Genomic DNA, 104,378 nt, shown 5'->3' on the forward strand with positions numbered 1-104,378 from the left:
TCTGTTTTCTGTTCTAGTTGAGCCTATTTTTTTTCTGGAACCAAGCTTAAACCAGTGGCATTTATACATGTATGGGAATAGCTTAGGATTTGTAACATTGTAAGAGGGTAGACCTTTTGTCAAAGACATTCAAACTGTTTTTTCTTCTAGGTTCTGTGATGGCTTAAAGGTGCTTGGTGTCTTAGATGCTCTCCAGAGATACCCTCTGCAAATGATGTCTTTCCGTGAAGCCTGAGAAGGCTTTAACAGCAGCTGATCTGGAGAATCTGTTCCAAATAATTCATTCTGAAAGGGGAGTAATCGATTTCAACAGGAGTGCCACACTTTTGGCAAGACTATCTTCAGGATTCTGAATGTAAGTTCCCTGTATAGTTCAATGTTTCAGAATAAAAAATATATTTCATATTTAAATGTTCTTTACAAATAGTTTTGGTTGCATTTCACAAATTTTTTTTAATGTAACCTGTTCCTTGTGACATTTTACCATTTATTTTATTCTGTATATAACATTCATACTATAAGATTTGTTAGAAGATGATTTTAACCTTGAGGTTTCACTTAAACATCACATCAAGCTGACAAACAGTGAGCATCTGTTATGCCTACTGTGAAAAAAAAAATTATCTATCTATCTATCTATCTATCTATCTATCTATCTATCTATCTATCTATCTATATATATATATATATATATATATATATATATATATATATACTGTATGAGAATAATTGCATAAAGCAATCTTTTCTGGTAATGTTGCAGACTTTCTGTACAGAGAACATTGTTCTTTGTCTCTCTCACACACACATACACACACATACATCCCCCCCCCACACACACACACACACAGACACACTCTTGACCCTAACATATTTACATTTACATTTACAGCATTAGGCACACGTCCTTATCCAGAGCGACGTACATAAGTGCTTAAATCTCTAACATTGAATCATTAATGCTGGCTCACTAGATTACATACTTAAGATACCATGAGTTTAAAACATTTGTTCAGAGTTACAATGAAAAAGTGTCAAAGTTTTTTTTGTGGTTTTTTTTTTAAATGCAAAAGATAAGGAAAGAAGTGCTAGTTGAAGTGCTTCCTGAATAAGTAGGTCTTCAACCGCTGCTTGAAAATAGCCAGTGACTCAGCTGTCCGGACCCCTAGGGGAAGTTCATTCCACCACCTTGGTGCCAGAACAGAGAAGAGTCTTGTAGTATACTTGCCTCTTACCCTGAGAGATAGTGGAACCAGTCGAGCAGTGCTGGTAGATCGGAGGGTGCAGGGTGCAGTGCGAGGAGTGATGAGGGCTTTGGGGTAAAAAGGAGCTGGTCCATTTTTGGCAGCAGCGGGCGGATTGTGTTCATAGGTAGACATGCCAGTAGTGCGTTGCAATAATCCAGTCTAGAAATGACAAGATTAATCTTGCAACTAGTCTTACAACAGATGGCCTGCCATAATCATTCTTTATGTTACCAGCCATGGGAACTAAGGGAAGTATAGGTTCACTTCCCTGATAAGATCTGACTTCATTGGGGTAACTGAGAGGTCACTTAAACACTGATGCACACACACATACCGACAGACACACCCACTACACCCTCCCTCTTCTTGTACGACTATATATTCTTGCTTTTCCTAATAAACTTCGGGAACTTTTCTTTGAAAGACTGACGCGTGTGTGTTTCATTGAGATTTCCCCAAGCGCTTGTGGAGAACGGAAATCGAGCAGAGATTCGAGAGGCTGTCCAGGCGACAGATGAGAATTCCTTACAATATATATATAATTGCCTATTAATTAATATATCTAGCAGACATCTACATATCAAGATCACTAATTCTCTTTTTGTGTCCACCATATCTTAAGAAAAAAAATATGTATATTTTTTAGCCCCTAAACATTCCAGGCTCTTTACCAGCTAGTTGGGAACCCTGTCTGACTATTGTCTGATGCTAGGTAGGTAGGGAAATACAACCAGACTTGATTGTAAATTGTAAATAATTTTATCATTATAAACTTTCAAATTACACTAGGTCATCTAGGTTTAAAGAAATTTGCAGGTTTAAAGAAATTTAACCAAGTCACCGGTCTTGCATCACTTTTCCAATACTTCAGGCATATTGTGTCTTACAACTGTCAATTCAGCAGCAATAGTAATCATTACTTTTTCTTGTTGCTCTATTTCTGTTTTTCACAGTTAAGAAAGATGTCTCACTGGAAGAAATTCTTGTTTTCTTCACTGGATGTGACCACATTCCTGCATTGGGTTTCTCTCCAAAGCCAACTCTTGAGTTCATCACCCATTCACGATTTCCACTGGCCAAATCTTTTAAAAACACAGTGAAATATGGTGGTGGCAGCATCATGTTGTGGGGATGCTTTTCTTCAGCAGGGACAGGGAAGCTGGTCAGAGTTGATGGGAAGATGGATGGAGCCAAATACAGGGCAATCTTAGATGAAAACCTGTTAGAGTCTGCAAAAGACTTGAGACTGGGGCAGAGGTTCACCTTCCAGTAAGACAATGACCCTAAACATACAGCCAGAGCTACAATGGAGTGGTTTAGATCAAGTCAAGAAGTCAAGTCAAGTCAAGAAGCTTTTATTGTCATTTCAACCATATATAGCTGTTGCAGTACATAGTGAAATGAGACAACGTTTCTCCAGGATCAAGGTGCTACATAGAAACAAAGACAGGGCTAAAGACTTGTAAGTAGTCTTAGCCACATAAAGTGCAACTGTGCAACCTGGTGCAAACAGTGCAGGACAAGACAAACAAGACAGACAAGACAGTGCAGGACAAAAGACAGTGCAGGACTAAAGACAGTGCAGGACCAGACAGTGCAGGACAAGACAGTGCAGGACAATGACAGTGCAGACACAAGTTACAAGACAATACAAAAAGTACAAAAAATGCAGTACACAAAAGACAATAAATAGTAAACAGTCACAGAAACAGCGCCGACCGACCAGTGTTAATACTGTATGTGTTAATATAGTATGTGCGAAATGGCTGAGATATTGTACAGTATGTGCAAAAACGGCTGAAATGTTGGGACAGTTTGTGCAAAAAACAGCAGACAAGGTGTGCAAAACAGCATGTAAACAGTTTGCTGGATTGTAAGCAGCATGTAAACAGTATGTTGTGTCAGTGTGTGTGTTTTGTGAGGGTCTATGCAGTCCATACAGATGATGTGTGTGTATGTTGTGCTCAGTACAGTACATTTCAGTTGTTGAGAAGTCTGATGGCTTGTGGGAAGAAACTGTTACACAGTCTGGTCGTGAGGGCCCGAATGCTTCGGTACCTTTTTCCAGATGGCAGGAGGGTGAAGAGTGTGTGTGAGGGGTGTGTGGGGTCATCCACAATGCTGTTGGCTTTGCGGATGCAGCGTGTGGTGTAAGTGTCTGTGATAGAGGGAAGAGAGACCCCAATGATCTTCTCCGCTGTCCTCACAATCCGCTGCAGGGTCTTGCGTTCTGAGATGGTGCAGTTCCCGAACCAGACAGTGATGCAGCTGCTCAGGATGCTCTCAATGGTCCCTCTGTAGAACATGGTCAGGATGGGGGGAGGGAGATGTGCCTTCCTCAGCCTTCGTAGGAAGTAGAGACGCTGCTGGGCTTTCCTGGTGATGGCGCTGGTGTGGAGTGACCAGGTGAGGTTCTCCGCTAGATGAACACCAAGAAATTTGGTGCTCTTGACGATCTCCACAGATGATCCGTCGATGTTCAGCGGAGAGTAGTCACTCCGTGCTCTCCTGAAGTCCACAACCATCTCTTTAGTTTTATCCACATTCAGAGAAAGGTTGTTGGCTCTACACCAGGCAGTTAGTTGTTGCACCTCCTCCCTGTATGCTGACTCGTCGTTCTTGTTGATGATCAAAGTATATCGTTGCTGTCGGGCGGAATCCTCGTATCTCCAAAACCATTATTTTTCAGGAAATTAAAAATAAAAAAAATAATAATAATAATTTTTTTTGAGTTATTAAACATTGTATTGTTAAAGTTCTTATTATACCTCATATTGCTATTATATACTGTTGTGTACCAACACAAACACAACATTTTCCCAAAGTCACGTTTCATCGGAGATACAAGCTTTATGACTTGTGAGCAGGGAGATACGAGATGATGCTGTCTTTGATAAGAACGGTACGGACACAGACGTCGCTGCTGCCAGCAGTGTTCAATAAAATCTGCGGTCACGTTGAGCCTTTTGACAAGAGAAAAGGCTTCAATAGTTAACCAAAGCTAATGACTGTAGTTACATACATCTTCCTAAACTCTATTTTAAAGGTTTAAGAGCTATAAGTGATGCAATACAAAACACGATAAGCTGATTAGGCTGTCAAATAGGTGGAAATTAGTCTAATCTGCTCTCAAACTTACCTTCGTGGCTCACGGGTTTCTTTCTGCACAGAAGCATTACAGCTATCGATTTTTAACAAAACAGACCTACTCAAATGTATCTAACCTAACTATTTTCACTTAGTTAGTGTCCAAAAAAACAGTGTTTTACATGCACAGTGCCAAGAGAGGCATTGTCTATAAGTAGGCTGACTTAAAGTCAGTAAAATAATAATAAAAACAATAATTTAATAGTGGTATCCAAGACATTCAATTTAATTCAAATATTATATTATAAAAAAACATTTTAAAACGTCAATGAACATGTATAATAAGCAGTAATAAATAGATATTTAAATATTTCAATAACACAGATAAACATCGATAAAATCATAGTTAAAGGGATAGTTCACCCAAAAAATAAAATTAATAAAGTTCAAATTATCGTTTCACTACATTATACGGCATGTTTACGTATAATAACGAGGCAAAAAGCCAGCCAGCTTGCTTAAAGTGATGAGCATGACGGTTGAACATAACGGTTTGCCTTGACATTATAAGATACAATCCTATCTTATCTGCAATGCACAGGGTTTAGTCCGTGTTGCAGTGGATTGTCTTGAGCTAAATTCCAGTCCTCAGAAGAGCACCAGAACTAGCGGGGGTCAATATTTTTTTTTCTTTGAGCCCCACGAAAATCACTTTAGATATCACTTTAATACGTGTTGATTCGTTGCGACTCTTAATCTTGAGGAGAAATATGCCACGCAGCTCTCCCGCAGAGTGAAAAAGAGGTGGAGTTACGAGATTTCTCAGACAGTTGAAGTGTCCAATGGAGTTAAGAGATTTGCGTTCAAGCTATTTTCAAGACTTTAGATTGGTTAATAACTTGTAAAAATAACAGACCCACGTGGGGACTGACCAATAGTATCGATATGTGAAAAAATATGAAATTGACCAAATTTAGACATACGAGGTTTCCGCCCGACAGCGACGATATTCATGTGTTAGAATGGCCCAGTCAAAGTCCAGACCTAAATCCATTTGAGAATCTGTGGCCAGACTTGAAAATTGTTGTTCACAGACGCTCGCCATCCAATCTGATTGAGCTTGAGCTAGTTTGCAAAGAAGAATGGGCAAAAATTTCACTCTCTAGATGTGCAAAGCTGGTAGAGACATAACCCAAAAGACATGTAGCGAAAGGTGGTTCTACAAAGTATTGACTCAGCGGGGAGTGAATACAAATGCACACCACACTTTTCAGATATTTATTTGTAAAAAAAAATTTGGACACCATTTATCATTTTCCTTCCACTTCACAATTATGTGCCACTTTGTGTTGGTCACATAAAATCCTAATCAAATGCATTTTTGTTTGTGGTTGTAACGTGTCAAAATGTAAAAAAGTTCAGTGGGTATGAATACTTTTGCAAGGCACTCTATGTGACATCATCAGATACACATCTGTAATGCAAATCTGTAACACACTTGTCAGCTAATAGCAGTATATTGGGTAATGAATTAAGCCAGAGATTGTGTAGGCTCAGAGCCTTATGTGGCAAACAGCATCTATTTATTCCTCAGCACCTCTCCAATATCTACAGAGACGTCCCAGTCTGGTGAGGAATCCCCAAAGAAGAAGCAGGGTGATGCAAGCACAATCTCCAGATGGCCTTTCTGTAGGGTAAGAACATATTTTATCCAAAATATTTGCAGACAAATTTACCATTTATATCACATGAAATATCAGACTTGCAAAGTACAGAGTTTTAATAATGCAACATCCTGAGCCTTGCAGGTTCCTGCTGAAGGATTTATCACTCTTGTATTATGGGTGAACAAAATAAGGATTAGTATTAGTAAGTGAATTAAAAAGTGAAACTGACCAAAAATGAGAAAAAAGCTGTCCTCAAATGTAGCATGTTAAAGAAAAGTATTTCCATCACAATTTATGTTTTTATAAGAATCCTTCTCATATCTGTGTGTTTCTTTATGTATAGAAGAAGAACAATGTCCATCCTGCAGCATATACAGAATGATAAGTTTAAACAATAACCATATGATAGGCTCAGAGCTCAAATAAAAAAAATAAAATAAAATAGAATTTGACTCTTAGTTTCCATGAAACCAAACAGCATCTATTTATTCCTCATCAGCTCAGAAACTCCAAGAGCAACTCCACAAACCCGCTCTCTGCAGATAAGTGTCTTCTATGTGGATTCAAACAAGAAGAAGGAAAATGACCAATAAATGAAGACTGCAGAAAGGAAGCAGAAATTGGAATAACTAATTATGTTTGCCTGTTTTAATCCCAGGCATACACTGAATTTTGGAGAATAAAATTATGTAGAAATGCATTTAATGTGTTCAGGGGCTTAGATACATATGTGCCTTTACATCTCCTGTTTCAGTTGCATTTTTCTTCAATAAGAACAAAGAACTTTGTCTATGCACTGATTATACACTATGATTATAGACTTAAACTATGCAATTCATTCCTGCTGGTTTCCTTAGAACAGTTAAGAGGGGAAAAAATATTCACAACACCGTAACTTAGATTAAGCACACACACACACACACACACACACACACACACACACATACACACACACAGCTTTTTTCAGGTCATTTCTTTCTGCAGCCACCAAACTGCACTCTTAAGATAAGATAAACCTTTATTCATCCCACAATGGGGAAATTTCTCAGCAAAGAAAATTTACAAAGTTAAAGCAGCAAAGAGAAAGAAATGAAAATATATAAAAGAATAGACATAATATAATATACAGTATATACACAACACAATGCATAAATTCAGAGAAAAAGAAAAAAAGAGACCACGAGTAAGTAGTTACACTAACAGACATATTGCACACAGGTAATATTGCACGTTTTTTTTTTAATTTCTGTTATTGCACGTGTTGTTTAAAATACTTTATAATAACTACAAAGTTAGTTATACAGTAATAACTGTGTGTAATTATGGTGACTGGTTCACTGGGAGCAGCTTTGATTGTAAAGTCTAATTTTTCTATTTTGATTTACATTTTTTATTGTCAATATTTTCAAGATTTTAATATTTTAACTTGATCTTATTTGTTATCTTCATTCGATTCTTCGTTTGGTTTGGATTTTGTTTTTGACTAATATTTAAATTTATTTGATGATCTAAAACATTAAAGTGTCACAAATGTGCAAAAAAAATAAAAAATTAGGAAGGGGCAAACACTTTATTATTAAATAAAATCACTAAAAATATTTATTGAAAAAAACCACTAAAAATATTACATCTCATCTATGATAAGTAGAAAGTCATATTTCCTAACAACAATCTCACTTTACACAAATGAAGTGTAATTTGTAATATCCTGTTCAATAAAGCTAAGAATCTTACCAAAGGCTGTTGCTGCTGTGGCAAGAATAAGGAGTAGCACCACTTCAGCCTGAAGAGACACAGCTCATAGCTCAGTTTTTATAAATACTAAGTGCTGAGTTTGTTCAAATCAAAACAAATTTCTATTGCTACTGGACAGCAGCCCCATATTCCATGGAGAAAGGTACCAGTACCTTATTTAACAGCGATTGCATAAGGAAACACTTTTGAGACTGATACGATGTAATATAAGAGAAATGAGTAAGTGAGATCTATGTGGGAACAAGGCACATTGTGATGGGATTTCAGCATAATATTATCTAGCTAAATGATCATTATAAACATCCCTTAAATAACAAATGTCCCTTATTGTGAAATATAAGTAATAAGTGTGCGAACTACACCACAACGCTAAAGCTGCAATTGCCATTTTCCCCATACACTATAAGCAAGCAAACAGTTGTTGGATCTTTGTGATGACTGTGTTACAAAACTTGGATAAAAAAATTGGATAAATGGCCAGTGTCTTTGTTTACAAAACATGTAAAAACATGGGTTTTTCATGTGACCATGTTTACTGTAAGTCAATACGTCATGCACTATACAGTCATATGATTCCCTGCTAACATATATGACTGAACTCTGGTGATTTTTAAAGAATGTTTAACATTCTGAGAGCCATTGTGGCCAATCCATGTTGACTCCTTCAGGTGGTCACGAGTATGAATAAAAGTTTTAACATCTGATATTCATTTTCACTGTGTATTGAGACCAAGTGTGCACCGAGCCTCTGACATTGTTTTTACGAATAGAGCTGTGACATCATAACATGTTCATTATCTGCAGTTAATATGCACAAATAATCAAAGTGCGAGGAAGCCTCCCTGGCACTGTTAACATTTACCTCTTGTTTTAGAATATATATTTTTTAAATTTTTTATTAAATGTATACTACAGTGTTTGTGAACCCTTTAGAACTTTCTAAATTTCTGCATAAATATGACCCAATAGCAGTCCAAAAGAAGTACCAAAAGCAGGCAAAGTGAACCCAATTAAACAGATCGGACAAACATAATATACTTGGCAATATATTTATTCAGGAAAATGTTCCATTGTTATATATCTTTGAGAAGCAAACGTATGTGAACCTCTAGGTTTAGTACTTAAATTCAAGGTCAAATTTGAGTCCATCTGATTTTAGTAATGAGACGACAATCAGGTCTCCATGAGTGTCCTGTTTTATTTGAAGAACAGAGATATCAAAATCTGTTCATGAAAGGTGATTGTGGAAGTGGATCATTGCAAAAACAACGGAGATTTGTGAGGACTTCAGAAAAATAGTTCTTTTTGCTCATCAGGCTGGAAAAGGATAGAAAAGCCTCTCTTAAAGGTTTGTACTCAATCATATAAATTATGTACAAATGGAGGAAATTTTAGACCATTGGTACATTCCCAGAAGTGGTCAACCAACAAAGATCAAGTCAAGTCAAGACACCTTTATTGTCACATCACCACAGCACATGTGCCATGGTGAGTGAAATTCTTGGGAGCGAGCTCCAGAAATTGCAGAACCATTTACATACAGGTGAAAAATGTGGAAAAGATGCAATGTGCTCATACATACTCAGTACACACAGTGTACTACTAGACATATTTACAATGCACTACACATTATATACAGTATGTACTATATATATATATATATATATATATATATATATATATATATATATATATATATATATATAACTTGCTAAGCAGATAAATATAGACCTAGCAGATAGTATATATAGACCACAAATCTAAATTATTCATTCATTCATCTTCTCCCGCTTATCCGAACTACCTCGGGCCACGGGGAGCCTGTGCCTCAGGCGTCATCGGGCATCAAGGCAGGATACACCCTGGACGGAGTGCCAACCCATCGCAGGGCACACACACACACACTAGGGACAATTTTCCAGAGATGCCAATCAACCTACCATGTCTTTGGCCCGGGGGAGGAAACCGGAGTACCCGGAGGAAACCCTCCGAGAACATGCAAACTCCACACACACAAGGTGGAGGTGGGAATCGAACCCCGACCGTGGAGGTGTGAGGCGAACGTGCTAACCACTAAGCCACCTTTGTGGGTGTTCACTGAACTGGACCTACACTGTAAAAAATTTGGAGTGGGATTTACTTCAAAAAAGCTTGGAAAGTTTTTTCACTCAGAAAAGGCTAGTAAATTTACAAACATTTGCCAAGTAAAAGCCTAAACATAATTATTAGTAAGTTTAATTAGACATTTTTAAGTTTTTAATTGTTAAGTTTACCTGGGAATTCCCAGTTAATTTTATTGACTTTTTGTTTGTAAATATTACTTAAGTAATGCTTATAAATATATGATGATTTATTGCATTTTTTTTTACACAAGAGGCCTAGTTATCTTTTTTAGTTATCCTGAGTAACCTTTACTTTAAATATTCTTTAAACATTATCTAACAATTTGTGATGCATTATAACTGATGTCTTCAATAAAAAAAAAAAACACTGACAGACATTTTCCTTGAGTACTTTTATTAAAGAAATTATCAAACCAATGGACAAACAGTCCATGTGAAACAGTTCAGTACAACTTTAGCTTAAGTCTTTTGCAACATTCTCACTTGAAAAACAATTAGCAAATACAAAAAGTTTGAGTGCTAAACAAAATGGCCAGCTAGCAGACTTACATCAATAGCTTTCTCTGCAAAGAACTAACTTTTGGAGAAAATTTCAAAGCATCCATTCCAAGAATAATTTTCTGAAACACTTCAAATGTGTTTCTTAGCTTTGAAGGATAGCTTAAGTTCAGGGAGTAAATGAAGCCCATGAGCAGAAGGCAGGCATTTGTAAGATTCTTGCATCCCGACAGTACAGCAGTTCCCTCAATGACGATGATGACGTCAGCTATGTTGGTATCTTCCTCTCCTGCAGTGCTGCCCATTACAACGGTCTTCATTACATGATTGGTGAAGCTATCTTCAATCATGTCTCTTCTGACATCCTGTCAAATACACAAATGAGTGAAAAGTGGTTACAATACTGTACAGTAAGTTGTATGTTCTCTTTATTTTTATGTGATAAGTGCCACACACAGAGGTTAAATCTGTTATTAAATGAAGAATGAAAAAATTACTAAAAACTGAAGAACTGTGTCTGTAAGACACTTAAACTACTTGCAAAGCTTCAGTACTGTAAAACGTTTTAGGCACTTGTGTAAATGTTCTGTAAAGTGGGGATGCCTTTAAAATGTTTTCATAAATTAATTTTCATTTACCTTCTATTAACTAAATCAATATTTGGTGTGATCACCCTTTGCACTTAAAGGGTTAGTTCACCCAAAAATAAACGCGACGAGAATACTCACCAAAAATGTCTTAATTTGTGTTCTGAAGATGAACAAAGGTCTTACGGGTTTGAAATGGCATGAGGGTGAGTAATAAATGACACAAATTTCTTTTTTGGGTAAACTAACCTTTTAAAGCAGTTTTTGGCCTAGGTACACTTGATATAGTTCTGAAGGTAACTTTGCATGTATGTTTTTCTTTTTTTTTTAACATTTTGGAGATATTGCCACAGTTTTTCTTGATTTAGGCTGTCTCAATTTTAACTCTTTGTGTTATAATAGACAGACTCAATGAAATGTGAGATCAGAACTTCTGTGGAGCACCAACTGTATGACTCCCTGTGCATACAAAAATCTTACCTGAATATTACAAATAATGGCAAAATGAATGTTTAGGAATGTAAACTAGGATGAAAATACTAATGTGCCTTAGACTTTTGCAGTACTGTACACATAAGTCAAAACAAAATTTGAATTTATCTATTAATGTACCTGTTAGGCTTCAATGAGCTCCTCAGATGATTCTCCCAGGTAGGAAGGCAGGCACCGAATCACAGCATCTCTCTTATCTTCAACTCGCTGTTAAAACAAAAGAAAATTGCAGCGAACATTAACAATGTACAACTCCAAAAAAATATCTATAAAGTCAGGAAGCAGCAGGATATCAAATGTGTAATATATACATTTACCTGGCAGAGAAAATCTAGCATACTTTTTATTTTTATGCCTGCATCCCCACCCTTCATTTTAAACAAATCCAGGAGCTTTGGAGTGTAGAGGTCCAGTGTTTGCAGAAAGGTTGGCTCTATCGGAACTGTGGTTATCCTTCTGAACTCATTCTTAATCAAGGACAAAGAAAATAAAATGTAACAAGATTTAGTAGTCAAATAAACACTATTTTTTGCCAAACGCACACACACACACACACACACACACAGAGAAATTCTAAACATAGACATAGACTAGTCTGAACATAGAATCTTAAGTCATGCGATAGACAAATCAAGTTTAAATCAGTAGTCTTTACTAAAATTCATTAGTTCACATGACTGATGTTTTTGAGCATATGTTTTATAAAATAACTTAAGTTAAACAAATTATTTTAAGTAGAAATAAATGTTATATTTAAGCAATGTCTTATAATTTAAATTATGCTACTTAAATGAGATTTTCATTTTATCTATTCATTTAATAATAAATTAAACAATAATACCATTTTTTTTTTATTGTTCACAAAAAACAGGTAACACTGCAATGTACTCAAGTTCACAATGTTAACAATACAGTGTTTAGAGGAAAATACATTCTTCAACAAGAAGAATCTTAGACAAGTGGAACTTAAGTACATCAATTTAGTTAAATGTGCACAGACAATCTTGATGTAGGCAAGGAAATGGTACAGTTCTGCTGTAGCTTCCATGTTTTTCCATCACTTTCACTGTAAAATGTAATGAACATCTGCAAATGACTACATCTTTTAAGCAGTTTAAGTTGCTACTAGAAACAAACAAAAAATAATAAGTTTCAAGAGAAACTTTAAGAAACACATTTTTGAACGGTTATTTGAATACACCTAAGACATATTTAGTGTTAGCGACAAGCACATGTACATGCATACACGTTTATATGAACCAACAAAAAAAATCACCTGAGACATGCTAGCGTTAGCGACAAGCACATGTACATGCATACATGTTTATATGAACCAACAAAAAAAATCACCTGAGACATGCTAGCGTTAGCGACAAGCACATGTACATGCATACACGTTTATATGAACCGACAGAAAAATTTATGCCAGCAAAATACTCACAGTAACATGAGCTATTTCTGTTAGGTCAGAAATAGCTCATGTTACTGTGAAAGGACAGAAAATGAGAAAAAAAACTAGCATCAATCATCACATTTACACTAAGTTAACTTATTAACATCGGTTTTAGGGTAATCATTTATTGTCAGAAAGATATTTATATATTAGACTATTTACACTCACCGTTTCAAAGTGCTTTCTAAAATCTACGGTTTAAGCGCCGAGGACCAGACAGCGCAACGTCACGTTGACCTGTTTTAGGTCACGTTAACCTGTTTCAGGCCCCGACCCGACCCGACCCGACCCTACCCTACCCTACCTTACCTTCCCCTCCCTTCTCTGCCATTTGTTTGTGCAAATCGGTTCTTTAGCAAACTTAACTCTGTCAACTATTAACACTTGACGCCTTAACTCTTTAGCCACCAGACTGCAGACAGCTTAATAGCTCTATAATTTTCTGCAAACGTAGCTAAATTGACCAATAAACAAATATTTAATTAACTTACCGTGTAATAATCACATCAGTCTTCGAGACGAATTTCCGTTGCACTCCTCTGCCTCTGCGCCACATCGCAACCAAGAACGCATGCGCATAGATTGCCTGGCTTCTTTGAGTAAGTTTTACTTGGTTTTGTTATTTTTTTCATTAATTCATCAGATGACAAAAGACTAAGTACATATTACTTAGGCAGTTCCATTTGAATTTACCTATGTATTTAAGCACAATAAATCAAAACGAAACCTCAAGTAGCTTATTGAATTAAACGTGACATTTTGAAGTAAAAAGACAAAATAGTATTTGTTTGTAAAAATTACTTAAATGATGCTATCTTTATTTACAAGTTCAAAAAATATTTTTTTACAGTGTACAGTACCACTTACATCTTATAATTCCTCATCTCTAAGATTTCATTTATCCGGTCTAGTATTTGTTTATTTGTCTACTTGAAGATTTTACTGATTATTTCACTCCTATCTCACCACTTTCTTGAATAAGAACACATGCACAACTGCTCATTTAAACATTTATTAACTTAGCCAGTTATTAACTTTAGTTACTATTGAACATGACCGTTGATGGTTGGTAAAAGACCAGGCAAAGTTCAAACAATCACTGTAAACAATCATCCAGTTTCTTTGTGCTTTTGAGCACTGTCTTCAGTAACAGGAGTAGATAGGGGTCAATTGAGAGGAGAAGAACCTGATGTGGTTTCAGCTGTTGTAGCCTTTTATGTACTGTGCACTGTGAGAAGCTTTTCTACTAAACCCATTTGTAATGAATTTGTTTTTTTGGGTTATTGTAACCTTCTGTCAGCTGAGATCAGTCTTGCCATTCTCCTCTGACCGCTTATAACAACAAGGTGTTTTTACCCACATAGCTGCCAGTCACTGAAACTTTTTCCACCATTCTGTGTTATCTAAAATGTGCTAGAATTCCAAGAGATCAGCAGTTTCTGAAATACTCAAACCATCCCATCTGGTACCACAGCATGTTCAAAGTCAATGTCATTGTGCAACAATTGGCTAACAATTGGGCATGGTCATTGTGCCTAATGTTGTGACAATGACTCTGCTTGTGCTTGTTCAACAAGTCATTATGACAGCAGGACTGAGCCATCATTAAACAGCAGAAAGCAATATCTGCTTAGTCCTCATAGATCTGAGAAGAACTACTGTCAGGCAGAATTGGTGCTGGAATTGAGAGTTTTAACTACACTGCCATGGATCTTCACGCAGGTATCATTCAATCCTGGTCCAAAAGTGTCATGAACCACGAAATATAACAATAAAAAAAATCTGCACTGCTTTTGTGGTTATCTGGTAACCAGAGTGGTTAATCATATGAGAAAAAAAGTGCTAAATGTGCAATATATTTGCTATGTGGGAGGACTTAGCAAAAACAATTTGCCTTTGCTTACTTATCTGTCAACACAAGACCTGTGAAATACAGGCAACAAATAAAGGTGTAAAACACACTACAGAGCATGAGGAGCATGTCTGAGCAAAGAAAAATCTCTCAAAAGTTAAAGGGCCTCTGTGTTTCACCACAGGACATCATAGACAGATGTGCAGGACAAATTACAGCAAAACTTAATCAGGTAAGACTCTAAAAATCTATGGACTGGAGCCAGTTTTAATTGTTGATTATGGCAGTAATTTCTGGAAATTATTTCTGAAATAAAATGTGTGATTTCAAAGAGAAAGCTTTCTAAAAGGTTTACGGTTTACATACGAGTTTCCTCTAAAAGTATTGTTACAATGCTGTTTTGTTTGTGCTATACACTTAAGTTATTTGGGGTTGGGATCAATGATAGATGAAGTTAGAGATGAAAGAAGTTCAGCTTTCCTTTCACAACCAAACGTACAGAATAGGGATGAATAATCTTATATAAGTATATTAAGTTAACTATCTTTAATTAGTTGATTGTCACATCTTTAGTGTATAGCAAAAACAAAACAACTGGCCCTGCTCAGAGGGGATTGTGTATTTGCTAAAATTTCATTCATTCTATAAAACCTTTAAAAATACAAGTGAAATATTTTAAACAAATAAACAATTGTTATTTGTACGTGTCTGGGAAACTGTTATGCGTGCAGAACAAAACGGGACCCAAATGCAGGATAGGAAAACGGAACAGGGGTTTATTAACTAAACAGACACTAAACAGGACACAGACGAAGACAACAGTGGACAACACAGTAGATTCCGTGCTGCACACGGGGAAGTCTTCCGCCCAGGGACAAAAAAAATAAATAAACAAATAAATAAAACAAAAATCCCCCTAGGGAAGGAAAAAAAAAACACACACACACACACACACACACACACACACCCAGCGGACAGAAAGTGGGGCGGCGTCCTCCACAGGAAAACCAGGAAGTGGAGCGACGTTCCCCACCGGACAGGTGCGGGGCGATGTCGCAGGACACCGAGAGAAACAGAACAACCAAAAAATCGGGGGCTGGTGACATAGACTGCAACCAGGGTGTGAGGCGACGCCCCCCGCCGAATACCGGAAGCGGAGCGGCGTCCCTCACCCACAAAACAAAAATCCCAAAAAACAAAACAGTCCAAAAGAAAAAAATTACTCCCACAAAAAGCCGGTCCAAGCTGGCGCTATCCTGCTGGGTCCTAAAGTGGCAGAATCTTCTGTCATGGAGTGCAGGATAAAACGGGACCCAAATGCAGGATAGGAAAACGGAACAGGGGTTTATTAACTAAACCGACACTAAGACAACAATGGATAACACAGTAGATTCCGTGCTACACAAGGCAACGCGGCACGGTTAAATAGACAGGTAATTACAATAGGAAACAGATGTGTGGAAACAGGAGGAGCAGACAAAGGCAGGGCAGACACGTGACAAGGAACATAACAAATGCACATGGCCAAAAGTCCGGGCTGAGTCCTGACAGATACATTTTATACTGTGAAAATTCAACCAGAGAGGACAGGGCAGGACAAGGACAACTTCTTACAAGTGAAGTCTAATCATTCCTAAGCTTTCTTGTGTTTAACTTTATATAAGTGTTTTCTTTCTCATGTCTCCACCTGTCTGTATAATCTGTAATAAAAAAAAAACAGGTCAACCATGAGGTGTGAACCCTATACCCTAGTATAGGCTGAACCCTATACTACAGTTTATCATTTATATAATTATTTCTACAAGTCTATTTGCCCTCTAGCCCTTGGTGGACTGATAGATAGATAGATAGATTAGATAGATAGATAGATAGATAGATAGATAGATAGATAGATAGATAGATAGATTAGATAGATAGATAGATAGATAGTGTCACAAGCCAGGATAAAAGCGGACCCAGACACAGGATAGCAAAATAAATGGGGTTTAATTAACAAAAGAAACATGAAACAGCAACACAAAGTCAAGACAGGACAAGACAACAGTAGATTCCACTCTGCACCAGGCAACGCGGCTTAACTAAATACTACTAATAATCAAGACACATGAGGGACAGGTGTGCAGAAGCGGGCAGGAAGAGACAAGGGGCGTGCAGACATGTGACAGAGTCCTGACATATAGATAGATAGATTTTTTTTTTTCTCTTTGGGGTGGTAAAAGAGAAATTTGATTATTTTTCTATAATAACCATATTCAGTCCACCAAGGGCTACAGAGCAAATACACTTATATAAATAATGATATAAACTGTTAAGTTGTTTGGCCAGGGGTAGGGTTGCCAGGTCTCAGCCCAAATAGATAAAAAATAAAAAAAATAAATAAATTTATTACTTATATATATATATATAAATAAATATATTACTTAAATATAAATTACTTTTAAATAATTAAAAGTATCCCCAAACTGGATAGTGATAGCACAGTCTAATATAGTCTAGGTTTATCTTTTGGCTAGATCAAATTCATTTTAGTCATCTATGTAAATAATATTTGTGTCTTGCCGATGTTACAACTTTCTTAGTAAGTTGGGCACATAACCCTCAGCTGTATAAAATGACAGGAATGTAAGTCACTCTGAATAAAGCATCTACCAAATGCCATGAATGATTTCACTATATGCAAAGCTTTACAGTTAGCCTATATGCTAGTAAGCGCTTAGCATTATTATATTGGATTGTGCCCTGTTTTGACTGCTTTTTCCCCTTTTCCTGCCCTTCTAAACTGTTATCGTGGATCCTTCTGTCTGATTTTTTTACACTACACTATGCCTTTTGACCATTCTCTAGACTGTATTGTTGAAATTTAACTGCTGTTATGTTGGTGTTGAACTTGGACTCTTTGACTTTATCTTAACTATAAACTTTAGGCTAGAATTTAATTCCTAAATTTTACAATTAATATATTGGTGTAACTTGTATCTTTCTCTCAGACCTTGCCACTGTACACTCTTTTGGTGGTCCCTAATATTACTTCTGTTTTTTAAAGAAAACACAGCTCTGTTTTGTGAAGGTGTGATGCTACTCTGCTTTACAGGGGTTGAAGAAACACTATAAAGAAGTTCTAAATGTTTCGTCTGCTGATTTTCACACAATGGGATTAAAACCCATCACCTTCTTTCGTCAGGTATAATATTCTTTGTTCAGAGGGTCAAAGTTCATGATGACATAAACAATCCTCTTTATAGACTGTGTGTATAGCATCCATCTCTTTAATCATTCTTGCCTATGAGGTTAAAAATAAACTGTATAGGACTAACCTGCTAAAACACTGACCATGGATAAGGGTATTTACAGGACATGTATATCACTGTGACTTTCTTGGTTGTTTTATAAAATTTGTCTTTGGGGATTGTGGTGCAGGTCCTGGCCACTTGTTTCTACCCCTCCCTCCTAAATGATGAGAGTTTACCCTTGGATGCAAGACAGAGAGCAGAAAGGATTCTGGGAAATTGTGATGGAGGGAGCATAGGTGACCTGTTTAAATAAATTCTCATTATTACATTATGACAGTGCCCGAGAACTAAAACCATTACGGAAATTTACATATTATTGATGTGTACCAATAACTATAACTATTGTAATTACAACTTATGTGATAAAGACATTATTATTAGTAACATTAATATTATGTGTCTTTTTTATATAAACAGGATCATACAATGCTGTAGGTGGGATTAAAGAAATCCAGTCCTCCATATGTAAATTTATCACCAAACGTGATGGTGTTATTCCTGATCCTGACAACATCTACATCACAAGCGGATCCCAGATGTCCCTCATAGTGAGAAAAACCAAAACAATAAGTACACTGGATAATAAACAAACATTTTAGTAATATATGTCTTTATACATATGTAGATGGTACTGAAGCTGCTAATTCAGAGTGAGGGTTCTCTGAAGACTGGGGTTCTTACTCCTGTACCATCTCACTCCACCTTTAACATGGCAGTGGCTGCTCAGGGGGGGCTTGTGGTGCCTTACTACCTGTGTGAGGAACAGGGATGGGCAGTGCAGATTGAAGAACTTTGCAGAGCCCTGCACATGGCCAGGGGGAGATGCAACCCAACTGTGTTATACGTCATCAATCCAGGAAGTCCAACAGGTAAAGGAAATATTGCTGCTACTGGCAGATTTGTGTAATGTATAGCCGGTAGGGCTGAAACGATTTTCCTCGAGTAATTCGAGTAACTCGATTAAAAAAATTATTCGAGGCAAATTCCTCTGCCTCGAAGCCTCGTTTTAATTCATTTTGTAGCTCACGTCACGTTATTGGGCAATTGTTTTGTGTGCGTGCGTGTGTGTGTGTGACAACGCGCTTACGTCAAAGCGAAAGGAGACGCAAGGAGTTAGCGATCTTTTGATTTGAGGGCGCGTGCGCGTGCGGGCTGCAAAATGGAAGGGCGCGATAACAATGTCAATGAGCAAAGAGAAGAGAAACAAACAGGAGAAAACGACAGAAAATGTCCAAAGGAAACATTGCTTCAAAGCGCAGGGCAAGCCTCAGTTCTGAGCATGTTGATATGTTTACCTTTCTTCATTGCAATCACATGCTCCTTTAAAGACTTTTAAAGCACACACGTTGAGAGACTTTTATATTCTGATTAATATATGTGTATATTATTATTATTATTATTATTATTATTATTATTATTTATTTATTTATTTATTTATTTTAATGTATGCTTTAGTTTTGATACTTTAAAAAAAGTAATTTGAAAGTATTTTTTTTGTTTTGTTTTTTGCATTTCAGAAAAGGATTCATTTAAAACCCTGAATGTGCGGCACTTAAATGTACTTAATTCTTCTCAGTCAACTTTTTGTCATTGTTCACAGTACACAGTATGGGTAATATCTAAATGTTTATTTATTGTTGTATGCATTGCATACTATGCATTTAAAAAATAAAAGTTAATTTCAGTCAGGACCACTTTGTCAAATGAGGATTTATTTATTAGATGATATGCATACAGTTAGTGTTGGCGGTATTTCTGTTCTGGGCAAAAATCCACGTGCCCGTCCATGCGCATGCGTGGACAGAGTGGGGAGAGCAGCGACTCGAAAATAGAATAGACCCCCGTATAACAGCAGAACCATTAATCATGCATAGTATTAGATATGCTCACTTACAGGTTTTGAGAAAAAAATAAATAAATAAAATAAATAGAGAGAGAGAGAGAGGGAGGGAGAGAGAGAGAAGAGAAAACAAATACATGATGAAGTATTATAACGTAAACTGGTACAACGAACAACGGGTTCCGGCTAGGAGTCGGGGTTGGAGGAGGGAGTTTAATTAAATCGCGGCAGCAGCGATGCGCTAGAAAGCGGCTCAATGAATGGGAATTTAAAGGATTGGTGCGTGTCATGAACAGCTGATTAACAGTTGATGCAGCTTGACGACGTGACCTGCCTGAACTAAGGCCATGCTTGATTTTTCTAAAAAAGGAAAAAACAAAAAGTTGTTCATTTTAAGAGACCCGTCTTATTTTCTCTTGTATATTTAATATTGCTCTTTAATTAAGCAAAAATACATTTTATCCGATTACTCGATTAATTGATGAAATTTTCGGTAGAATACTCGATTACTAAAATAATCGATAGCTACAGCCCTAATAGCCGGTATATTTACATTAATTAAAGCGGTTACTGAAGATTATGAAAAGTGAAAGCAAAACAAGGGCATTTCAACATGATGTTAGAGAATTAATAAGAACGGCTTATATAAGTGAGCAGGAAGGACTAAGCCCTCATTTATTTCAAACATTGAAATATCAATAGTTTCATCAAATGTCAAGAAAATATTTGAAATGTTTGTGGAACCAAGACTAACACCATCACAAATGGCCTAAAACACACTGTGTCTGTGGCTGATATATTTCTAGCCCAGACTGTACATTCATGCAGCCTATCAGTGACAGTCATGTGATATGATTACACACTCCCTAGATTAGATATTTTTTTTTGGCTGATATCTTTCAGTTAAAGAGACTTAAGGACACGTCAACTGCAGAATCGCTGCAACACTAAAAATGTTACTGTATGATTTCAGGGTTCAAGAGCACAAAATGAAAATTGTCAGGAGGTGAAAATAAATAAAAGCACCCAGAAACAAATTTCTGTTTTTAACATGTTTTACATGACTGTGTCATATTCATCAATGTGTAAAGCTCTTTTTAAGTATAGTTACATGAATGTTTCACCAGGTCACGTGCAGAGTAAGGACTCGATTGCTGAAGTGATTCGCTTTGCTGCAGAAGAAAAGCTCTTCTTAATGGTAGATGAGGTAGCAGTCTTTCATTAAAATAAATACAATTCTTAAATACACATTTCACACATTTTTTATTCGACATTTAATACTACTATCGACTAAACCGAACTGAATCCAATTATTCATTCTATATTCTGCATTTTTTCTTCTTTTTCATTTTGTCACAATAGGTACATCAGGACAATGTGTATGGGAAAGGAATTGAGTTTTATTCATATAGGAGAGTGCTTTCTGAAATAGGGCTCCCATACTCCAGCAGCGTGGAGCTTGCCTCCATTAACTCTGTCTCCAAGAGTGTCATGGGAGAGTATGTTTTCATATGTGTGGTGTTTTTTTTTTTTTTTTATAGCTACTAAATGGCTACAGGTATGAACACACCTGATAAATCACAACAATATGTCCCTGTTGAACATTTCATGTTTTCAAGCTTTCCACTAGATTTTGGGGCGTGTCTGTGGGGTTTTGTGCTCTTTCAGCTATGATAAGTCAGACATTTACAGTATGTTAAGTGAGAAGGTCTGGGATGTAATCAGCATTCTAGTTCATCCCAAAGGTGTTCAGTGAGATTGTGACAGAGTCAGGGCTCTGTGCTGGACACTTGGGTTCTTCTACTCCAACCTTAACACACCATGTCTCCATGGAGCTCACTTTGTGTACAGACGTATTGTCAAAGGTGTTTGGGTCTCTTAGTTCCAGTGAAGAGAAATTGTAACGTTGCTGCACACAAAGGTTTTTCATACAATTGTATGCTTTTATTTTAACTCTTTGTGGAAGATCCACATATGATAGTGATAAACCGGTGTCTAGATATTTTTGGCCAGGTTTTATGAATTCTATACCTATGATCTATACCTCATTCATACAGTGCACCTCATTCAACAATAACCAGTCATGAATTAAACAGCAGTATAAACTGCAGTATTAAACCTGCAATAAAATGAGAAAAAGTGTATTGATATGTTACTGAAATACATCCAATTCACATTTAAACTCATTTAATAAATGGTCATTGAGCTCAAAGCAGATGTGTAATAATGTAGGAGAAACATCAGCAACTGACATCTACTCTTCTGCAAACCCACTGTGTGGTCAGGTGTGGTCTGCGTGGAGGCTATTTGGAGTTGGTGAACCTTGACCCGTTAGTGATTCCACACATCTACACATTCTTCTGCACAATTCCTTCTGGACCATTGAGTGGACAAATTGCTTTGGATGTGATGGTTGACCCTCCACAACCCACTCAGCCTTCATATGAACTCTACACTCAAGTGGGACATGTTACAGTGCAATCATTTTATTTCATTAAGTTATTTTTTTACCTTTTACAAACATTGTTAAATGTAAATTCTTGTCATTGTAAACTTGACTTTCTCAGGAGATTCAGTTCATTAGGCACACAATAAGCAATAATGCCCAGAAGACCCTGGACGTTCTCAGTTGCCTACCTGGAATCAGCTGTCAGCCAGTGAATGGAGGAAGTTTTGCCTTCCCACGTTTGCACTTGTCCAAGTCTGCAATAAAACATGCCAAGGTCAGTCAAACAAAAAGTGCTAAACCTGCTCAAGCTTTCATATACCATTAGCTAATAAAACATACCGTATTTCTGCTAACAGCTTAGAGTTCATGCATTAAAACCAGGTTTGTTGAAACTTGCTTCCTTGCACCCACATGTTCAGGTGACATTTCTTATTTATTTATACATTATAGACATTATTCTAGACAATTCTGAACTGTATAAAAGGCTAACTAGCCCCTATGCTAATGGCACAAGAACATAAAGGACTTTCTAGTTCGTGCTTAGTTAAAATATATATATAAATATATATATATATATATATATATATATATATATATATATATATATATATATATATATATATTTAATACAAACTTCCTTTCAGTATAAAAGTTTGGTGATAACAGTTGTACTTTCACAGTAAGTGACCTCAATACTGAATATCACAATATAAAAATAATATACAGGGCTCTCAAGTTTTGAAGACAGGCAAGCGAGACATCTCTGACAAAAAAAAAAAAAGTTGTGTTTGGTAAGGATCACTGACCGCAATTTAATATTTGTTTAATTTCCATTTATTAATGTGTGTGTGTGTGTGTGTGTGTGTGTGTGTGTGTGTGAGAGAGAGAGAGAGAGAGAGAGAGAGAGAGAGAGAGAGATTATGACTGGTGTTGTTTATTGTAAGTGTTTGTTGCCTTTTTGGACTCCTTTATCATTTGTAATGTTGCTCCCATTTAAAACAGTTCGGCTCAAGCCCAGACATTTTTAGGGTCACGATAGAGGACAAGCTGTTATGTGTTGAGGTTTTGTTCAAACTGACCATCGAAAATACCCTATTTTTTTTTTTTCCATTGGTTGTTGCATTAAATCTTACCCCATATTAAATCCCCCATAGTGCTATTTTCTGATAGGCTATTGTGTAGCCTCTTTTTTTTTTGATTGGCTGATAAGTGTCAGGCTCGACTAAGAAATGAAACGCGCTTGATTCCTGCCCGGTCCCATAGATACAGCAGTGCGGACTGATACATTTTGGGAGCTGCGGCTTATTAAATATATGATAAATATTCAAAAAGTTTTTCTGCGTGAGAAATACGATGTGTGGCGGGAGAGCTTGACAAAAGGCCGAAATGTGTGACTCTTGGCAGCCCTGAATATAACAATTTAAAAAAAAAAAAAAACAGATTGAGAAAACTTCCTGTGATTATCAGAAAAATTCTGATTTTTGTTGAAAATGTAACATATTTTGTGGAATAGCATGACAGGAGTATGTTTATGGTACATCATATAGTCATTATCCTGTGTACTGTAATAACTACCTGGTGCCTTGGTTATTGTCCTGTTACATGCCCAGTATATATGAACTGCATTTATGTGTATAGGAGAAGCAGCTGGAGCCGGACTTGCTGTACTGTTTGCGCTTGTTGGAGGATGAAGGCTTGCGTGTGGGAGCTGGATGTGAAGACGGACAAAAAGAGGGAACATATCACATCAGGTGCTCTTAATGTCTTCACTTTATATATATATATATATATATATATATATATATATATATATATATATATATATAAAATGATATAATATAATTAAGCACTCATAGCTTCTATTAGTGGTTTTGGTTTGTTTATTTATTTTAAAACAGATTAGCAGGTTTTGAAGAGACTCTATATTGGTTTGATGTTAGCATGCTAAATTGTACCCAGTGTCGTTTCTGTTGACCTTAACAATGTGTGCTTATTATGCACTGTGCTAGCACTCAGCCTTGTTTCATAGCTTTACTGAACATCTGCATGCTCTGTTCTCTGCAGAATTTGTCTGGCGGTCCCGGAGGAGATCATGAAGGATGTGCTACAGAGGCTGAAAAGTTTCCACCTCCGCTTCATCGAAGAGTTTCCCTTATCATGAGAATAATATTAATATTCTTATTAATTACAGAGTAGATGACTAAAAGTCCAAAAGTTAAGTCAACATTATTGTACACATTTAGAGCCCTGAAATATGCACATGACCGGGTTGCCAGATTTTTCTTGAATTTAGGGTCAGACACTGCTCTGTCTTACTCCAACTGCATGTGCAAGCTCATACGACTTCTGAATAGCAATCAGGTCTGTAATTACGTCTGAGATTTGTATACGGATTAAATCCTCGACTCTGAATACGGCCATCTGGCCCTAGCCTTGACAGATATCACAGAAAATTCACTTCCAGGTTTTACTGTTTTTCACGTTACATTTTAGTGTAGCATTAACTATAATTAAATTAATGTAATAAATCACTTTATTTATGCTAATGATCACTCCTCAATCAGAAAGGACTGTAATTATTTTAAATTAAATGTAATTATATTAAATTGAATTACAAACCTAAGAAACAAACAAAACTGGCAAGTACATAATTCTTTGACAGCCAAGTGTGCCTGCTTACAATAAATAAAGCTCATACTCTCAAATATTCTAATGCAAATAGTTTTAGTCCTTCTTAATGTTGGTTCATTGAGTATAGTGTATATCTTATTTTACATACAGATGAAAATCTGCTCTTATGCTTTTCACAGATGACTACATGGAAGTCAAATTCATTTATGCCAGTTCATTATAATGGCATCGTCTCATCTCCCGTTTCACTCGTCACGGGATTTGGTCAGAGCAATCAGTAGGCACCACTATGACACATCAGTGTAGCCATGGACATGTTTGGATATCCAATATCCATTAAATACATTATGAGACAAAGAAAGTGCAAGATTTATATAATGAAGCTGAAAAAAGCTTCATCAGTCTGTGTCACTGTAGTCTGCATTGTAAGCATCCGGCTCTGTGCTGTTCAGAAGATCCACGAACAAAGTGATAAGCTGGCTGTCTTGAGCGCTGTTCTCCTTGACGATACAGTCGGAGGTTAAAGGTCTGAGGTTTCGGTGAAGCAAAGCCTGCAGAGAGGTGCGTAAAGACCACAGCAGCTCCCAGGTTTGAGCAGACAGCTCCCATCGTATGAGAGAACGGCCCGGCATGGTCACCTCCACATGATCGCCGTACGCTGTGTGAGAAAGGGAGGTGATGTTAGTTTTTATTATCATGTCAAAACGTTTACAGCTGGTGCAGTACATGGTAAAATTAAACAGTGTTCCTCTAGTATCATGGGGCTAAAACGTAGAGCTAGAAGAGACAACAGAGAATTAATGTTTACTGTACATTACTACATAAAGTGCACGTGTGCAAACAGGGCAAGACAGGAGAGCATGTTAGACAGTACAAAGTCTCTCTCTCTCTCTGTCTGTGTCTCATCCTTTCTCTCGGTCTTCATCTGTGTGTATGTGTCTCTCTCTTTACTCTGTCTGTGTGTGTATATCATTTTACCACGCTCAATAAGGTTACAGTCAGTCAGGAGAAGAAGGGCCAGAGGATGGACTGCAGACGAGTCTCTGATGAAGACGCTGCCGTTCGATTTAACCGCCGAAAAGAATGTGAGCCAGCGGCTGGGAAGCTTTCGCTGAGCCCTGAATAAAAACACACACACAGTGTTTATAGGATATTTCCACAAAGTTCCATATTAAACACTTACTGCAATTAACTGTTTTTATTATCACACCTTCACCCACCCCATGTCTTTTTATAACTATTTGGCTAAAAGAGAACTTAGACGTAGTGTGTTAATGTAAAGTGTTAATTGGGTTACTTAGTTACCGGTTGACAGAGGAGCGGTGGAGTAACACAGGACCACACTGAGTGCGGTAAGACAAGTCGTTGGGGCGAAACCTGCCCCCTTTGCTTACAACACCTCTCTTTACCTGAAAATGACATGATAAAAGATTTGGTTAAACGGCACATTCAGACCTCAGACTGTATAGTGAAATGTAATTATACTGTGTTGATGTCACTCAGTTAGGCTTCCTTACTGAACACACAGACACACAAACAGAGACAGGCACACAGGCAGGAGACGACACACAGGCAGGAGGAGACACACAGGCAGGAGGAGACACACAGGCAGGAGGAGACACACAGGCAGGAGGAGACACACAGGCAGGAGGAGACACACAGGCAGGAGGGGAGACACAGGCAGGAGGAGATACACAGGCAGGAGGAGACACACAAACACACACCTCAGTCTCACTGTGACTAAAAACCTCAGGAAGTGTGTTTAAAGAAAAGAGTTTTATATATAGAAGCTTAAGTACTAAAAAAGTGGATTCTATTTTATTTTAAACATCAGAATAATATTTACATGATTTCTATCTGGTGCTACTGTTTGGCTTGGTGTAAACCCCTGCTCTCTACACAGTGTAAAAATGTACACAGATGTGTGTAAGTGTGTGTGTGTGTTACCTGGATGAGGTTGGGGTAAAACCCTGCCAACAGCACAGCTTTAAGAAGCTCCTCCTGATTGCTGTGCTGATTCAGCAGTGATGAAGTGCGGAGACACTCAGCAGGGTGTGTGACTAGCTCCGCCTCCACCAGATTCTCACTGAACTGCTGAGTTAAACCTACATGTGCACACGCACACACACGCGCACACACACACACACACACGCACACACACGCACAAAAGCAGGCACATCATTTAATAGCATTTATCAAAATCTAGTTTCGACCTGCATCTTTTGTTCTTGTGTCAGTAGAAAGTATGATCATCCAGGTGTGTAGAGATCAGAGAAAAATACTAAAATATGCTGAGGGCTCTCCAGGACAATGCTGGGACCTTTGCTTTACAGTAGAGTGAGAGTGTTTGGGCTGAGAGTAATTAACTTGCCGTGTATAAACCGCAGACTTGCTGGTGAAAGACTGTGCGAGTCTAAATACTCCTGCCTTTCACGTCTGTCCTGAAGCTCTCGCCAACCCTGTACTGCCCTACTGAACACCAGATAATCGCTGTAGCTGGAGCCGCTCAGAGCCTCTTTAACCTGCCGAGAGAGAAAGACAGAATTATTAATAACATAATATTTTAGCTATAATAACCATAGCGTTGCTGAAATGTAATCCTGATGCTCCGTTCCACAGATTCAGTCCATTTTGGTATTTATACCTTATATATGTTTTTAAAAATGCTTGCAGGATTCATTACAGAAACTAAGCAAAGGACACAAGATTTTATCAAGACTTTGACCAAATTCAACACAAACGTTAAAAAAGGCACAAAAGGGAAAACACAGGAATGTGTACGTGTGTGTGACCTTGTTGACTGTGGAGCGGTTTTGTAAGCTGTTCTGAAACGGGTCTCGGGTCAGACAGGCCGCAACAGACAACATGGGGAGGACGCAGCGGAAAAGAGAGGACAGAACCAGGAGCTTCCCCAAGCGTGGGTCACATGACATACATGCCACACGCTCCCCCAGCGGAGTCAGACACTCAGAGGTGTCCAACACTCCTACAGAGACAGAAGGAATACGATCATGGGTTAATATACAGAATACGTCTTTTTTTTGTGCTGTTTTACCCCGGACAGGACAACGCAATGCACAAAATGCTGTGTATCCTCACCGATTTCCTGCAGCGTCCTTAGGGCTTCTCTTACTGCTCCTTGTTCTGGAGAGTCCATCACCTGGGACAGGAAGTCTACAGCCTATATTACAACAAAATGAATGAATGAATGCATAAATAAACAAACAAATGCTACATTTGAATGCAGATTGACACTTTAGTCTGAATAACATATAAAACTTATAAATAAATAAAATTATTCACAGCCCACAGCACACACCTTAGTCTGAGGACTGTGGATTTTAGCCTGAACCACCAGGCTCTCCAGAGGGGTGCGCAGAATCTCCGGGATGGGAAACATGGTCATGGTGTCTAGTTGTTTCCGGGGAAACAAGTGATAGGCGTGGCCAGGTTGGCATCGACCCGCCCTCCCTCGTCGCTGAATGACGTTTGAGCGAGAGATCCAGACTGTATCCAGACATGAGACCTATGCAGAGAGAATTTAAAGATTGCTTCTACAGTCTACTGTTGATAAAAATGTCTCACTGTCCAAATGCAAATATCTTATTACTTGCTGTTATAGAGTTATGAATATTTAAGCCATGAGTCTCTTAGAAGGTTACTGGTCTCACCTTGGTCCTGGAATCGTAGCTCTGCTCCTTCTGAGTCCCCAGGTCCACAACGTGCACTATGTCATCGATGGTGATGGACGTCTCTGCGATGTTCGTTGCCAGGACAATTTTGCGCTGGCCCTCAGGGGGTCGTTTAAACACAGCCTGTTGGTCTGCTACAGACATGCTGGAGTGCACTGAGAGGAAGACAAACGATAGAGAGAGAGAGAGTGAGAGAGAAAGAGAGTTAGTTAGTTGCTATAATTTACTGCCATGTCAGCTACTGAGGCTATCTTCATGGTAAGAACGGTTAATAAGAACTAAAATAGCCTAAAATCACAAAGAGATAAATATAGACAAATATAGACAACTTAAATGAAATTTTTTACATTAATATATGACAGAAACTCAAACTTTTTCAGATGAGACCTTGTAAAATAGCTCTTTAAATAAATTGGCCTCATAAAATAACCTTCTGTGGTCATTATGCGCAGGACAGTCCAACAAAATATGCTTGACAGTAAGGGGAATGCTGCAGTACAAGCACTGAATGGGGTCTTCTCCTTTCAGCAAGTATCCGTGTGTCAGTCTTGTATGCCCGATTCTACATCTGGTTAAGATCACCTGATCAAGTCTTGATTTCATAGGTATTAGAGACCTGTTAGTAATTTCAGGGTGTATTTCAAACAGTTTGTTATTTGACCATGTATTCCATTCCTCTTGTGAGAGAGAGAGAGAGAGAGAGAGAGAGAGAGAGAGAGAGAGAGAGAGAGAGAGAGAGAGAGAGAGACACAGAGAGAGAGAGACAGAGAGAGAGAGAGACACAGACACAGAGAGAGAGGGGGAGAGAGAGACACAGAGAGAGAGAGAGAGAGAGAGAGAGAGAGAGAGAGAGAGAGAGAGAGAGACACAGAGAGAGAGGGAGAGACACACAGAGAGAGAGAGAGAGAGAGAGAGAGAGAGAGAGAGAGAGAGGGACAGAGAGAGAGAGAGAGAGAGAGACAGAGAGAGAGACAGAGAGAGAGACAGAGAGAGAGGGAGAGAGACACAGAGAGAGAGAGGGAGAGAGAGACAGAGAGAGAGAGAGAGAGAGAGAGAGAGACAGAGAGAGAGGGGGGGAGAGAGAGACACAGAGAGAGAGAGAGAGACAGAGAGAGACACACAGAGAGAGAGGGAGAGAGAGAGAGACACAGAGAGAGAGGGAGAGACACACACAGAGAGAGAGAGAGAGAGAGAGAGAGAGAGAGACACAGAGAGAGAGGGAGAGACACACAGAGAGAGAGAGAGAGAGAGAGAGAGAGAGAGAGAGAGAGAGAGAGACAGACAGACAGCAAGCTTGGTTTATTTTAAAGCTATAAGGCATCAGTGACTAAAAAAATACCTTTTCTTTAATAAAATGAACACAGTTAATTTTTAAGCTTTATAGCTACAAAGCAGAGTAAATAGTGGTTTGTGTATTTTTTCAGATCATGTCCTTGCACTGTCCTTTTTTTCTTTTATTTTTCCAGGATTTACCTTTAACGACCGCTTGGACTTTTATTTTTCTACATAAATCATAAGAAAGGTACATTTGCCTCACTTAAAACAAAGATGTTTAAGTGTTTAAGATTATATACTTTATTATTTATATATGTTTAAGTGTTTAAGATTATATACTTTATATATATGATGTTAGGGAGAAATTATTTGAGTTTAAGTGAAGTAGAAAAGCAAGAAGTGAATAAACTGAAGTGATAAACAGAGTTTTACATGGTAAGATAAGCTGTGAGCCCAATTTGTAGGACTGTTTCTCCTCCAGCTTCTGCTGCAAGGCTTTAATGTCCTGCCAGCCAGGAAGAAAACACAGCACCGCACCTGTGTAGAGAGACAGTGAGGGGGAAAAGAAGACAAAGGTGAACAGGAATCAGAAACAAACAGCTGGTTGAAAGGTGAAACAGAGGCTTAATAGAGAGTAAAGAGAATGAAGTGTGAAAAGGTGTGTGTGATGTTTACCTGTCTCTCTGCGAGTGTGAATGTGATCAATCACATCTGCCACTAAATCAAGGTCAGGGGTCAAATCATCCTGTTCCTTCTGAACGCATAAACAATGAAAAAAATGTTAGTGTTTATGTACATTTAATTCTCAAATAAATGCAATTCTTAAATGGATAAAGGTCTGTTCTGGTCGGTCTCTCTTTTGTCTCACCTGTACATCAGTCTCACTCTCCCATCTCTCTCAACTGTATATCTGTCTCACACTGTTTTCTCTCTCACCTTTATATCTGTCTCACTCTCTCACCTTTATATCTGTCTCACTCGCTCACCTTTATATCTGTCTCACTCTCTCACCTTTATATCTGTCTCACTCTCTCACCTTTATATCTGTCTCACTCTCTCACCTTTATATCTGTCTCACTCTCTTCTCTCTCTCACCTGTATAGATCTGTCTCAGTGCCACCACTCCTTTTCTTACCTGTAGGACTTCCTCACCCTGTTCATTCACCTGTCCAGCTGCATCTTTTCCTCACCTGTGCACTTGCCTTCACTGCTGGTCTCCCCATCTCCCTCAGAACCTCCTCCAGGTACCGCTGTCTCACAGGGTGCATGAAGCCAGGGACGTGCACTACAGGACACTCATCAAAGTAGGAGGCAATGCGCTGCGTGTCTCCGCTGGCACTCATGAGAACCACGCGCAGCTCAGGATTGTGGGTAAGGGCGCGACGCAGCAGGGCCAGCAGCACATCCGTGTTCACGTCTCGCTCGTGCACCTCATCTACCAGCACATGGCTCACGCCGCGCAGCCACGGATTCGACTGCAGCTTCCGCAGCAGAACGCCCACTGTGAGGAAGAGGAGTGAACCACCGCTGGACTCGGGGGGACGAGACTCTAAACGAACCTGCAGAGAAAGTTAAAATAAACCTTAAATTACTCCAAAAACGTACGTACGATATAAATAAACCCAAACTATACACATCTTCAAGCACTAAATAATTTTGTTATACCTGGTAGCCAACACAGGCTTTGAGGGTGGGGCCCATCTCACTGGCAACGCGCTGAGCCACAGACACTGCGCTTATCCTGCGTGGCTGCGTGACCAGGATGTTGCAGTGTGCTCCAGCTCCAGCCCTCACACGGCCCTCCAGAAGGAAGCGTGGTATCCGTGTCGTCTTCCCACAGCCCGTCTCTCCAGCAACCACCACCACCCTTGATGCCTCCACTGCCTCCACCAGACGTTCGCGGTGAGAGTCTACTGGAAGCTCCGCCCCCCGGGACGGACCTGCTCTATCCCATTGCCTCAGAAGTCTGTCGCTCAGGATTTCCGCCTCCTCAGGGTTCAGAGGGCGGAAAGGCTTGCTAGTGATTGTATCGAGCACAGGATCCTCATCGTCATCTTCATCATCATCCTCCTCCTCATTAAAGGAAGAAGACAGCCTCTGGTCAGCTTGCTCTTCCCACAGCTTCTGCACCTCCTCCTCCACTGGGAACTAATAAATAACAGAAATCATTACTTTTTCCAACAGCTCTATTCTGGCTGGGGATAAATGAATGTAAACATTCCTGACTGCATCTTTAAATTACCAGCTTCACCTCAGCACTGAGCAAAATAATCATAATTATCATTTTAGCGGTCATAATTATCATTTTATCATTCATGTGTCTATTAAACTGCATCAATTCCAAAAGCATCTTGAATCCTAATGGTCTCTTGGCAGCTTATTTTTTGCTCAGCCATAACAGATACAAACCTGCGTTAAATAATCTCTAATCCTGTGCTCCAGGTCGTCTGGGATCACTATGTGACACGGCCTCCTCTCTCGCTCACCAGCCTCCTTCACCTCCTCTTGGTTGTACTTGGCATGTGTGAGAGGATTATTCTGCCCATCCAGCAGCTCCAGCTCCTGAAAGCATCAGAACAGCATCACATTTTCACAGAGGCTAGAGATGAGACATCAGGTATTTGAAAAGCCAAATTAAGATGTGTACGGTTTTCTTTAAAGCACCTTCAGTCTGAGGCAGGCGAGTGCTGCTGCCCGCGTTTCAGCCTCCAATCTGCGGCGTCCGTGGGCAGTAAAGCGCATCTCCTCGGGCCAGTGCAGAGTGAGTTCACACTCCTTCACCTTTCCGCCTCCTGTCCTGTAGTGCAGCAGGTCCTGAAGAGCACAACAAAGTACTGAACAAAGGAATTGAAAAATGCTGGTCACTAGGTTTTAAACATGCAATTTAAAAAAGGACATATTAATGCCCACATTCTCAGCATTATACACAACAACAGTGCTGCAACAATTGATTTAATCTCTGCATAAAATCCTGCATTTTCCACTACATAAGAAAATTCCTGACATTAATTCACTCTTCCCAAATCCGACGTAATGTCTCGTCGTGACTTGTTTAGTCTCCTTTTAACTTACGTTGACGCTACCAGATGTCGTGGCCACTTGAATAACCCTCCCCAAAAGTGCCTTCGGCTTTGGAAAGATGGAGAGGGCCTCCGAGACCTTTGGATCCTCTTTCACCACTCTGCAACCAATAGCCAGGAAATACTGAGTGTAAGGCAAGTGAAAAGCCAAGACCAAAAATTCTGAGACCACATTAAAAAAAAACAACTGGGGACCATTTTTAAAAACTGGAAATAAATAAAAAAAATTTCAATCATTCAAGAAAAAGTCAGTGTTTAAATCATATTTCTTTGCATATAGAAAATCACTCTTAATGCACATGACAATAAACTTAAAGCAATAAAAACAATATCAAGCAAATGCTAAGAAAATTCTGAAAATTCGAAATATTCCCTGGATTTTCAGAGTTATCCCAATATTTGTAAGATTCATAATTGAGCCAAAAAGGAAAAGGCCGTATTCATGGCTTGAAGTTCAACAACAGCGAATCAACAGCCTACTCGAGGTTTCCTGCAGCTCTTCTCATCTTCTTGCTCGGGGTTAGTCTTAACTCGCTGCTTTTACACACACTCAGATCTTCCTCTGGATCTTCCCAAGCAGATGAGCGCCATCCAGACTGCTGAGCTAGTCTCTGTGTGGGAAGCTGGTTCCTCGGACCCAGAACTCCCAGTTCCTGTTCACACAGAACAGCTTCATTCAGCAATCGTCCAAGACATTTGTGCTGCATCAAAAATCAGTCCCTTATTTTCACTGTATTATCTTTCTAAATTAAACACAAACGGTAAACAGTAAACATGATCTATTTTTCAGACACACTTTGAATGCAAAAAGGGGGCGTGGCCTTTTCTCACCCTCAGCCTACTGCAGGCAGCTGCTGCGGCGCGTCGCTCCGCCTCCTGTTTCCGTGACCCGAATCCCACCACCTCGATCGTCTGAGGCCAGAATAGTGTAACTGTCGCCCTCTAACACAAAAACGTGAGAACTCTTATAAAAATGTATTTTTTTTTCAATTTCTATTTGTGATGTTTATAGATGTTAATAAAAAAAGTCTAACTGAATTAGTAGACATGTAAGGATTTATTCTACCTGTACCTTAACATCTCCATCTGTGCAGCTGTATTGGATGTATCGAGAGATATTTGACTGTCCCAGCGATCTAGACAGAGTTGAATGTAGGAGTTTCTTTGGCTCGGGAAATTCCATGAGGAGGTCAGACTGGCCTGCTAAAACAAACACAGTCGAGTTTTAGCTGATACTTTACCTCAAAAATCATTTACATAAATGCACCTGATCCTGCATAAACTACAATACATATGCAGCAGAGGAATGTTTGAAGTAATACCATAGGGAAAAAAACCTCACTTATTTCAAACTCACTTATAATGTCAGTCTAGGACAGTTATTGAAGCACGTCAGTTGAGTTAAAGAAATCCTCATTTATACGCTCAAAGAAGAATTTTTTAGTTGTTGTTTATTGACTTCCAACAGCTGCCCTTAAGACTTTAGATTATAAGTAGGGGTATTACACAGAGATGGGGGACTCGAGTCAGACTTAAGTCTCAAATTTGAGACTTGCTTGACAAATATTAAAAAAAGACTCGACTTGACTTGACATTCATGACTTGAAACTTACTTGTGACTTGCACATGTGTGACTTACTCCCACCTCCGGTATTACAATGCCACAATTTTAAGATTATACATTTCCATTTCCAACATTTAGCAGATGCCCTCATCCAGAGTGACTTACATTTTCTCTCTCTTTTATTTTTATATACAACTGAGCAATTGAGGGTTAAAGGCCTTGCTCATGGGCCCAGTAGTGGCAGCCTGTTGGACGTGGGATTCGAACTCACAACCTTCCGATCGGTAGCCCAACACCTTAACCACTAGGTTACCACTAGATTAGTCTCATCTAGAGCACCACTTTTTAAACTGTAACTACAACACATCCTATTAAACACATTCTACGCTTAACATCGCTGTATAACAGCACGTTAGATAGTTCTAGATAAGAACTTCCAATGATTTATTTCCCCATTTAAACTATTAATTATACCACAAATAATTCAAACCACAACACCTCAAACCTAAAGAGTCTTGTGTCTACAATACACACGTTACTGATGTACAAAACTGAAATATTTTTCCCTTTAATATCTCTTGCCTTTAATTAAGTGTGAGAAAGACAAGTTAGACACAAGATAGATAAATAAGAGAAGTCAAGCCGGTCACTACATGATGGAGTATTGAATTCTGGATGAGTTCATCCTGTTATAGTGCAGGACAAAGAGCTGTATCAGGTCTTACATGAAGTTTCTAGATGTCTGAGCAGATCCTGTTTATAAAGTGCACCACACAGGACACATGGTAATGTTTCTCTGTCATTTTCTTGCTCTGACATCACATGACCGGCTGAATATTAGGCACAAAATAACATCATAATAACCTCTGTCTGTGTCAGGGGCAGGTTCTCCCCGGGTCTGGGCGCTTCCGGCTCGGGTCCTGTACAGACTTACTCTAGTCCGGTCCAAACAGGGTGTGATTCTTATATAAACCGTTTTCCTCCCAAGGTTGCACAGAGTCCGGAGACGCATGATGGAGCTCATGTGCGCCGCCATATTTACACAACATACTCAGTGCTTCGGGTCTCAGAGAGGAGGCGACGCCTCCTCACGATCGCCATCTGTCGGTGTGGCAGGGAAACAACGCTGTGTTTACACCGAGGCTAATGCTAACACGATCAAACTTAAAGAATCACCAGTCAAGGAATTTTAAAAAACACGAAAGTTTTCTTTCTTTAAGTAACAAAGTAACAAACAATTAATATTTAAACATTTAATATCATATTAATATATTTAATATCGTACACTTTTAACGATTCTCCAAACTATAACTGATAAACAAAATGTAGGTTACACTTTGCTTTCGAAAGCAGAAAAATATTCAAACAATATTCAAAATAAAATTCCAAGATTAAAATAACAAAAAAAAAAAACATATTTTATTCCTAAAATTTTAATTTTGACTTTTAAAATACTTATTAAGAATCTCAAACAGCACGACCATTAAAATTAACAAAATTGACAAATTAACCAGCCCCTCTAGCATTGTTTATTGCTTTGAAGATATATATATATATTTATTTAGCTAGCTAGTTAATTATTATTATTATTTTTAATTAGCTTGCAAATAAGATTAAAAATAGCTGGTCCACAAACCAAATTCTAGGTTTGTGAATTTAGCAAAATATTTTGCTTAAGTCAGGTTGCATAGCAAATGAGCTAGTCATGCAGAGTCAGGCATGAAGACCTGCAATAGTTAGAGAACACAGCCATAGTTACTTGTATTATTGTGTTTTAGGTCTTATTTTCTTTCAAAGGTGTGTTCACTTTAACTACATTATATGTTTATTTATAATTAAGGCAATAGCATGTGCTCATGTCAGCCTATTTGCCTTCTAATGTTGCTTGCTTATTACAATTCCCAGCCGACATCATTTACAATCTGAGTCGATGCACAGGGAGAGTGGGGTCAGTTTAGCCAGTGCTTGATTTTTGCGATGGGAATTTTTATAAATTGATGCATATCCTTTGTTTCAGTTCACCAATAAGTACTAAGTTTTCGGCTTTCATACTGCTCTCTGCCATATTTTTGGAAAGTGAACAGGTTTATTATGAAAAAGGTTTTATCGGCGATTGTCCATATTTGGTACGGCGAAAAGTGTATAATGAAATTCTACTCTAAAGAAAGAAATCAGGAAAGAAAGAAATGTAAAAAGTCTGAAACAAAGATTTCCAAAATAAATAAAAGAAATTGCAAGACAGAAACAAGGCAATTCTAAATTTATTTCTAAAAGAAATTCCAAAAAAGAAATCTTAAATTTCTGAATAAATTGTTTTAAATCTTAGAATTAGTTTTTGGATAATAATTTATAAAAGAAATAAAATGAAAATGAAATCAATTTCAAAAATAAATTCTGAGGAAAAAAAAAAAATTCTAAAAGAACAAAGTTATGAAGGAAAGAATTTCCAAACCTATAAATTTCAAAGAAAAAAAAAAAAAGACTTTTATAATGAAACTTATTTAATTACAGTGCCGTACAAAAATATTTTACAGTATGCTTATTACAAAAAAACAATTAAAGTAAATGTAATATGATAAGTGAGAAAAGCTGGTCATGATCACACATGACATTTAAGTGCAAACTGTATGATTATTAATCAGATAAACAGTGACTGTGTAAGGATAGCAGCAAACAGTCCCATGTACAAAAAGTGGTACGAGTTTATCAGTCAGATGGTGTCCAGTTGAAAAAGTTGATGCCACGGAGCTCCTCAGGGAGATATTCTTGGTCCACTGGCCCGTTGAATGCTGGGTTGTATTTGTAGCCTTTAGCATAGCCTAGCTCCTTCATTAGCTTGGTGGGAGCGTTGCGGAGGTGAAGTGGCACTGGGGGTAAAGGCCCCTTGTGGTTCCTCAGACAGGCCTTAACATTATTATAAGCCTTATACACTTCGACAGACTTAGGAGCCCTGGCCAGGTGGAGAACACACTGTGCTAGGATCACCTAGACAAGTAGATAAATGTTTACAGGTAAAGCGCCGACCGATTGCTCCTGATTTTAATCAGTTATAAATCTTTATAGTAACGTTTATATTATATTCTTACAAATGTGGATGAATGTTTACCTCGCATTCGGGCATGCCGATGAAGTGGCAGGCTTGGAACGCAGACACGGCCTGAGGGAGCGCAGAAGGATCAGCTAAACCTTAAAAAAAGAGCAGAATATTTTAAAATATTCTACACAGGAGATGAGGAGAAGTGCAATTTCGCAAACATTTCTAAGACTTTACAAAGGTTTGTTTAACTCAATATGATCATGTGCTGTTTAGTCATATAAATAATTGTATTGTATGTATATTATTTTAGCTCATAACTCATCCACAACCTCATGACTAACTCACCTACATCCTCGCTAGCAAAGCGTACCAGCCTGCGTGCCACGTACAGCGGGTCCTCACCTCCTTCCAGCATTCGGCCCAGCCAGTAGAGGGAAGCGTTTTCATCTGAGCCCCTCATTGACTTATGCAGGGCTGAGATGCAGTTGTAGTGTTCCTCACCTGTAAGTCAGATATTTTCTTTTTTGGTTTCTACAATCCAGATGACAAACCCAAGGAAAATTCTGGGAAAAAACTGACCTGATATAGAGTATAGACTGGAACGCTGTTGCTCTTACACATGAGCACAAACTACAAGTGGAACGATGTATTATAAAGTTTATAGAATTGCTGATTTTATACACTTTATTCAACCAGTAGATCAGCGTCCCTGGTGGTCCAGTGGCAGCATCCTGCACTCTCATTGCCAGGGCCTGGGTTCGATTCCCGGGCAGGCCTCTAACCCAGCCGGTCCCGAGCCCGGATAAAAATGGCCTCCAGCATAAAACCTGTTCCGAAACTAATATGCCATCCAAACAGTAGACCAATGTGTATCAAGATTTGAAACCGGTTCTGTGTGATTTGATTCAATTAACAATACTGGCTTATATATGGCTCATGATCCTGAATCTTTTGAACAAATCTCGAATGAAGAAAAACTATGTCTAAAAAGACTCATTGCTTTATTTCTGAACCCTAAATAACGCAAACAATTTTCATTTCTGTTTGTATAAAATGCTATGAAATTTAAATATATGCTCACCATATCTTAAAAACGTTAAAAAGTTTCTGACCCAGGGAAAATGATCGACTGAAACATAATTTGCTCTGTAGCACTGCATGAGGTGTCAATTCAACTGGAAAAGCTTTAAAGTTGGTTAAAAAGGCCACTCACTTTGCCTCATTCTCTGTCAGCAGTGTAGGTTTGATGTCATCTGAAAGCTAATGAAGTGCTAACTTTTAGAGGAGGGAACATTGCTGTCATATAACTTACTGTATGTGTCTTTCATTGTGATCCATGTGGAACCTCTGGTGTTTAAAGAACCTCTGGTGTTCAAACAGTGCAACTGCATCAGTTGTGTAATTAACAGAAAGCTAATTAGCACGATGAGATTCATATATTAACACAATACACCTCGTGATGCATTATGTCATACCCTAGAAGCTCTAATTTGTAATAGTGATACGCCACTAATTAATCCATCTCAAACCCCAACAGGCTGTTGACACATTAGAAACCTTCTGGTGCCAAATAGCAGACTCAGAGCACAGCAGGCTTGGGATATCAGTATCACATGCTAATAGTGTTTATATCTGTATTTTTGTTTTTCCCCAGAGGTCACTGTTTTATGGCCTTTAAATCTGATTTGATCATAAAAGTACAATGACTAAAAAGTAGCATGCTAAATAATTTCAAAATTGCAAGGAAGAATACAACTAAATTTGTTTTTTACTGGCAGATTACATTTGGTATTTCTGTGTTCAGCAAAATCTTAGGCTGGATCTCCAGTGTCTTCCTATTAACTCTCTATGTGTCCTACATTAGGCATGACGTATTACTGCTGTAGAACCAACACAGCGCACTTCATGAGCAATAAAGCAGCATGTGAGATCAGGCAAAGAAAAATAGCGTCTTGAAAAACAGGCACCTGTTCAAACGTACACACATTTTCTTTGGGATTTTTTTGGGAAATTTGAAACACAAACTTTGTACTCGCCTGCTTTGTCGTAGAGGATGTGGGATCTCTGTAAACCCTCTTTGACATGTTTCTCCTGGACCACGATGTTCTGAGGAGTGCGTGTCTCTGCGCTGAGGGTCTTGTTCACACAAGCCTGCACGGCCAGCTGTAGGCCGTTGAGAGCTGCTCGAGCGTCTCCATCACACAGGTGAGCAATGGTGTCAAGGGCCTTCTGCTCGATACACACCTGCCTCCTGCACACAGACACACACAGAGCGTTTAACCCTGAGAGAGAGAAAGAGAGAGAGAGAGAGAGAGAGAGAAAGCAAACAAAGAAAATACTGAGATATGAAGAAAAGAAAGAATAAAAGAAAGAAAGTAAGAATGAAAGAAAGAACAAAGAAAGAAAGGGGGGACTGAGAGCGAGGGAAACAGGAAAAATCTTCTTTCCACTAGATTTTTATTTCGTTTAGTTTTTATTTAGTTTTCCATTCTGACTGTAGGTACAGTACGTGTTCAAGATTCCTGCAACAGTAATTACTGGTACTTCATAGTGGAGCAGGACAATTGTTCACTGCTGACTGATGAAGCACAAAACGCACAAACTCCACATAATGAAAGCCTAAAGCAGGCTCAGTTTCTTACCATAACAGAAGGGTTTGTGACTATAGAAGCACAAACGCTGCTGACACAAGTGCTATTTCTGCTCGAGTACCTCCATGCATTTCTGATTGACGGTTTTGAGTAGAAAGCAGTTGTGTATACCGAAGCAGCAGGATGTGTGTGCGACCTTGTAAAACTCCCTTTTGTCTATAGAGACATTTAAATCCAGGATTAGGATAAAGCTAAAAATGGCGCTAGACTATAAATGTCACTCTTCTGAGATGTATGAGGATTGCTGGTGGAAAACTTTAACTAGTGTAAGTTTGGACTAATGAAAGCTGTGACAGTGAATGTGGATAAAGAGGTAAGAAGGAAAAAATAATGATAGGGACCTGAGTCAACAGATATAAAACTGCCTCCATCTGTGAACAGTAGGAATGTCTTAATACTGAGCTAAACTGAGCAGAACCCTACATTAATGTAAGGGATTACTCCTAAAAGACCTTTCATTCATTTACACATCATTCATAAAGCCTGTGTAGGAAGTCGTACCTAAATCCTGATTCAGTCTTGACAGTGATGGGCTGTGTTACGGCTTCCTGACCTTCTGTGGGTGTCTCTGGTAACCAGGCGATACAGACGAGTCCAAAAGTGACTCAGGTTACTCAGTGGAATTTTCTCCAGAAACTGAGACAGGGTTTGTGCTGGACTTCCTGACATGGATGGGGTTATTGTTGAGTCAGCAGGCCGTGAACGGGACACCAAGTTCAGCTGGGTCTCAACTATCAGAATTTTGACTATATAATTCAATATATTTGAAGTTGCTAAGATGTCTTTTTTTTTTTTGCAGTGCTTTAGGAGGCAGGAAAAGAGATACTAGGAAAATGTTTGAAATCTGTTATATGACTAAGTTAAGTTCTAAAAACTATATCTCGAGTGTGGCTTAGTTAGAAAGATAAACAGCTAAAAAAGCAGACAGACAGACCGACAGAGAGGTAAATAAACTTTCTGTGAAGAAATTCACAGATTACTATGGACTTATATATTCAAGTTCTCTGAGTAAAAATGAAAGTTTCAGTACAATACAAGAATACCGGTGACATTACAGTCTCACTGAGTCAGTGTGGTTTTCCTCTGGGTTCACTGGTTTCCTCCAAACGCCCCAAAACACACAATTTGTGTGAGTTAGTGTGTCCAATATGGGAAATATTCCCACGTTTACCAGTGACCCATGGAGAGACTCTGGATCCATCACAACCAGTAAAGTGATTAGTGAAGATGAATGTGTGAAGCCTGTGTGGATCTGGACATGCTTGGGAAGGAAACCTTAATAGTCAGTGAGCTAAGTTTCTCCCGTAATTATTTAATGATGATTTCATCGACAGGAAAAAAGACACAGGGTCACGCATGATGTTTCCGCTACTGAATTTTTGGGATACAAACATCTGTAGCAATATTTTCCCTGTATGCTAATTCAGTCAATAGTATTCATGCTGTTCGTCATAACTGACATTTCATTCTCAGGTGTTCACCAAGACAGCGGACAACAAACAGCACACAGTTGGAAGCACTGGGTCTTCTGGAGACGTCACCACTTGACACCTTGTAAAATTCTAAACCAAACGAGTACTAGGTGTTTAAGCATAAGGAAGATGATGACCGAAAACAAGGCCAACTATCTGGGCAGTCCTGAGGCTGTGAGGTCTGTTGAACACAGAGCTCTCTTAAAACTGACAGGACATCATAAATCTGCTGAGGATTACAAGCTCAGATGCTGGGAGGACAAACTGCTCCGTTTATTCATTATTATTTTTTAAGTTTGAACTAATTTGACTTAAACTATTAATGTCAGAAGAAGAACTTATATGATATATACTTATAAGAACTTGTAATATATAAAGTAACAGCCTAACATAGCAACACAGTTAGATTCTTGGATCCAACCTGCTGCTTGTATGTGATACAGATCACCGTGTACCCATTAATGCTAGGCTGGGAATAAAATGTATTTGTACTGGACATACTGCAAATGACATTGCATCTTTCAAAGAAATGTTCATCTTAATTTTAACAGCATGTTAAGTCATATATCTATTGAAAGAAGCCAACATTTCTCTTTAAAAGCCTCAGAATATTACCTAGATCCAACAAAAAACCCCACAGAAACTCAAAGCCATTTTTATACGTATAAGGATGTGTATCTGTAGCGCCATAATAACTTGAGACTGGATGTTAAAAGCTTCTTTAGACTGCAATCTACTGAACTTAATGAATACATCAACACAAATCACAGGTTTAGAACGCGCTTGCACTACCATTATTTTTGCCCTAGTGATAACAGTTGGTAAGCTGAAGCGGTTTTAGGAAAAATTACAGACTACAAAATTACACAACTTTAATTAGAATCTAGATAATATAATAGATAAACAGTACGTTATTCTCTTTAATAAAAAAAAATGTGTTCATTTAGACAACAGGTTGTAAACTGAAAGAAGGATAAAACACTATACAATATGCAGATATTAGAATATAGTGGTACATATAACGTAATGTGGTAAATCCCTTATACACTGTATGTTAAACTGCCAGGAAAGGGCTGTTTTTAAAGGCTTATCTTTTAAAAAAATGAAAATCTAACCACCAGATTGTTATCGGTGAATAGAGCAATGACTATTATTAGTCTACATCTAATGTCAGCAGAAACATAAATATGAACACATTTATGTTAATACTAGTGAAGATGTTTTTATATAGAAGACTTTAATAAAGCACTTGTTTAAAAGTTAAGTATAAAGTTCTCTCTAGATCCTCTATGTTGAGGATTTATACTAGACAATGAAATGTTCTCTATTATAACTGAGGAATAAAGCTAAAATATATTTAAGGAGATTAACAGAAATTCATCCTATTTTAAAAAAAAAAAAAAAAGTCACATTCAGAGTCTGTGTTGTGTTTGACTCATAAACTCGTGTGTTATTGTGTTTAACTGATTAAATGGACAGTTGCTCTGTGAAGAAGGAAAATTCATTTGCAAACAGCATCATGTTTACAGCGGGGCTTCCATGGAGCTGGCATCTCTCGAAAACCTGACACTCGCCTCTATTCACCTGCCAACTGTCTCTTCTTATCCAACACACACACACACAATCTCCAGCTACCAGACTGGAAAGACAGGGAGGGTCATTTGTCGGAAACCTTCCAGCTTCAGGCAGTAAAACAACTAAAAGAGGAACGATGAGAGAGCCTAGTGCTACTTTACAGCCACTCAGCGATCAGGGCAGATATTTTACCGAGTGCTAGGCAGGCCGACTAGAATTCCAAAAGTGCAGTGATAACGAGGATTAGTCAGACACACAGACACAAACAAACTTACTCTGTCGAGCCGTCCGGTCCTGAGCTGTCATTCGGCAACACAGACAGCCCGAGTGAATCCACAGCCCGCTGCAATATCGAGCTCATCGCAGACACGCTCAGCTTCTCAAGGACCAGAACCCTGCAGCGGCTCAGCAGAGCACTGTTCACCTGAAACGACGGGTTCTCTGTGGTCGCTCCGATCAGTGTGATCGTCCCGCACTCTACGTGAGGCAGAAAAGTGTCCTGAGGAGAACAAGATGGGAGGGAAAGACAAAAAAGTCCTGAGCATCACAAGTGTAGCCACTCATGGAAGGTGAGTGAGTCAGTAAGTCAGTGAGTGTGTGAGTGAGTCAGTGAGAGAGTAAATCAGTGAGTCAGTGAGTGAGTGTGTGAGTCAGTGAGTGAGTGTGTGAGTCAGTGAGTGAGTCAGTGAGGGAGTCAGTGAGTGAGTGTGTGAGTGAGTGTGTGAGTCAGTGTGTGAGTCAGTGAGTGAGTCAGTCAGTGAGTAAATCAGTGAGTGAGTGAGTCAGTGAGGGAGTGAGTGAGTGAGTCAGTGAGGGAGTCAGTGAGTGAGTAAATCAGTGAGTGAGTGAGTGAGTTAGGGAGTCAGTGAGTGAGGGAGTCAGTGAGTGAGTGTATGAGTCAGTGAGTGAGTGTGTGAGTCAGTGAGTGAGTCAGTGAGTGAGTGAGTCAGTGAGGGAGTCAGTGACTGAGTAAATCAGTGAGTGAGTTAGGGAGTCAGTGAGTGAGTGAGTGAGTCAGTGAGTGAGTGAGTGAGTCAGTGAGTCAGTGAGTGAGTGAGTAAATCAGTAAGTCGGTGAGTGAGTGTGTGAGTCAGTGAGTGAGTATATCAGTGAGTCAGTGAGTGAGTGAGTCAGTGAGTGAATCAAAGTTCTGATGGTTCTAAGGTTGAAAAAAGGTGGAATTAATTCTACATTTAGAGCCATGTATTATTAAGTGTTATAGTCTTGTACAGTACAACAAAACACTAAATCAATACAATAATAAGTAATTTATGCATTTCAAGGATTAAATATTTGGGTCAAATATTTGTAAATATTTGAAATCAAAGCACAAGCTTCTTTAAAATCCATCTATAAAATGTAGAATTACAGCTGGCACATTTTAAACACAGTAATCCAAGTTTAATATCCATATGCTGCAAGTCTCCCTTCTGTTTTAATTAAAACATGTGTAGTAGCAGCTACAGTGGTAGTGTTTACTACAACGTGCTAATTCTGTCCACTTTGTGCAGTCTAAAATGTGTGAAAATACAATTATGCTTTATTTCTGTGGCAAAATCTATAATTAACAAAAACGACATGATGACATGTACGATCCCATGCGTGTAAAAATTCCCTGCACAACAATGAGGCTTTGATATCGTAACGGCATTATATCGGTGTTCCTCAGATGGAAAATAAATAAAGGTGCACTCTAAAGCCCTCTGTGCTTTTTAAAACCAATCTGAACAAATCCTCTGCACTGACTGTTGTCAGTGTGTTTCCTCGGTACCGATGCCTCTGAGGACCGGCAGTCGGGATGCTTGGCATAACATCTGCCCCATATACCGTACGCTCCCGGCTCGTGTGTCTGATTCGTCTGATCTTTCCGAGTAGCTGAACTCTTTCTAAGAATGTTGAGGAATTAATACACAAATTAAAACCGTTTGCTCTGCAGGTGATCACTAGGATTAGAATCTCACAAACATAATTACTATTATACCTTAAACATACGCACTAATGTTACGTAGTAAATTAGAGTTGTTCTTCTTCGGCGGTTAAATCTCAAATGTGGATTTACTGTCGTTTAGTGCATATAGTGTAAGCTTAATAAAGCTATTACTCCTTTATATTCTGTGTTATGAACAGTTACTGTCTTGTGGGCCATGTGGAAAGAACCATGAGAATTCATTGTGACCTGCCTGCTTAAATAGAAGTTACATGTTATGTTCACTGCCAACATTTCTCAAAATATAAATAAATAGAAAACAGAACCGACCTGTTGGGATTTATTAAAGCGATGTATCTCGTCGATGAACAGGATGGTTTTCCTCTTGCAGAGTCGGAGCTCGTTCTGCGCCTGTTTGATCACCTCTCGCACCTCACTGGTGGACGTGCTGGTGGCTGAGAGAGTCACGAAGCGCGCCGTGCCTTTCTTTTTACTGGAGCTCGCAATGATGTGGGCCAGAGTCGTCTGTAAACACACCAGAAAGCCAAAACCCTGAGTCAGATTCCTTCAAAATCACTGATGAACTGCAAAGAGAAAAAACAAAAAACTTTCTAGGTTGCTCAATAAACAGTCAACTTGGCCAAATGTTTGTGCACCCCTGACCATCACACTCATATGTTGTTCTAACCCAGAATTGTTCCCACACAGTGTGTTAATGGTGTGTTAAGTTTGTAGAGGAAGAACCTGAGCGTCCTGTACAGAGCCTCGACTCTGACTCAACCCCACTGAACACGTTTGGGATGAACTGGAAAGCTGTCCAGCTCCCACATCACTGCCTGATCTCGTTAATGCTCTTGTGGTTGAATGCACATGAAATATCCCCATCAGGCTCCTATTCACCCTAAACATCTAATAAAAAGACTATTCAGAAGAGTGGAGCTCATTATTCCAGCAAAAGGGCAATACATCTGGAATGAGAAGCACGTACAAGTGTGATAATCACGTGTCCAAACACTTTCAGTCATTCAGTTTATTATAAAGTTGACTGACCTGCCACTTGACTTTAATAGGTTTACTCCAAACCCCAATAACCCAAAAACTACACCAACTTGCTCTCAGTAAAATTATCTTATTATTTAATAAATTAGGATTAATTCTAATTTAACTAATTGGTATGAGACTGACTCTCCTGCATCAGGACCAATATTTAAACGATGCATGGGGAAAATAATAAAAGGCCACACCCACTAATTCAACATCTGTCCTTAGACATCCACTTTTGGGTTGTGTGAACAGGTTTGGAATAGGGATGAGCCTGGGCAGAAAATTCCTTTAAAACCATTTCAGTGATTAATTTAGAACTCGTTCAGGGGAAGATTTATGATCTGGACTCACACTCAGCCGTCTCAGATGTTTACTGAACTATCCTAACATTCTCGTCCGCCATAACAGAGGAAAAAAAACTATTTATCTAACATCCACGTGGAGTCGTAAAATACAGCTGTATAAACATCACCACTGTGTGTGAGGCAAAGTGCAATGGAAAGGCTGGATCAATGTCAAGGGTTCACCGCCTGAACTATATAAAGTGACGAACCCCCAGAAAGCAAGAGGAGGAGAAAAGGCCAAGGCCTTAAAAAAAAAGCTCGTCTTTGATATGGCGAGGCAGGACAGGGCTGGGTTACGTTCCACAGCAGCTGAAGAGGCTTTGCTGTCAGCACCGGCTGTCTCACCCGAGAACTGAGTGTCTCACATGGAAAGGCGGCTCGGGACACCGTGACCCCGACGTCGGCTCTGGAAATACAATCTGTGTCGTAGCCCATTTACTAAATGTGTAAAACAGTGCGAAATCTGTTGCTGCTCAGAGCGTCAACAATAAATAATATATCGCTAATAATATATATATATATATATATATATATATATATATATATATAAAATATTTAGTTTGAAGCTTCCTGGTTTGTAAAGCGTTCTAGTTTCTTGGTAACATGACGAGGTTTTCTTTTTCTCTCTTGTCAACTTTGGGAGAAGGAAAAAGAGACGATATTGTTTCTGTAGTAACAGTTGCATGGAGGAAGACGTGTATAGAAGACAGAAAAGTATGTCATAAATGCGTGTAATCGTAGATCGGGTTAATGTTTAACGAAGTCTTTAAGAAAAACCTTTATAGCTGCTTTAACGCATCTGAGAACCGTCTTGACTGGTGGACAACTTTAAACTGTTTCATTTAATAAATGAAAAGAGTTGTTATAAGAACAGAATCGGCTTCTGCTCATCGTGAGGTTGATTATTGTGCTATAACAGCACACCCTGAAGTGTTTTAGTCCTAATGAATGTGGTGTGTTGGGACACCTTTCCACATCCAGGAGGTCCCCACAGGACCAGAGACGGGACGTCCTGCGACTGCAGCAGAGACCTGATCAGTGTTTGTTCTCCTAACACTTTGTTCTGACCGAAATACTCCTCCAGGGTGCTGGGCCTCATCTTCTCAGCCAGAGGTTTGTCTGAACTCAGCAGCTTTTGGTTCAGCATCTCAGCTTCAGCGCAATGTTTCCGGTTTCCTGAATCTGATTCCGGACGTGTGGCGCTTTCTGATGAGACGCTTTCGGTAGCCGAAGGTTTGGACGCTAAAAACGACTTCTTGTTGTTGAACACTGAAAACACGCCACCTGCAGGTCGATGTGCTTTCACTTCCAATCCACTAATCCCAGTCCTAATCCCAGTCTCAGTTCCAGTCCCAGTCCTAATCCCAGTCTCAGTCCCAGTCCCAGTTTCAGTCTCGCTGCTAACGCGGGACTTTTTAGCCGGAGGTTCGGCACCTTCTCGATGCTCGTCCTCGTTTTTCCAGCTTTGATCCAAACATTTATCCAAATGAAAGTTAATTTCACTGGATTTAAAATCCCCAGTACAAACCGGACATTTCACGGTATCCGCCATCATTATTATTCCCGCTAAATGAGTCTGACGTCAGGGATTAAAGCTTCAGTCCCAAATGACTCCATAGTGAACATAAAGTGCACTACATAAACACTTCGTCTGAGTCTTCTTGTTTAATGACATTAAACCACTTAAACGAGCCTTTTACTGCCACCTAGTGGACACATTTATATTGCCTGTTTGGCATTCGGGAAAAAAAGTGTTGTTTTATTATTATTATTATTATTATTATTATTGTTGTTGTTGTTGTTGTTGTGTGAACATTTGCAGCGGCTTCGTTATTATTCTTCTACTAATTCCTGTTTGTGCATATTCACTTTAACACGACTAAATGTCGCCATCTGTTGTTCAACTTGTGTAATTACATTTGCGGCTTCCTTCTTCTTCTACTCATTTCTAATAAATGCATACACTCTAAACAAAACGTATTGCACCATCTGCTGTTTAAATTGTGTAAGTGCACTTGCGGCTTTGTTGCTGTTATTCTTATATAATATAATATAATATAATATAATATAATATAATATATATAACACATTTATATTGTCAGTTTGACATTCGGAATTAAAAAATGTTTTTATTATTATTATTATTATTATTATTATTATTATTATTATTATTGTTGTTGTTGTTGTTGTTGTTGTTGTTGTTGTATTTACATTTGTAGCGGCTTCGTTATAATTCTTCTACTAATTCCTGTTAGTGCATATTCACTTTAACACGACTAAATGTCGCCATCTGTTGTTCAGATCGTGTAATTTCATTAGCGGCTTCCTTCTTCTTCTACTCATTTCTAATAAATATATTTCCCCTGTGTTTCCTTTGTAGCTCAGATAATTGTAAGACTCTGGATGGTGAAGTTTCCCCAGTGATGAAGATCAGAGCTCCAGATTCATCAACCCCCAAGCAGCAGGTCAGAACCAACAGGGGATTCTTCCTCCACCTGGACAGAGTGGAGATCATGCGCTCTTTCTGGGAGCTCAAACTTACTGAGCTTCAGGGACATTTTCAACAGGTAGATTACTCTCTGACACACACACACACACACACACACACACACACACACACACACACACACACACACACACACACACACACACACAATTTAAGATAGTGACTGAGAACACAAACAATATAGAGATTTAATCAAACATACAATTAAAGGAAATAACTACAGTCGGTTGACATCATCAGACAGTTTTAATCAATGAAAACAGAACTGAATGTGATAAAAGCTAAAATGTAATTTTAATAAAACCTCAGTCAATCTTCTTCTTCTTCTTCTTCTTCTTCTTCTTCTTCTTCTTCTTCTTCTTCTTCTTCTTGATAAAAGAGCAATTTTCACATGAAACTGAGTATCATATCCTCCATGGTGCTGTTGCAGCAGTAATTTATTCTCCAAGCCTGTTTCTGATTAAAGCCACGCCCCTGAGTCCTGCTCAGAGCTCTGATTGGACATTGATTGCTTTTCAGTGTGGTACAACTGTGATGTACTGACAGTGAAATATTCAAATTCCATAACATCTCTCCTCTTCCTTCACACCAGTGCACCAAGTTGGAGCACAAGAGTGATGCGCATGCTCAGTCCACAAGGTGGCGCTAAGACAGCTTATTAACCTTTCACATTCAGGCCAGATCAGCCCAAGAACCCTTGAGACACATGTGTCCTGCTGGTGTGCTTCTATTAGACATGCTCACTTCCTGTTATCATCAGTCTCTTCAGTATCAGTATCATCAGTATCCAGACTCAGCATCCTCTGTGTGTCAGAGATGAGAGCATAGTTTACTCCATCAGTCCTCTTCTGGTTCTCTTCTTTTCACCTGATTTATGACTTTGTTTGTGTGTCTGTGTGTGTGTTTATACTCACTGATGCAAGTTCATTATTATTCTTCAACAACGTGGACATTAATATCCTGAGCAGTGTGATATTTATCTGTCACTACCCCAGTGACAAATAGCATGATTTATTTATTTTAAATTTAACATCAACATCAATTTGTTTTAATGTCAGTTTTATGGACATGTCGATCAAAGTCAAGTGCGTGAACAAAACTGGTATATTGATATAAATATATGCTTCATAGATTGCTACTGCAGATGTATTAATTAAAACAGAAGGGATAACAGATGTATTAAATATAACATTTATTCTGGACTGAGAGAGACAGAGAGATACAGTAGATAGAGAGAGAGAGAGAGAGAGAGAGAGAGAGAGAGAGAGAGAGAGAGAGAGAGAGAGAGAGATAGAGAGAGAGAGAGAGAGAGAGAGAGAGAGAGAGAGAGAGAGAGAGAGACAGAGACAGAGAGAGAGAGAGACAGAGAGACAGAGAGACAGAGAGAGAGAGAGAGAGATAGATAGAGAGAGAGAGAGATAGAGAGACAGAGACAGAGAGAGATAGAGAGAGAGAGAGAGAGAGAGAGAGAGAGAGAGAGAGAGAGAGAGACAGAGACAGAGAGAGATAGACAGAGAGATAGAGAGAGAGAGAGAGAGAGAGAGAGAGAGAGAGAGAGAGAGACAGACAGAGAGAGAGATAGAGAGAGAGAGAGAAAGAGAGAAAGAGAGATAGAGAGAGAGAGATAGACAGAGAGAGAGAGAGAGAGAGACAGAGAGAGAGAGAGAGATAGAGAGAGAGACAGAGACAGAGAGAGATAGACAGAGAGATAGAGAGAGAGAGAGAGAGAGAGAGAGAGAGAGAGAGAGAGAGAGAGAGACGGAGACAGAGAGAGAGACACACAGAGAGATACAGTAGATAGATAGAGAGAGAGAGAGAGAGAGAGAGAGAGAGAGAGAGAGAGAGAGAGAGAGAGAGAGAGTGAGAGAGATAGACAGAGAGATACAGTAGATAGATAGAGAGAGAGAGATAGAGAGGTGTGTCCTAACACTCGTACTCCAGCACCTGTCGCACACTTATCAGCAGACAGAAGCACGCTTGTCCTTTGTGGAGAGAGTGTAAGAGACAGATCTGTTGGACAGGACGGGAGGCAGGTGTTGGAATTGCTCTGAGACTCGTATTGTATTTAGAGGAGGCGGACTCACGCTCCAGTGTCCAGCCTTTCATTACACTCCCCCTCTCTGAGACTCTGAGTTTCCCCTTTAACAGAAGATCACAGAAGATGTGGAGTACAAGCATGGAGAACTTCCTGAAAGGAAGAGAAGTGTGGCTTCTGAGCAGCATGTGTGTCATGGCTTCTTACCTGTGGCACAAACTCTGGGATTTACTTTCCTACCGCAGGAAGCGCAGATCTTTGCCGAGATCCTTGTCATCTTCAGATGCGCAGGTAGACCTTTGTTTTTAAATCCTTATATAAATAAAGAAACTTGAAGATTAATGCAGTGGTTTGGGATTTAGGGACATTCCAGCATCCTGTTGGAATATTGTGGCCATAACGTGTCACATTAAGCTGCTTATTTACTGTAAGAGATTTAGGAGTATTTTTGTTCTTGAGGGAACCGAGAGTAAATACAGCGTGTAAACACAAGCAAGGAAATATTCCGAATGGCTGATCATGAACATCCAGGGTGCCTCGTACTTAGGGTTCACAGGATAGTGAGATCGTGTCATGTCCTGTCCTGTGGTGAAGCGGTTACTGAAATCGGAATGAAGAAATCGGTGCTTCAGATATTCTGTGCTCTTGTACAGTAACACATCATGTGATCCAGGTGGAGAATCTGAGCTTCTGAGAAACTCTGAATCTCTTTATGGAAATATAAGTGGTTGGATTGGGTTGGTACTGTAGATCTAGATGTTAAACCACAAACATCTTTACTACAGGGCTAAATGGTGACTATACCAAGACACTAAGACTTTAAACATTTCAGTGCTACATTTTCTGCACTAGCAAAAGTTTAAGAAAATATCTGCTATTTATCGGGTAAGAAATGGTGTGAAATTTGGGGAATGTTTATAAGATGTTTATACTACAGTGTGTCATGAACGAGAAAAAAATGAATGCATATTCAGTCAAAATTCACAACTAAAGTAAATGAGGTAGTCTAGTGGTTAAGGTGTTGGGCTACCACTCAGAAGGTTATGAGTTTAAATCCTACATCCACCAAACTGCCACTGCTGGGCCCCTGAGCAAGGCCCTTAAATCTCAATTGCTCAGTTGTATAAAAATGAGATAAAATGTAAGTTGCTCTGGATAAGGGCGTCTGCTAAATGCTGTAAATGTAGTAGAACTGACCAACACAATCACTTCCTGATCCCCCCACATGCGGATCCAACGTCCTGTCACTAATAGTAGCACATCCTTTGTTTAATTTAGTGAACAAAAAGAAGAGAGTTTTCTGTAATACTCTGAAATCTACTTACATCTTGTTGCTCTTTTTAGGTAAAAAGTCACTTCATTCTTTTAATAGGCTTGTTAAGTCTGCGTACCTACTAAGACAATCCAAAAATACAAAAAAGTGCTTTTGCGGGTTCAGGGTTAAGCTGAGACCAACAAGACGTCCCATTTAAAGAGGTTTTTAATGATTAGATTGAATGATGGAGTGAGTGTGATGGATTCATGTAGTATTAACATAAATGAGTAACAGTGTGAAATGTTCACCAGGATGTTTGTGCTGATGTGAACGACAGTATAATGATAGTGTTACACGTAGGTGATTAACTCACATGTGGTCTGTTTCACAACTCCAGTGTTGTGGGTTTGAATCTCGGCTCAGCTGTGAGCTCGGGGTCTGATTTTAAATGGCTGATGCTCACATTTCAATTACATCAAGTTTGGTACCGGTACGATATTTATTACAACTTTAACTGTCACTGATTCATTATGATATCTCATGGTAACTATGGTTACAGACTGTGTATATGGACAAATAACCCAAATGATGCCTTATGTTAAACTCGTGGTGTAACAGAACTGATAAACTAATACAAACACATGTTTGATTATGAGTGTTACATTATTCCTTGCTGGAATGGGTCACATGATTGTAGTTAGGACTGGAGGAAAAAGACCGAACAAAGATTACGTTCATTCATTCATTCATTCATTCATTCATTCATTCATTCATTCATTCATCCTTAGTAACTGCCTGGTCATGGTTGCAAAGGTTTAAAATAAAGCTACTAGATTGTTTATAGTTTGGGAAAAAGAACCAGATCATTTTTAGGAAAATCTGTGAGCAGGTATGAACAGGCACTTTACCTGTATCAATCAATCAGTTTAAACAAACGTCTGATGTTGTGTCTGTGAGTCTGATCTAAAACGAATCAGGTTATTTTTCAGTGTGAGACGTGTGTTTGTCCCTCTGTTGATAATCTCACAAAATTTCATTTTAGCGTTGATTTCTCAGAGAGCAGAAATGGGTTTAATATCAACATTTTCTCTAAAGATACAAACATCTGTGTGGTAAAAAAATCAAATTTTTGTTTTTTGGGGACTTTTCGATGAATATATTGCCCCTAATAGGCTAGGAAAAAACAAAAATACTGATGAACCATTAGAAATTCTTAAAGTCCTGAGTGTCTACTTTCAGATGAACTTCAAAATAACACCACTGTGGACTGAGACATAATAAAGACGTTCAGTGAACAACATCGACAACGTGAAAATAGGCTTCAATTCCATTTTGTTGCGTCTGGGGGAAAAAAGTTACAATTCAGTGACATACAGATATTGATAGATAGTGACATGGATAGTGGCATTGCATTGCACAGCTATATGCTTATAGACAAACCACAGTGATCACATTACCTTTGCATCGTGAGCACATAATCATGCCCTCGCTATGCATGTGGTATCGGTTTGTAAACGCACACCAAATCCCATTTATAGATCATTACTTTAGCGTCACATGCTGATGCTGATGTAATAAGCAGCAGTAAACTGTATGTGCTGACAGGAGATTCATCTTTGGAGAAGAAAACAGGGAGTTCGAATGAGAGGCCACCTGTCAGCAAATCAAACATACAGTACAGTCTTATCATGCTGACTACACTGATGCATGGGAAGATGAATAGATTTAACTCAAGTCAAGACAAAAGACAGTGCAAACAATACAAGACATTACACAACAGCAGCGCCGACCAGTGTAAATACTGTATGTTCTACATTTCATGTGTACATATATACATATATACATTACACACACACACACACACACATATATATATATATATATATATATATATATATATATATGTATATATATATATATATATATATATATACATAAGGTCCCGGTAAACAAAAGGCAGAATTCTCTAACCAGATAATTTCCTCCTGTTTTGCTGTGTTCATGTTCAACACTGAACATAATATATCATACTATATCAGCATGCAGTAATATGAAGGTCATATGGAAGCAGACACTCAGGACGTTTTTGTAGCTTTTTCTGTTTAAATCTAAACTACTAGTGGCAATATCATCATAGTAAAGTTAAGAAAAGAAAAGAAAAGAAAAGAAAAGAACAGAAAAGAACAGAAAGAGAAGAAAAGAAATGAAACAAAACAAAACAAAACAAAACAAATGCTTATTTTTCCACACAAAGCTGTTAAAAACTGTCTTGTCCACTTTTATAAGGTTTCCAAGTTAAGTGTTAGACCTAATATTATTATTCTTCCTGAGTTTTATCTCTTTTTTTGGTTTAAATGGGTCTGTCCATCTGTCTGTCTGTCTGTCTGTTTTTATGTCTGTCTGTCTGTCTGTTTTTATGTCTGTCTGTCTGTCTGTATGTCTGTCTGTCTGTTTTTATGTCTGTCTGTATGTATGTATGTATGTATGTATGTATGTCTGTCTGTCTGTCTGTATGTATGTCTGTCTGTCTGTTTTTATGTCTGTCTGTCTGTCTGTCTGTATGTATGTCTGTCTGTCTGTCTGTCTGTCTGTCTGCCTGTATGTCTGTCTGTCTGTCTGTCTGTTTGTGCAGGCTTTGACCTGAGCCATGGTTACTTAACTCTTTTCCCCAGAGGCCAAAAAATTGAATTTCCTCCTGTTTTTCTTATGTCCATGTTCAGCATTGAACATTTGTCATGTCTCACTCCACAATGGTGTTAGTTACCTAGACACTCGGTAAACCTGGACACTCTGGAATTTGTAGCTTTTCATAAGTAATTCTTTTTTCACCTAGAATACCTGGGGCAATATTTTCATAGGGAATGTTTTGCTATTCAAAGTAAATGGTGATATTAAGCCCATTTCTGCTCTCCGACATGCTTGTCCATAAGCTTCTAAAATATGAAGGTGTTTTCTTCAACCGCTTACATTCTGTGGAAGGTTATAACAGAGGAAGAAATCTGTCATGCAGATGTTATACAGTGTTAGGGTGAAAGGGAAGACGTTTATTAAGGCAGAGGAGCTATGTTTGTTTTGTGGTAAAGATCTTTAAAATGTTACGTAAGACAACAGGTTTACGTTATCCAACTAACAGTTAAGTCAATCCTCCTGTATTGGTCTTCTACTCTGGAAACAATGTGAGGCTCGTAGGCGCTTGTGACATGATCATCATTGTGCTCCAACCATCACATGTCACTGCAATGCAGGTGTACGACACTGACGTAAAGATTTCTAAATGCAGTGCCTCTTCCGCCACTTCTGTTCACTGCACTCATAGAGAGAGCATTAATGAGAGGGAAGATAGCCTGTCAACACCTGCTAAACAGGCTTTAAGATTTTACAGCATGTTGACAAGCACAGAATGGTAAGATGGGTACATTGTCTGGTTTAGTGAGCCTTTTTCTGTTTATTACAGCTCTGTATACCAAGTGTCACGATGCAGGACAAAGGCGAGTGAGGATCCAAATGCAGATTTTAAAGTTTAATAGTCCAAAACCACAAGAAACAGCTAAACAGACAGAACAGAACAGGGCAGAACACAGAGCTTACAGGAAACAGGAAACAGGAACAGGCACACCGACATCCAACATCTAGCAACGACCAACCCCAGGGAAGTGAACAAACAGAGTATAAATAAGAGACAAGAACCAATCACACAGCAGAACTAATTAAAGACAAAGACAAGACACCTGAAGGAGAGAAGGAGTACAATGAATGTCCATGGAAACCAAAGAGTGGGCGGAGCAAACAATTAACAACCGGGAAAGACAGCAGACAGAAACAGGACAGAAACACAGACAGACTCATTACAGAGCCCCCCCCCTAGGAGTGGATTCCAGACACTCCAACGCAGAACCGGAGGGCGGCGGAGCGTAGGCGGAACAGGGGGCGGGAAGGCGGGCCAGGTCCATGTGGGGGTAGAGGGCAGGGCAGAGCAGGCGAAGCTGGAGGCCAGGGCAGAGCCGGCGAAGCTGGAGGCCAGGGCGGAGCCGGCGAAGCTGGAGGCCAGGGCGGAGCCGGCGAAGCTGGAGGCCAGGGCGGAGCCGGCGAAGCTGGAGGCCAGGGCGGAGCCGGCGAAGCTGGAGGCCAGGGCGGAGCCGGCGAAGCTGGAGGCCAGGGCGGAGCCGGCAGAGCAGGAGGCCAGGGCGGAGCCGGCAGAGCAGGAGGCCAGGGCGGAGCCGGCAGAGCAGGAGGCCAGGGCGGAGCCGGCAGAGCAGGAGGCCAGGGCGGAGCCGGCAGAGCGGGAGGCCAGGGCGGAGCCGGCAGAGCGGGAGGCCAGGGCGGAGCCGGAAACCAGGGTGGCGCCGCAGGCAGGGTCAGCGACCAGAGCAGGACCGGAGACCAGGGTGGCGCCGCAGGCAGAGTCAGCGACCAGAGCAGGACCGGAGGCCAGGGTGGCGCTGCAGGCAGAGCCAGCGACCAGAGCAGGACCGGAGACCAGGGTGGCGCTGCAGGTCGGGCCAGAGACCATAACGGCGTTGGCGGCCAGGGTGGTGCTGAAGGCGCTTTAAACCTGTAAAGATGGACAGGAAAGGGAGAGACTGACAGAGACAGGGAGACAAAGCTGGGGACCACTGGTTCCGTCGACCCGGTCGGTTCGGCTGGTTCTGTCGACCTGGTAGACCCGGCTGGTTCTGTTGACCCGGTCGGTTCCATTGACCCGGTCGGTCCGGCTGGCTCGGTTGACCCGGACGGTCCCATTGACCCGGTCGGTTCGGCTGGTTCTGTCGACCTGGTTGGTTCCGTCGACCCGGTCGGTCCGGCTGGTTCTGTCGACCCGGTCGGTCCGGCTGGTTCTGTCGACCCGGTCGGCCCGGTCGGATCCGGTGTCTCAGCGGGTTCGGCGGGTTCGGGCGCTTCGGCAGGTTCGGGTGCTTCGGCAGGTTCGGGCGCTTCGGCAGGTTCGGGCGCTTCGGCAGGTTCGGGCGCCTCGGCAGGTTCATGTGCTTCAGCAGGTTCATGCGCTTCGGCAGGTTCGGGCGCTTCGGCAGGTTCGGGCGCTTCGGCAGGTTCGGGCGCCTCAACAGGTTCATGTGCTTCAGCAGGTTCATGTGCTTCGGCAGGTTCGGGCGCTTCAGCGGGTTCGGGCGCCTCAACAGGTTCATGTTCTTCAGCAGGTTCATGTGCTTCAGCAGGTTCGGGCGCTTCAGCAGGTTCGGGCGCTTCAGCAGGTTCGGGCGCTTCAGCCGGTTCAGGTGCTTCAGCAGGTTCAGGTGCGTTGGCAGGTTCAGGCGTTTCAGCAGGTTCAGGTGCGTCGGCGGGTTCGGATGCTTGAGGTGCCTTAGGTGCTCGAGCCGGTGCCGTAGGGATGCCGGCCGCCCGGACCGACGCCATCGGGGTGTCCGCCAGCTTGGCGATCAGCCGGTTCCCCCGGGCCTCGCCCGAGCTTTCCGGTCTGGCACCCATGTGGACGGGTTCGGTCACTGGTGTGCACAGGTCTGGGTCGGACCGAGGTACTGTAGGGGCCTCGGGCGTCCGTGGCTGGCCTGGCTCCGCAGCCCACGGACCCCGATGCCTACTGCCCCCCCCAAAAAAATTTTTAGGGCCGGTGTCCGACTCTGTCCTGTACACGGTTAGGGAGGACCCGCCCAGGAGCAACGCTATGTTGGCCAGGTCCGTGAAAGGCCCCACCTCTTGGCCCAATGGCACTAGGTAGCGCAGCCCGTCCTTCAATCCATGCCGGAAGATGTCCTTAAGGGCCCTCTCCCCAAAATCCACCTGATTGCATAAGTCCAGGAATACCTCCGTATACTCCTCAATTGGGGAATCCCCCTGATACAAACAAAACAAAATGTCTGCTGGATCCATGAGGTTGGTCGTTCTGTCACGATGCAGGACAAAGGCGAGTGAGGATCCAAATGCAGATTTTAAAGTTTAATAGTCCAAAACCACAAGAAACAGCTAAACAGACAGAACAGAACAGGGCAGAACACAGAGCTTACAGGAAACAGGAAACAGGAACAGGCACACCGACATCCAACATCTAGCAACGACCAACCCCAGGGAAGTGAACAAACAGAGTATAAATAAGAGACAAGAACCAATCACACAGCAGAACTAATTAAAGACAAAGACAAGACACCTGAAGGAGAGAAGGAGTACAATGAATGTCCATGGAAACCAAAGAGTGGGCGGAGCAAACAATTAACAACCGGGAAAGACAGCAGACAGAAACAGGACAGAAACACAGACAGACTCATTACACCAAGATAGGGAATCTCAATCTCCTTTAGTCTATACTTTTTAATATATTAAACAGCATTAATGTGTCTGTTTTGCTATTAATGTATTGTGGATGTGTCTAAACCACACTGAAAACCACCCTCCTTAAAAGACATGGTGCACTATGGGTATTTAGACATTCGAGGCATAAGATTTCTTCTACCCTGGATTTGGAGGCAAATCCAAGGTTCATGTCATTATCTTTTCTATAATAACTTACTTAACGACTCAATGTGCCACATAATCTGACGCTTAAAATAAACTGATTAAAAATGTGTTATTTAACAAAGACAAAAGTGTGAGGTTCGGTAAGATTTCTGTAAGTAGATGATTGTTCGCATTTATGTAGAGAGTCTGCAGTGTCAGCACTTTGTAACATTTTGTATTGAAGACCGAGGAGTTAATGAAATCACATAGTCACATAGTACACCTCATATAAAAATATCTGCTATATATGAAGAAAAAAAAAATTGAAATAATCACAGCTGTATTTGGAAACAGTCTCCTTTTGGCTTGTGACTCTAACCACATCGTTGGCTCGGTTAAACAGATCAGAAGCCAGGACATTTAGTACAAAGAACTCACCTTTGCTGCTGCCAGGATTTACGCATCAGTCACTGAAATGTTTTCTCAGCTTCTGGACCAAATTCTCACAAGAAGACAAAATGGCTGATAATTTTGGCAAATCTGATATTGGCAGGAATTCCTGATATAATATTATGATGCTTCTACGCTTGACATGTTTTTTACTATGTTTTTTTTTATCTATAGCTATAAAAACACTCTTACTATTCTTTCTTAAGGTGGAGCACAATAATGAAAGTGTAAAACAACACAAAGAGTTAAATAAATCAGAGGTGAGTAGTGAGAGAGATTGTGGATTTTACTCCGCTTCAGCAGATTTTATTATTGCACCTGAATAATGACTCTGACTGAGATCATCCTGGATTTTGTCGTCTTTTTTATTACATTACGAGATCAAGACTGATGAAGCCTTTACATTGTTGAGTGTGTGCCCTTGACATTTAAGCTCATCTCTCTCTCTCTCTCTCTCTCTCTCTCTCTCTCTCTCTCTCTCTCGCACACACACACACACAACACACACACACACACACACACACACACGGTTTAAAATAACAAGTTTCAGCTCATACTATATTCTGTACTGTATATAGACTTATACACATATTCTTTTCACACTCTAAGTTAACAAGTGTATTTCTGCTCTGGCTTTAGAGCCGTTATTTATTTATTTATAACCGGGCTGGACAGTGACAAGCTCATAAGAATTATATGGAGGATCTTTTTAAGTAGGGGATGAAAAGCTATGCTGATGGTTATTTACAGGTGCTCAGGGACTGTCCTGTAATCGCCGAGCCACTGATGAGGACAATGACAGGGATTTTAAAGTGTTTTCTCACTTGTGAAGGTTTCTGATAAAGATGCACAGGACTCAGTGGTTAAATGTTTGGGGTCAAATCACAGCATTGTAATGCTGTCTAATATTGGCTTCTAAAGCAAGACCATTAACCCTTAATGCATCATTAAGACAAGTGAATGAACCTAAATCTAAATACTGGGCCTTGCAAAGGGCAGTGATATGCCTAGACATCTCTTTTAAGACAGGATCAGTTTTATATCTGGAGTTAACAGGGAGAAATATAATTATCACTGGATTATTTTAATCCTGTCCGTATATGCCATGACGTTTCTAGACAATGACTATAACTGCAGGTAATATAAACCCTCAATAGCCACATATTAACAAATCATGTTGCAGCAGTGAAAGAGATGCATAAAACCATGCAGATACAGGTGATGAGTTTCACTGAATATTCACATCAAACATCAGAAGTGTGATCTCTGTGATTTTAACCGTGGTCTAAGATGGGCTGGTTCTGATTGTCATTTCTCTATATAGTTTGTTTACCCTGAAAATAAATGTTTTACATGATACTTAATTATGACCTTTTTCAATATAATTCATGTGATTTCTGTTTTGCTTTGTCTCTGATGGTCCGTGCATCATCTGCTGTTGATGTACAGATATGACTTAGAGCCAAGCTACAGAGTTGGGGTGTAAATGTTTTGAGGTGAATATCACCTCTTTGTTCTGTACATCCTCCTTATAAAAATAAATAAAATCAAAATAAATAAATAAACTAAACGGGGGCAGGATGGCTTAGTGGTTAGCACGTTCGCCTCACACCTCCAGGGTTGGGGGTTCGATTCCCGCCTCCACCTTGTGTGTGTGGAGTTTGCATGTTCTCCCCGTGCCTCAGGGGTTTCCTCCGGGTACTCCGGTTTCCTCCCCCGGTCCAAAGACATGCATGGTAGGTTGATTGACATCTCTGGAAAATTGTCCGTAGTGTGTGATTGCGTGAGTGAATGAGAGTGTGTGTGTGTGTGCCCTGCGATGGGTTGGCACTCCAGGGTCCAGGGTGTATCCTGCCTTGATACCCGATGACGCCTGAGATAGGCACAGGCTCCCCGTGACCCGAGGTAGTTCGGATAAGCGGTAGTGAATGAATGAATGAATGAAATAAACTAAACACACAGAGTTAATCCAAGGATTTAGATAATATAGAATCATGTTCCCTTTATTCATGGGTGTTAACACATAATGCATGATGTATGTTACACAACTTAAAATTTTATGCATCATTATCTATGTCATTATGCATTAGGGGAAGGGAAAAAGTCTCTCTCTCTCTCTCTCTCTCTCTCTCTCTCTCTCTCTCTCTCTCTCTCTCTCTCTGTCTCTCTCTCTCTCTCTCTCTCTCTCTCTCTCTCTCTCTCTCTCTCTCTCACTCTCTCTCTCTTTCCCTCTCTCTCTCTCTCTCTCTCTCTGACTCTCTCTCTCTCTCTCTCTCTCTCTCTCTCTCTCTCTCTCTCTCTCTCACTCTCTCTCTCCCTATGGATGTCTTACAGCTCCCTCTGCTGTTCACATTGAGACATGGCTTAATAAAATACAGACAGGTTTTTTGTGCCCTAAAGGTCTTGTCCTATTACCTCCAACATCTCGGTGGATGTTCACTGTTTACATCAACTAATATAAGTGAGAGAAATATTATATCTCTTGAAAGAAATTGGGACTAACAAATCATGGCTGCTATGAAGGAACATGTATAGAATATTACCCAGTAGATTTGTAGTGCTTCCTGTGATGAAATATGTTTGTCTCCTTCATGTATCTCACTCACAATTCAAATTCAGCACAAGAAAGTGAAAAAAATCTGATCTAATTCCGTATCTGGTTTCAAAACAAACCGATCAGAGGCGTCGTCATCCAACACTTTAATAAAAGCTTGACTGTGTAAGTGTAAATCACGCTGAAGTGTTTACATAGACTCACTGTAGTGAATTTTACATGGAGATTAAGGCAAGATTTATAGGTGAATAAGTACATTTCTTTTTCCCCAGGCAAAATGTGTTTGCAATTTATTTAAGTTTAGTTGCCAAAGTGTATTATAGGGATTTCCCAGATATTATAGAGTTTTCTCAGTGCAGCACACAAACATCATGTCACCACCAATAGCATCAATCACTAAAATACAGGCAAAAGGTTTGGCACAAACTGAACAAACAAACAAACAAACAAACAAACAAACAACAGCATAATATTTAAAGTTTCATGCAAGATGTACTGAGTGACCAGAGACCAAGTTTTATATTTACATGTCACCTGATAATGTCCATCTGTTTAATGCAAAAATTTTTAAGCACCTACTTTTTTATGATGGAGACATCAGTGAGTTTAAAGCCTTCATATTCTTCTACATTCCAGCATCTCAGTTCAGATTATGAGCAGTGTTATTTTTGGGAGGGTGAGACAGGAGACAGCATCAGACGTGTCTTATTTCCCAAGGTTTTAATCCCTACTCGGCTGGTATTAATTCAGCACTGGGGATTTTGCCCCTGACGTCCCTGGACAGGGTGTACTTGCTGTTTTACTGAAAGCCGAGTAAGGATCACATCATGTGACCTTTTCCCTACTTATACTTTCTCCATTGGTGCTTGTGTGTCTAACAGTGAGGAGCTGAAAGCTGAGATGTTTTCTAGCTCTGGGCACCTTGATGTAGATATATGAATGTTTTATGATGACTAGGCCAAAATAATGATTAAATATTATGTGCAGGATTTAGTTTTAATATGCAAATACAGTCCATTTGCAAACTCTAATACAATCAGTTATATTTATAACATGACTCTGTGTTCCTTTGATTGTTCTGCTTGATTATATTGACATCACCATGTGGTGATGCCGAACACTGGATTCCTGCTGGATACCTGCACAGAAATTTTCCACTGGACTGTGTTTATGTTCTCCTGGGTCAAAGCACTAGCTTGGAGTATGCTTGCTCTGCCAATGATAGGCCTTCAGAGCATATCCATTTACACACTACAACTTGGCAGCGGTGCCAAAAGAACAATTTGTGCTCTGGAGATCAGAGCCAGTAATGAAGGGGTTCCAGAGCCCAGCGTCAGAAACCTCAGGGGCAGCCCTCCCTCCATGACCTCGTTTTCAGTTCTCCTTGGAAGGGTCATACACTCTGTCTTTGTGGATGGCTGGGAGAGTATCGTGGGTTATGTTTCTGTCAGAGTACTTTATGTCTGGTCCAAAGGTGTGTGCTGCGTGCCATTTTTCACCTTTCTCACTCTCTCTGCTACACTGCCATACTGTACCAGTTCTTGGCACTCTGACTTGGCATACTGAGAGACAGTCAGCATGGAGTACTTCATCACTATTCTTATACTCGTGAAGTTCCAGTTTCACTGTACATACGTGGCGGAATTGTTTTTGCAGAAATCAGCCCACATTGGACACCTCAGCACCTTGGTTTTATTGTCCTGAAATGTCATGCACCCCTCCTGAGCTACCCGGTCCTGTTTCATTTCCTGGCAACGGGAGCTTATGTGTTTTCCGTCGCGTCACACTAATCACAGGTGTGAAGTCTGTGGTGTCCCAAACATACCAACATGAATATTCAACCCACATCAGCTTACTCAGGCCTCAGAGGGTGCTTTCATATCCACAGTCCATTTAAAATCAAACCCTTCAGTGTGGTTCATACAGCAGGTGAGAACATACTGTAGATATCACGCTGGTGGTGAGCAGTCTGAGAACATCTGAGTGAGAATTTCAATTGAGGTTTGATTGCTGTGAAAGTGATTCGAAGTCACGCAGGAAGCGAACAAACATACACTTTGTTTATTGTTGTAATGAACTGATGGAATACAAAAATATATTTGAAACAAGTAAATCCATAATTAAACATTTTTTTAAAGGTGTGTATTTTCTGGGGTTGGCACTCCGTCCAGGGTGTATCCTGCCTTGATGCCCGATGACGCCTGAGATAGGCACAGGCTCCCCGTGACCCGAGGTAGTTCGGATAAGCGGTAGAAGATGAATGAATGAATGTATTTTCTGTCCATGGATGATTTGTGGTTTCTAAGCTTACATTTATTTAGAGTTTATTGCTGCTGTATATCTGTCCAGTAAATGAAATTAATTGAAGAGTATGTTTTCAGCCCTACATGACCCTCAGCTAACATGTTTTTTTTTGGTTTGTTTAATTCAATATTATTCCGTTTTAAACTAAACCAAACCATTGATTCCGACTGAAAAAAACATATTTCAGAAAAACAAAACTAAACAAAAAATTTTTAGCTCTTTTTTAAAATGATATAAAAATATATTATATTATGTATTATTTTTTATTATCAATTATTTTTAGATTAATTATATTTATACTTTTTAGAAAATAAAACTCATTATTTAAAGAGTGTCTCAGTGCAAGTGAAGGTTAGAGATAATTAATAATCATCAAAATCAGGCAAACAGTCCAGAAACAAACCAGAATCTGAATCAGGCACAGATACAGGCATTGGTCAGGATAGCAGACAATTCAGACGTAATTTAAAACACAGGTAACAAGAGGTCAAGCAGAACTTTAATACTGTGAGATTAGGACAAGAAAAACTGAAGGCTTTGTAATGTCAGAAAACAAGTGTAAACTAAACAATTACTTTGCAGTGTAATGAATATATGAATGTCCTTTTAAGCAGTCTGTGTGTGTGTGTGTGTGTGTGTGTGTGTGTGTGTGTGTGTGGTGAGTCATTTTTGAAGGCTGTGGTGTTTGCTGGGAAATTGATCTTGTGGATGACGGTGATGCGACAAAAGAGTCTCTGGTTCGTCTCAGAGCTTCCCAAAATTCTCCAAAGCTTTAGCGCTACCTTTCGTATTATGTGCTGGTGTTAAGTATAAAATGATAAATTACAACCGTTTACTTGTTAACAAGTAACAAGTTAATGGTTGTATAATTGTCACAATCAGAATATTATCCACAATGAACGCAACTAATTCAAAGTTATCTAGAAATCTAATCTTCTTAAATCTTTTTAAAGAATAAATCTCTTATAAATTACATAAAGCAGAGTCCATCTGTCTATAAATACTCCATACGGCACGTCAGTGTGATTTGTTTTTCTTCCTCTTGTTCACCAACAGTATCACCGTTTCAATTTTAACAGTATTAGTGCTGCTACTGTATAGGGTTCATAAAGTGGTATATACAGCACACAACGACCTCAACACTCGCCGCTTCCACTCAGTCGTCTGTTAACGCCTGAGGACAGGTGCAACAGTCCTGCCCCATCAGCGAGGCCTCTATTTGATCTCATTCATCATGGCACTCTTGGCGTCACTTGTCTACACCTAGAACAGAATTAAATGTTCTGGTTCTGAAAATATAGCATTGCTTGTAGCAACCAAATAGCATCTGTGATTTAAAGCGTTGACAAAAACGTTTCGGTCAAATTATTTCTATTATTTCGAAAGCTAACATTTCAAATGTTTGCCCATGTTTTCTGGATTTTCCTTCTTATTGAAGCAAGATGATTCCAGAAGAAAAGCTCTGACAAGTTTGTTTTTATTGTAAGGTGATTGTAAATGAGCACTGTGCTGTGCTCCTGGGGTTATAAGTACAGAGCTGGACACGGGTCCTGGAATGAGCCAAGAGCCGGGCTATTTTTGGTGGCCCTGGCTCAGCTTGCTGACCGTGCCACTGCTTGTCAAGTATGTTTCATGGCATGCTGCAAAGGGGTCCAAAAAAAATGTAAGTGGCTAAGAATGTGTGGAAGCTGAGAGTGTACCCTGGCACAAGCTCATATTCATTTTTGAAAATGTTAGCTTTTTTCTGTTTTTGGCAAAGTTAAAATAAACAGAGTCAGATTGATGAATTTTGGCTATGAGAAATATCACGTCATAAACAATTCACCAATGTGCTGAATTGCATGTCCATGTCTGAAAGGACTGCCAAAGCAGGTTATGCTAGGTTTAAAGGTAAAGCTACAGAGAACAGATTCATATTTCATCTTCTAAGTTAAAATTGATCTGTAACTGTCTTAACTGTGAATGAGTAAGCTTCTTCAGATGATTTGACCGAGTGCATGTATTTGCCAGGAAAGCAACACCAAATAAATCACGGCTGTCATTTTGCTCAGGTTACAGTCGAGGGGCCACGGTTGCATGCAGAGACATATTGTGCCACCTGCATCCTGTCAATGAGTGAGTGAGGGCGTTTCTGTTGGGTGATAATACAAAATGGACAACCAGGCTGCAAATAAATAAAATCCTCCTATGAATTTAGAAACGTTCGTGTAAACGCCTTGACAACAATGTTGCAAAGTCAAAACAACTTGCATGATTCAGTTTGTATGCCAAGTTTAGGGTTATGGTTAAGGTCAGGGGACAGAGTTAGCATTTTAGAACTCATACGATCGTATGAACATGAACAATACATTAGTATTTCTACGAATTCCTTATGCATTCAGGTTGATCAAAGCATGATATAATCACTGCAATTCTATTAAATAATATAATTATTATAATGTATTCATATATAATATAAAACTCTAGACATAAAACATCCTACTCTCAGATGTCTTAAATTAACCATTTTTTTTCCGATCTGTAAGCTGACATTGAACACCGAAGTGGAAAAAAGTCTTTCCATTTACATGCATGTGCGTATATCTGGTGTGTATACACAGAAACCTTTTGACACCTGGCAGCCGGTGTCGACTCGAGCATCTGCTCGATTTCAGCATTTGAAAAAGTCTCAGATGTCACGCTACTCTTCCTGATCCACCACCCGCCTCTGAGGCTCCTGTTGACACAGGACCCCCACCTCCTGTGCAGTTACATTTAGGGAGGCAGGTTCATTCTTTTCTTAAAACTATCTTTAGTAGAGAGAGTTGCAGAAGTGCCAAATAGAGGTGTACAGAAAGAAGGGCACACTTGTCATTGTAGGACCTGCTACTTTGTAGTTCTTTAACGGATTTACTTAAAGCAGGGGAAAACCTTTTTTTCATCTTCTGAGGTATTTATTTTTTTTGGAATGATTATTTCTATTTTTTATTATTTTTTATTTTTGTATTAAGTATTTATACCACCTTTCTGGACGTTGGCAAAATTAATTGTTTTGCAATACAGCGGATTCCCACTGGTCACTATTTGTTTTATCTGCCACCATGACTTCTGTGGAAACGAGTCCTGGATTTGATTTAATCCAGGTCAGGATCGAGACTCTAAGCAGCAAAATGGACACGCTCATTAGCATCCAGGAAAAAGTCCTCAGCCGCCTGGACAGCATGTCAGAGGAACTCGTTGGCATAGAACGAGACATGGAAACTCTGAAAGTAGACAAGGAAGAGACACCTCCAACAAGCCGCATGAAGGGACCGGCCCGTGGCATTGGGGGTGAGATGAAAGAAATGTGCCTAGAAATGAACAACATCATGACAGCTGTAAATGAGCGTTCCGAGCAGCAGACCAAGAAGCTGGAAGGCATGGAGAGGCTTGTGATGAGCATCCAACAGGTGGTCAGCTTCATTGGGGAAACCGTCAAGACTTCCAAAATCACAGAACTCATGTTCAAGGGGCCAGCAGCACGCAAAAGCAAAGCAATGTTAACCTCAGGGGGCAAGACTCAGGATAGCAAACATGGTACTAAGAGACAGGCCTCATGTGAAACTGTACCCAGCAAGGTGAGTCAGATATGATGCAAACTCTGCTTTAACTTGACACAGTGTTTTTTCAACTCTGAACCACTCACAGTTTTACTCCAGACACAGTTCCCAATCTAGCACATGTAGTTCTACAACTCTGGCCTAGAACATAGTGTTTTTATTGCCTGAGACACGACAGTGTATCGAGCCAACCATGACCCTGACCCTGCCATACATCCTTAACATTTCTTGAGCAACATTTATACCCTACGTTTTCCAGTCAAGCCATCTGATCCTTGAATGAGATTTTCCAACCTGATGAACCATATGCAGGAGCTATTCGTCTTTGTTAAAGATGTTCAGTATTGTCATAGAAAAGATTCCACAATAATGGGTATTACTGGGTAACTTCTCCATATGTAATAAAATATATTACTACCCTACTGTCTGGATTAAGTTTTTGCATGGCTTATGAACAGCAGCATTCTTGTTCTAGCCACATACTGTAGAGGCAACATTGGTTGCTGTTTATACATACTCACTGTAAATGCCTTGCATACCATATAGGATTTGAGAGGGTATCTGAAATATCTTCCTGCTATCACTATGGTTATGTTGCTTTAATTAACATTATGCACTGTATATGTTTTGCATATTATGAGAGCTAGTAGGATTCATAGCACTGCTAGATAACAAGCATCTAAATTGATTCCCAACACACTGCTAAGAGGAGAATGGTGGGAATGATTCAAGTAATTAGGAATGCATGTTGACTTCAGTGCTTGTGTCAGTGTCTTGCTCTCCAGATAGCAAACCAGTGGTGGGCCATGGAATGATAGCCATGGAAGCATTTGAGTTTGGCTGCCAGAAGTCAAAAGTCAGTTCAGTCCTGGTGAGATCAGATCCAACCGCTGTGTCATGTTGCCAAACTGAAATGGTGAATGATGAATTTGGACCACAATCACGTTCCAGTGCAGAATTTTACCCTAAACTATTGAGTAAGAGGACTGATCCAGGATCAGAGACCTTTGGTGGGTTTTCTATGACACAAGCCATGACCACCCTATATTTTTTTTGCATTCGTTTTCTTGACGTCTTTTCATCCACTAAACAAGCATCACCCGATGTTGTCGAGCAATTAGCATTGGTAGACGGATGGAGAAACTTGTCCATTCTTACTTGCAGAATTCTCTGTCAAAATAGAGAACTAGTCTAAAATCCCAGTATCATTTTAAACTCGCATCAAACTAAATACATAAATGATATAAATAAATGAAGCTAAAGAAGAGATTGTGATTTTCTCTCATGACCCCACTAAGAAATCAAATGATCCCAAGTGTGGTTATGAGCACTACCCCTTATGATCTAGGATTCCTGTATCAGGCAATGACCTTAGTTGCAGAAACATATACTGGATTGTAGCAAAATGGTTCTCATATTCACACTGACTCGGTATCAGTTTTTATGTAGCAAAACCTATATTAATTTCCAGAATACTAACCTATTAATACATTTAACACACACTTGCAAAGAAAAAGGTCAGTCATACCAGCTTACTTAATAACATGGAAAAATATTTGGAAGCAGTCCCATTGTCTTTTAAGCACAGTGTGCCACAAGGGCCTTCTGGGAGCTTTTGCATCCTATGGACATATATAGATTCTTAAGTGGTTTTTTTTTTTGGATGGATTGCAGTCGTACCTTTCTGAAAGAATTCTACTTACAGTGTGGATAGAATTGGACTAGATTGTACACACAGCTCAGAAGAAAAAATCAGACTTGTTCCACAGACCATGAATAAAGTATAACCTGTCTAACTCATACAATGCATATAGCAGTTCCAATGAACCAAAATCTATCCTAAATGTCTAATCCTCTATGTTGTATATTGTTTTATTCACTCTTCCTAAGATCAACCCAATGAAATTCATCCTTTCATTTCATCCACCATTTTCCATTTCTGCGATTTAACAGCATTTTTATTTATTCATCTGTATCTATGTCCTATTTAAACCCATTAACATTACCTCATGTTAACATTTATCATTCCCTGTGCTGTTCCATTCCATCTGTGTCGTGTCTGTACCAGAAACCTACCTCTAATAAACCTAATAAAAGGACAGAAGCATTAACCGTGGCATTTGAGCCCAGCAGCCTGGAAGCTACTCATAAGCTAAAGCTCCATGGACCAAAGAATTTCCTTTCCTCAAAGAAGTCCTTCAAATTTCTTCACACATCCATATCATTGCCTTCAAAAGTGTGTATTATTGTTATTTAAATTTTTTCTTTATTGAGATTTGCTGGTAGTGACAGGAAGCATGAGATATACTGTAAACTACCATTCTATGTCGGATGAATAAGCATAGAATGAGGAAGAGTGTGATACACTTTAAGGTATTAATTCTTTTATTTAGTTTATTTTTTACCTACCTGTTATTCTTGGTTTTCTTGTTTTTTTTTGCTCCAACGATGAAGCTGAAGGATCACAAGTTTAAAGACGGGAAGGAGAAAAGTCACGTGACCCTTAAGGGGCTTAAGGCGCAGATGAAAAATAAGCCCCCAGACACTACAGGTATGAAAGCTGAGTGGATGACTACAATGATTGAGACCCCATTTAGTTATTGTTTCTCCTGACATGGAAAACATGCATCCAGCCACCCCACACCAAGCACAACAATATTTCACTGCTTGGTTTCCTTATGAGATTTTTTTTTTGCTCTTAAATGATTAATAGGGTTGGAAGTAAGCATAAAATTAGCAAAAACACAATGGGGTTAACTAGCACCCGTTTTAATGTCATTTTAATAATTGACCTGAAATTATTAGATTTTTTTTATTTATATACTTTAATATTAATTAGTATTAATATACTTTTTCAGGTTCCTCTTGCTTGTACAATATTCTACATATTCCTTAGGGTGAATGTGCTCTATGGCAGAACGCAGTTAAATGGCAGTATCTTTTCTGTTCCACACAGACTCGACCTTTGTGAAGAAGCAGGCCCTGCTCCTGGAGGAAGTTCAGAAGCTGAACAAAGAGAATGCTGAGCGCTCCATTTCATCCACAGAGTCAGAGGCTGATGATTTCATCCTGAATAAAGCTGAAGATCCTGCAGTCGAACAAGAGGAGCTTTTACCAGACGTCCAGGAAAGCGTCATCTCTCCGGAGTTAAAAGAAGAGGAGGAGAAAGCGGAGGAACCGAAAACCGAAGATATACAGGTTAAAGTGGACGAGACGATTAACAAATCCGAAGAGGAGGAGGTCAAAGAGGTAATTGAAGAGGAGATCAAAGAGGAAGAATGTTCCACAGTTGATGTTATGGAGGTGGAGAATGCTGTGGCACCACAGAGGTACCTAGTTTCACCATATCATTAGGAATATTATCACTTGTCAACATTATGAGTTTAACAAAAACTCAGATTGTAACATGTCTTATTAAATGGACCCGTTTTGTAAAGTTGTTACAATAAGATTGTAATTTATGCTAAGTTGAGATTTACCTGGAAAGTGATATTGGAGAGCGTTCCTATCAAATCTGTACTCCAAGACTAATATATGAGTCTAACTTGAGTGATTCAGATTGGTGTATTTTAGTTACAGCTTTAAATATTCCTGATATATGAGGTCTGTTCCTTATACACCTCAACAATTCACTTCAGTTTTGTGAATCTTTCAGCTGTGAACCTGAACCTCTGCATGAAGTCACCACGATCAGCGACAAGTGTGAGTCAGTAAAGAGCCTTGAACTGCAGACCTGCGAAAAAGACAGCGAGGAAATGAAAGAAAATGAAAAGCAAATGCATGATCCTCAAGATCTGTGTGGTGTTTTCAAAGCAGACGGAGTCGAAATCCATTTAGACTTCAGCAAAATGAAGAAAACGGAAGAGAAACAATTTGACGACGGCGAGTGCGATCAGTTCTTCATTGGTGAGGCTTAGGAAGAGTTTGTATTTAATATATTTGTTATATTTGAGGGACACAAATAATTAAAATCACATTAGGTGACTATGAAAACCTTCATGGTTACTATTGTATTTACATGCTGCATGATTTCTAAAGATGCAGTCAAATTCAGTTAAATCATACCAGCTTTGTATAATTACATATAAAATCATCTAGAATTTTCTGCAGTTTTTAAATAAACTTCAGGAAACAACAGCAAAGCATCAGATTTTCTGATGTTCTATAGTATTAATGCATATTTATTTGATGCCCCCCCCTCGTCTTTGCTTCAGATTGCACCCCTCCACCACCAGCTCCATTCAACCACCGTGTGGTTTCAGCCAAACCCAACCAGATCAGCAACTTCTACACCATCAACCACCAAGAGATCATCGGAGGGTACGCTTTTCCATTTTCATTCTCCGTCCTCCATCTTTGGCACCGAGAAGCTACAATATCTAAGAGCAGAGAACAGAATGTAAGAAATGGTGTGAAGAGAGCGGAAAGTGGGCAGCAGAGTCCATATAATCCTCACAGGGAGGGTTTTGCGTAACCTTCCACTGCTGAGCTCTGCTCTCTTCTCCCTCGATTCATAGCTCCAGAGTCAGGGGCAGTTATTTTTACCCAGGGCTTTCTGGGTATGTGAAACTGGACTCTTTCACCAGCTGGAAGCTAATCAGTAAGCGTTAATCTAGTACTGTACTTCAAAGAGATTTTGCTTTCAGCAGAGTGGCTTGGAAAAACACCATCAGTACGCGATAATGAGTGTTCACTGTTCACTGGCTGAACTCCAAAACCGTTCAGTTTACACTTGTTTCCAAAAATGCTGTACGATAGAGTCCTTTAAATGCTAGAGAAACCTCGAATATATTTATTTTTTTTGTTCTTTCATGAAGGAAATGCAATTTCTTGTTAATTTGTGGTCATTTTTCTTTTCTTTTTCGGTCTTACAGCGGCCGTTTTGGTCAGGTGCACAAATGTATTGAAAATTCCTCTGGACTCACTCTGGCCGCTAAGATCATAAAAGCACGGAGCTCAAAGGAAAAGGTATAGAAACACTTCCACACACAACAAAACAGAAATAACCTGTGACTTATAAGCTGAGGGTTATTTTTAATGAGCTTTAATTAAACCTAACTAATTAAACATTTTAGGACTCTATTAAAATGGACTAGAAGTTTTCATATACTGTTAGCTATAGTTTTGGTTTTGACAGAAACGCAATGTGTTTCTGCTTATTTTGGTAGGAGTTGGTGAAAAACGAGATTCAGGTCATGAACCAATTGGACCATGCCAATCTGATCCAGCTCTATGCTGCTTATGAATCCAGGAACGACATCATCCTCGTCCTCGAATAGTAGGCAACACTCAGAGATTTATATCTTTTCTACAGTAAGGCTATATTTAAAAGTGAGGACACTGTAAAGAAGAAGAAAAACCACAACAATGTAGTCGTGTCTTGCTTCTATGAAAGACCTTTCTGGACTGGCATTAATATTTAGACATTAATAGAGTTACTCTTTAAGGTGCTATATTAAACGTTTCTATTGCTATAATATTAACAATTATATATATATATATATATATATATATATATATATATATATATATATATATATATATATATATAAATAAAATAACTAATATAACATATAAAAATGTTTTGTAACATATAAAAAAACACCTTTGACACTTTCATTGTAACTTTGAGCAAATGTTTTAAACTCATGGTATCTTAAGTATGTAACTTAGTGAGCCAGCATTAATGTATTCAATGTTAGAGATTTAAGCACTTATGTACGTCGCTCTGGATAAGGGCGTCTGCCAAATGCTGTAAATGTAAATGTAAATGTAAATATAATATATAATATAACATTCAAACATAAAGATTTGGATTATTAGCTTGTATCAGTTCTGATGAATTATTTTAAGTTTTTCAGATTCATTGAATCAAATTACTTTATTCAGGATTCTGTTTTACATTTTTCTGACCCAGAAATTAGCCTCCCCCCACCCAGTCAGAACAAAACTGCTCAGTTCAAACACTTTAATTAAATGACAAAAAACGAACGACCTGGCTATTTTCTTTTGTAATTGCAGTTCACCTCTCAGACAGTAGAGGGTGACAGAAATGACAAATCGCACCTTTAATACAACTATTGCACTTTCAACTATGTACTGCACTGCAGCATTAAGTACTAGTGAAAATCTGTGCACTGCTTGTGTTGTTGTTTATGTGTGTATTTTATTACTGCTTTAATTTAATTAGATTTAATTAGCAGAAGCATATTGCATAAGTATCAGATATTCATTCATCTTCTACCGCTTATCCGAACTACCTCGGGTCACGGGGAGCCTGTGCCTATCTCAGGCGTCATCGGGCATCAAGGCAGGATACACCCTGGACGGAGTGCCAACCCATCACAGGGCACACACACACTCTCATTCACTCACACAATCACACACTAGGGACACTAGGGACAATTTTCCAGAGATGCCAATCAACCTACCATGCATGTCTTTGGACCGGGGGAGGAAACCGGAGTACCCGGAGGAAACCCCCGAGGCACGGGGAGAACATGCAAACTCCACACACACAAGGTGGAGGCGGGAATCGAACCCCGACCCTGGAGGTGTGAGGCGAACGTGCTAACCACTAAGCCACCGTGCCCCCAAGTATCAGATATGTTAAATAATAATAATAATAATAATAATAATAATAAGAAGAAGAAGAAGAAGAAGAAGAAGAAGAAGAAGAAGAAGAAGAAGAAGAAGAACAAATGGTTAACTTTTTAAAAGCTTGTCCAGACAAAAAGTATATTTTAAATCTCTGCTCCCAATAAAATAACATTAAAACAATTATTTTTTAATTGTGAACACTGTAGACATTAATTATTCTGAATTAATTAAAAAAAAAAAAAAAATGCAAAAATATTAATATTAACTAAAATGTAGATCGATATACTAAGAATAAAGTATAAGAATGAATTAGTTCTTTTTTGTATCCATTTAAATATAAATTCAACACAATCCTCCATGTTTCTTGTTGACAGTGTGAACGGTGGTGAGCTCTTTGACAGGATTATAGATGAGAACTACACACTGACAGAGCTGGACACAGTCATGTTTGTCAGACAGATCTGTGAGGGTCTGCGCTATATGCACAAAATGTACATCATCCATCTGGACCTGAAGGTAACCACACATTTCACTAAGAATTAACTTCATAATAATAATAATAATAATAATAATAATAATAATAATAATAATAATAATAATACCCAAAATGTTTGTCATGCTATAAGGTGCTCATGATTTAAAATAGCATTTAGCAAGCTACACTGAAAGCTGCTAAGTTAAAATATGTAGCTACACTAAAGCTACTTTATTTTAGTGAACTGATAAATTATTGCATAAAATAAGGCATTCTTAGTATGAAACTAAGAAGCTACAGTAAGAAGAAGCTAATTTTAACCGACTACAAAAGAACGTTTATAAAAATTGCTTGTTTCTGGAAGTGTTTATCTTGCTAGCTAAAACTAAAGGGCATGTAGCAATTGACATAGTTCATGTAATGTGAATAATAATGCAATAACTGCCATATTTTCAAGCTGTGATGTCTGTGTCTTTTTCTCTAGCCTGAGAACATCCTGTGTGTTAGCAGAGTGACAAACAAAATCAAGATCATTGACTTTGGACTTGCAAGAAAGTATGTTAATGATAGTGTTCCTTTATTATATACTATATGAAGAGTTGAATGATTTAGCATTTCCAGACTAATCATTACTCCTTCTGCTTCCATTTATCAATAGATACGTACCTCGGGAGAAATTACGGGTGAATTTTGGCACACCAGAGTTTCTTGCCCCAGAGGTGATCAACTATGACTTTGTGTCCTTCAACACGGACATGTGGAGCCTCGGAGTCATCGTCTACATGCTGTAAGAGTTCATTAGAGTTCACTAGAGTTTAATACTACCCTCCATGCACTTGCCTTAAACACCGAAAACAACCAGCATCATTTTCATAGAAAGATTGGAATTTATTTGTTGTTGTTTGCTTGACTAGCACAGTGCTCACTTTTTGTTTTTTCTTGATCAGCCTGAGTGGTTTATCTCCGTTTCTCGGTGATGATGATAACGAGACACTGAACAACATCCTGGCCTGCCACTGGAACTTTGAGGAAAGTGAGTTCTTAGGCATTTCAGATGAGGCCAAGGAGTTCATTTCCAAACTGCTTGTCTACAATAAAAGGTCTGTCCATCCATTTATGCACCCAATGATCTTTTCATCCTTCCTCCCATCCATCCATGCACCCAATGATCTTTTATCCATCCATCCATCCATCCATCCATCCATCGAATTATCATTTCATCCATCCATTTATTCATCCATCCACCCATGCACCCAATGATCTTTATATCCATCCATCCATCCATCCATCCATAAATCGAATTATCATTTCATCCATCCATTTATTCATCCATCCATCCATGCACCCAATGATATTTTTATCATCCATCCATCCATCCATCCATCCATCCATCCATTCAACCAACTATCCATACACCCAATGATCTTTTATCCATCCATCTACCTATCCATCCATCCATCCATCCATCCATCCATCCATCCATGCACCAAATGATCTTTTCATCCATCCATTCATCCATCCATCCATCCATCCGTGCACCCAATGATCATTTCATCCATTCATCTATTCATCCATTCATCCATGCACACAATGATTTTTTTATCATCAATCCACCCATACATCCATCCATCCATCCATCCATCCATCCATCCATCCATCCATCCAACCAACCATCAATGCACGCAATGCTCTTTTTATCATCCTTTTATCCATCCATCCATCCATCCATCCATCCATCCATCCATCCATCATGCATACTGTACATACATACAGTACATACATACATACATACATACATACATACATACATACATACATACATACATACATCCTTAAAGCCCTCTAATTATTTATTCTTTCATTCATCAATTAATCTCCACAATTATTCATCCACATCTATGTCACAGTGCTAATTTATGGATGCTGTGTATTTGCAGTTGGAGAATAGGTGCAGGTGAAGCTCTTAAGCATCCTTGGCTGTCAGACCCCTTGCTCCATCAACACCTGTACAAAAAGGTAAGGTATGATCTTTCCTTTCACGCACATGGTGGTGAGGAACTGCTCACTGAAACACTGGATACACTGTGAACTAGTTGAACTTGTTTTTAATCACTTTCTCACTGGCATTACAGAAGAACATGTGTCATTCACGTCGAAACTCATGTGTTCCTCCACCTGAGAGCTAATGTAAGTGACCTATTGTTTTAATTAGTTAGCTAGCTAACCTAGCATATATCATCAAGCTAATGCATATCATGAGATTGATCAGCTTTATTCTGCTTTATTGTAGATCTGGCTTTGTTTCTGCTAGCTGAGGCCATCCGGACCAAGCCTGCTGTGCTTTTTATTACTGGACATTACTTGTTAAACTACCTACCTTATGCTGTTTGGGTCATTTGTTGCAGAAATTTGTGCCATTTTGGTAACTACAGTCACATATTATTATTGTTAACATCATTATCATTGGAGTTAATTAAGCACCTAGATAAATAGTGAACTGATTCATAACCAAAAAACTCCATAAATAATTATTTTGGATCTTTTAATAGGAAATACAATGATTAGAATAAATAATAATAATCATAATTATCAGCTTCTGCATTTGTATAAACATGTAAAGCACCACTGTACACTGAATAAGTAAAGAATAAAACATTTTGGTGTGTGCTTTTATAGGAAAATAGTAAATGACAACTATTTATTACATAAAGAATGAGAGGAAATTTAACATTTAACAAAACCTTCCTAAACGTAAAGGTACAGCTTAAACACAGACTGCTGTGAAGCACTGACACTGGAGACTGAAAAGTGTCCTTAAAGATAACGTATGTAATCATGCCAGTGATTTCCTTTTTTTTTTTTTTTTTTTTTCCTTGATAAATAACAAGATTTTTTTGTAATTTGTTTATTCTTGTACAATTCCCAGTGAATGAATGAGTTGTTACTATAGAAACAGTAACAGATTAGAATTCAGCCTACTGTAGCTGTAGTGGAATAAATGTTATTTAAAACACTATCATAAAAATGAGAAAGAAATGAAAGAATTGAGACTGGAATTACCAGAGGAGTGTTTCACTGTGTGTTATGGTGTAGTATTATGTGCTTAAGCATGGAATGGCAAAATCAGACAACAGTGAAAAATCTATTTTTATATCTAGTTTCTATACAGTATAATGAGCGAAGTGTGAGACCTAACATTCAGTATTAGGTAATATTATTTGAAGGATGCATGATCACTTGCAGTGTTGCTGTACATAATTTTTTATCTGTATGACCTTTTCTCTGTGCTACACTGTGTAAAGAAGTTAGTTGACTTACTGTACTGTAACAGCCCATTGATCCCATGACACCCAGACAGAGTCTAATCTCTTCTACTTTATATGATGATGCATTAAATCTGATGAGGTGTGTTCGTAACTGCATTCATCTGACATTCTATTCTATTTTTTCATCTCCACCAGTAATTAATATCATCTTTTCTTTCTTTCTTTTTTATTTTTTATTTTTTATTTTTTTTTGCATTAGAATTTTTTATTAAGTTAAGTTAATTCATTAAGTTTGTTAATGAATAAGAATTTGGATTATTTGGCCAAAGTGAGAAAAACACCTGAGTTACTGAGTTAATCCCTGAATAAATTGTCTGTGAGGTCGAGGTGTCGACATGTACACATGTTCTTTTAAGCTGCATTCTGTGCACTTTATGGCTTTATTTATTTTGACAACTTTAAAAAATTAACCGCCATTTAAATAGAATATATGTATATATATATTTATATTAATATTATTAATTATATTTAATATACACACACACACACACACACACACACACACACACACACATATATATATATATATATATATATATATATATATATATATATATATATATATATATATATATATATATATATATATATGTATATATTCTTTCTCTTCTTCTTCTTCTTCGTCTTTTTTAAACACCACAAAACGTGTAATTTGTCCATATTGTATATGTGTGAATGATGATCAGGAAACATTTTTACAGGTACATTAAAGTAATTTAAGTCTTTAACATGCTCTGACGTTTGAGTTTTAATTTTAAATTACTTTCAAAAAACATCCTGTAGCTTTTAGTGTATTATTAATAGCCACTTTTTTTTTCTATTTAGAATAGTCACATTATTTTTATTTATTTGGAACTAATCAAAGGTATTTAATACAAAGAATACAAAGTTTGGGCCAAAAAAAAAAAAAAAAAGTAAAAAATAGAAATAAATAAACAAAAATAATAATAATCTGAGGTCTAATAAAAGTCTGTGATAACAAGGTAAAAGAAGACAAAAAGGGTTAGGGTTAAATAAATAAATAAACAAGGGTTAGGGTTAGGGTTAGGGTTAAGGGTTAAATAAACAAACAAATAAACAAACAAACAAACAAACAAACAAATAAATAAATAAATAAAATAAAAACAGGGAGGTATAAAGTTTATTACATTTAAAGTTTTGCTCATACTCTCAGAAAAGCCTCTGCCTTTTATTTTTTTTATTTTTTATTTTTTATTTTTTTTTTATACTAAGGTGCTGTCAGGTCTGCTAACTCCAATTCCCAGAATACATTGCGACCTACAAACACTTTAACACCTACTGAAAACTACTCAATGTCATTTATATTAAGATTATTATTCATAAAGATTACTTGCAATCACATTAGATCAGATTTCAGTCATTTAATGTTTGAAAGTAAACGTGTTTATTTCCCAAAGCATCAGTTAGATACAGTATATAAACGGTTTCGTTATATTCATTCATCTTCTACCGCTTATCCGAACTACCTCGGGTCACGGGGAGCCTGTGCCTATCTCTGGCATCATCGGGCATCAAGGCAGGATACACCCTGGACGGAGTGCCAACCCATCGCAGGGCGCACACACACACACTCTCATTCACTCGCACAATCACACACTAGGGACAATTTTCCAGAGATGCCAATCAACCTACCATGCATGTCTTTGGACCGGGGGAGGAAACCGGAGTACCCGGAGGAAACCCCCGAGGCACGGGGAGAACATGCAAACTCCACACACACAAGGCAGAGGCGGGAATCGAACCCCCAACCCTGGAGGTGTGAGGCGAACGTGCTAACCACTAAGCCACCGTGCCCCCCTGTTTCGTTATATTAAGTTATATAAAACTAAATCATGGGCAGTGGAACATTGATCACTTTCACAGCAACCAGGAAAGATACAGTCTAATGTTTGTATTATAAAGAATCCAGGAATTCGTGTTGTGGACAATAATCAACTGATTTCTTTTCATTTCTCAGGTGCACTGGTTCATTATGACCGACAGAGGGCAGTAAAGGAAGCAACAAAAATGAGCAGGATTTTTGTTCTCATTTGATTTGAATGAGTCTCCTCCTCTTCTACTGTACAGTGTAAAGACTTTAAAAAAGAGATTAAAAACAATCAAACAAACACAATAAAACAAAACATGCTTTTATTTTTGCCAAATCTTTATTGCTTTTATATCTAACATTTATTTATTATTGATTTTTTTTTGTTTTGTTTTTTGTTTTAACTTTCATAGTGCCAAAAATTATATCATAGCAAGTGTCTATCTCCAACTATCTGCAATGTGTACAAATGAACCTGTTTTATACAGTATGTTTTCATGCACCTGAAGCATGGAATTTAAGATTCTATCAGCAGATAATGTAGCTTCTTTCTAGGAATACATGATTACAGCAAAAAAAAAAAAAACTGATCTGCCAGTAGAAGAGAACTATATCACACTTGAAATTAGTACAAACGTCTGGAAATAGGTTTACTAGTCATATATTTAGTCCCTTTAATATTTAACAATTTTGTGATCGCAGAAATAAACAACAAATCCAGCAAACTCCGTCATATAGGTTTGGATCTAGACGTGTGCTGTGACATCGTCACAACGTTCATTCAGCTAAAGCTTTCTTGCGTTCACGTGTGTGAACATTGGCTCTCACAGAAAGAGCTCTCACAGAAAGTCATTACAGATTTGTTTCACTACTCTGAGTTTAAACGAAGGAATCTGTGCTTACGATTTTACCAGTTTAAGTAAAAATCCCTGCAAAATTATGGAGGAAGTGTAAATCTGTATATTTAGTAGGATCTGTTTCATCCTAAAAGCTGAGAGTCCACACTATCTGTTCATAAACTAACATGTGGTGTACATTCCGGTAACAAGCCTGGAACACACACATATATGTGCTTGTACCTCACACACACACACAGACAGCATACATTTGGACAGTGAATGCTGATTGCTGACATTTTAAATGTTCCAGGCTGCAGTTAAAGGCTCGAATAATCAAAGGTCTGTTCCAGGAGAACGTGGCGCGCTTTGGGACTCAATTAAGCCCATTTTTGGAGTCTGACGCTTGGCCTCACCTCGTATCCTTTCAGATAGAAAAATGCACATTTGTCGGTGGTGGATGAACTCACATACACACTTATGCACACACACACGCACACATGCTCGCACACATGCACGCACACACACAGACACAACCTCCCTTCCCTTCTGCCCAGTACTTGAAAGCACAGAAGGTTCCAGAAGCTTAATTAAATGCAACTGAGGCGGCCGGAGTGTTCGATACAGTTTGTTCACCTGAAAAAATAAACGAAGAATCTGGAGTGAGGGGAGGAGGAGGAGGAGGAGGAGGAGGAGGAGGAGGACTGCGGTGGAGAGAGCTGGGAAAAATGCAAGGTCAGAGGATTATACACCAAGGTCAGGAGAAGGGGCAGTATCAGTGTGTGTCTCTGTGTGTGTGTGTGTGTGTGTGTGTGTGTGGTTTTGTTCTATTTGTCTATATTTGAAAGTCAAGTTTTTATTCACTTACTAAAACGTCCACAGGGCTCCCTAGTTTCCAGGGTTCACTCCTGACACCCTCACAGTAACCAAGCATCCGTCCCGTAACTAAGCAACAAAACGCACATCGGTGTGCTGTTATGGGAAAAGAATCAACAGCAAAGTAGTGTAATGTGGCCTGAAGTAGTGGAATTACTGCTATTACCACCCTAAAGTTGATTCTATTCCAACTACAGCAAGACATTTTGAGTTATTGCATTCATTACAGAACAACATGTCATACTCATTTATAGTTCTGTTTAATATTGTGAGACGTCTAGGAAACAAGTTTGCTCCTGTTACCACTTATGTTACAGCCTCTTTTTATTCTCTCTCCAAGTTAACAATAACACACACACACACACTAATCTAATTGAAAAGACAAGCACGATACGTATATAATATTTAAGTCTTAAATGTGCAGTTTAATAATGAACCTCAACTATGTATCATATCTGTCTTTTTTCTCCACTTTATTCTTCCACTTTCAGAATTCTGGCCCAGGTTTTAACCCCAGCATGATGCAGAATAGATCTCCCACCTTCTCAGCTCACAGAGTAATGTCTGAGTTCATGAGGAGGAGTAAAGCTGGCAGGGAGGAAGACCATAAATCACAGCATAAACATTAATATAGAGTATGTTACTGAATAATGTACCTTATATACAGGTAACATGTTTATATGTGAAATAAAAGAACAGTGTGTTCCAGTGTGTAGTGTGTAGTATATGTAATGTATAGTGATGTGCATGAAGGTAACGAGTTCAGCGCTCCTGAACCAAACCAGCAAATCCAGTCCCTGTAATAGTCTAGATTACTCAGAACAAGCAGCCATTTAGCCTAACAGGTGAAACTGATTTCTAACCTCTCCCACTTTTTCATTTCTCAGGGTTTTTTTTTTTTTTTTTTTTTTTTTTGCGAGCCCCTGGGGCTTTCAAGCTGAGTGGAGTTTTGTGTAGCAGCCCCGGTGCTTGGCCCAGTTTACAGCAGTGAGAAATTTAATTTGGTTCTGCACTCTCCCTCTCTACATCTTTCACCTCTCCACCCTCGTTCTTTCGCTCTATCTCCAGGGGTGATCTCTGAAAGCACAATCAGATCCAGATGGGCTTATCAGGACTGAAAGATAACAAATACTGCAAGAGTTCCTGTCGATGCGGGACCACCTGCGCAAAGGGCCGGGGAAAAGAAGCCATACTGCTGTGAATGTGAGCGCACATACAGCCTTTATGGACTAAAGGGCGAGATATAGACGTGTACATTGTATGTGTGTGTGTGTGTGTGTTAAAGAGGGAGGTACAGTCATCAGGGAATATGAAATATGTAGTTCAGGGAGCGATTTCACTTTTTCTTCCTGTCTCATTCATTCCTTCCCCTTGGACCTCTCTCTCTCTCTCTCTCTCTCTCTCCCTCTCTCTCTCTCTCTCTCTCTCTCTCTCTCTTTCTCTCTCACTCTGTGGGTGGTATTAGGGTTAAACTGGCTGACAGAGGTCTTAGGTCACTGTTGAAAAGCTGCTTTTTCTCACACTTATCTCTCTATTTCTCGTTTCTATCTTATTGGCTTGTTGGTCTGTGTGGTTATAGATCTTGCGACTCTTTCCCTTTTTGCAATTTGACCTTCATCTGGGGAAAATATTTGCTGAAAATGCAACCCAATACAATATGTTCATACAGGAAAAGTCATTTCCAATTTTCAGTTAATAGAAGAAATAGATACGACCAGTTTTATAGCTAACCACAGGAATGTCGCTCGACGACGTTAGCATAAGCCCGCGGCGTAGCCGAAGACTCCATGACACCGAACAATATAACAGATAGCACTCTTGTTTGTGTAAAACTCGCTATCAAGCTTAAAGAGTTAAATATATTTTAAATCAGTTTATTCTTCATAAAGTGCAGTCTAAAGCTATCTTCTGTGGTTTCCAGGTGGTACCATCCCCAGTAATCACATGGCTCTTCATGATGTCCATGTGGAAACCTTCTTTAGCGGCATCAGTCAATGTAGAAAAAATTGTCAATTTCTATGTAAACAAACAAACAAACAAAAAAACAAAATCACGATAGAAACGTTTTGCAGTTGCAGTTGTACCACTGACAAAGCTCTGACACTAGAGAATCTTTTTATAACTGTTAAATAAACAGCTCCTAACATAATGTCCATAAAGGGAAGAGAAACAAAATAAATTTTTATTGTTTGTGATTACAACAGAAATTAAATTGTTTCAGAAGTAAAAGCTTGGCGCTCTGCTTCTCCGCCCCATTTTTGGCCTCGACTTGATTGACAGATGTTAATTACTGGGCGGTCACTCGAACTATATCATGGTGGTTAGATGCTTTCTTAAGGGTAAGTTCCTACCTCTGCATACTCCTGTTGGGGTGAAACACCTCTAGGTGGCGTAGTCAATACTACATGTTTATTGCAGTCTGTCACACCCCTCCCTCTCCTGCCACATTATAGTTAACATAAACCTTATTGATCTGTATATGATCTGATTCACTCACTCACTCATCTTCTACCGCTTATCCGAACTACCTCGGGTCACGGGGAGCCTGTGCCTATCTCATGCGTCATCGGGCATCAAGGCAGGATACACCCTGGACGGAGTGCCAACCCATCACAGGGCACACACACACACTCTCATTCACTCACGCAATCACACACTACAGACAATTTTCCAGAGATGCCAATCAACCTACCATGCATGTTTTTGGACCGGAGGAGGAAACCGGAGTACCCGGAGGAAACCCCCGAGGCACGGGGAGAACATGCAAACTCCACACACACAAGGCGGAGGCGGGAATCGAACCCCGACCCTGGAGGTGTGAGGCAAACGTGCTAACCACTAAGCCACCGTGCCCTCCTGATCTGATTCAATCTTTCATTATTCCCCTGAAAATGTATTTACCTGAGTTTTTAATATTACATATTTGATTATAAAACATCTCCTGAATAAACTATTGTGGCTTTTTTATCATGACTGCTGAAATGTAACAGATTTTGGCAGTCAGTATTAAACTTCTGATCCCTTCTGTATAGCAATATTTTCATTTCAGTGCATTTTTATTGCAAGCTCCACAAGCCGACAAGGCTCCAGTGATGTAGAACATTGTATCAGAATAGAAATGTTACAAAGGAAAAGAGAACACTTCCACCAGCATCACCATCACTAGCACCAGCACAACTGAAACCACCAGCACCAAAACCAGGACCACCACCATCAGCAGCACCACCACCACCACAAACACCCGCAACACCACCACCACATCACCACCACTAGCAGCAGCAGCACCACCAACACCTCCACCACCATCAGCAGCAGCAGCACCACCACCACCACCAGCAACATCAACACCACCACCAGCAGCAGCACCACCAACACCACCACCACCACCACCATCAGCACCACCACCACCACTAGCAGCAGCAGCATGACCAACACCACCAGCAGCAGCAGCACCACCACCACCCCAAACACCAGCAACACCACCACCACCACCAGCAGCAACACCACCACCATCAGCACCACCACCACATCACCACCACCACCACTAGCAGCAGCAGCACCACCACCAACACAAACACCAGCAACACCAACACCACCACCAGAAGCAGCACCATCAACACACCACCTTCAGCACCACCACCAGAAGCAGCACCACCACCACAAACACCAGCAACACCAACACCAGCAGCAGCAACACCAACACCACCACCTTCAGCACCACCACCGCAGCAGCAGCAACACCAACACCACCAGCAACACCACCACCGACACAAACAGCACCACTACCACCAGCCACAGCAGCAGCACCACCACACCACCACCGACACAACCAGCACCAACACCACCACCAACACAACCAGCACCACCACGTCACACTTTCACCGCAACCACCAACACCACAGCACCACCAACACCACCAGCAGCACCAGCACCACCACCAGCAGCACCAGAACCACCACCAGCACCACCACCACCACTCAGCCACCAAAATAGATCTAAATATACAAGGGGGTCACTGTGTTTTACAATTCATCTTTTCTTCGTGAGTAATTAATTTGGCTGTAACTTGAGTCTCAGGTCCTGCTGAGCAGACGCTCGCCACATACAGTCTCGAAAAACTCTATTTCACCCATCGAACACATTCCTCTCTCTTTAAACGGCCGTCGCTGCTTCGGTCCATCCATCAGATGTGACATATGAAAGCCGACAGTGCTCGCAGGCTGCATGTGTGTGCTCCGGGTCGGGTGGAGTCTTGCTGGGCCGTTGTTTTCTCAAACACTGATCAAACGGGAGTTAAATCGGCAGAGGCCTGGCTAACAGACACCCAGCCGAGGCTGAAGGTGTTTACATGACTCAAAGCGCAGCATGTGCTGTGCTGTTAATGTTACAGTGTCAATACACCAATGTGTCTAGATTCTGTACATGTTGTAAAGTGCAAAACAATACATTACCCTGTTCAGTTCAACACAGTACAACACATACTGCATCGATCCTGTCTTCATTCATTTTCTACCGCTTATCCGAACTACCTCGGGTCACGGGGAGCCTGTGCCTATCTCAGGCGTCATTGGGCATCAAGGCAGGAGATCCTGTCTTAAAAAAATTCAGGCAGGTAAACTTGTCACATACAATTCTACACAACATGCCATAGGTTGGAAAAAAAATCCAACAGATTAGTACCTGCTCAGTCAGTCAGGATTTTGTAATCAAAGGTTTTGATGCATTTAACGATATTCTGAGGAACTTGCAATTTTTTTAAATGACCAAATACATTTTTGTCTTGCAAACTTGAGTATAGCTTTCATATAAATGAATGTGTCTTCTGTTAAAAAAATAATTAACACAATCCCAAAAAAAAAAACTAAAATCCTAGAGGGACTGGGGTCATTTCAAGACAAACATTCTTAATAAATATTTAATAAGCTTGGTTGATGAGATGAGGAGTAAAGATGCAGGATGCAAGAATTTTTTTATCAACAAGAGCTTTTCAGCCACAAACCACTCACAATGTCCTGTTATTCAGATGAATTAGGGTAGATAATCAGCTCTGTCACTCTGTAGTCACCTGACAGCCTACTGAGAAGATAAAGAAACACATGAACATCACACATCACACATTACCTGATCATTCTATGCAACTCCTAATCTAAGAGTTAACTTTTAGACAGTAGACATTATTTTCTAACATTTATAACATTTATCTCCATTCTTAAAGAGGTTTTGGTTGATCTGGACACTTTTCTGGGAGCATTTGGCATGTAAGTAGGAATCCAACCTAAATGGGATACCAATCAACCAATTTTGTATTAGGATAGATAGAAACTGGAAAACGAGAAGGAACCTAACATGGACCCTGAGTAACTCCACACAGAATGTAACCCAAGATTGTGAAAAATCTTATTGTTATTTATGTAAAACATAAAGATAATTTGCTCACTGTGTAATCACTGGAACAACGCCATTTTTCATAATCTGCTCTTTACATCCACCCTTCAATATAACATATGATGTAAACCAATTAGGGCTGTAACACAGCACCCCCTCCTGGTAATCTTGGAAATCTACACACTCTTGCCAACTGTCTTTCATAAAGCTTTCCTCAAATGTTGTTTAAATTGAAATCAATAAAAACAATAAATCAGTACACTGATTGGTATAACCTATGAAAAAAAGGCATTAGTAGCCAAAAATGATGAAATATCTGGCATTAACATTTAATGGGATGCAAATTGTGCACACAATGCTAATGTTTGAAATAGGTGTGTGTGTGTGCTGTTTTGGTGTGTCCTTATTATACAATTTTGTAAGGCAAATTCTTTGTTATTGAGCTCTTGCTTGGCTGATAAAACCTGTCTGGGTTCTTCGAGCTCTCCCAGGTGTTTTATTGGATTTGAGAAAGGAGTAAATCCATCAGAACACTGTGGTGACACATTAGCCAAGAAAGGTCACTACACCTGGCATTGTTTCAGAGCTTGTATTATAGAATCATACACACTGTGATGGAACTATAGGCTTAAGTGCTGCTTATACAGTTGTGTGAGAACAGAGACATATCTCATTTAAACACACAAAGTACATTTAGAGGCAGTAACTCATTCACACGCATCTCATAGCTAATTTAGATTAATTTGTATTATTTATTCTCTCTCTCTCTCTCTCTCTCTCTCTCTCTCTCTCTCTCTCTCTCTCTCTCTCTCTCCTGTGAAGTGGCCTGATTCCAGCCCTTCGCTCTATGATGGATGAGCAGGGCTCCAGGTCTCAGTCCAGCCACACTGTGTGTGCAGTGATGGGGGGGGGGGCGATTGCTCCTGTGTTCAGTCTGTCTACCCCCAAAACACACACATTGCTCTGGCCAACACAAACAGCACACACACAGAACCCATCGGGGAAACACTCCGGCGCTATTGTCATGTGAAACGTTCCCACACAGTGACCCAGACAATCCAAGACAGCCTCGCTGCAGCAGCCAGGATAGACTGGCTAAAACAGCCATAAAACAGGAGCCATGTGTGTGTGTGTGTGTGTGTGTGTGTGTGTGTGTGTGTGGTGAACTAGAGCCTTTCAGTTGTGGAAAGAGTGGTCATTGCCTCTGTTTGCTGAAGTCATGATTGATTAGATGACACGCTAATCAGTGAAGAACACTAGCAAGCCACACCGAATGCTGCCCACATTTACAGCATTAAATGCTCCAAACGCATTTATCATCATTCTGCCGATGTAACGTGAAGAAAAACAGTTCTTATCACTCTTTTCTTTGGACTTGTAAGTTTGGCAAGTTATTAAAACTCTGGTCAGCCACATATTCAGATATTTTTGAAACTGCTCATAAACATAAGGTATGTAGATTACCATATATGGTGTATTCTGTTCATCGGCAAAATGCTGCACTCAATACTATCTATTCTTATACCCCGTATATGACATGTTTTATAGTTGCAAATGATGTTATTTTGGATATACACACGTTACATTTGCCAGATATGTTTGACGTTGGCTGTGTAAGCCTGATTTTCTGCATTGCACCTCTGCCAAATAATTGGCTGATTAGATAATTGCATGTTATATAGAGTATACTGTTTAATACTGGACATAATTGATGGATACTGGGGACTCACAGTGATTATATGTTTTTCTACACTGGGTAAATACAGTTTATGATATACTGTACTGTACTGCCAAAAGTATATATACCTGTGTACCTGACCTTCTGAGCTATGGGTGTTTTTTTCCTCAAAACTGTTGCCACAAATATCGTTATTCTCTCTAAATCCTGAATTCAGGTCCGCTGACAGGGAAGGCCACAGAAGAACACTGAACTTGAGATGATTTTACTTTGTGATGTGGCGCTTTATCATGCTAGAAGAACACAATACTTAAATACGCTAGTGATTGGCATGAACTGAGTCTGAGGCTGACTGAAGAGGAACTGAACACGGTCTTCTGCTGTTGTGTTGTTTTGTGTTGTGTTGTGTTGTGCATTGTCAGATGTTTTCTGCTCAACCACAGTTGTGCAGAGGGTTTTTCTGTGTTACTCTAGCCCTGCTCAAACCAAATAAAAAACAAATGTACGGTTTTGGCTGTAAAGGATTCTTATGACCGTGGAACAACGAAACCATTTACTGTACACCTTTCTCAGTAAACTCTAGAGACTCTAGTGTTATAGAAATAGTGATAAATAGTGATAGTGATAAATGGTGACACATTACAGGTGAACATACGCCCAAAGAGTATATGTATATTCTGTACATACTTACATGCCCCAAACATAACTATAAAGCTTTGCAGCATGTTATAAATCCCACACATTGCTTTCTTGATTATTGGACTCAGAGACCAAGCCATCACATTGTCCTAAATTTACTCTGAGTGTGTATTATTGAATGTGTTACTCAGTGCCCACACTGTCATGTTATTCCCAGCAATAAGCTCTGTGCCAGCTCTTTTCATGGCCTGGTAGTTATGTCTCTAACCGCACCGACCTTCATTTGACGGGCAAAACAGGAAGATCGTGGCTCCGCGGCTCATTCTTTCAGCCTCAAAAAACACTCTGTCTGACACTGCTGTTTATGTGCCTCCTGATTTACAGTAACTGGGTCATACAGGGTTTTCTTCTCTCTTCTATTTAAATTTCAACTTTGATTGCTATATCTTTTTTTTTAATTGAATCTAAGAGCGTATAATAAATGACAAATGAGCAAATCCGCTATGTAATAACCCTTTTCTCATACATACTGCAGCTTTTTTTTATTCAACAGAAATTTGAATTTTTTTTAATAAATGTTTTTAATAAAATGTACAATTCAGTATATGGAAATAAAATAGACTTCTAAATGAAATATAGTGTTTAGTTCTAGATAAACTTCCAACATGTAAATGTGTTATTTCATATTTTGTCCGAAATAAACATCATTTTAAAAGCACAATTTATTATTTATTATCAATATATATATAATGCTTTTTATATCTGCATTTTAATGCATTTAATGATTTAATCGGTTTAATTGGAATAATTCATTATGAATAGTTCGTAAATCTTACATAATAATAATAATAATAATAATAATAATAATAATAATAATAATAATAATAACCAGCATGTTTATATCTTTAGCATTAGTAGCATTAAAAAAATTGTTGGCATAAAAAGCTTATAAAGTATTTATGAATTGTTATTATTATTTTATATCGGCATTTTACTGCATTTAATGATTTAATCGGTTTATTGGAATAATTCATTATGAATAGTTCATAAATCTTACATAATAATAATAATAATAATAATAATAATAATAATAATAATAATAATAATAATAATAATAACCAGCATGTTTATATATTTAGCATTAGTAGCATTAAAAACATTGTTGGCATAAAAAGCTTATAAAGTATTTATGAATTGTTATTAGTACTTATATACAGAATACATAGTACATATTTACACCAAACTATTGTTGATGTGGTGTGTAATATTAATGTCTTACATTTCTTTTTTTCTAATTGAATTCTGCAGTTCTGAATATTATACAAATGATATTTCTGTCATCACCTTTAGAAAAATAGATTAATTTCTATCACGTTCTAATGCATTCAAAGGTATAATAATTAATTAATCCATAATAGGCCATGCTTGTGAATGCATTATAACCTATTATAAAAAACGTTCATGATTCATTATACATACAACACTCTGTTAGAAGCTGTTAGCATGATATAATTGTATAATTTATTATTTATAAGCAGTTCTGAGCTTTAATGATGTTTATTGCAGTGTTCATTACAGACACAATACATAGTCTATTAAAATGTAATAAACATCTTTTTCTTCATTGACATATTTGAACAGATTTACATTCATTATAAAGGGATCATTTAAGTGATTGTGTATAGATGTATAGTGTGTGTGCGCGTGTGTGTGTGTGTATGTGTGTTTGGGTGTGAGATGATGGTCTGAAGGAAACAGTGTGCCAAGTGACCAACACACATGCACACACACACACACACACACACACACACACACTAGAAGACCCTTGTGAAGACTCACAATTGCAGCTCAGTCGTTCATTTTGTTCCTGTCTTTGTTTCCTAAAGGCTGAAGCATCGCTCCTCCGAATTTTCCCTCTTCCACAGCACATAATCTATTTTTAGCCCTGAGCGTATTAACTGACCTGTCATCCGTGCCTTTCACTCAATCACTGGGGTGACAAACAACCCCATGTGGAAGGAGTGTCCGGTCTAGATACTGTGAAGCATGACGGAATGTGTGTGTGGGAACTGAGAAAAAAAACAAAACTCAGTTAGCTCAGAGAAAATGGTAGCCTGATATTCTTGTATTGTTTTTGCTAACTCTGATTTCTGTCTAGCTGCAAAGGCAATCGAATGTGAATCTCACAGCATTCATACACAAACGAACACACACACACACACACCCATTCAATACATTCTCCATAACCCACTTTCCTCCCAGTCAGCACAAGTTAATGTGGTGCTGTGTGACGACTAATTCGCCCCACACACCTGCATTGCCCCCTCTGTGTTCCTCTTGGCTACCTCACTTCTTTCCCTCCATTCAATCATCCTCAGTCCTCTTACATTTTCCAGCAAAAAAGGAGTAACACCTGAAATATTGACAACCTCGCTAAACACCAGCCAAGCCATCGCTCATGTTGGCTTGGTTTGTAAAGAGAGAAATTTCTGTAAGACATGTGAGTGAGTGCCTTTGTTAAGGAGGTTTTTTATTTCTTTTTTTCTTTTTTTTGTCTCATTATTTGCATAAATCTGATATATGGTCACATGGAGTGATAATTAATAATTTTAAAATCAATAAGTCTTTACAAAAACAAACAAACGGAAAACGTCATGGCTTCATCAAATGTTAATACAGTTAATAAATATTTTAAAGTATAAGTACAGAGTACATTGTAAAAGAGGCCACGCCCACAATGCTATAAATATTAAAATACTTTTTTGACATAAAAGTATTGATTTTCAACAGTTAGTCCAAAACATTTAAAGATCCAGAGTCATTAATTCTAACAGTAAGGATATAAATACATTACATCAATACATTACAGTATGTCATATAGAGGAAGTCCATATATGGGCATGCATGGGCATATCTATAGCCAATAATGTGCCTGTTTCTGACGTATAAGTACGTAAAAAACTCACACGAAGGTTAAACGAGACACTGAAGAGCATTAAAGCAGTTTTGCATAAGTATGTGCACTCAGCAGAGTGAGAGAGAAAATATACATCAGCGAGACATTATTACACATAACTGCTGAACAAACAGTTGCGTGAAATGTGGGCTAGTGTGAGTCATTTAATAAATAATAAAGATTGCCTGTGTGATTATTTTTAGAATAAGGACATCTAAAAGAATGACTAGCTGCAGAGATTGATGGAAAAGAATTATTTTTCCAGTTTTTTATTATTATTTTTATTATATTAGTTATGCAAGTTTTCAGATATATTCCAGTGATATACAGTAAAGGTTAAAAACAGAAAGTACTAAAACAGATGAATAAAGAGATGTCAAGATAAACATAATTATGAATTGAGGACTATTTCTTGACAAAATAAAAAGCAATGAAAATTGTATTGGTTTACAGATTACTGGATTAGAGGATTATAAAATAAAATAAAGGGTTTACATGTTTAGATAATAATAGATAAGCTTAGAAAAGCCTCATCACTCCACTTGCTCTAGCCTTACACAACTTATACGGCAGCGTATAAGCCAGGCTAGTGCATCGCTGCAGACCTAAAGCTTACCTACTTAAAGACCTGGACTGCAGCAAGGGCCTTAACCCGGAGGTATAGCTCAACTCTGCCGAGCCACAGACCTTTTGTTCTGTGCAACAAAACAGACCGCCTGCACCTTTGCCCCATTACATGGCTGCGTGTTGTGGTACAATTCAATGGGGATAAAAGAAAAAGATAAAGCTGTCCTCCTGGATTCCCCGATATCACCCCAAAGCCTGTTTGTCGTTGATAGGTACAGTATAAGGAAATGAAATGCCAGTTGGCAGCATTCAGAGAGTTTGCCTCCCTGTGCAGCCAGGAGCCCAGGCCTTCCTCTAGCCTAGCCTAGTGCCACTGGGCAGGAGAGGAAGGCTAGTGTTGCTAACCAGGCCCCAACTCGCAAAAATAAGTCAATCCATCAGCAGAACCTGAAGTCATCTAGAGAGACACACAGGGTTTTACAATTGGTACTTTCTTGTACTGAAGAAGGACAAGGGACTGCATTCAGTTTTAGGTCTGCATGCTCTGAACCGTACACTAAAATCACACAGAGACTCATTGTGTATCAGATCAGATCAGAGGACTTGCTTGTGATATATCTGAATGATGCATATTTTATATATCAGACGTGGTCGAGGCTTATCCCTTTTCTCCATTGGCTCTGCTCTGAAAACTTAGCTCTTAGATTCTGGTCTCTCAGCTCAGGTTGTAAGGACCATACTGAATGCTATGGCTTCATCCACAAAATAATTTAATGCTTTAAAATGGAGGCTATTTTGCCTCCCATGTGATCAACACCAACAGGACCCAGTCCACTGCTTCATTGATTCAGTGCTGGAATTCCAGCAGACGTGCTTCTCTGAGGGCCTCAGTGCCCTCCACATTAAAGGTGTATATGACAGCCATTTCTGTGACCACATGCCTGTTTTAGGAGCCTCCCTTAGGAGGCATCTTCTGGTCAGTGCTAGAAGATTGAGACCCTCCTGTAGACTGTGTCTCCCCTCTTGGGACCTCTCAGTGGTCCTAGAGGGGCTGCTAGCATCCACCTTTGAACATATGGTGTCAGCCTCTGAAAACTTTCTGACCCTAAAGACGTCTCTTCTTGACCTCCTTGAGCCAATAGATCAGCGTGTTTTCACATAGTGTTTCAGACATGGCTTCCTCAAAGAGGATTTCCCATAACTTATAGCCATGATACAGCATCTTATTCCCTTCTCAGCGAACCAGGTTACATATATATTCTAGTGTAGATTTCTTGTCATGTCACAATTTACACATTTAAACCTCTGCAAGAAATAAAATTTTTCATCATGAGAATGTCATATTACAAATTAACCTTTCTATCATTAAACCTATTTTCAGACATATGTACTAATCCTAAGCTTAAAATAATATTAACTATTTTATCAGAAGAACAAAAACAAAGTAAAAAACATCTGGCAACAGAATAATGACTGAAACTTTAATCTTAATGAACGTAATTATGTTTAAAATAATCAAATATTTATCATAATTATGTTTAAAATAATCAAATATATATATAAAAAAATTATAATCTAGATTTTTAGACATTATTTGCTTACAAGGTGATTCTTATTAAGTAACAGTTAGTTAACAAAGTATAAAGCAGAGGTAAAAAAAGTGAAGCTATAATGTATGTAAAGGTTTGTTTTATGCATTAATGTACAGTATAATAATTTAGCAAGTAGTGATATAATACTACTACTACTACTACCACTACTACTACTACTACTACTACTACTACTACTACTACTACTAATAATAATAATAATAATATAGTAATTTTAATATAATTCATTCACAAAATTTTAAATCTGTGGTTTTCAGAGAAAGATGGTGAGGAATATTTTGTAAATTAATCTCTTTTACACTTTTAAGACACTTCTATAAACATTTGCTTAAGCTTTATTTTTTCTGAATCTTCAGCTGAATTACTGATTTGTATGATTAAATGCACTACACCTTGTGTGCCGGACGTATTGTGATTTGTGGTGTAACCAAAGACAGCTTTATCCTGCACAATAAATTCAGCCATAATGTGAAGTCATAAACTCCGGTCATGTTTACTGAGGAGTGAACCGTGAAAGTTCAACCGTAAAAACCCAAAATATGAATAAATCTACACACTCTTATCCGACTAATACCTCACATGGTTTTGACCTCAAGCTCTCCTACGCACTGCCTGAGCATTCCCATCAGCCCAGCGTACCCGCTGGTCCACACCCAGCCACACGGTGCCAGAGAGTCCTTGGTGGTCTGCTGTCCCTCTGGAGCCCCAGTCATGGGATCAGCAGAGTAAACACCACACACAGCATTCTGGGATACGACTGCGGAGTCAGCAGGCCTCGTCCTCAGGGCCAGACTTAAATCTCACAAAGCTCTCAGATCTTCAGCTCCCAGAGAGTTACGGGTGGTCGAGTCTGAAATGTTCGGCCCTCTTGTTTTTCTTTTCGTTCTTTTTTTTGCCTTTTCTGCTACATATAGAGGCATCTGAGAGAGAGACTCTGGAGGTGCTAAAAATGTGGCCTGGAGGATAAAAACACACACACACACAAACACACACACACACACCGATCTCTTTGAACCTATATTTGTCTCAGTTCTATCTATCTATCTATCTATCTATCTATCTATCTATCTATCTATCTATCTATCTATCTATCTATCTATCTATCTATCTTCTTCTTCTTCTTCTTCTTCTTCTTCTTCTTCTTCTTCTTATCTATCTATCACTTTATGTATAATCAGTAAAGAGTCAGTAAATAGATGATAACAGGTCAGAAGGTGATTTTTCCCAAATATATTTTTTATCCACTCTCTGGCACATTTTTTACATTTTCCCCAGATTTTTTTATGTAAAAAAAAAAAGTGTTTTTTTTTTAATTAATTTTTTTTGTTGATTTTTTTTTTGTATCATTGAGAAAATCAGGGTGTACATAATTTTATTTATTTTTTATTTTAACAGTATTTAAATGAAGTCTTATTGGTATAATATATAAATGTACAGATATGAATGCTAAATATATAAATCAACAACCCTGTAATATTTTAGGATAAAGTAAGATATAATTCAGTACAGTTGCTCAATTGACTCATAGCTAGATGAGCCGAAGGTCAAGGCTCTAACTCAAGAACACAAATGGGGCAGATTAGAGGAGCTGAGATTTACCACATGATCATCCGCTCTGTAAATCAGAGCATTTAACCATTTCTATTGCTGAATTAACGTGCACTAAAAGATATGGTGTATAAATATAGATTTACAATATGAAAGATGGTACAATATATTTGTTCAGTTCAGCTTAACATACTTAAAAACAGTTACAGCACTTTATTGGCAAACTTGTTGCTATGAAATTTATAATAAGTAATAAATAATAAGTTACTAACAATATAATATAATATAATATAATATAATATAATATAATATAATATAATATAATATAATATAATATAATATATGAGGGATATTTAGATAAAAATCTTTACTTTTTTATTACATTTTTATATATTTAATTTAATTTAATTTAATTTAATTTAATTTAATTTAATTTAATTTAATTTAATTTAATTTAATTTAATTTAATTTTAGAAAAAGATCATCAGTTTTCTACATCTCTATTTGGTCAAAAGCAATCTTTCAAGCATAGAACAAGTATGTGAAGTTTTATTAAAAGTTAAATCCTTCTTCATGTGATGTGCGCAGCCTCTGAAACCCCATCTGACTGAAGACATCAGTAGTGGAGTTCAGTAGTCTGACTCCTGGGATTGAGATGTGGTGATTGTGGTGGATGTAGAAGACACTCAAACTGCAGGTCCTCATTACCTGAATGTAGATACCTCATCACAAGACTCACAACAAGACACAATTACACATAATGTAATCATACGTTTTAAACTATTCACCAGGGTCACGTTAACTTCTCCTCATTCAATATGCATGGAGATTGAGTGTACACAGAATTAATACACTTAAATATGAGTGTCTACTTATTGTAAATAAGGATTAAGTATTAAACTCATGAGATCTTTTCACAATACGCTTTGTCTCAGTGATCTTTGAGCACAGCCAAATCTTATGTGAGGCCAGGATGACACTGAAACATTACATGACTAGACTATATTCCCATTCTTCATGTGTATTGTGAAAGAGTCACAGTGGAGGTAAAATACTCACATGACGAATAATCAGGTCACGTGTCAGATATCACACCACACTCAGAACTGGTAATGGAAAAATGGTAATGAAAACACACACAGCATGAGCATCAGAACTTCATCGAATTTCAGCATGGGGAAACGTGTCATGGTTGCCATAAAAGATATAAGACAATGGTTTATAATAACTGTTCATTCCAAGTGTCGAGATATATAATGTCTAAATAAAACGTCTAAATATGGGTTTGATACAAAAACACAACATTCATCGTAGTATGCATAATAATGCACAAATACAGTTTAGTCTCTGTTACTATTTGCACAAGATTAGATAAGAAATGAGATAAGGTGAGACGAGAAGAGATGATAGAAGAGATGAGATATTAAATGAGACATACCATGAGATGAGTTTAAATAAGACATGTGAGATGATATAAAATGAGATAATGTGAGAACAGAGATGAGATGAGGAATGATATAAGATGAGATGAGCCATTAAATGAGATAAGATGAGACAAGAAGAGATAATAGATGAGAGGAGACATTACATGAGACATGAGATGAGATAGGGTGAGATATGAGATAAGATGAGAAGAGACATTACATGAGACATGAGATGAGATAGGGTGAGATATGAGATAAGATGAGATGATACATTACATGAGACATGAGATGAGATGAGATAGGGTGAGATATGAGATAAGACGAGATGGGACATTACATGAGACATGAGATGAGATTAAATAAGACATGAGAGACGATATGAGGTGAGATAAGATAAGGTGTGACATAAGATGAGATAAGACATTACCTGACACTTGAGATGATATCTGAGATGGTATGAGATGATATTAGATGAAGGATGATATGGGAGATGAGGGATGAAATGAGAAGAGATATCATTTTATTTTAGCACAAGTAGAAGGAGTAACATTAAAGAAAACTTCAGAAAAAGTTTCAGATTTGTATTTAAATGTTGAATGTATAAAATTCTAAACTAGCTTCATAGAATTTTAATTTCTGTGACTTTTCATGCGATTACAATCTCTGCAGTCCATAAGCACGGACTAGACGGACAGCCGTAACCTCTCTCAGAAGTACAGACGACTCGGATTTAGCCTCAAACATGGAACATCATAGGTCAGACCGATTGCAGCGTAAATGCCAACTCTGAATCCATTCCTGAGCCTAAGCATGCTTCATCAGGCATGAAACCACACAGAACTCACAGCACTGAGGGGAAAAAAGAGAAGCTGAGTTCAGCAGACAGCAGCAGCCCACAAACAGGTGCTTTTCCACCCATTAATGCAGGAGCACTTTTTTTTCTTCCTGCCAGTGTAGCTATTTCCTCCTCTTGACTGAAAAGGCCAGGCAAATATGCTGTCTGTATTAACAGCGTCAGACGGATTGCTGTCAGAAAGTTCCATTAGCTCTGGTGGACGGAGTGGTAGAGGGGGGTTGTGGGAAAGGAGGTGTGAGAATTGTTGCATGGTGTATTGTTGCATCCAGAGAGCAATTCCCTCAGCTAATCTAAAATCTCTACTATTTCAGCCCTGACATGTGCTTCCCTTTCTCTGGCGTACTGAGGCGTATAATAAAACCCACGTCACTAAGCGCACTTCCTGCCCACCCCCAAAAGGCACATAATGCTCACTAATACAAAACAAATGCATGGCCAGCTCCAGCAGTGCTCTGGAATAAACTGTCTGATGGTACGGACAGGTCCCATGTCAGCAGAAACAGTGTGACGGTGACGGTATAGCAGAACTACATCACAGTGTGTTTGACTTTCACTTAAGAGGTTTAGTTAAGTGCAATTGCTGGAGATTCTGAACACTTAATGCTCATGTTATATATATATATATATATATACACACACATATATATATATATATATATATATATATATATATATATATATATATATATATATATATATATATATAAATGAAAAAAACTGGCAAAAAAAGAACAGAAAGTCCAAGATAGAGAACATTCATTACCCAAATCTTCAAAAAAATATAAATATATACAAGCATATATGACTTTTTTTTTTTTTTTATTGTTTTTCAAAACTGTCCTTCAGAAAAATAATAAATAATAAACAAACAAACAAATAACATGACCCAAGCCTTTATGTGTGTGTGTGTGTGTGTGTGTGTGTGTGTGTGTGTTCAGATCAGTGATGTATCAGAAATATAAATGAGTGCTCTGCGTGTGGCCCACAGTTACACTGCAAACACACATGCATGGTTGCATATATATGTGTGTGTGTGTGTTGTAGCAGCAAGCATGAAATGACACCACATTGGCTGTGCTTTCAGTCCGTGGAGTCCTGACTGAGATCTTATCCACGTTTCCTCAGAGACTCTGACCACAGGGTCTGATTCCATGTTAAGGTGAACGAGAAAGAGAGAGAGAGAGAGAGAGAGAGAGAGAGAGAGAGAGAGAGAGAGGTGACCATGAGTTCAATCTCTACAGCTATTATTTCACTATGTGTGTTTGGGTTTGCTCATCACTCTCACTGTAGATGTACTGCACTGTGTCAGGGTCCCTGTGTGTGTGTGTGTGTGTGTGTGTGTGTGTGTGTATGTGTGCGTGTGTACCATAAAGGTACAATACCAAATGTAAGCAATACACACACACACACACACAGACACACACAAAGAACATTCTTTTTCTTATTATTTATTAGTATTAATGTTAAATGTATATAACATTAATAAGTTACTATACTACTACTACTTAATTTTTAACTAAGTACATTTATTCTTCATTGATTTTTTTATTTTATTCTTCTTAATTTTATTTCACTGAAGCATATATTCCAAATAAAATTTTAAATTGAATGGTAAATAAAGCATTTTAACTTTAAACAATAATGACTCATTAATTATTCATGAATTATTCATGAAAAGGCATGATCCATTTTTTATTTTTTTTTATTTTGCATAAACAACTTATTCCTTTCTTAATTTTATTTGTTCTAATTAACTTGAATGAAATTAAAAAATGACACTACATTAATTATGAAATAATTATTTTATGCCATTTTATTATGTCTTAAATACATGGTTACTGTGTAATACACAACATAGTGGCAACGTGTACATTTTTTCAGTTCACTGTATGTCTCGCCAGCATGAATTTACAAATCTGCAGATTCACAACGATGAACTCAATTTATGTTAATTCACTGGGGTTAATGTTAGAAAAGGGGTGGTGTTAGTGTGTGTAAAGCTTTTCTAACACATTATTATGAATCACACTGAATCATAATTAACTGAATTTGGCTCAAGTATATTTGATTCATTCAGCTTGATGGTCATGCTGTGATTTCCATGAATCATTTTTGAGTCATTCATGAGTCATAAGAATCACTATTTATGAATCATCAATAAAGGAAATAAAAACAGATTCTGATAATAATTCAGGATAAAGATTCCTGCTTTAAAGCTTCTAACAAGATGAAAAACATGAATTGTGTGGTAAAGCTTCCTTTATATTTATTTATTTATTTATTTATTTATTTAATTTTTTATCTGTTTGTTTGTTTGTATATAAATACACTCGTAAAAATAAACTACCATTGGTGTTTTTTTCCTCCATGACATGCAGCCAGCGGGTGGCGCTGTCGGGATGGGTATCTGCTTGTGTTTTGCTTCAAACAATCATCCCACTGACTCTTGATCTGCGTTTTAGGCTGCTGATGTTTTAATGATATAAAAGCCATGAAAGGGGTGAGCCGGCTCTGGGAGACGAACCTCCACTAACCTCCACTAACCTCCACATCTTCTGTACAGAGCAGTGACCCGCTCCAGCAGGTCAAGCCTGGGCCCGGCCTTTCCACACCAAAACATGGCAACTCCCATAGGAAGCAATAAATGAAGGAATGTAAAGGATTTTACAGGAATTACTGACAAGCCAGACTTGGGAATTTGTTAATAAAGTGAGAGAGCTCAGTTAGTTACAGAGAGAGAGAGAGAGAGAGAGAGAGAGAGAGAGAGAGAGAGAGAGAGGGAGGGAGGGAGCGGGAGGTCTATTTGACAATAACATAATAATAATAATAATAATAATAATAATAATAATAATAATAATAATAATAATAAAGAAAAATATTTGAATACATTAAGAAAAATAGAAAACAAATATTAAAAAACACTAGTACCAAAAAGAGAAATAAAAACACAATTTGGGGAATTTTTCTTTATAATTTTAAAGCAATTCTACTATTATACTTATAACAGCGCTTTTGTTCTTGTTGATCTTCTTCTTTTTTGTCTTCTTCTCCTTCAAAGAGAGGACATTGTCTGTTGTCTGATTATGATACTGATCTGAAATTACTTTTGATTAATCCCTATAAAAAACATCCAGCTTTTAAAAGACACTTACAATGAAATATAGTTGCTATAATAGTTATATAACACATTGATACATGAAATATATAACAGATTCAATCTTTATGTCTTCTTCCTTCTTTCTCTGTATGCATCGTTGACTGAAACTTAGCCCCAAAAAGGCTCACTGAGACCACACACACACACACACACACACACACACAGATCAGACAGATTTCTGAGCCTTGGTTTGAAAGAGCGTAGTGATTGATGGCTGAGTTTTCTCTCAGTTCAGTAAGGCCTCGTGAAACAGCCGCATGCTTTCACATAACTTTGTAGAAACAGCAGCAGGATGTCACAATGCTGGATTTGAAATAAAAGAAAAATCTATTTCTATTTAGGTGTAGATTTCTATTTAGTGGTTTGTATGTGGAATAAACTCTAGTAGTGATATTTTGTGTGTTTTGAAATAAGGATCTGGTTTTGATGGTTTCAACTGTTTCCCCTTGTGAGCTGATGAAGGTGTTTTACTTTAGAGGTAAAGAAGAGCTGCTTTTTGAGATAAAGAAGAGCTGCTGTTTGAAGTAAAGAAGAGCTGCTGTTTGAGGTAAAGAAGAGATGCTTTTTGAGGTAAAGAAGAGCTGCTTTTTGAGGTAAAGAAGAGCTGCTGTTTGAGGTAAAGAAGAGCTGCTTTTTGAGGTAAAGAAGAGCTACTTTTTGAGGTAAAGAAGAGCTTCTTTTTGAGGTAAAGAAGAGCTGCTTTTTGAAGTAAAGAAGAGCTGCTGTTTGAGGTAACACCTCAAACACCAACACCAACATGGTGGAAAACAATTTCTATGCATTTTGTTCAGCCAGTAGACTTCAGCTTCACTTCAGTGTAGCTGACACGCTTTTATAAGCAGGTCTGCTGCTTTCTTTGGCTCATCACAGGTAGTAATGAGGGACTGAAACGTGTGTGAGTCAGAAGGAGTGTGTTCTCAGGAGGATGAGGGCCTGGGAGTGTTAGCCAAGCCTGGAGCAAGGCCTCGGCCTAACTGGGCAGCTGAGAATACGGAGCTTTCCGGAAACCAGGGCAGTTATGATTGAGTTCCTGTTATTGACTGCCTTTGCTTTTGGACTGTAACCTTTGCCAGGGCGCTCTCTCTCTCTCTCTCTCTCTCTCTCTCTCTCTCTCTCTCACTCACACTCTCTCTCTCTCACTCTCTCACTCACTCTCTGTCTGTCTGTCTGTCTGTCTGTCTGTCTGTCTCTCTCACTTCTTCTGTTTGTCTGTCTCTCTTTCTCTGTCTGTCTTTGTTTCTGTCTGTCTATCTGTCTCTCTGTCTGTCTGTCTCTCTGTCTATCTGTCTCTCTCTCTCTCTTTCTCTGTCTGTCTGTTTCTCTGTCTGTCTGTCTCTGTCTGTCTGTCTGTCTGTCTGTCTGTCTCTCTCTGTCTCTCTGGTGTGAGAACATCTACTCTTCTACCTGCATATACAGTACAAAGAGTTCAGTGTTGAACAACAACGTTAATCTAACAACACTGGAATTAACATTAGTGAGAGAGCAACTAGTGCTACAGGTTACTACAGGTGTTAGCATTAGCACTAGCACTAAAAGCGTCCCCAACCTCAATCACTGCACTGAACCTGTCACTGACCCAGTAAAACATCTGCAGCAGCAGAATAACCAACAACATGAACCAAAACACCACAGCGGCAGCAGATGTTCTGCAAGAACTCTACAGGTCAAATGTCTCAATCTCAAACTCAGCAAAAAATCTGTCTCTGATTTGGACTCAGAGATCAGACAGGACACTCTCATCTAAAGACTCTTCTCTTTCCCACCCGCAGATGCCACAGCTTCTGACCGGATCTCTGCATGTCTGGCAGAAATTTCATCATGGATGACTGCTCATCAGTTTAAAGCTCAATCCTAGCAAAACTGAGCTGCTGTTCATCCAAGGTGATTCATCCCCAGGTCATGATCTTGCTATATCCTTGCACAACGATCTGATCTCCCCTTCAGCCACAGCTCACAACCTTGGGGTAACCATGGACAATCAACTGTCCTTTTCCTCTCATGTTGCTAATGTGACTCGCTCATGTCGGTTTCTTCTTTACAACATTAGAAGGATTCGGCCATTTCTGTCCACACAGGCTGCTTAGGTACTTGTTCAGTCTCTTGTCATTTCTAGACTGGATTACTGCAACGCACTACTGGCATGTCTACCTATGAACGCAATCCGCCCGCTGCTGTGATCCCTCCACTGGCTTCCGGTAGCTGCACGCATCAGATTCAATACACTGATGCTGGCCTACAAAGCCAAAAATGGACCAGCTCCCTCTTACCTCAAAGCCCTCATCACTCCTCACACTGCACCCCGCACCCTCCGATCTACCAGCACTGCTAGACTGGTCCCACCATCTCTCAGGGTAAGAGGCAAGTATACTACAAGACTCTTCTCTGTACTGGCACCAAGGTGGTGGAATGAACTTCCCCTAGAGGTCCGGACAGCTGAGTCACTGGCTATTTTCAAGCGGCGGTTGAAGACCTACTTATTCATGAAACACTTCAACTAGCACTTCTTTCCTTATCTTTCGCATTAAAAAAAAAAAAAACACACCTTTGACACTTTTTCATTGTAACTTTGAACAAATGTTTTAAACTCATGGTATCTAAAGTATGTAACATAGTGAGCCAGCATTAATGTATTCAATGTTAGAGATTTAAGCACTTACAGTATGTACGTCGCTCTGGATAAGGGCGTCTGCCAAATGCTGTAAATGTAAATGTAAATGTAAATGTAAGACTCTGATGGAGACTCACAGACATTCTTCTGGATGTTCTTCTGAACTGTTCTGGGAAGTGGAATAAGAATGAAGGGTTTGGGGTTTTAAGTGTATGTAGTAATCCGTCTTAATGTTATATACATTTAAGATTAATACTAATAAATAATAAAGAAAAGAAGTTTCTTCT

At 38.9% G+C, this 104,378-nt stretch overlaps 4 protein-coding genes and 1 long non-coding RNA gene across 9 annotated transcripts; 2 read left to right on the forward strand and 3 right to left on the reverse strand.

The window, feature by feature from the left end:
• Positions 1-10,424: 10,424 nt before the first annotated feature.
• Positions 10,425-13,156, reverse strand: LOC132848019 (uncharacterized). The gene is made up of 4 exons (XR_009648697.1): positions 13,078-13,156; positions 11,774-11,923; positions 11,577-11,663; positions 10,425-10,742 (listed from the first exon to the last, which is right to left on the reverse strand). It is a non-coding gene; the product is annotated as an uncharacterized LOC132848019 (long non-coding RNA).
• Positions 13,157-14,834: 1,678 nt separating this feature from the next.
• Positions 14,835-24,539, forward strand: LOC132848992 (alanine aminotransferase 2). Its single transcript, XM_060875150.1, has 11 exons — positions 14,835-14,993; positions 17,853-17,942; positions 18,179-18,287; positions 18,469-18,599; positions 18,677-18,920; positions 21,019-21,098; positions 21,254-21,390; positions 22,177-22,351; positions 22,459-22,614; positions 23,979-24,091; positions 24,405-24,539. Exons 1-11 carry the CDS (start codon positions 14,880-14,882, stop codon positions 24,499-24,501), a joined length of 1,446 nt encoding a protein of 481 aa, XP_060731133.1. The 5' UTR covers positions 14,835-14,879; the 3' UTR covers positions 24,502-24,539.
• Positions 24,540-25,038: 499 nt separating this feature from the next.
• Positions 25,039-35,664, reverse strand: dhx30 (DEAH (Asp-Glu-Ala-His) box helicase 30). 3 transcript variants are annotated; one of them, XM_060875147.1, is made up of 20 exons: positions 35,447-35,664; positions 34,091-34,218; positions 33,850-33,960; positions 33,499-33,671; positions 33,011-33,119; positions 32,603-32,752; positions 32,348-32,500; positions 31,604-32,086; positions 31,129-31,497; positions 30,614-30,692; positions 30,371-30,475; positions 28,643-28,818; positions 28,291-28,497; positions 28,071-28,152; positions 27,764-27,957; positions 27,343-27,493; positions 26,919-27,076; positions 26,277-26,380; positions 25,950-26,089; positions 25,039-25,629 (listed from the first exon to the last, which is right to left on the reverse strand). In XM_060875147.1, the coding sequence occupies exons 1-20, from the start codon at positions 35,616-35,618 to the stop codon at positions 25,370-25,372; spliced, it is 3,504 nt and encodes a 1,167-aa protein (XP_060731130.1). In that variant the 5' UTR covers positions 35,619-35,664; the 3' UTR covers positions 25,039-25,369. The 3 variants fall into 3 exon arrangements, with proteins under 3 accessions (XP_060731130.1, XP_060731129.1, XP_060731131.1); XM_060875146.1 differs by having other exon boundaries at positions 34,091-34,221; positions 35,447-35,663; XM_060875148.1 differs by lacking the exons at positions 34,091-34,218; positions 35,447-35,664 and having other exon boundaries at positions 33,815-33,945.
• A 1,337-nt stretch (positions 35,665-37,001) lies between these two features.
• Positions 37,002-48,241, reverse strand: wrnip1 (WRN helicase interacting protein 1). The gene is made up of 7 exons (XM_060875154.1): positions 47,600-48,241; positions 45,575-45,769; positions 43,593-43,816; positions 39,656-39,870; positions 37,965-38,120; positions 37,689-37,768; positions 37,002-37,567 (listed from the first exon to the last, which is right to left on the reverse strand). The coding sequence occupies exons 1-7, from the start codon at positions 48,185-48,187 to the stop codon at positions 37,289-37,291; spliced, it is 1,737 nt and encodes a 578-aa protein (XP_060731137.1). The 5' UTR covers positions 48,188-48,241; the 3' UTR covers positions 37,002-37,288.
• mylk4a (myosin light chain kinase family, member 4a) lies at positions 43,654-78,531 on the forward strand. 3 transcript variants are annotated; one of them, XM_060875153.1, is made up of 15 exons: positions 43,654-43,886; positions 49,013-49,199; positions 70,177-70,273; positions 70,679-71,051; positions 71,378-71,628; positions 71,937-72,042; positions 72,597-72,690; positions 72,891-73,000; positions 74,697-74,838; positions 75,282-75,352; positions 75,456-75,584; positions 75,745-75,897; positions 76,735-76,813; positions 76,930-76,984; positions 77,088-78,531. In XM_060875153.1, exons 1-14 carry the CDS (start codon positions 43,831-43,833, stop codon positions 76,981-76,983), a joined length of 1,902 nt encoding a protein of 633 aa, XP_060731136.1. In that variant the 5' UTR covers positions 43,654-43,830; the 3' UTR covers position 76,984; positions 77,088-78,531. The 3 variants fall into 3 exon arrangements, with proteins under 3 accessions (XP_060731136.1, XP_060731135.1, XP_060731134.1); XM_060875152.1 differs by lacking the exons at positions 43,654-43,886; positions 49,013-49,199 and adding exons at positions 66,950-67,073; positions 67,187-67,740; XM_060875151.1 differs by lacking the exons at positions 43,654-43,886; positions 49,013-49,199 and adding an exon at positions 66,956-67,740.
• Positions 78,532-104,378: the final 25,847 nt, after the last annotated feature.

Source organism: Tachysurus vachellii, chromosome 7 (assembly GCF_030014155.1).
Source record: "Tachysurus vachellii isolate PV-2020 chromosome 7, HZAU_Pvac_v1, whole genome shotgun sequence".
NCBI classification, from domain to species: Eukaryota; Metazoa; Chordata; class Actinopteri; order Siluriformes; family Bagridae; genus Tachysurus; species Tachysurus vachellii.

Coding starts and splice junctions, on each gene's coding strand:
- mylk4a (XM_060875152.1), top strand. CDS start 67,225: ATGACTTCTGTGGAAACGAGTCCTGGATTTGATTTAATCCAGGTCAGG. Junction 75,353..75,455: donor GACTTTGGACTTGCAAGAAA/GTATGTTAATGA, acceptor ATTTATCAATAG/ATACGTACCTCGGGAGAAAT. Junction 76,814..76,929: donor ATCAACACCTGTACAAAAAG/GTAAGGTATGAT, acceptor CTGGCATTACAG/AAGAACATGTGTCATTCACG.
- LOC132848992 (XM_060875150.1), top strand. CDS start 14,880: ATGAGGAGCATGTCTGAGCAAAGAAAAATCTCTCAAAAGTTAAAGGGC. Junction 18,288..18,468: donor TTGTGATGGAGGGAGCATAG/GTGACCTGTTTA, acceptor TTATATAAACAG/GATCATACAATGCTGTAGGT. Junction 21,099..21,253: donor TCTTCTTAATGGTAGATGAG/GTAGCAGTCTTT, acceptor TTGTCACAATAG/GTACATCAGGACAATGTGTA.
- dhx30 (XM_060875146.1), bottom strand. CDS start 35,618: ATGGCGGCGCACATGAGCTCCATCATGCGTCTCCGGACTCTGTGCAAC. Junction 30,476..30,613: donor TCACACTCGCAGAGAGACAG/GTAAACATCACA, acceptor CTCTCTACACAG/GTGCGGTGCTGTGTTTTCTT. Junction 28,819..30,370: donor CTCACAGCTTATCTTACCAT/GTAAAACTCTGT, acceptor TCTTCCTCTCAG/TGCACTCCAGCATGTCTGTA.
- wrnip1 (XM_060875154.1), bottom strand. CDS start 48,187: ATGATGGCGGATACCGTGAAATGTCCGGTTTGTACTGGGGATTTTAAA. Junction 39,871..43,592: donor GGACCGGACGGCTCGACAGA/GTAAGTTTGTTT, acceptor GTCTGTGTGCAG/GAGGCAGGTGTGTATCGAGC. Junction 37,568..37,688: donor TCGGCATGCCCGAATGCGAG/GTAAACATTCAT, acceptor CTACTTGTCTAG/GTGATCCTAGCACAGTGTGT.